Here is a 144179-nt window from a genome sequence, read left to right on the forward strand (position 1 = left end):
TCGATTTCTTTGTTAGAATCCGAGTCAGTGTCTGTCTCTGATTCTAAGTCTGACTTTGATTGAGCCATCAGATATATGTTCGCAAATTCTTCTTTGCTCTCTTCACATTCAATGTCACTCCAGGTTTCTGCTTTAAGGGCTTTTTTGTACTTCTCAGATTTTCCTTTATTCTTTTTCAACAAATGATAGTTTGGTCTGATATGCCCCTTTTTGTTACACTCAAAGCATATAACATCCTTGTTAGTTTCAATGTCCTCTATTGGTCTCTTCTGAGATTTCTACGTGCTTTACTTCTTCCAATTCAATCTTCTTCCATTTCTATTCAGTTTTCTAAATTTCTTTTTCATAAGGGCCAGCTTCTCATCGTCCATATCATCATCCGAATCTATATCATCATAATCAACATTAGACTTTAAAGTAATTGATTTCCTACCTTTATGATCTTCCCCATCATTTATCGACCCCACTTCGTATGATTGAAGCGTGTCTATCAGTTCGTCAACTGATAGAGCCATGATCCTCTGACTTTCTCTGATTGAAGTCTTCACATGATTCCAGTTCTTTGAAAGTCCATGTAGCAGTTTGTTGACTTTCATTGGTCTTGAAATTGGTTGACCTTGATAAGCCAGGCCATTCACAATTTCTATAAAGTGACTAAACATATCAGAAATAGATTCTCTAGGCTTCATTATGAAGGCTTCATATTGTCCAAGCAGAATATTTATTTTTGTTTCCTTCACACAATCAATCCCCTCATAGGTAACATGTAGTTTGTCCCAAACTTTTTTGTTGTTTCACAAGAAGAAATTCAGTTATATTTAGTGGGAGACAAAAGCACAATATAAAGAATAAATTGCTTTTGCATCAAGAGCCTATCTCTTGATAATTTCAGCTTGTGTGGATTCATCAGCATCTTTCTTAATCACTTCTTTCCCTTTGTCTGAACTTGATGTTGCTTTTGGATTGATTCCTTTTTCAACAACATCCCACTCCAGAGGATCTCTAGATCTGAGAAATGCCTTTATTTTGTTCTTCCACACATTGTACTCATTTCCATCAAAATAAGAATGTCTAGTGTTGCTTTGTCCCTCAACCAAACCTAGAGCCAAAATACTAGACATAGAAGATCTTTAGGTTAGAAGTAAAAGTACTTCAACAAAATAAGCACACAATTCTAATACCAATTGAAAGAGCTAGTATAAACACCTAGAGGGGGGTGAATAGGTGTAAAAATAAATTTTGCGAAATGCAGTAAAATTATTTTACTTTTAAATTGAGTCTAATGAACAATAGACTTTTGAAAGATTTTAGACTTTAACAACTATTTTGAAACACAGAAAGATATCACAACAAATAAAATAAAAGAGTTCGGGGAAGAGAAAAAGAACACAAGATTTATAATGGTTCAGCTTAGATTAAGCCTACGTCCACTCTCCCACGCTAACAGTCTTTTGGCTGGTTTTCACTATGAATCGAATGAAAATTACAGCCTTATAATCTTGACTTTTCAGTGAAGAGTTTCTACTACTCTCTCAAAGTCACACTTTTTGAGTTTCTCACTCTTTCAAATACAAGTTTGAGCATTGTAAGAAGAAGAATAAGTGATTTGGGAAGTTTTAGACTTTGGAATTCTTCATTCACACTCTCTGTCGAATGACTTGAAAAACCTCCTTAAATACTCCTCTATGCCTTTTCGACCGTTAGCACATTCTAAAAGAATTCCTCCAATCAACCCGTTGGACAAAATTAATTAAGGAGATCTCGAGTCGTTTGAAGATTAAGATGAAAGTCCGATGATCCTGGTCGCCCATACAATCAAAATCTTGGTTTCCATAAGTAGATTCTTTCCAAATAAACTTGCCTTCCAAAATTGATTTTTCCATTCCACGATTGATTCCAACAAAGATAACCAAAAAGGTAAGTGATATTTCCAACTAGAAAGCCATATATATCCACTTCGTACTGAAGCCTTCAAGGAAGAAAAATAATCCTGAGTCTGATTATATCTTTGTTCTTCACTTGCGTTCAGTCTGGGTCGTCGTCAAAGTGGGGCAGACTTCTGATGTAAGATAGACACAGAAGTCTCGTATTCCTCATAATGAAAATGAGAATAGAACTTAGAAAAATTTTGTCAGCTTCAAAACCTAATAGGCAGGAGTTTTCTCCAACGGCATTTGACTATTCAAATTCATATGTTTCTTTGCCCCGTTTCTTTTCCAAGATACAGCCTTCCTTTTCCAGTGGACAGTAGACTATCCATCTTGTGCATTCTCGATGTTGAGTTCTCATGCCTGTGAATTGGTTCAGCCTCTAAAAACGAGTTTAATAAGCAAACTTTGTCCATCACACCAAGTTACCGTTACACAAGGAATATAGAAACAATAAGTGCAAATTAACCACTACAAGAACAACAATAACACAAGGTTAAGTAGAATTTAAGGGAAGAATCTAGTATTTTCTTCATTATTATAAGGATGCATCTTATTCTTTTATCACCATTTTTTACCTATGGACCTCTCAATCATGCCTTGAAGTAGTTCATTAGACTTTTCCCGTCCAACTCCTTAGTAAAGAATCTCCTCAAGTATTCGCTCAAGATGAACTGCCGAAAAGCAGCGGGCTTATTCGAGGACACAAGCTCCAGGAACGGTTCGAACTCATTCTCACGATTGCTCAGGTAGCAAAAAACTGCTATCGACACACATGGCTCTCGGCTAGGGTTGGCTAACACTCGGTGGTCCCCACTTTTGTACTTGTCGTTGGACATGATCTGGAAAATTTGAAACTTACATAATAAGACTTCATTTCATGGTCTAATGTTAACCTAACTTAGGAGCTTTATAGAAAGTCCTAATCTTTGACGGGAGTTCACTTGGAGGATGTCACCAATGTTCACAACAAGAGCCCTTGGGACGGGCGCCACTTCCACCCACTCGTCGCCATGCTTCACCTGCAACTCACCGATCTAGTCCTGTAGCAGCAATGTGATCACTCCTGGGTCTGTGTGGGACGTCAAGCTGACTATCAAATCGGGCTAGGGATAGTATGGATAGTAATGCCCCACCATGACCCTCATCTCTAAGCACTTCAATTCATGTAGCTTGCCGAGACTTAATCCCAGCCCCTCACTCAACAGCCCCAAGAGGAGGCTCCCCAGCTGTTGAACCTACTGATTCCACTCCAACACCTCGTTTCTGCACACCTCAGGGATCTCTTCCATGTCCGCTAATTTTGGCCGCAGCCCTATAAGGAGCATGTCCCTACATTATTATTATGAGTGAGTAGTTTTAGGTTCCGTAAAGGTTGGAACTTGGAACCTCCTCTTTTTTATTTGCCTTACATACCCTAAAATTTACTTTGTCATAGGTTTCAGAGTCAATTCTAGGATCTACCAAGATTCCATCTAAATTATTAATTCAATATTTACAATGAATCATTACTTTTAATAACTACCACTTGTTTTCGCAATCCACTGACCACAATTTATATTTAAACATACAAAGAATATGAAGTATTAACAAAATAAAAAGTCTCATCATAAAATGGAAGCTTAGACTATTGCTCTCATCATCCGACACCACGGATTACCGCACCATCATGCAAAGACATAGATTAAAAAAATACATAAAATTATTTCAAGTTCCATGTTCTACCTATTTAGAATCTTGACCTTATTTGTTTAAATGGGTTTCCAATTTTTGGAACCTAAAACCTATCCTACATACTTTGGAACCTGGAATCGGATGGATTCTCATCAGTCAAGTTCTTAAGTTCTAGCTTCTATCCTAGAACCCTGCTCACCCCTAAATTCCATGCATTGGTTGAACTAATTATTTTCTTTCATTTGTCATTGTCTTACTTTTAGTCATATATGATATATTAGTTCGTCTCATTTGTTAAACACTCGACACGATGATATTTGTTGGAGAAAACTTCCTTATTATTTTGAAGTTGACAAAATGTTTTCATCAGTCTAATCTGAAGACTTCTAGACTCAAGTGTTAAAGTCTGACGAACTCCAGACTCTGTCAAAGTCTCAAGACTCAAGACTTGAAGTTTATTCTCACTGACTGTTTCTAGACCAACAAAGAGAAGACTTATCCAGATGCAAGTTTATCTTCAAGGATTCGGTTCGAACGGTTTGTAGAAGATCTTACGGCTAGAGATAGCATCTCATGATCAATTATTCTTATTGAAATCAATTTGGGTAATTAGATCCATTGAAAGACGAAGTATACTTAGAAGGTTCTACTTTTGGAAACCTAGATCCTGATTGTATGGGGGAACAGGATTGGTGGGCTATCATCACATTCCTTAAATGACTCGAGATCTCTTTGATTGATTTTGTCCAACGAATAGATTGGAAGAACTCATTTGGAAAGTGCCAAACGTTGAAAAGGCATGGAGGAGTATATAAAGAGGTCGCTCAAGTTATTCAAGTGTGTGCGTGAAAGAAGAATTACAAAGTCTAAAGGTTTTTAGTTCTTGTTGTTTCAACCATAAAGCTTTATTTGTACTCAAAAGAGAGAGCAAACATTTGTGAGACTTTGAAGAAGTGTAGTAGAGTCTCCACACTGTAAAGTCAAGGACGTAAGGCTGTAACATCTCTTTTGATCCTTAGTGAAATCCAGCCAGTGGGCTATCAGTGCGGGAGAGTGGACGTAGGCTTGATCTAAGCCGAACCACTATAAACATTGTGTTTCTACTCTTGTCACGACCTCTTTTTTTCCGTCCGGGGGAAAAGGAGGAGGGTTTAGGGGTATTTGCCTAAAGAAGCGGACCAGTGGCCCTAAATTAGGCGCGGGCTCTCCCAATCCCATACCTCCCGCGACGTTAGATTTCATATTTCAATTATTAACAACCTAAATATTTCTAGGAGTCGCCACTAGCCTATTGGGGTCGGCTAGAAACCAATCGAGACACGGGAGTGTTGTCTCGATTCCTACGCAACCAGAGATTTCTAGGAACGGGGACTTGTTTACACTAATGTTTCTATTAGTGCCCTTGCGGTACCACTAACTTGAAAGGTTGTTTATCTAAATGGCCATACAATCTTGATTACCAATTATAATCTTTATGAAACCACTAAGTGTCCATGCAAATGTTTTTGTAGTTTTTTTTTTTTTTAATGTCTAGACTAATTCTAACATAATTTAGAAGAGAAATTTACACTCAAATTAATGAAAAGCGGCGCGTAAGTAAACATCCAAGAAATTGAAATGGACTTGAAAATAAACGCAGAAAGGTAAACCCGATACAAGTCGGGCAAATAATATTACATGGCTTTGTTATCACGCCCGGGACAGGACCCCGTGAGCGAAATGGAAATTTAAATATGCATGAAATTACTCTAGATAATTTTAATCTATGGAAAATGGATTATTTGTAAAAATGATTATAAAATACCAAAATAGCATTAAATTATGAAAATGACCTTTTAAAAATAGGAAAATTTCATAGATGCCATTTTTGCCTTAATTTGATACATCTATCACTTTTATATTTTTTTTGAAATTTTTGGATTTTTGGATTTTTTATTTTTATTTTTTATTTAAATAAAAATAATAATTTCCTAAACCGATATATGCGAACATTGAACAACACAGCACATGAATATCACAATAACCGGGCTCAAATCGACCGTTTCAAGATCGAAACTTGGTTTGCGCATTTCGTTAAACACTTGGCGTGCATCAAATCACCCCAAACCAACTTCCTTGGGCCATGTTTGCGGCCTTCAATCTCAACACATGAGCAGTATTATGTGGAACTAAAACATCAAGGTTAAACTACCACATGCAAAGAATAAGATTAGATAGAAATCACAGCTTAAAACACATGAAAACCAAGCTGGAATCGTCATCAAATATGCGGGTTTGATCTGATTTTGCAAATCTGGGTTTGAACCCAAGTCAAGCAAACAGGCTGAATGCCCATATTCAAGCCCCGACACCCATCACATACGAGATCTAAGAGAAACATTACTTGATCCGAATGAAAGTAGGTAACATGAGCTTTCAAATGCAACAAACATCATAGAAAATGACCAACCTAACACATCAAAACAACCTCTTCAAAAAGCACACATGCAAAACTCTTGAAGAGATTTCAACACTTGGAAAAATTCCAGCCTCAAAATCAGTTTCTTGGACTAGTTTTCCTCTTAATTTTTCACTATTAAAACATGTTCAAACTCGAACAAAAATACATCTAGGATACTTACCTTGCTTCATAGTATGTTTTGCAAGTGGTTCTTGGCCAAGGAAATCGAGAAATTGTCCTCTGGAAGCACGTGGAAGTTGGCTTCTTCAACTGGAAATGAGATCTGCAGAAAAGAAGAACTGACAATGAAGGTTTTCGTTGACCTCTAAAATTAGACTTCAAGACGTCTTTTGTTAGAAAAATTTCCAGTGTTTCTTGGCCCGCCAGGAGGGTGTACTTTCGGGGGGCTTTAGGAGGCCTTCCCGATCTCCATTTGGAACGTGCAACCTATGGATGGAAATATCTTGGAATGAAGTTTCACTCTCTAGTTGAAGGTTTTGGCTAATTTTAGCCGCAGGGTTATGAAAATCTCACTTTTCTCTCTCAAGGTCAGTTTGGATTTTCTGGGTTTTTGTTTTTTTTTGGAGTTGCTTCTGAGGGCTTCTTTTGGGAACGATTCTGAGCTCTCTCCTCTCTTTCTCATCTCCTCTCTCTCCTCCCTTGAAAAACCTTGCTTCAGTGATCTTATCCCCTGAATTAAGGGATTTTTGGTCAGTCTCTTGTCCACCTACCAAGCCTGTCAACAGGGCTACTCCACCCACTCTCTGACTTAGCCAATTTTTTTAACTTCTGCAGCTGTTGAGTGTGCGGATTTTGCTGCGATTTTCCGGTGCTTTCAGCAGCTTATCCCTGGCAAATTTTCGTCCACTTGCACTACTATATACGGTATTTCAGCACGTGCAAATATCGAGCTAAATGGGCGGCTGAGTGGGATATGGTGGGGCCACCAATATGGCTACTTAGCAGCTCCGAATTAAGACTTAACGTGGACTGAGATTTGGCAGATGGTTTGGGTGCTTTAATCCATCACTTTGGCTGTGTTTTTTGATCAATTAGCAAGTTCATGTATATTAGTTTAAGATCTCGACCAAATTTCGCAATTGTGCCCACCCAATTTTGCAAAAAAGTCCCTCAAAGTTGGCCATTTTCTTATCCGAAAATACCAAATTCAATACGAATGTGGTCTTTTTGGCTTAATTTGATTGATTCGACTTGGCCCAAATTCAATTTCAACTTAATTGATGACCAAGATGATGATTTAAGGGCTCGGGCGCAAAATTTGCAAAATTTGCGAATTGGTCCCTCGACTTTTGGAAATTGCATTTTGGCCCCAACTTGTCATTTGAATTCCAATCTCGACCTCCCGGGCTTAGCTAGTTACATTTAGATCGTTGGCCCCAACTTGCTCTTTTTTTTTTTTTTTTCGATTTCTTTTTTTTTTTTTTTTTTTAAATTATTTTTTTTATAGGAAAAACATCTTTCATTTAAAACACGATATTAAACACCTAGATAATCTATATGCTGGAATGAAATATTTTTGGGCAAAAATTAGGTGTCAACAGCTGCCCCTCTTTGGAAGGAAGCTCAAAGAGGTTTCTTTCAAAGATAAGGTGACGCCTAATTTTTTATTTTTTTTTACCATAGTAAAATGAAAATGCAAGTAAGCTTAATGTAAAGAGCGTGTTCTAGGGATGTACCTGTGAACAATTTGAAAAGTGTGGTTTAAGGATATACCCACGAACCTTGTGGTTTAAGGCAGTCCCACTAACCGTATGGTTTAAGGCAGTCCCACTAACCTTGTGGTTTAAGGCAGTCCCATTATCCGTGTGATTTAAGGCAAATCCACTAACCGTGTGGTTTAAGGCAGTCCCACTAACCGTGTGGTTTAAGGCAGTCCCACTAACCGTGTAAATTGTATGGTTTTAGGATGACCAAGAACCTCTTGAAAATGCATGGTTTAAGGCTAACCCATGAACCCTTTGAAATTATGTCTTGAAAATGCATGGTTTGAGGCTAACCCATGAACCTTTTGGAATTGTATGGTTTAAGGATAACCAAGAACCTCTTGAAAGTGCATGGTTCAAGACTAACCTATGAACTCTTTGGAATTGCATGGTTTAAGGGTAACCAAGAACCTCTTGAAAGTGCATGATTTAAGGCTAATCCAAGAACCCTTTAGAATTGCATGGTTTAAGGATAACCAAGAACCTCTTGAAAATGCATGGTTTAAGGATAACTCATAAACCCTTTGAAATTGCAAGGTTTAAGGGTAACCAAGAACCTTTTGAAAATGCATGGTTTAAGGCTAATCCATGAACCTTTAGAATTGCAAGGTTTAAGGATAACCAAAAACCTTTTGAAAATGCATGGTTTAAGGCTAACCCGTGAACCCTTTGGAATTGCAAGGTTTAAAAATAACCAAGAACCTTTTGGAATTGCATGGTTTAAGGCTAACCCATGAACCCTTTGAGATTGCAATGTTTAAGGATAAACAAGAACCTTTTGAAAATGCATGGTTTAAGGCTAACCCATGAACCCTTTGAAATTGCAAGGTTTAAGGATAACCAAGAACCTTTTGAAAGTGCATGGTTTAAGGCTAATCCAAGAACCCTTTAGAATTGCATGGTTTAAGGATAACCAAGAATCTCTTGAAAATGCATGGTTTAAGGATAACTCATAAACCCTTTGAAATTGTAAGGTTTAAGGATAACCAAGAACCTTTTGAAAATTGCATGGTTTAAGGCTAACCCATGAACCTTTAGAATTGCAAGGTTTAAGGATAACCAAGAACCTTTTGAAAATTGCATGGTTTAAGGCTAACCCATGAACCGTGTGAAATTGCAAGGTTTAAGGATAACCAAGAACCCTTTGAAAATGCATGGTTTAAGGCTAATCCATGAACCTTTGAAATTGTGTGGTTTCACTAGAGGAACCTGTCATTCGAGAATATTCTGAAATGGATACTGCACATCAAATAGTATTCATTATAACAAGTAGTCTAGTAGCGAAAGCATACTAGATGAGGTCAATTTCAACATATGTCATTAGAAACAATATCAAAAGTGTATCGGTAATGAGAAAGCAATGATTGCATAAACAAATCAAACTAATTCCGACCACTCGACAAATTCGCAAAACTGTCATGACTCTCAGATGATATCATTAATTGTAAAATTCTCTTGGGAGAAAAGTCCTTATCGAAATGACCCTGACTTATGAGAAAAGTTTGTTAAGTATGCCAAGCAAGGATCCCTAGTCAGAAAAGGGCTTCTCGCATATCCTCAAGAAAATGGCTGTTTGATCCCATCTGTTCATGTGGGAAATAAACTGATCACTCAACCTCACTCTTCCAATGCGCAAGGCTTTGAATCATTCGCAATAAGTTCACATTGACCAATCAAAGAGGTCTTTTAGAAGGACCGTAGTGCAGGTTTGGTCATGGTTTTAGCAATGGATAAGCATCATTGGCTATGAAATGAATTAATCACTGATCAACATCTCCGCCAGGTTTACAAGTCAAGAAACCTTAAGATGAGATAAGACAATGTTACTCTCACTTCTTTGAGTGGCATCTTCTTTAGGAAGTCCTTATTTCCACTTTGAATCATCCCAATCTGAAGAGACTTTGGAAGTGGGTTGTAATGTTGATTTGGGGAAAGGTTCAAAAGGCTTAGCTTAAAAGGCTTAGAACTTTCTGTCAAAGGGGGATTTGGGAGTTGGTGATTATCATGGCATCATTACCATATCATCCATTTTTTTAAAGCACTCAATATTTAGAATTCAAATTGTCTCGAAAGTCCTTTGACTAATCATCTTAACATAATGGCTTTTGCATTTGCAATGATTTTCTTTTCAATGCAGGCATTTTTTTGCCATTTTTGCTTTCACAGAGATATTCCTCTTGATGCAATTGTTTTTCTTCCACTCTCTCTCCCTTTTTTTTTTGTGTGGGCATTGGCCTTGCTTTTACCAGGCACACTGCTTGTTCATGCCCCTTAATTTCTACTTGACGTTTGTTCTTTCAAACTTTTTGAGCTCTTGGGACTTTCAAGATGCTTTTCATATTCTCATATAAACACCAATTGCATTGGTAAATCATGTGCCCTGCCCCAATGTGGGGAGATAATCACCACTCGGGTTTTAGAAATGAATAGTTAGGCTCAATATGGTTTAAGCAAAGGGTATCGGTGTTTGGGTAGAGAAAAGAATGCTCTTCTTCACCTTGGGATGCTTTGAGCTTTCATAAGAATTCACCTAAAGTTACCACAAAAAAGATTTATGCAAGTGAGAGTAAAGAAACTTTTCTCATCTTCCCTCTCCAAATAATGTCAACCCAAACCTCCGTAATTGCCCCATCGTGGGATGGTTCTTGACAGGGGTATTTTGTAGAAAATTCTTCACATTAAAAGGCTCGAATGGGCTAACTATTGTCACCTGTAGTGTGTATGATAGAGGAAAAAAATGCCTATTATCATCTTGATCTATGTACCGCTTGCAAATGAATTCATTGACCTTAAACAACACGGGTTTTCTTTTTCACTCAAATCCTAGAGTGCTTAAAGGACATATTTGGAAATGGGTTGCCTTTCCTCATCCTAAGTGTTTCTCGCTTGGCATAAGCAACATCGCCTTTCAATTTTTGTTGAGATCATGTGGGTGGATTAACCTCCATAGAGAATTTTGATTCGAAATGAGTGATCCATTGAGTGGATGGACAATTTAAAGATAAAGAAGATTTTTGCAAACTTTGTGGAAAACTTTTTTTTTCTTCAATTTCCATTTATTGTGCTCGTTTCTAGAAAAACACTAGATCTTCTTTTTTGTGATGGAAATTCTCCATTTGTTTTCCATTTGATTTTGAGAAGAAGGGTACTTACCTGTGGCTTAGTAGTCAGGCGACCCTACGAAGAACAAAAGGGAATGTGTTAGTACATGAATCCTCAGGGATCGTAAAAATGGAAACGATACAACATTACCCTTGGTCAGTTTCACCATTTGGCGGCAAGAATGAATGTACTGTTTTAAGGCTTGAAGAGAATCTCAGATCTTTGGTCTCATTAGTTCAAGCATTTTCCTGTTTTTGCAAAAATAAGAGATGCAAAAGTTTTTATTTATTTATTTATTATTATTTTTTACATGGCAACCTTGTTGCCGTTTCGGGGATCGAACCCCGTGCCTCTCGGACCGTTCATTCATTCCCATACCACCAGCCGAAGCACTGGTAGTGTCCATGGGGTGCGTCTTTTTTTATTTAATTGAACCGGCTCTAGAACGACACATATTTTAAGCCAACTTAGGTGACTTTGTCATGTGTTAACTTCACATGCTTACTTTGTCGATATAGATTATGCTTAAATCAATTTCTCGAGTTTGTTCCTCGAATACCGACGCTTCTTGTCAAACAAGGGAACTACGTCAAATAATGAAGTTAGAGAGGGGCATTTTGGAAACGATACCGAATTACCCTTCTCCTGCAGCTGACTTTAAATGTCTTGTGTTTCCTCTTCATGTGCTTTTGCTCCTCAGGTGTTAACATTTCCTTGAAGATCTTGCTTTCAAATGGGCCATTTAGATGTTATCGAATTCACTCATTCTGAGTGGGCGTCAAAGATGAAAGGAGAGGGGTACTCCTTGTTTCGACACGTGAGGGCATTACTCCTTGGATGTTTTGCTCCATTTATTCCATCAAAATGGATAGTTGTGCCTTAGCATGCCTTCTTGGTATAAGGCGTTGCTCCATCAGTCAAAGTGCACTTTTGTGCCGAATCAATTGATATTGTTTCATCTTGCTTCATGAGTGAGAGTTACCCTACTTTGAGTGACTTGCCCCATTTATCAATTGCAAGGAAAAAGAGACGTAATATGTTATTTTCATATTCGACATGACTCATTTTAGGAACGGGATACTCCCTTTTACGGCATATCTGATGATTGCGTTCTATTTCGTTTCCTTGGCTATGGAGAGGGATTTGCTTTCATGATTGGCAGTAATTCACTTGGCAAATGTCTATTCCATTTGAAATTTTCCCCTTTTAGAAGTCGGGTGACTTAGGCATTGCGTGCCCTCGATCCATTTTGTGGCCATCTGCCCCAATTAAAATTTCCTACACATATGGAAACAATGTATTATTTCTATTCTTAGGTACATTAGGTTTAGGAACGAAGTACACCCTTTTTCAAAGTCGGGCAATTCAACATCTCATTGTAGCTTTGTTGAAGAAGGCAAGACATTGTCCTTATGGTCAAATGCATGCCACACTAGGTTAGATAACTTGTCCATATGCAGCTCCATCATGTTGGATTGATGAATCTCTATTTCGTTTGAGCCCTTCATGCTTTACTCAATTTCCCGCATACCCCTTTTAGGCTAGGTGATTTTTCGCCATTTTTGCTGTGTCAATACATTTCCCACTTCACAATCTGTAAGCATGGGTGGCTATGTCAGTTTATGAATGAGTTGTTTTGACTTTTGGAACGAACACACCCTTTTCTTTTAGAGATCGTGTGATTCTGGACCAGGTTGTCCTCCCTGTGTAATCTTGTTGCTTGCTAGTAATTTGCCTCACTATAATCTGCACAAAGTGCAAGGACAAATCATTCCTAAAATAAATCAAATTTAACTTGAAACGATTACCACCTTTTATTTGAAGGCAACATTTGATGACTGATTCTTGTTTGTGTACATCTACATCTTGAAGTGCTGTCTTGCAGACCACCAATAATTATCTTCATATAGGATTGGATGCCAAGACACCATTGGAAGTGTAGGGATTGCAGTTGCTTTTCATGTTTGCAACCAATGGAGTAGTTTGATGCCAAAGAATGTCTACATATTTCTTCTTCCACAAGGAATGTCAAATTAATATGAGGTCATCCAGATGTGGAACTTCGTTAGCCGTAGATTTGTGATCTTCAAGGCTTTGACGGTTCTTTTCACATTTAATCACAATGTTTGAATTCATATGCTGCGAAAATATTTCTATAGTTCATGGCTCAACCACTTATGCCCATAAATGAGCATGAATTGGTGCATATCATGACTTGCTCTGTTAGGGAAAGGCCCGCACTTTTGTCAATTTTGAACAAAACCGTCATTTTACCTGTTTGACAAAAATGGATGACTGAGTTAGTTGTTGCACAAGAAATCCCTATTGGAACTATTACAACCTTACCCCCTCAAAGCATTGTTCTACGGATCAACCTGCAAAAGCGATTAAGTGAAGAGATAAAGTATTATGCAAGTTCTTCTTGAAACTCATTTTCACACATTTTGAAGCTAAGGCATAAAACTCAGCCCAGAGGGTCCATTTGAAACACTTCAAGTGTTTTAAAGAATATAACTTTTATGAACTCTAATTTCATTATTAGAAAATGTGAGTTGTATGATTTACAAAAGCATTTGATTGGGTTCACAATCAAAACTCAAAACGTAAAACACAGTTCCTAATAGGAATAATGACAAGGATAAAGTACAATAAGCTCTTTCGTAGAGGAGCATAATAAGCACAATTCTTGTCCTAGCTTTAAAGTCCACTTTTGGCATGGCCAAGCAAGAGGAGTTCAAGGAATGGTTGTCACGCATGACCTGCGAAAGGAAGATAATGTCAGTATATGAATGAAAAATTGATCTTTCAAAGCCGCCTCTTACAATGAAATCAAGGCGACGATACCTTCTCCGTAGTATCCACTTACGAGAATTTGGTATTTCGTCAAGATTTTATTAGTAAGAGGAGATTTCATTAAAAGATCGATCCGCGACTATCAATTGAATGCCCACTTTGTTCCAAAAGTTTCATACACAAATGGGGCATTGATTTTAAAAATTAATTTGTGGTTTCACTCATGCAAAGGTGAGGTGATTTTTATTTTGAAAAATCAATATACAAAATGGGATTTGAATTTTAATTTTGAAATGTGACCAATAAAGAGTTTTATTGAAAATTTGATTTTAATTCTATGCCCCAAAATGTAATCTTGATTTGGAAGAATTTCTATACAAGATGTGACTTTAAGTTCATAATTGAAAATTTAAACAAAAACATATGTTTAGTAGATCATAGGTATTTGAAATGCTTATTTATCAAAAGTGAGTGCCAAGCCTATATTTTCAAGGGCATTCCATTGATTTCCGCGAATCTCCAAAAAAAATAAAATTTCAATCCGAGGTGAGCAAGTAGATAGAGAAATCATACTTACAATGGGTGAAGAGACTTTTTGTTTTTTTTTAAATCACATAGACATGCGGATGTAAACTTGTGAGGTTTGACGCATAAAGGCGGAATTCTAAAGGCTTAAGGTCCCCATTTTGATTAGATCAAAAGAGTTTTCCCCACTCCGCACTTACGTCGGACAGTTCTCTTTATCATTAATCAAAATGAGCGGGACCAAAAGTGGATAACCATGGTCATTCCCCGCACGGGTTCCATCTTTTGGCACCTTCTATGGGCTTCCTAATGCGATCGGGGTTTTAGATTGCGGGTGGTGTGTGTAAATGTGTAGTGCTAAGATAAGTATAAATGCATACACATCAATTGATATCCAAACAACACTTCAATTTCATCCATATAGGCATACATTCCTACGCCTCCCAACAAAAGAGATGGGTTAACAAACACTCCACCCCTTATTACTCCAAACCTACAAAAACATTTAACACATTGTTAGTGGGCTAACCTTGTTTTCCACGTGACTTTGACACGCGCTATCAAATGAAGACCATGTTTGTGAACAACCAACCAAGTTATTACGGCCTAAGTCCTCTAAGGTTTGCAACCAAGTCCCCAGCGGAGTCGCCAAGTTGTCACAACCTCTTTTTTTCCGTCCGGGGGAAAAGGAGGAGGGTTTAGGGGTATTTGCCTAAAGAAACAAACCAGTGGCCCTAAATTAGGCGCGGGCTCTCCCAAGCCCATACCTCGCGCGACATTGGATTTCATATTTCAATTATTAACAACCTAAATATTTCTAGGAGTCGCCACTAGCCTATTGGGGTCGGCTAGAAACCAATCGAGACACAGGAGTGTTGTCTCGATTCCTACGCAACCAAAGATTTTTAGGAACGGGGACTTGTTTACGCTAATGTTTCTATTAGCGCCCTTGCGGTACCACTAACTTGAAAGGTTGTTTATCTAAATGGCCATACAATCTTGATTACCAATTATAATCTTTATGAAACCACTAAGTGTCCATGCAAATGTTTTTGTAGTTTTTTTTTTTTTTAATGTCTAGACTAATTCTAACATAATTTAGAAGAGAAATTTACACTCAAATTAATGAAAAGCGGCGCGTAAGTAAACATCCAAGAAATTGAAATGACTTGAAAATAAACGCAGAAAAGGTAAACCCGATACAAGTCGGGCAAATAATATTACATGGCTTTGTTATCACGCCTCGGGACGGACCCCCGTGACCAATGAAGGTCAATAAATTGCTGCGTGGATTATCCAAATATTGAAATCATATGAAGACTTCGATAAGAGAAACTCAAAGGATCGTGCCTCTTACAGTTGATGAGCTAATAGGCACACTTCAGTCATACGAAGTGGAGCAACTCAATGAGGAAGAAGATCCCAAAGGTAAGAAGTCAATTGCATTAAAATCTAACAATGACTCTGATGATACAGATTCTGAAGATGACATGGATGATGAAGAGCTAGCACTCATGATAAGGAGATTTAGGAAACTGAACAAAAAGTGAAGAAGATTTAACTGGAAAAAGCAAGGCTCTAAAAAATTCCAGAACAAATCAAATGAGGATGACGATATCAACAAAGATGTGGTCTACTTTGAGTGTAAGAAAAAAGGACACATCAGACCCAACTGCCCTCTGTTGAAAAGAAAGAAAGCAAGAACTGAAAAGTTCAAGAAGACTCTCAAAGCAGAGACATGGAGTGATACTGAATGTGAGGAAAGTAATGAAGAGTATGCCAACATATGTCTAATGGGAAACTCATAATCAAACTCAGATTTTGGAACAGATTCAAATTCAGACTCAAACAGTGAAATCGAGGTTAGTAATCTAAATATTCCTGTTAAAGTCTCGAAGTACATAGATGAACTTTACCTTAGTCTCAAAACCTCTCTTAAAAGGATCTTTGAACTAAAAAGGGAAAATTCCAAACTGAAACAACAGGAAATCTCTTGGAAAGAAAAATTTGAAAATCTAAACAAAAGTTTTGTTTTTTTAAAAGAAAATGCAAACTCTATTTCAAAGGAAAATATATTCTTGAAAAAAGATATTTCAAATATCCCAAAAAGGTTTTCAATAGGATCTGAAAAGTTAGAAAAGATTCTTTCAATTCAAAAACCATATTTCAACAAATCTGGTTTAGGTATGACACTAGAATCTATTCTTTTAATTGATTTTCCAAAAGTAAAGGAAATAATCAAATAAAGACCTACAAAAACATTTTACATAAATAATTTTCAAAGAGTTTTTGTAAAACCTGTTGGCCAAAGTGCTCTCAAATGTTCAAAGTGTAATAACTCTGAACATATTGAGAAAGAATGTCTTATGGTTTGGAGATCTGTTAAGAAGGAATGGACAAAGACTGTATATTGCACTAACTCCCCTGACCCAAGAAAATGTGGGTACCAAAAAATACTTGAGTTCCTTTTTTAATTGTAGGTCACTATCAAGAAAAAGATAAAGTGGTATTTGGATAGTGGCTGCTCGAGACACATGACAGGAGATCCAAATTGTTTTATAAAACTAGTGCAAGAAAAAGGAGGAAAAGTCTCTTTTGGTGGAAATAGCAAAGGAAGAATTGTTGGATGTGGAACTGTTAAAATTGGAAGTCTCACAATCAACAATGTCTCCTTGGTGGAAGGTCTGAACTACAATCTTCTTAGTATCAGTCAATTGTGTGACACTGAATTCAAGATTAACTTCCAAGAAGGCATTTGTTCGAGAACTAGTAAGGACTTATCTCAATCTTTCACTGGACGAAGACATGGGAATATCTATCTTCTGGATATAAAACCAGAAAGCTCTCAATGTCTAATATCCATTCAAGATGAAGCAAACATTTAGCATAGAAAACTTGGCCATGTCAACATAAAGCAAATTGCCAAGATCTCATCCAAGAAGCTTGTTCGTAGACTGCCCAACTTAACATATAAAAAATATGACTCATGCACACCATGAGTTTTGGGAAAACAGGTTAAAAGTTCTTTCAAACCTATAAACAAAGTTTATACTAATCGAGTTTTGCAACTTCTGCATTTGGATCTCTTTGGACCAACCAGAACTCAATGTATTGGTGGAAAGAGATACTACCTAGTAATTGTGGATGATTATTCTTGTTTTACTTGGGTATACTTCTTGGCAAGTAAGTCTGAAACATTCTCTTACTTTTCAAAATTTGCAAAGAAAGTTCAAAATGAAAAAGATTATGCTATTTCGTGTATTAGGTCGTGTATTAGGACAGACCATAGAGGTGAATTTGAAAACTAAGATTTTGCAAAATTCTGTGATGACTCTGGTTTTCGGCATGTTTTCTCTTCCCCATATTCTCCAGAACAAAATGGAGTTGTGGAAAGAAAGAATAGATCTTTACAGGAAATGGCTAGAACTCTCTTAATTGAAAGTAATATTTTTTCTCGTTTTTGGGCTGAAGCAGTTTCTACAGCTTGTTATATTATTAATAGAGTATTCTTAAGGCCTATTTTGGAGAAAACTCCTTATGAGTTATTCAAAGGAAAGAAGCCAATTGTCTCTTATTTCTATGTGTTTGGTTGTAAATATTTTATTTTAAAGAATGTAAGTGATAGAACTGGTAAGTTTGAAAAAAGATCGGACGAATGAATTTTTCTTGGCTACTCAACCTCACGCAAAGCCTACAGAGTATTCAACAAGAAGAGTCAGTTTGTGGAAGAATCTATGAACGTCAAGTTTCAAGACCTAATGCAAAATAATCAAGTTCAACTTGAAGAATTTGAACCTACTTCAAATCTTACAAAGTCTACTTCTCCCAAAGTGGCTCAGAAAGTTCAACAACAAGATGAACCAGAAGATTCAACTGAAACAGAGGATCAGCAGACTCACAAACCAACTAGCAATTGGAAGCATAAGTTAAGTCATCCTAAGGAACTCATCATTGGCAATATTGATGAAGGAATTCGCACAAAATCCAAAAGGCGTGAAGACTCTAATGCTTTAGCATTTGTTTTTTAGATTGAACCCAAAATTGTAGAAGAAGCCTTGGCTGAAGAAAGTTGGATTGAAGCTATGCAAGAAGAGCTCAGACAGTTCAGCATTAATGATGTTTGGGAACTTATTCCTAAACCTAAAGGTAAATCTATTATTTGAACTAAATGGGTTTTAAGGAACAAGATGGACGAGAAAGGAAAAATGGTCAGGAACAAAGCAAGACTCATAGCTAAAGGATATACGCAAGAAGAAGGGATAGACTATGATGAGACTTATGCACCAATAGCGAGGTAAGAAGCAATTAGATTATTACTTGCTTTTGCTTGCTATAAAAATTTTAGGTTATTCCAAATGGACGTAAAAAGTGCACTCCTAAATGGATTTATCCAAGAAGAAGTCTATGTGGAACAACCACCTAGTTTTGAAGATCCAAGAAAGCCAAACTCAGTCTTCAGATTGAAAAATGCTCTTTATGGATTAAAGCAGGCACCTTAGGCTTGGTATAACATGTTAAGTAAATTTCTAATTCAAAATAATTTTGATAAGGGTAAAGTAGATACTACCTTGTTCATTAAGAGAGAAGGTAAAGATTTTCTACTCATGCAAACCTATGTTGATGATATCATTTTTAGATCACCTAATGAAAATCTCTGCAAGAAATTTTCTAAGTCTATGCAGGATGAATTCGAGATGAGCATGATGGGTGAATTAACCTTCTTTATCGGACTACAAGTCAAACAATTAAAGAAGGGAATTTTCATTCACCAAGAGAAATATGCGAAAGATCTCATCAAAAAGTTCGGTTTGGAGAATTGCAAAAAGACTGAGATACCTATGTCAAGTTCTTCAAAACTGGATAAAGATGAAGAAGGAAAGAGTGTAGACCAGAAGATATAGGAGTATAATTCGTTTACTTATTTACCTTACTGCATCTATACCTGATATTTTATTTAGTGTTTGCATTTATGCTAGGTTCTAATCAAATCCCAAAGAATCTCACTTAACTGCTGCAAAACGCATCATCAAATACATTGCAACAACTCCGAAGCTAGGACTGTGGTATCCAAAAGAATGAGACCTTACTCTCCTTGGATATTCAGATGTAGACTTAGCAGGTTGCAAAGTGGACAGAAAGAGTACTTCTGGTACATGTCAACTGCTTGGTAACAAGCTAGTATAATGGTTTTCAAGAAAACAGTGTACTGTAACTCTTTCAACAGCTGAAGTAGAATATGTGGCTCTTAGAAGTTACTGCTCTCAAATCTTGTGGATACGGCAACAACTAAGAGACTTTGGAATTGAATAATCATGCATCGAGATCAAATGTGACAACACCAACGCCATAAATCTCACAAAGAATCCAATTATGCATTCAATGGCAAAGCATATAAAGATTCGACATCACTTTATTAGAGATCGTGTGCAAAATGGAGAAGTTATGATTCAGTTCATTGACTCAAGAATCAACTGGCAGACATATTTACAAAGCCATTGGAGAAAAGCCTATTTGAGTCTATTCGCACCAGACCGAACATCACATATTTTATTGAGTAAAGTCTAGAAGTGTTTAAGACTCAGAGGTAAAGTCTGAAGGTATTCAGACTTGGAAAGACAAAGAGTAACAACCGTAAGTCATTTCCGTACTAGCAATTTAATAAAAATCCAAAAAGGTACGGTTACTTTTTAGTCGCTAATTGATTGTTGTATTTTTAGAATTTATCTTTTTTGAGTTTTTAAATTTATGGCAGTTTTTCATTTTCAAAAAGGTAGTTATTCATTTTTGAAAAGGCAAGTTTATTTTTTTTTTATAACAGTTCGTTTACCTCGCTTCACTTGCTTTATATACTGTTGAGATTCATCTTCTTTTTTTTCACTCTCAAACCCTATAATGCAAAAACTGCACTTGCTCTCACTTTCTCTGTAGTTTATTCCAAAAAGTTTTTATCTTTTGAGCAAGTTTGGTAATTTCTCCCTTAAAGCGACAATGTTTTCAAGAAAGTCTTCGAGAATCGCAAGTAAGGGATCACGGCACATGCCTGAGGGTCCTACGCATTTCGATTTGACCGAGGAAGAGGATTATTCTCAACCACAGTGACTAACTTAGCACCAACCTTCTCAACAGCGTCAGTCTCCTTTACCGACTCAACTAGAAGAAGAAATTTTGGAAGAAGTTGAACTTGTAAGAACACTAACTCCAAATGTTGCTTTCAAACTTTATTCTAAGTTGAAGGAAGGAGGTACTACTATGTCTTTGATTGATGAATATCTAAGAGAGAGAGGTTACAAGAATGAAACTCTATTCTTGCGCGATATGGAGAAAATGGGCATTGCAGAAAAAAGGGTCGACTGAAAATGCTTTTGCTAACATTCCTAGTGACTTGTGTTTTAGCACGGTTAATTAGTCGAAAGGACAGGACGATGACGAACGAATGTTCACACATTTCCAGCCTAGAATGGGAGTGGCTGCAAATGTTGATTATGATGGATCAAGTCTATTCAGATCGAAAAACCATAAGAAGGTTTATTCGAGTTTGTTAAAGAGAGGGGTTATGAACCCTAGGAGTGTTGACTTTGATTTCCTTAATTCTGTGCAAGTAAATTTGAGAGAGAATTTTGCACTTCTTCAATTGGAGCGATTTTGTTATGAATCTACAATTGCTTATCCATAACTCACAACCTACTTCTACTCGAATCTATCCTTTTTGGATGCAAATAGTTTCTTTTGAACAATCAGGGATAAGGAGTTTTTGGTGGATATGGACACTTTGGCTGACTTGATTGGGGGTGGAAAGAGTGTGTTTCCAACCAATCAGTGTGTTTGTTGCTCACACTACACTGGCTTTGGTAAAAGACAAGTTTGCTAAAGGCAAGATCTCCTACTCTAGGATGAATGCCTCCAACATCCTGTTGCATAAAATCATGATCAACTGCATCTGTCCAAAATCGACATCCAAGACTGATGTGTCTCGTTCTGAAGCGAAATTGATGTATTCCATCAATGCTGGATACAAATTCTCTATGCCCCACACCATCCCGTTTCACATGTACAGGACGGTGGTGAAAGACAAGGGACAACTCTCTTATTCCGCTCTCATCAAGCGCCTCTTCAAACATTTCAAAATTCATATTCATGCACCCTTGTGTTTGACAAGCATCACTCCAATGGTGATTGGCTTTAAAATGGTCACCAAGATGCATTTGAAAGAGCTTAACAAAGTGTTCGAACGCATGAAGGAGAAGTCTCCCATGAAGGCAAAACAAGACTCTGCTGTTGCCAAAAGAAAAGGCAAGGAGCCCATGGATGCTCCAGTAAAGAGGAAGCGAACTCTTATCTTGTAGGATGAAGAAGATGAGGATGAGATGACTTTTAGCCTTAAGAAACTTGAAGAGTTTTGTCAGCTTTCGAGAGAGAGGGAAAAGATGAAAGAAGAAGAGAAGAAGAAGAGGAAGGAGAAAAAGAAGGAAGAAGAAGAGAAGAGGAAGAGGAAGGAAGAAGAAAAGAGGAAGAAGAAAGAAGAGAAGAAGAAAAAGAGGAAGGAAGAAAAGGCTCACAATGATTCTTTTGAGCCTATATTGGCTATATCCTTGTCAAGCAACTCAGAACAAATAAGGACTGGAACTGCTGGAGTAAATGAAAAAGAAAAACATCACTCTCTTGCCGAAGCAGATCAAGAAGAAGAATTTACTTCTCCACCTGAAGGCACGAAAACAGAGGGAGCTGCTGAAAAAAAGAGGTATTTCTTCACCTATCATAATGAGTGATATTAGTTGATCTGCAGCAGATCCAAAGGACGTGTTTGCCTTTCACCATCCAAAACCAGACCTTGAGGCATTCACTCATAGTCAAAGTAGACAAACTATTGAGGATCCCTCCATTCTCAAAACTCCAGGAACAGAGTCGGCTGGGCCCAGTGCTCCACTAGCACATTCAGTGGATTTTTCTCGAATAATGGATGTCCTGCTAGATTTGAAGAAGGGTCAATATGGTTTGGAGTATGAGGTAAAAGATCTCAAAAAGGCTTTCTTAGCTACTTTAGTTTCGTTGCAAGACTAGTTATTCACCTTGAAGAATCAAGTGCTCGATACTGTGAAGGGTGAAGAATTACAGCAATTGAAAGAGACCATTGGAAAGCTTGAGAAGACAGTGAGCTCTATGGGGGAATTCCAACTTGTTCGCTTGCCAAAACAGCCATGATTTTCAAACCACTCTTTCTATTCAACTCTTTTTGGTTATTCTCCACTTTCTGCTGTGACAAAAAGGGGGAGAATGTGCAGATTTGACATTATTATCTTTTGTCTTTAAACTTTGGTATTTTTTGGTTTTGGATCTTGACTATTTGACTATTGGTGATTTGAATTACTTGATGTTTGCAATTACTTAGCCTGAGATACTGATTGAGGATGGATAATTATCTTGCAGGATTAACACGTTTCTCTATGGTTGCAGAGTTGATATTATCCAAGTCCTAATCAACTTATTTTTATAAGTTATCATGTATTGCTTAAGGTTTGTTTTGCAAGACAAAAGTTTTCAAATCTGCAGGAAAGTTTTGTCATCATCAAAAAGGGGGAGATTGTTGGAAAAAACTTCCTTTTTATTTTGAAGTAGACAAAATATTTTCATTAATCTAGTCTGAAAACTTTTAGACTCAAGTGTTAAAGTCTGATGGACTCCAGACTCTGTTGTCAAAGTCTCAAGACTCAAGACTCAAAGTTTACTCTCACTGACTGTTTCCAGACTGACGAAGAGAAGACTTATCTAGATGCAAATTTATCTTTAAGGATTCGATTCAAACGGTTTGTAGAAGATCTTACGGCTGGAGATAGCACCTCATGATCAATTATTCTTATTGAAATCAATTTGGGTAATTAGATCCATTGAAGGGCAAAGTATACTTGGAATGTTCTACTTTTGGAAACCTAGATCCTGATTGTATGGGTGAGTAGGATTTGTGGGCTATCATCACATTCCTTAAATGACTCGAGATCTCCTTGATTGATTATGTCCAATGAATAGATTGGAATAACTCCTTTGAAAAATGCCAAATGTTGAAAAGCCATGGAGGAGTATATAAGGAGGATGCTCAAGTTATTCACGTGTGTGCGTAAAAGAAGAATTCCAAAGTCTGAAGCTTTCTAGTTATTGCTGTTTCAACCATAAAGCTTTATTTGTACTCAAAAGAGAGACAAACATTTGTGAGACTTTAAAGAAATGTAGTAGAGTCTCCACATTGTAAAGTCAATGACATAAGGCTGTAACATTTCTTTTGATCCTTAGTGAAATCCAGCCAATAGGCTGTTAGTGCGGGAGAGTGGACGTAGGCTTGATCTAAGCCGAACCACTATAAACATTATGTTCCTACTCTCTTTCCTGTAAACTCCTTACTTTAATTTACAGCTTTTATTTAATTGTTTACTATTGTTCGTATTGCTAGCAAATTATTTCGAATTTTCGCAAAAACCTTTTGATCACCTATTCATCCTCCTCTAGGTGATCTTACTAACCCTTTCAATATTGCTAATTGAGCTTTTACACAACTAATAATAATCAAAATCATGAAATAGTACGAAATCAATTGAAGTGGTTCGGGACCGACCTCTAGCTAGCCGCTTTGGAGTGGAACAAGTCGATGTTGGAGAAGAACAACACGCCGATCTCCATCTCCTTACGGTAGATCTTTGCCTTTGCCTCTATCGGCTGCTCATGGAAGGCCTTCACTGCAACGATCATGCGGTCCAGGACCTTTGTCGGCATGCCGTGGTTGACCACCTGGAAGAAGCCAAGCTCGCGAGCTGCACACCCCACTTCTGCAATGACAAAGGGCCGCTGGAAGGAGCCATAGCAGCAGAGGTTGATGGTGGGGATGGAGTCAGGCTTGAGGCGGGCAGGCTTGAGGGTGGATAGGGTCTCAAGCAGGTGAATGAAGAGGGGAGGGAGGGAGGTGAGGCCAAAGTCGACGAGACCTTTGACGCCGAGCTTGGATTCTTCAAACCACTTGAGCTCTTGGGCTCGGTCGAAGGCTTGTTGAGTGGTGTCAGTGATGTCCATGGATGGAGTCTCCTCGTTCTAGTTGGAGCAAGGTTCTGGGATTGGGTTGGATGAGGACGACGCGTAAGGAAAGGGAAGAAGGAAGAACGAGGAAGCGAGGTGAGTGGGACAAGAAGAGACACCTTCCACATATATTCGAAAGAGAGAGCGAGAGAAAAATGGGGAGAAAAAGTGGGGTTGCAATTTGTCTAATTATAATTTCAAATTTGGATTGAAATCCTTCAAAATTACGACTAACTTTAGCTGATAAACCTATTCCTTTGGACCAAAATATCCCCGTGTCTTTGGGCAATGTAATTTGGCGCGAGATTTCGCCTTCCACAGTATGCGAGTGGTAGCCTGTCATATCGTCAACATCCCAAACGTCTAAACGCGAGCCTTCCGTGCCCATCTGCCGCCAAAATTCACGTCCTCTCAGACTCAATGCACGAACTCTTCACAAAAAGTCGTTGGTATCTTCAACATCACTTCCCCAACCTCAGATTCGTCGTTACCTCCGCTCGTTCCCGCCAGTACACCGATGTCCCGAACCCCGACTCCGGGCTCGACTTCCCTGGCAACAATGTGCTCGAGGAGCTCGAGTCTTCGAAACCCATCAACCCAATTCCCCGATTCGCTCCGGGGATGGAGAATAACTTCCATCGGACGAAGCCCTCTAAGTTGACGGTGACGGCGGCAGCTCAGATTTCGCATCCGTGGCCCGAGTGGGTGGATTTGATGGTGCTTCTGTCGAAGGGAGGTTACTTTGATCCGGAGGGCAACCCGTTCCGGAATGTGGAGTTGGGTCCGAAAGAATCGAATCTCAGTAGAACCGCATGCCTGAATTTCGCCCGCGACAGATACGACGTTATGAGGTACCGAAAGGAATGACCTTCGGTTGGTGCGCTTTACCTGTTTGATTTAATTACAGAGACATTGGGCTTTGGTGATGATGGTGAGGTTAATAGACCTCTGTGCCTTCTTGAGGAGTATATATTTTGTGGGTAGGCAGGGCTTCTTCGGAACAGAGTTCGTTATAAGCCTCATTCTGATCGTTGTGAATGTATTGCTCATATGAGCTTGAAGAGAGTTCAAACTTTCTCCAGGTTCTTGTTAAATGCCGCATTTAAATACCCACCAGCATATTGCATTTGGAGAGCTAACTCTGTCACGTTTGACTGTCATTCCTGGCCAAACTTTATATTTCTCTTGCTTTGAGGTTAAGAGCATGCTAGTTATGGGAATCGGAACTCCACCATCTTCAAACCAGGCCAAAAATCACAACATTGTGAAGGAAAAAAGTTCTCTTCTTTTTTTTTTCATTTTGAAAACACGGAGTAGTTATTTGAGAATGGTCAAGTTGTTTAGGATAATATCACCATGTCGTGTCAACTATGAAGTAATGGCCTATTATCATATATCCATAGATTTGTAATTTGTTTGTTTTGCAAAAAATGAATGATTTGGAAAATATTTTATTAGAAATGATCGCTTGTATCTTTTAAAATAATTAGTCACTTGTAAATGTTTTCAAAATTGATAACAATATATGTTAAATATTTTTATGGATGATGAAAATATTTTTCATCATTTATTTTTGTAAGCGATACAAGTGACCACTTTTTAGAAACGTAGACATTTTCTCCCGAGCTTTCTTTTATCCAGAATTCTGTTAGTAAGCTAAATGTAATATTGTTAAAAGCACCTTAGTTGGCATCTTAGTCCGTCTTTTTCTGCATAGTGGCAACAACATGGTGCCTTATGTGCGTCCTCCTTTACTTAGAAAAGAGAATCCACAGGACTTGCCTTTAGGTGTTAAGCTTGCCCATCCACTATCAGGCCTTTCTATGTTACTATACCTTTCTCTAGAAATGAAGTATTTGACTAGAATCTGGAGCCAAAGATTTTCGATGGCACATAACCTGAAAAGAGGCAATTCATATTACATTGGGCATGTGATAATAACGCATATTAAAAATTTAGCTGGCAATCAATTTGACAGTATGCATTCTGATTCAGAGGTTAGCTATTCAATGTGGCTAATGACTGTCCAATGCAATATCATCACCAAATAGGTATCCAACAACATAGCTTTACTTGAGAAATCGGAGGTTTCCTCATTTACAAAGAGTCGCTTAACTCATATTCAGAAGGTTTTAACAAGACATTTCCTGATAGGTATTTGTCAAAGAAACATATTCAGGTCATAGCAGGGTGTGGATGCCCTAGCACTGACAGAAAAGTGGTGAACTCTGGTAAGCGCTTGAGGGCACATGTGGACATCGATGAGGGAAATCTACGTTCTCTTCTTAAAGACTTCCAGTAATCATTAGATTATATAGTTTCATCAGTCATACCCATTACAGACAGCTGCTTTGCCAGGTTTGCAGCTCCTGCAACTTGAGGGGAAACTGTGAGAGAGCATTTGTGAAGGCTCGTGAAGATGAAGGAGGGCGCACAGTTGATGTTATGCGAATCTTGTTGACATACGGACTTGACCCCATAAGCGATACTGTGGAGAATAAACCATGTCTGACTAGAACAGTTAAGGAATCAGTCAGAGCACTGCTAAAGCAAATGGCAGAGTATGGCACCGATGTACTTGGCTCTGATTCGTTGAAATCCACACCAGCTGGTGATTTATCCTCGCATTCAAGTTCGGAAGAGAAAGGCTACAAAGATGTTCCAATGAAACACGGAGATTGGCATTGCCCCAAGTAATGCAATTGTTAACATCCTATTGATTAATTTGAGTTTGCTCCGAATATTTGATATAATTCTGCATATGGCAGGTGCAACTTCTTAAACTTTGCTAAGAACATCAAATGCTTGCGATGCGATATTTTTTCTCAGGAAAGATTGAATCAACTACTGGAAGACCAAGATCATCTTCCGCTAAAGAAAGGAGACTGGATATGTGACAAGCGATTGCTTCTCATGCCTTTTCTCACTTGTTCACTGATTTGTGGTGAGCAGAGCTCCTTGCTTATAGAAACTGTTGCATTTTGCAGATGCAATTTCTTAAATTTTGCAAAGAATACTAGATGTTTGCGGTGCAAAGAGAAACTCCCAGAAAGGCAACTCAATCCTGGGGAGTGGGAATGTGAATCGTGAGTTCTTGCTAATCCAGTCTTTTAGTTAATTCCTACATTGAGCAGTTATAGTTGTTCATGAGCTGTTCTGCCCTTACGGATCTGTGATTGGTAGATGCAATTACATCAACTTTAGAAGGAATATGGTATGCTTGAAGTGTGATTATAGAAGGCCTAATGCATCAAATTCAAAGGGCTTGTCTCAACGAGAGCATGATGCTGGAAATCACAATCAAGGTCATGGAGCCGTTGAAGATAAAAATTCTATGTGGTCTCTTGAGAAGAAATAGTCAAATGCAAGTGACAAATAGGTGGAGATTTGTGGATGGAGAGAATGGGGTCACTGAGAAACCAAAGTTGACAAACTCATTGAACGAGGTTTCTGGAATTCTTGATTTTCCAATTGCAGGAGGCATGAGCGATGTGTCTTGTGACACAGAAAAGAGGGAAATGTGGAAACTGAAGATGCTGGAAAGAAGCAGAATGACTGCAGAGGAAAAGGCAAATCCAGATGAGCCACGCTCATCCAGACTTTATAGGAACTCAGAATCACCAGACTCTGAGGACGATGAAGAAATGGCTGAATGGTTCGGCAGTGGGAAGACGTGAGTATAGATGCCTGTACATGTAATTGGCAAGAATCAAATTCATTTGTTTCTTTGCCTCTATAGGTTTTCCAGGATACTGCCTTCTATTTTCCAGTGCACGGTAAACTATTCATCTCGTGCAATCTTGCTGTTGAGTTCCCATGTCTGTGATTGGTTCAGTCTCTGTGGAATGAGTTTAATGAACAAACTTCATCCATCGCACAATTTACTGTCACACATGGAATATGCAAACGAATATATGCAAATTAACACTATAAGAACAACAATCACACAAGGTCTAGTAGAGTTTAGGGGAAGAACTCAGTATTTCCTTCAGTATTACAAGGAAGCATCTTGTTCTTTTGTCACCTCTTTTGACCTATGCACCTCTCAATCATGCTCTGAAGTAATTTATTAGACTTTTCCCGTCCAACTCCTTAGTAAAGAATCTCCTCATGTATTCGTTGAAGGTAAACTGCCGAAAAGCAGCGGGCTTATCTGAGGACACAAGCTCTGGGAACGGTCCGAACTCATTCTCGCGATTGCTTGGATTGCAGAAAACTACTATCAACACACGTGGCTCTTGGCTGGAGTTGGCCAACACCCGGTGGTCTACGCTTTTGTACTCATCATTAGACATGATCTGGAAAAATCAAAAGCACGTGAATTGACTTGTATTTCACAGTAGAGTGTAACTTTTCAACTTATTCAGGTGCGAAGTCCTCAAAGGGAGTTTACCTGGAGGATGTCACCAATGTTCACAATAAGAGCACCTGGGACTGGTGTCACCTCCACCCACTCATCGCCGTGCTTCACCTGCAACCCACCGACCTGGTCCTGCAGGAGTACCGTGATCACTCCTGGGTCCGCGTGGGATGTCAAGCCGACCGTCAGGTCGGGCTGGGGACAATACGGATAGTAATGCCCCCACCATCATCCTCGTATCCAAACATGTCAATTCCTGCAGCTTGCCGGGACTCAATCCTAGTCCCTCGCTCAACAGCCCCAGCAGGATGCTCCCCAGTCGTTCGACCTGCTGATTCCACTCCAACACCTCATTTCTGCACAGCTCGGGGATCTCTTCCACGTTTGCTAATTTCGGCCCCAGCCTTACTTGGAGCGTATCCCTGCATATCATCATTCCGGACATTAATTGAACTGGATCTTTTCTTTTGCCCAATTCTTTTTTCTTCAAACGATTTTTTCTTTCGTTTGTCAAAATGAATTCTCTAACCGTATGATGCATAATTTGTCAATACGACAGTCAACACATCAGGATGTGTCTCTGCCTTCTTTTCAGACATAATATGATACATCAGTTCAGTAGTGTCGTTTGCCGATCTAGCTCTTATAAATCTAATTTTCATCAATTTCATGAATTTGATCGCACATGCTCGTGGCTTACTTACCTCCAGCTCGCCGCCTTGGAGAGGGACAGGTCGATGTTGGAGAAGAAGGACACGCCGGTGTCCGACTGCCTCCGGTAGATCCTCGCCTTTGCCTCCGCCGGCTGCTCATGGAAGGCCTTCACGGCCGCGACGGTGCGGTCCAGGACCTCCGTGGGCACGCCGTGGTTGACCACCTGCAAGAAGCCGAGCTCGCGGGCGGCGCGCCACCTCCCCAACGACGGCGGGGCGGGGCGGGGCAGCGGGCGGAGTCACAGCAGCCGGAGAGGTCGATGGTGGGGATGGAGCAGGGGCGGGGGGCGGTGGGCCTGAGGTAGGAGAGGGTCTCTGGCCGGTGGATGAAGAGGGGAGGGAGCGAGGCGAGGCCGGAGTCGAGGAGGCCCTTGACGCTGAGCTTGGACTCTTCGAACTGCTTGAGCTCCTGGGCTCGGTCGAAGGCCTGTCCACCGCTGTCCGTGACGCCCATGGCTCGACTCCGATTCCTGGTTCGATCGATGTATGCGAGGGTGAGGGGGATGGTGGAGGCGGTGGTGGGTGTGAGGAAAGAGACTGGGGGAAGGAAGAATGACATGAACGAAGGACATAGCGTGATTGTTCATCGGTCAAAGTCAAACCCCGCCATCGCGTAACGAGGGATTTCACGCCAAAGGGAGAGATGATACCGCCGGGCCTCAACGCTCTCCTTCTTTTTTCCTTTTGAAGGTAGACAAGGCAAGACGCCGTAATGAATTACGTAACAATTAGAAAATAAATAACGAGTCAACGCATCTAGATTGCAGAAGATATATATATTTTTTCTAAATATGACAAGAGATCATAGTGACTAATTATTGAACTATTATATTGTGATTGTTCGATTGGTTGTTATAATTTAATCTTAATCTGTCAAAAACATGAATATTTTTAAACAATGATCTTTTCCCACTTGGGAATTTCTAACGTCACTTTGAGATAATGGTGACTTTCACTCTCATGATTAACTGTTCCGAAAAATAACTACCGTCTTAAGCATCATTGCTCCATATTTACCAAAGATAGAATTGGAAGAATTACTTGGAGACACGGGAAGGACAACACTTCAAAGAAATCAAAAGGCTACTGCATTTTCTTTTCTTGGAAGGCTAGAGAATGGGTGGGGATGGAACGGACAACGACGAGGGTTTGAGAAGCTATCGATAGGTCTAATATTTGAGAGCTGCGACCAGTGTACACCTATCCCATGTTTGTACGTGACGCACAATGCTGATACGTGAACAATGACGTGACACAGTTTTATTAATTTTCCAAGATAATTAGTTCTCCTAAAAATTCTGTGAAATTTCAATCTCATGAACTTTTTTGGTTTGCTATTTGGTTTGAGTTATTCTTGCATCCGCAAATGGCTCATGATCCGTACTATTCACAAAGACAAATCAATGAACATCAATTTGAGTCAGTGCCTTCTAACTTTAATGGTTGAACTCCTTAAAATCAAATTGAGTATTAGATTAGGCTAATAGCATGTGGTTGGATGTGTTCAAACAAGTCGAAATATGTTTGAAAGTTTTGAGAGTTAAAAGGTCACTCTATAGAAAATTATATACAATCGAACATGAGGTTGGACTCTTTCTGTATTACAACAACATGACATTTTAATTGTTATTTCTGTCTCATGTGACGTCAAATCGGTATGATTCTTGATACTAAGAAAGCTTGTGATTTCTAATTTCAAAAAATACATTGGAACCAAAGATTGAAAATATTCCCAAGAACATCCTTATTGGGTAATTGAAACTAAAGGTCGTGATAAGTTATGATTCGATGGGTGGGTTCGAGCAAATTAGCTATTGAAGACTACCGTTTTTTATTTTATTGGGAGGCTAGTGAAAGGATGAGGAAAGAATGAACAAAAAGGAACAAATACAAGGGTTTGGGAAGATGCATCGGTTTAATGTTTGAGATTTGCGACCATTTTACGCTAAATGAGGGAGGGGTGGAGGGAGGGAAAAACGAGGGAAATAAATGAGGACGTGAATTAAATTTGGGGCGTGAGGGCTACGGTGGATCCCCGGGGGGTTGCATTTTTTTTTTTATAAAGAGTTAAATAAATGAGGTTTTTTTTTTGTCACCCTACTTTATTCCTACTCTACACTCACTCTCGACTTTTGCCCTACCTCTTATAGGGCGTGGGAATCGAAACCCACTTCTGAAACTTACGCGTCCTCACCCCATCCTTCCCTGAGAAGGTGGAGATTTGAACCCCTCACCTCCCCCTTCCATGTTAGAAGAGTGGCTACTGGGGCGAATCCCAATGGTTAATGAGGTTATAAAATGACTTTTTAAAATAAAAATACTAAATATTAGATAATAATAAATTTTGATCATAGTAGAAGATAATAAATTTATTTAAATAAGTTAATTCTAATTTCTTAATAGTCATTAGTTTCATCAATAACTTTTGTTAGAGTTAGAAACATGTCCCCAAATATGGATATGCATTAACTATGAATATATCTTATGAATCTCATATGAATAGATTTATTAATATTATTAGTATGAATTCATTATAGGCTCTTTTGTTATTATGTATGAATTGTGAATTTGAATCAAATTAATTAAAAATAAAAATATTTATTTGATATACAACGTGTCCCAACGTGTCAGAATTCTTTATTTACGAGAAATGACGTATCAACGTGTCGTATTGCGTGTTCGTGTCGCGTGTTGATGCTACCTAGTGAGATTACCGACCCCTTTCGACTTGGGGGACCAAGTGTACATTTTCCAACCACAAATAAAATAAAATAATTATTTTTTGGGTCAATTATAATGAGTTGCAAGTAGCAAAGGAAGACCTTGCTCCCCCCTCCTGACTCTGTAACAAGTAAATAGTATCTTAGATAAAAACTCACATATATTTTTGACATTTTTCCTTTTCTTTTCTAAAGAGTTATTAGGTTCAATATGAGATCACTCATTAAACTCTATATTGTGTTCAAACTAGCTACTCAATTGGTGCTTTGTGTGAGCTTGTCTATATGCATTTTTTTTAATCACTAGGAACACTACTGATACGGTAATTGATATGTGAAAAGAGATGAGACTTGATTAATAATGATACATATAATTTTCTAGAGGAATATCAAATTAGGGTTCACCAGGAGATGCAAAAGGCATTGCGATGTCATGTATTTTGAGCATGTAAAACATAATAGAAAAAAAATGATTTTTTAGAGTGCATACATGAAAGTTATATTTGAAATAAGTTGATTTGAATAATAGAACAGAGTATCATACAATATAAATAGTCCATATGTTTTAACGATTCGTAAGATTTAGGGGGAGAACCACGTGTTTCCTTAAGTGCCATAGGGAAGTATTTTTGGGCCTATGCACCTCTCACTTATGCCCTGAAGTAATTTATCAAACTTTTCCCCTCCAACTCCTTTGTGAAGAATCTCCTCATGTACTTGTTGAGGTTGAATTGCTGGAAAGCAGCAGGTTTATCTAAGGATATGAGCTCTAGGAACGGTCTGAACTCATTCTTGCGATTGCTCGGGTCGCAGAAAACTGCTACCGACACACATGGCTCTTGGTTAGGGTTGACCAACACCCGGTGGTCCATGCTTTTGTACTCGTCGTTAGAAATGGTCTGGGAAAACAAAAATCGCGTGAATGGATCTCTGTTTCACTGAAGAATGTAACTTTTTAACTGACTTGGGTGCTTTAGAGACACTCCTAGTCCTCAATAGGAGTTTACCTAGAGGATGTTGCCGATGTTCACAACCAGAGCACCCGGGACTAGTGTCACATCCACCCACTCATTGCCGTGCTTCACTTGCAACCTGCAAACCTAGTCCTGCAAGAGCAATGTGATCACTCCTGGGTCCGTGTGGGACATCAAGCCGACCGTCAGATTAGGCTGGGGACAGTACGGATAGTAATTCCCCACCATGGCCCTCGTCTCCAAGCACGTCAATTCCGGTAGCTTGCCCGGACTCAATCCCAGCCCCTCGCTCAACAATCCCATCAGGAGGCCTCCCAGCTGCCGGACCAGCGGATCCCATTCCATCACCTCATTTCTGCAGACCTCGGGGATCTCTTCCATGTCCCCTTTCGGCTCCAGCCTTATCTGGAGCGTGTCCTCGCAATATTATTCCTTGCATTGCTTGAACTGATTCTTTCTGCTTTCCTAATTCTTTATTTATACATGAATTCTTCTTTTGTTTGTGCCCGTGAGAAACTAAAACAAAAATGAATTCCCTGATATTATACGATCCAGATGTATAATTTCTCAATATATGATATATCGTTTCGTGTCCTTTTCTAGTTCCCTACAAAATTCTAAACTTGACTCGACCCGATCGCATATGGTAATTCAGCTTTTGCAAATTACTATCTTTTTTTTAATCAAATTCATGAATTAGAACGAAATTAATTGAAGTGGCTTCGTTGATTACCTCCAGCTAGCCGCTTTGGAGTGGAACAAGTTGAGGTTGGAGAAGAACGCGACCCCGGTCTCCATCTCCCTCCGGTAGATCCTCGCCTTCGCCTCCGCCGGCTGCTCGTGCAAGGCCTTCACCGCAGTGATCGTCCGGTCCAGGACCTCCACCGGCACGCCGTGGTTGACCACCTGGAAGAAGCCGAGCCCGCGAGCCGCGCACCCCACTTCCTCGACGACGGAGGGACGGTGCCCGGAGTCACAGCCGGAGAGGTCGATGGTGGGGATCGAGTCGGAGCTGGGCCGGGCGGGCCCGAGGTCAGAGAGGGTCTCGGGCGGGTGGATGAATAGGGGAGGGATGGAGGTGAGACCGGAGTCGACGAGGCCTTTGACTCCGAGCTTGGATTCGTCGAATTGCTTGACCTCTTGGGTTCGGCCGGTGTCGGTGACGCCCATGGATCGACTCCGAGTTTCTGGTTCGGCCGATGCAAGTGTCGTGCTGCAAGGAAAGAGAAAGGGAAGGACGAGGAGGCGATGGCAAAGGGAGAGGAAGAGACAGCTTCCTTCCCAGATTCACTCGACAAAAACCAAACCCCACGGTCGCGTGCTAAATGGCATTACGAAAGAAGGAAATAATGTCGGTTTTCTCAACGCTCTTTGTTAAAAAAAAAAAGAAAAAAAAAAGAAAAAAAAAAGATGCCGTATTCGTGTGGTGGAGTGATATGAGTAAAGAACGCGATGGAAATATCAACGTAAAAATGAGAGAACAAACTTACGAGTCAATGCATCTCGATTACGCGAGGCTAAATTTTTCTTTTTATTAAAAAAATGGGGAAATTGCAGGTTTTTAAAGCGTCGTTTTGATGATTAGTCGTTCAACTATATTTCAACTGTTCAATTATTAGTTATTATTGCTCGTGTCAATTCTATGACATCTTTATAGGTTTTTCCAAATTTATAGAGAAACTGAAGCATTACGATGGTCCTTTTTTTTTTTTTTTGGGGGTTTTGGGGAGAAGATTGGTACCGCCTCTTCACCAGGGCGAATTAATTTCTCTAAAAATTGGCTACTGGCTTAAGCACTATTGTTCCATTTCCCAAAAGATAGGATTGGAACCGGAGATAACGGGAAACCATGGCTCTTATGGAATAAAAAAGAGTGTCTTTTTATTTTTTTACAGTGTTTGATATTAACAACAAAATAAAAGCACAAGATGGGTAAAGAGCTTAGCGTGGAGAAACGCGAGGGCCCAGGAAATTAATAATAAGTTTACAGGCTTTGTTTGTTTTGTGAAAAATATTTTTCGGGAATACAATTTCCACATTTTCTGACATTTGGTTCACTTAGAAAAATGATTCAATGAAAAACTTATACTTAATTTCAAGAAAATGATTTTTTTGGAAAATATGATAAGGTATTGATGCTTGAACTTGAAATTTCATATTTGGGTATAGAAACCCCAACACTAATTCCTAGCATTCAGGATTAGGTCTCTAGTGCTCAAGCTTAGATCCGGTGAGATTGGGCTAGAAGTCTTGGTGCCTATGCATCCAAATCTAGGTCCATAAAGGTCACGCTTGAGTCACCAATCCCCGAAATTTGATCCTTGGTACTCAAGGCCAGTTTCACAAAGGCAATGCATGGAATCTCGCCGCTTTGGCTTAGGCTCTTGGTTAATGAAGCAATCGTTCTTATAAAATTATATATTTTTAAAAATTCAATTATTTATTTATTTTTCTTCCTTTTTATTTTTCCTTCTTTCTTGGCCGATCTCCAACCACGAGGATGGCTGAGAACCCACCATATGTGAGGGATGAGCTTGCCTAAGGTTAGTGAGGCTTCAGCTCATTGGCCTCATTGAATTTGGCGAGGTGGAGCCTTTGCTCGAGATTAGCAAGCTCATCCCTCACCATGATCGACAACCAACGATTGGTGGAGGAAGAAGGAGAAAGAAAAAAGAAAAGAAATATTAATAACTCAAAATTTTTGGTAGTTTTACCTAAGAAAATCAAATCATATTTTTCATACCAAATGGCAAAAAATATTATTTATTTATTTATTTTTGAGTTTCAATTAAGCACAAAAAAAAATTGTTGTTTTCTTGAAAAATAACTTCTTGAAAAGCATTTTCAAAAAATGTCACATTTTTTGCGAAATAAATAAAGTTCTAATATTTGTGTGCCATGACCATTATACACCTAAACTATGTTTGTCTGTGATACAAAATACTAATGCAAGAATGTTGGCGTGTCACAATTTTATTGGTTATCCGAGACAATTAGGTTTTATAAAAAATTTATAAAATTCCAATCTTATGTAATTTTTTGGTTTCACAGTCAACTCCTTTTGTCATGAAACAATCTGAGACTGCTTTTGATTTTAATGGTTGAACTCCTCGAAATCAAACTTGTGGCATCATGCATTAACTCATTTGAGGAATTGTTTGTTTTAACCCATCTCATATCGAGCTTCACAGTTTAAGTTCTTAGGCATTTGAGTTGCCACTTTCTCAAAAGGTCATCTATCTTGATAGTGCTCTCACATGATCATACTTAATTTTGAAATTTCAATACTAAATATTACCATTATGTCAAAATGTGTATCTTGTGAGTTAATTTCGATTTAATATATATTTTAGGAACTTTCTCCTTCTATGCAGTGCGTTAAGAATAAGATGTGTTTAGAAGTTGAGAGTTGTTACAAATGAAGTATTAGATTAGAGGCGAAAAGTCTATGGTTGGACACGTGGAAAAATAATGAGATGTGTTTAGAAGTTGAGAGTTAAGAATATCCTATAAAGAGTTATGTGCAATCCAATTCTGAGGTTAGACTCCTCCTGTTTTACAATCGGTACAAGATTTTGGCCTTTATTTATCTCTCATGTGAAATTTAATTAGTATGATTTTTGATGGTCGGAAAGCTTGCAAATTCATTGGAACCTAAAAATAAAAATTTTCCCAACAACGTTTTAATTGGGCGATTGAAACTAAAGGTCATGATGTTATGATTCAATCGGCAGATTTCAACAGATAAGCTATTTATGGATAAAACATGAAGTGGAGTCGGAATTTTAATAGAGTGGTGCTGTAAAGGTTTCGATAATGTTTGTCATTATTACATGATGGAGAAAAACACCGTGTAGCAAAACATATATAAGTAGAAATAGCGAGAAGTGTTTTTGTTTAGGACCGACGGATATATACTAAAGAGAAAATTGATATATCTTTATATAGCGGTGCAATTTAAGTTTATTTATGAATTTCATCTTTTAAGACACCAAAAGCTAAATAATATACTAATAATTTGCTTAAAACAACATCTAATTTATCGAAGGTCATCTGATAAATGGTCAGGTTAAGTAAGAAATGGTTCTTATCTAATCACTAATCTGATAAAGTAATTGTTGACACTAGAACTTGTCCTGGGCCCACTAGGCTTCCAGAAGACGTGTCTATCAAAGGAAATCCGGATAAGGCCATAATCGCAACGATCATAGTCACCGACGACTCGGTATCAACAATTATTCGGAAAAAGAAGATAGGAAAGAGCCAGTTACCGAAGAAGCTGGATCTCAATTACCGAAGCACTCAATATCATCTACCTCGTGGATGACATAGTACAATTATTGAAAGCGAACCGATAATTCGGGAGATTATTTGAAATGTCGAGAGAGCTATTTTCCTTATCTGGCCGTAAATAGCAGTGACTGTAAAAGGACCGAGAAATTTGACAGAGAATGCAATACACTTGTTATTTGCTGCTTTTTACATTAACTTTAATCATCATTTATCCTGCAATTTTCTACAAGGCCATTGAATTTATCTTTATTTATTGTTATTGCCATTAGACTAGAGTTAGTCGTTTCGCTTTCGAAAGGACATAGGACCCTATATACAAAAAAAAAAAAAAAAAAAAAAAAAAAAAAAAGTCGAAGATTCAACCTTCGATGAAAGATACTTTCTCCAAGAAGATTCTTGGTGAAACAGTAATTAAGATAAGTTTTTATAATTTTTTATATAAAAAGAAAAAAATTCTAAATAAAGGCCGAAGTATTCTCATTTTCTCAAATAAGGGTTTGAAATTGATATTATTTCAAATAAGGGTTGGAATTGTTCTTATTTTTTCAAATAAGAGCATGAATTGAATATTATTTTAAATAAGGACTTTAGTCTCAAATAAGGCCTGAACTTACTTTTGATAAAGGGCAATTTTGTCTTTTGAGTTTTTTTTTTTTAATTTTTCCTTTTTCTTTCTTTTTTCTGTTTTTTCTTTACAAAAACTAAAAAAATTAAAAAAGGAAAAAAGGAACACACACAGAGGAATGGAGACCCTTGCATTTGGTTGATGAGGATTGCCGACCCTTGTCGAGGTGCCGATGACCTCGCCGACTATCGTTGTTGCCCCATTGGCAATGGGGCGACGACCATAGGGAGGAGGGAGCCCTCCCACTTCCCTCCCGCCTATATTTTTCTTCTTCTTTTTTTAATTTGTCTTTCTAATTTTAATCTAATTTAATTTTAATTTATTTTATATTGTGTTTTGACAAAAATATCCTTAATCGGTAGGAATTTTTTGCCGACTGACAATCGGGTGAGGCTAAACCCTTATTCGAAACAATCATAATCATTTCAATCCCTTCTTTGATACCGATATGACCATTTCGGGCCTTCATTTGAAACGGGGTCTACTTCAAGCTCTTATTTGAAAAAAATGAAGACACTTCGAGGTCTCATTTGGAATTTTCCCAAAGATAAATAAAGGAGAAGCTTTGCTTGCCCCTCCCTAGCTGTAACTGGTGAATGGTATGTAGGTGAAATCTCATGTATATTTTCAAATTTTTTTCCTTTTCTTTCTTGAGATTTATATTCATTTGAACTCGCCCATTTAACTCCTCTATTTTATTTCTAAACTAGCCACTCAATTAGCACTTTTTGCGGCTTGTCTGTATGCATTTTTTTTTAAATTGTTGGTAACACTAATAATATAGTATTTGTTATAAGAGAAGAGATAAGACTTATTTGATAGTGATAAATATATAATTTTCTAGAAGAATATTATATGTGAAGGAAGGCTAGGGTTACAGTGAAGCAGAAAAGGCGCTGTATTATTAAGTTCCCTACATGATAGAGAACGTGATTTTTTTAGAGTACATTCAAGAAAGCTATATTTGAAATAAGTTCTGATTTTGACAAGAAACAAAATATAATAGGACATAGATACTCTACCTCTCAATGATCAGTATTATATAAGGGAAGAATCCAGTATTTCCTCCAGTCCTACAAAGAAGCAATCTTATGCCCGTATCATCTTTTCTGCCCCCATGCACCTCTGAATCATGCCCTGAGGTAATCGACCAGACTTTCGTCCAACTCAGTAGTAAAGAATGCCCTCAAGTATGCGCCCACAGTGAATTGCCGAAAAACTGCAGGTTTATCTGAGGATACAAGCTTCGGCAATAGTCTGAGCTGGATATCCAAATTGCTCCAGTCGTAGAAAACTACAATAGACACATTTGGCTCCAGTCGTATGCTTTGTGCTTTTGTACTCATTGTTGGACATGATCTAGGAAGATTGAAATCACGTAAATCAGATCTCTATTTTATTGTATAATATTACTTTTGAACAGGTTCAGGTGCTTTGGTAATGCTCCTAGTACTCAACGAAAGTTTACCTGAAGGATGTTGTCATCAATGTTCACAACCAGAGCACCGGGATTGGGGCGGTGCATCCAACCACTCGTCCCTGTGCTTCACTTGCAAACCTGGGAATTGGTCCTACAAGAGCACTGCAATCACTCCCGGGTTCATGTGGGATGCCAAGCCAACCGTCAAATTGGGCTAGGGATAGTACGGATAGTAATTCCCCACCATCATCCTACTCTCTGGTTATGTCAATTCCTGTAGCTTTCCTAGACTCAATCCCAACCCCTCGCTCAACAGTCCCATTAGGATGCCTCCCAAGCATTGGATTTGCTGATCCCATTCCATCACCTCATTTTTGCACACCTTGGGGATCTCTGCCATGTTCGCTTTCGGTTCCAACCTTATTTAGAGCGTGTCCATGCAACATAATTCCTTGCATTGGTTTAAACAAATTTTTTTTTGCTTGCCCATTTTTTTTTTTAATGTTCGAATGACTTTTCTTTTTGTTTGTCCCCTTAAAAATAGTAATTAATTCTCCAACTTCATGCAATCCAGATGTATAATTTATCAATGTCACGCTCATCACATTGAGATGCGTCACCCTCTTCCATTAGTCATATACAACGTACCATTCCGTATCATTTGTTAAAAAATTATCCGCAAAGTCAAAAACATATAATACTGCATCCGATTTAATCCCAAGCTTTTCAATTATGCCATTTTATCATAAATTTGATTATAATTATCAATTTAGTCCAAAAAATTTCAATTATACTAATTTAGTCCTAAACCATTTGATGAAATATATTTAATACAAACTATCTAATGATTTATCAATTTAGATCTTTCGGTCATTTTTGGATAAAATTGCTGATATGGCGGTTTAGTAAGCATCGATTGTTTTTCATGACACGATTGACACTTAGGGCGACTAGTGTTGAGTCTTTTGACGTTGACAATTCATGCAATTTCTTTTTTAAAAATTTTAATTTTATGAATAACTTTTTCTTTCTTTTTTGTTTTTTGTTTTTTCCCTCTACCAAGCGTCATCAATGATCAATGAACTCTGTTGGCCTTAGGCGAAGGTGACCCACGCCAAGGGCCACGAAGGGGAGCCCTCACTTGTGGCCAGCAACCTCCATCGGCCATCGATGAAGCTTGACGATGGCCAATGGAGGGAAAAAGGGAAAGAAAAAAAAGAAAAAGGAAAAAAATCATAATGAATGAAAAAATTAAAAAAAAATTGTAAACATCAATATCGCCGTGTCACATATTACGGCCAACATTGAGTAAATTGTTATGTCAATTGTTTTTGGTAAAAATGAGTCGAAATGACTAAATTGATGCACCATTAGAAGGTTTAGATTAAATTGATAAAATATTAAAAAGTCTGGGACTAAATTGACATAATTGAAATGTATATGATTAATTGATACATTAAAATGTTTTAAATTGAATTAACTGTTGTACGATAGGTTTAGAATTTTTTAGACAATTTTTCGATCATTTGCTAAATATTCTAAACTTGATTTGATGTGATCCAATAATTAAGCTTGGTTGATTATCTCCAGCTAGCCGCTTTGGAATGGAACAAGTCAACGTTGGAGAAGAACGCGACGCCGGTCTCCATCTCCCTCCGGTATATCCTTGCCTTCGCCTCCATCGATTGCTCGTTGAAGGCCTTCACGGCCGTGATCGTGCGGTCCAAGACCTCCGTTGGCACACCGTGGTTGAGTACCTGGAAGAAGCCGAACCTGCGATGGGATAACTTTTTCTCGAGAAGGACTGAGTCAACTACAGGAAGGCCGAGATCATGTTCCGCTAAAGAAAGGAGACTGAGATATGTGACGAGTGATGGCTTCTCATGTCTTTTCTTAGTTGTTCACTGATTTGTGGTGAGGGTCAGAAGAGCTCCTGTCTTAGAGAAACCGTCGCATTTTGCAGATGCAATTTTCATAAATTTTGCAAAGAATACCGGATGTTTGCAGCGCATAGAAAAACCCCTGGAAAGGCAACTTGATCCCGGGGAGTGGGAGTGTGAATCGTGAGTTCTTGCTAATCTTCTTCTAGTGACCTCCTATATCGAGCAGTTACTGTTCATGAGCTGTTCTTCGTTATGGATCTGTGATTGGTAGCAGCAACTACATCGACTTTAGAAGGAATATGGGTGCTTGAAGTGCGATTATAAAAGGCCTAAAGCATCAAATTCAAATGGCTCCTCAACAGGAGCACGATGTCGGAAGTCATCGTCGAGGTCATGGAGCCGTTGAAGACAAATTCTATGTGGTCTCCGAGAAGGTATACATGTACAGGGATCTCTACTCACATCTTTCCACTGCCAAACCATTCGGCCATTTCTTCATCATCCTCGTAGTCTGGTGATTCTGACTTCCTATAATTCTGGATGAGCGCGGCTCATCTGGATTTGCCTTTTCCTCTGTGGTCATTCTGCTCCTTTCCAGCATCTTCAACTTCGACCTTGCCCTTTTTTACGTGTCACGAGACAAATCGCTCATGCCTCCTGCAATTGGAAAATCTAGAATACCAGAAACATCGTTCAGTGAGTATGTCAACTTTGGTTTCTCGGCGACCCCGTTCTCTTCATGCACAGATCTCCACCTAGCTGCGACTTGCATTTGACTATTCAAATCCATCTGTTTCTTTGCCCCATTTGTTTTCTAGGATACTGCCTTCCTTTTCCAGTGGCCAGTAAACTGTCCATCTCGTGCATTCTCGCTGTCGAGTTCTTATGTCTGTGAATTGGTTCAATCTCTGGCAACGAGTTAAGTAGACAAACTTCGTCCATCGCACAAGTTACCGTCACACAAGGAATATATAAACAATAAGTGCAAATTAACCACTACAAGAACAATAATAACACAAGGTTAAGTAGAATTTAAGGGAAGAATCCAGTATTTCCTTCGTTATTATAAGGATGCATCTTATTCTTTTATCACCATTTCTGGCCTATGGACCACTCAATCACGCCCTGAAGTAGTTTATAAGACTTTTCCCGTACAACTCCTTAGTAAAGAATCTCCTCATGTATTCGCTGAAGGTGAACTGCCGAAAAGCAGCAGGCTTATACGAGGACACAAGTTCCGGGAATGGTCCAAACTCATTCTCACGATTGCTTTGGTTGCAGAAAACTACTATCAACACACGTGGCTCTTGGCTGGGGTTGGCCAACAATCAGTGGTCCACTCTTTTGTACTCGTCGTTGGACATGATCTGGAAAATTCAAAATTTACATAATAAGATCTTCATTTCATGGTAGAATGTTAATTTAACTTACTCAGGAGCTTTGGAGAAAGTCCTAGTCTTTGACGGGAGTTCACTTGTAGGATGTCACCGATGTTCACAAGAAGAGCCCCTAGGATGGGTGCCACATCCACCCACTCGTTGCCGTGCTTCACCTGCAACCCACCGATCTGGTCTTGCAGCAGCAATGTGATCACTCCTGGGTCTGTGTGGGATGTCAAGTCGACTGTCAGATTGGGCTGGGGACAATATAGATAGTAATGCCCCACCATGACCCTCGTCTCCAAGCACGTCAATTCCTATAGCTTGTTAGCACTCAATCCCAGCCCCTCGCTCAACAGCCCCAAGAGGAGGCTCCCTAGCCGTTGAACCTGCTGATTCCACTCCAACACCTCGTTTCTGCACACCTCGGGGATCTCTTTCACGTCCACTAATTTCGGCCCCAGCATTATCTGGAGCGTGTCCCTGTATTATTATTATGGGCGAGCACTTTTAGGCTCTGTACAGGTTGGAACCTAGAACCTCCTCATTTTTCAAAAGTTGGGACTTACGTTACATACCCTAAAATTTATCTTGTCACAAATTCCAAAATCAGTTCTAGGATCAACCCTTGGTTCCATCTATATTATTAATTGAACATTTATAATGAATCATCACTTTTAATGACCACCATTTTTTTTCTGCAATCAATTGACTACAATTTATATTTAAACAAATGAAGATGGAGCGTTAACAAAATAAAATGTTCAACCATAAAATGGAAGTTTAGACTGGACCGCACCATCACACAAAGACGTATATTAAAAGAAACATAAAACTATTTCAAGTTTTATCTACTTAGAATTTGGACCTTACTCGTTCAGACAGGTTGTCAATTTTTGGAATCTAAAACCTATCCTACATATTTTGAAACCTAAAATTAGATAGATTCCCACCGGTTCTCAAATTCTAGGTTCTATCCTAGAACCCTACTCATCCCTAATTATAATTCCGTGCATTGGTTGAAGTGATTCTTTTCTTTCGTTTGTCATCGTCTAAGTTTCAAACATATATGATATATCAATTCGTCCCATTTGCCAAACACTTGACACGATCATATTGGTAATTGAGCTTTTATACAATTAATTATCATCAAAATCATGAAATAGTACGAAATCAATTGAAGTTGTTTAGGGCTAACCTCCAGCTAGCCACTTTGGAGTGGAACAAGTTGACATTGGAGAAGAATGACACATCGGTCTCCATCTCCCTTCAGTAGATCCTTGCTTTTGCCTCCATAGGCTGCTCATGGAAGGCCTTCACCGCCGCGATCGTGCGGTCCAAGACCTCTTGTAAGAGTTTTTATAATGTGGACTACATTAATTGATATTGTAATCTATTGTTTTTACGGTTACCGTAAAATAGGGTTGGTCGAATGTGAGATAGAAGGTTTCTTAATTAGTCTAATATGGAGCTGGTTAGTGTGGGACGAGTTGAGCCTGGCTCGTAATGAGAGGGCCTAGCTAGAAACTCTATAAATAGTGCTCAAGTCTCTCCTCTAACCCTAATTCTCACATGTATTCTCACCTAAGGAGTGTTTACCTAACGCTAAACGTGAGAGGGGCCGCCCCATTGAGCTAGTGATATGGAGGGCAATAGAGGAGAATGACTTGATACATGGGTATGGATCCCAAAATAGGTGCGTTAATCTTTCTACTCAATTATGCATGTTCTTGTTCTAGTTATGGAGATCTTGGGATTGCACAATTTGCATCCTACATGTGGTATTAGAGCAACCATAACTCTAGAACTCGAACGCATAAGATTTTTGTCCTAATTTGTGATTTTTGTGATTTTTTGTTCAATAAAAATAAAATAAAATTATATATTTGGACTGGGCTCGTCGAGACAAGCAAAACCATGGGCGGCGCGTCGCCGGAGGAGGCCACACGCCCCTCACTCGCGGCCACGCGCCGCCTGGGTGTCAAAGACGTGCCTCACGCGCCCCCAAACGCGGGGCGCGGCTCGCACGTGTGACGCACATGCCTTGCTGACGTCACAATGACATCATCGACTGGATCCGAACTGATCCGTTGACCTGACCCGAGACAATTGACCCGTTGATTGAACCGACCCGACTCGGTCAACCGGTCGGACCGAGTGGCTGGACTGAGTGGTTGGACCGGGAACCGACCAGACCGCTATCGGTAGGACTGGTTTTGACCGGTCAAGGTATGCTCGCACGTGGGATCCATGCGCCACACACTTAGGCGGCGCGTGCGGGCGCGTGGGATCTCTGATGGGCGCATGGTTGGTGGCATTGGATTCGTATGATCCTCCTCTATCTTGTGGTGTATTTATTTTAAATGTTTGATGATTTATGGTTGTGAAAATACATACAAAGCCCTAAATATGTGTATTTTTAGTGTATTTTTGTGTATTTTTCTTGTATTTTATGTGATTTTGAAAATACAAGTGTTGGGTTACAGGTATGTTATTCCATAAATATTATAAATGTGTAATTCATTAATAAAAATTAAACTTTATTATGAGCTAAAGCTGGCTTAATGAGATACAACCATTATGGAATAGTACTTGAATTATATATTGAGGTAATGAAAAATAGTAAAAGTCATGAAACTTTTGTTGCTCATACATACTCCTTTACATGCTGGTAACTTTTGAATGATGGACGTCTTAAGAATTCGTAACCAAATTGATTGTACTAATTTACACATCTACTGAATGTGGGTAATGCATGTCAATTAAGTTATTCCATATTGTACCTAAATTCATTTGATTACTAGTGAATGTCCATCAAGTTGAACATTTTTTTTTTTTATGGTTAAGGACTATGACAACATTTATGTAGAGCAATAGTATCTACTGTTATAGTTTATATATTTGGTTCTATGATTTGACCCAATTTATTAGCAATGATATTTGTTATTTAAAATTGGCTAATAAATTAACTGTTGGCCTTGGAAGTCATGTTTGCCTTATGAAACTCATGAGTAATAATGGATCAGCTCTTAAGCTTGTCGATTTGGTATACCATGTATTACTATTGATGTTAACTTATGATAGATTCTCTAGATCAACATTCTTTTATGTTGTTTTGGTAATATGTAATCGGGGGACATAAGATATACTTTATTCTCTATTATGAGAAGTTTCTTGTATTGCTATGATCGGTGATCTTATTGGAGTCTGTCTTTTAGGTTCTTTATATATATACAGATGATTGATTTTTATTAATGAATAAAGCAATATAATTAGCATGATATGTGATTTTAGCACCAAAGTGACACGCTTGATTGGGTTTGAAAAATATCGATCTCGTATAATGATTGAGATGTCTCCTGGTCTAATGCGTGGTCATGCTCCTAAAGGAGGTGATTGTGTATTAGTTCATGGAGGGATACATGATGATGTGGTGGAGGAATGACTAATCTTAGTGATTCATATGCCTAAAGGTGATGAATTCACGAAGATTGGAATATATTCTCATAACCGCTATCATGTGAGGAGTGTACAACTACATGTCATGTATTCTGCTCAAAAGTAATTATATGATTACACGTGTAACTCTCTGGATGTATACTTATACGTTAAGTTACACAGTACTCACATGATGCTAATTATATACATTGCTTATTTTTTATAGTTACATTTTCTGTAATTAATAACTCCATTGTTATTGAGGTTTTTACTGCTTCAAATTTTAAGTAGTGGACATATGATTTGTTTACCGTCTATGAAGCGTTCCATTCATGAACACTTGAAAAGTGGTTTGCCTGCAGGCTGCACTGCTAGGCAGATGATGGAAGCCTTAGTGGCTTGAAATTATGTCTTGTCTCATACCAAAATTATGACACATCTGCAAAGATTGTGCTTAAGTCCTAATGATATATACGTCTCATATAAGGTTGAAAATGTTGTTTCCACAAATTTTTTGTTTAAGGAATAATTAAGTAAAATGACTGAGGTAAAGAATAAATCGATTGGAATTAGTCTTAAAGGTTGTCAGGCTTAATAGTGGTAGTGAGTATTTTGATAAGTATGACAATAAGGAATAACTTAAATGGTCATTTGTCAAATACTTGGTAAATTCAAGAGTAGTAACTTAATTACTATACTTGAAAATCCTGACAAAAAGATTTGGCTGAAAGGCATAAATGCACCATATTGAACATAGTGATGAGTATGATTAGTAAGACTAATTTATCCAGTCATTTGTGGGCTGATATTTTGAAAGTAACATTTTCACATACAAAAGTTTTTTTTTCATAAACTTCTTTTAAGTTATAGACTGAACATAAATTACTTGAATCATATTAAATTTAGAGGTGGTTATCTAATCCAATATTAAGTGCATTGGAATTTATATCCACTTGGAATTATTTTGTATATTACCCAGATTGTTAAAAGGGGTATTAATTTTATGACCCTAAAGAAAGTATAAGAATAATGGAATTACATACTGTAAAATTTCTACAGTTCGACGTAATTGTAGAGGATAGCTACTCCAAGACTATTAAGGATAATAGTACGATGAAAAATCACTGTGTCTTTGTCTTTGTCTATACAGATAATTGTGGTACAAACAATTATGGAATCTCTCGTACCATAGACTAGACTTGTTAAGGTTTAATGTACTATTCTTGATATAGTTTATGATAGAATTTTTTCAAACCTCTCAAGTATAGAATGAAGTGGTTGTAACTTTACTCGGGAGATTTGTTAGGGAAAGATGATCAGTTATTCCATTAGACTGTATAGTATATTTGTAAGAGCATGACTGCAATATCTATTACATGGTTGATTTAGCGACATAAATAAATATTGTTTTTTATCCTCAATCAAGTATGTGATTAGATGCCATAAAATGCTATATACAATCTATGAAACATCATAGTGATTGGAAACTTACTAACTTGTCTAAGGATTACAAGTTCATTAGTTGCAAATTGATGTACAAAATTCAAAGGATTTCAAAGAAATATTGGTGGAGTTTAAAACTAAACTTGTAGTTAAAGTTCACTCTGAAAGAGGGGTGGATAGTTTATAGTGAAGAAATGATAATTTCTTTCTAGTATTTTTTAAAGATTCTTTTAGAGTGAACGTGGCATTAATAGTTCATTTTTGATATGGAGTTACATCAAATAGATACAAAATTTATATAATGCAACTGGAAGATTTTGTAGCAGATTTAAGTAAACTTGTGTGTAGACTAAAAAGTCTTATTCATGATTTTAAGCAATTTTTCAAATAATATTATTTCAAAGTTTTATAGTGTTGTTATTTTGTTCAACTAGAAACAAAGTAATTCAATATACTGCAAGGTTAGTGATGTTGGAGAAAACTTCCTTATTTGTTTTGAAGTTGACAAAACGTTTCCATCAGTCTAGTCTGAAGACTTGCAGACTCTTTCATCAAAGTCCGAAGACCGCCAAACTCAAGATTTAAAGTCTGCCCTCATTGACAGTTTCTAGACCGTCGAATAAAACTTATCTAGAATCGAGTATTTCTTTAAGGATTTGATTTGAGCAGCTGAAAAAGATCTCACGGCTGGAGATAGCATCTCAAAATCTATTATTCGTTTTGAAATTAATTCGGGTAACTTGGATCCGTTGAATGGCGAAGTATACTTGGAAGGTTCTACTTATGGAAACCTAAATATTGATTGTATGGGCGAACAGAATTGATGGGCTATCATCACATTTCTTAAGTAACTCGAGATCTCCCTAATTGATTCTGTCCAACAGGTAGATTGGAAGAACTCCTTTGGAAGGTGCCAACGGTTATGAAGGCATGGAGGAGTATATAAGGAAGATGCTCTAGTTATTCGAGTGTGTGTGCGATAGAAAAATTCCAAAGTCTGAAGCTCCTTATTCTTTGCTGATTCAATTGTTGAGCGTACATTTGTACTCAAAAGAGAGTTTAGATCCTTATGAGACCTTGAGGAAGTGTAGCAGAGTCTCTATACTGTGGAATCAAGGACGTGATACTATAACAACTCTTTTGATTCATAGTGAAATCCAGCCGGTGGGCTGTCAGTGCGGGAGAGTGGACGTAGGCTTGGATTAAGTCGAACTACTATAAACCTTGTGTTCTTATTCTTTTCCCTAAATTCTTTTACTTTGTTCGTAACTCTATTTGATTGTTAGAGTCTAATTTCCTCTTCAAAGTCTATTGTTAAACAGACTCATGTTAAAAGTAAAGTTTTATACTATATTCTGCAAAAGTTGTTTGTGCACCTATTTACCCCTCTCTAGGTGCTTGTACTAGCTATCTCAATTGGTATCAGAGCCTGTATACTCATTTAAATTGAAGTGTTTTTACTTCAGAGTTAACGATCCATAGCTAGTATGTTAACTCCAGGTTTGGTTGAAGGGCAAAGCAATACCATACCGCCTTATTTTGATGGAAATGAATACAGTATATGGAAAAACAAGATGAAAGCATTCCTAAGATCAAAAGATCCTCTGGAATGGGATATGGTAGACAAATGAATTATTCTTAAAGCTACAACAGTCTCAGAAAGGGGAAAATAAGCTATTAAGACTAGTGTGATGACTTAAGAAGAGATAACCAAGAGACAAGTTTTGGATGCAAAAACAACTTATTCTTTATATTGTGCATTATCTACTACTGAATATAACATACGATCTTCTTGTGAAATAGCTAAAGAAGTCTGGGATAGGCTACACATCACCTATGAAGGAATCGATCGAGTGAAAGAAACCATAATCAATATTCTGCTCGGTCAATATGAAACCTTCAAGATGAAACTAGGAAAATCTATCACTTACATGTTTAGTCGTTTTACAGAAATCGTGAATGGTCTTAAGTATCAAGGTCAACCAATCTCAGGACCCATGAAGGTTAACAAACTGCTGCGTGGATTTTCCAAAGATTTGAATCACATAAAGACTTCAATAAGAGAAACTCAAAGGATCATGCCACTCTATGTTGACGAATTGGTTGGCACTCTTCAGTCTTATGAAGTGGAGCAAATCAATGAAGATGAAGATCCCAAAGGTAAAAAATCTATTGCTTTAAAATATAATGATAATTCTAATGTTACAAATTCTGAAGACAATATAGATGATGAAGAGCTTGCTCTCATGATAAGAAGGTTTAGAAAACTAAACAAAAATGGAAGAAGATTAAATTGGAAGAAACAAAGCTCTCAAAAGTTTCAAAATAAATCAGCTAAGGACGATGAATCCAACAAAGATGTGATTTGTTTTGAATGCAAGAAAAAAGGGACACATTAAACCCAACTTTCCCTTGCTGAAGAAAAAGAAAGGAAAAGCTGAGAAATATAGAAAGGCTCTCAAAGCAGAAACTTGGAGTGATATCAAATGCGAAGAGAGTGATGATGATTATGCTAATATTTGTCTAATGGCACAATCGGAATCAGATTCAGACTCTGAGACGGATACATACTCATATTCAGACAGTAAAATCGAGGTCACTATCAAGAAAAATGTCAAATGGTACTTGGATAGTGGATGTTCTAGACATATGACATGAGATTCAAGTTGTTTCATAAAGCCTATACAAGTTAATGGTGGAAATAACAAAGGAAGAATTGTTGGATATGGAACCGTAAAGATTGGAATTCTCATAATCAACAACATTTCCTTAGTGAAAGGTCTTAATTACAACTTGCTGAGCATCAGCCAACTGTGCGACACAGGTTTCAAAATCAATTTTCAAGAAGAAATATGTTCGAGAACCAGTAAAGACTTCTCTCAGACTTTCACAAGGCGAAGACATGGGAACATCTATCTTTTTGACATCAAACCCGAAAAATCTCAATTTCTAATTTCAATTCAAGAGGAAGCTAATCTCTAGCATAGAAAACTTGGCCGCATTAACATGAAACAAATAGCCAAGATCTCTGCAAAGAAGCTTGTTCGTGAACTGCCCAACCTGACATACCAAAAATCTGAATTATGCACACCATGTGTCTTGGGAAAACAGGTTAGAAGTTCTTTCAAACTAATAAATCAAGTTTTCATTAATCGTGTGCTGCAGCTCCTACATATGGATCTTTTCGGACCAACTAGGACTCAGAGCATTGGTGGAAAGAAATATTGCCTAGTAATAGTGGATGATTATTCACGATTTACCTGGGTATATTTCTTGGCAAGTAAGTTTGAAACTTTTTCTTATTTCATAAAGTTTGCTAAGAAAGTACAGAATGAGAAAGGGTGTGTTATTTCAAACATACGGACAAACCATGGAGGTGAGTTTGAAAATCAAGACTTTCCTAAATTCTGTGATGAATATGGTTTTTAGCATGTGTTCTTCTCTCCATACACTCAAGAACAGAATGGAGTTGTGGAAAGGAAGAATAGATCGTTGCAAAAAATGGCTAGAACACTTTTAATTGAAAGTAACATTTCTTCTCGTTTTTCAGCTAAAGCAGTTTCTACAGCATGTTATATTATTAATAGATTCTTAAAGCCTATTCTAGAGAAAACTCCCTATGAGTTGTTCAAAGGAAAGAAGTCAATTGTTTCCTATTTTCATGTGTTTGGTTGCAAATGTTTTATATTGAAAAATGCAAATGATCGAATTGGTAAGTTTGAAGAAAAATCAGATGAAGGCATCGATGAATGTCAAATTTCAAGACCTTATACAAAATCAATCGATCCAGACTCAACCTGAAGAATCTGAACCTACTCTAGACTCTACAAAGTCTAAATCCCTAGAAGCAGCTCAGACTTCAGAAGATCAACAACGAACGAACGTTGAAGAATCAAATGAAGAAAAAGATTAACAGTCTATCAGACCAACCAACAACTGGAAGCACAAGTCCAGTCATCCCAGAGAACTCATTATTGGTGACATTGATGAAGGGATTCGTACAAGATCCAAAAGGCATGAAGAGTTTAGCGCTATGGCTCTTATTTCTGAAATAGAACCCAAAAGCATAGAAGAAGTTTTAACTGATGAAAGCTGGATTAAAGCTATGCAAGAAGAACTCAGGCAGTTTAGTATTAATGATGTCTGGGAACTGACTCCTAAACCAAAAGGTAAATCTATTATTGGAGCTAAATGGGTTTTCAAGAATAAGATGGATGAAAAAGGAAAAGTCATAAGGAACAAAGCAAGACTTGTGGCCAAAGGATATACACAAGAAGAAGGGATAGACTATGATGAGACTTACACACCAGTAGCAAGGTTATAAGCAATTAGATTATTACTTGCTTTTACTTGTTATAAGAATTTTAGGTTATTCTAAATGGACGTCAAAAGTGCATTCCTAAATGGTTTTATCCAAGAGGAAGTCTATATGGAACAACCTCCCGGTTTTGAAGACCCAAGGAAACCAGACTCTGTATTTACACTGAAAAATGCGCTATATGGTTTAAAGCAAGCACCTCGAGCTTGGTACGACAGGTTAAGTAAGTTTTTAATCCAAAATGGTTTTGTTAAAGGTAAAGTAGACACTACTTTGTTTATCAAAAGAGAAAGTAAAAACTTTTTACTTGTTCAAATCTATGTTGATAATATTATTTTTGGATCACCTAACAAAAATTTGTGCAAGAAATTCTCAAAGTCTATGCAGGATGAATTCGAGATGAGCATGATGGGTGAACTATCCTTCTTTCTTGGACTACAAGTAAAACAATTGAAGGAATGAACTTTCATTCACCAAGAAAAATATGCTAAGGAACTTGTTAAAAAATTCGATCTGGAGAATTGCAAAAAGGCTAATATACTAATGTCAAGTTCTTCGAAACTGGACAAAGATAAAGGAGGAAAGAAAGTTGACCAGAAGCTGTATAGGAGTATCATTGGTTCACTTCTTTATCTTACTGCTTCTAGACTTGACATTTTGTTTAGTGTTTGCATTTGTGCCAGATTTCAATCAGATCCAAGGAATCTCATCTAAGTGCTGCAAAATGTATCATCAAATATGTTGCAACAACCTCTAATTTGGGTCTCTAGTATCCTAAAGAAGGAGACTTTGCTCTCCTTAGATACTCAGGCCTAGATCTAGTAGGATGCAAAGTTGATAGAAAGAGCACCTCGGGCACTTGTCAATTGCTTAGTAACAGGATAGTATCTTAGTTTTCAAGGAAGCAAAGTACTGTAACTCTTTCAAGAGCAGAAGCAAAGTATGTGGCTCTTAGAAGTTGTTGTTCTCAAATCTTATGGATAAAACAACAGTTAAGAGACTTTGGAATCAAAGATTCATGCACTGAGATCAAATGTGACAACACTAGCGCGATTAATCTCACCAAGAATCAAATTCTTCATTCAAGAGCAAAACATATAGAGATTCGACATCACTTTATTAGAGACCATGTTCAAAATGGAAAAGTCTTGATTCAATTCATTAACTCAAAGAATCAGTTAGCAGACATATTTACAAAACCTTTGGAGAAAAGTCAATTTGAGTCTATTCATTCCAGACTTAATATCTTAAAGTCTGAAGAAGCTCATACTCAGGGATAAAAGTCTAAAGATACTCAAACTCAGAAGATCAAGAATCACGACTGTAAGTTATTTCGGTTTTAGAAATTTATCTCTCGGATAAAAACTCGAAAAGGTACGAATGCCTATTAATCTGCAATTTATTGATGTTATCTTCCCAAGTTTTGTAATTATAGCAATCATTCCTTTTTGAAAAAGAAGTTATATTTTTTGATAGTTATCTATTTTCAAAAAGGCAATTATTTTTTAAAAGGCATTTTCTATTTTTCCTTTTATGGCGATCCGTATACCCCATCTCGATTGCTTTATATACTGTTTGTCTTCTTCTGTTTTACTCACAAACCCTAGAAGCACAGAACTGTGGCATCCCAAAATACAATGACAAGCCATAAGGTGTGTTAAAGTCTCTAATTAGGTGATAAAAATTTCCATTGCTTATGCTTTAGCCATTAGTCTTTTAATTAGATGATTTGTGCATATGATTGTGAAAATTTAAATTTGATAGATTAATAATCTATGCTTGGCCATGTACTTTATAAACTAAATTTCAATAAACAAAATGCCCCAAGACTTTGGCCAAGATGAAAATTGAAATTTAAAAATATTTATAAAAGAATTTCAAAAAAAAAAAAAAAAAAGAGAGGAAAAAGTCAATTTTTGGGATGGGCCTTAGGCCCATTGGCCTAAGCTTTTAATGGGCCAAGTTAGCCGGCCCAATGGAGGCCCAAGAGGAAGTGTCGACCGGCCCAAGCCCAAGCCCAAATTCAAAAGTCCATAAGACAAGTGGCACAAGACTCTCATGTATTGGCTTAGGGAAGAAGGCCATGCATTAGCCATGGTTAAGGCAAGTAATGATTATCAATGATGAGAGTTTGGGGGTATAAGAGGGAGGAGAGAGAGAGGGTGGCCGGATTTCCCATTCGGCCGAGAGAGAGGGTGAGAGAGAGAGAGAGAGAGAGATTTCGAGAGAGAGAGGAAGTGGCCGAGAGAGACAGGAGGAGGAACTGCCGTCCGTCCGCCGTGTGCCGCCGTGTTCGCCGCCTTACGCCGTCGACCGACCGGTCTAGAGGCAAGTGGGAGTCCTCTAGCTTCTCTTGCATGTGTGTATGATGCTTGCGTGTGTGTTTAAAGTCCGATTTTGGCTTCGATTTCTTCATAAAAGTTGTAGCTAACATATTGTACTACAACATACTAAAATTTCGTGGAAACTGATGGAGATTTGGGTGGTTAAAGTCTCATCCTATGGAGACCCCAGATCTGGAAAGATTTTACTGACCTTTGGTTGGATTTGTGGTTGCATGTTGGTTTGTGTTGAGAATCTCACTTCGATTTCTTCATGAAAGTTGTAGGGGACATCTTAAAATATAAAATACTCAAATTGGAAGTGAAATGAACAAGAATAGCCTAATAAATCAACTAGATCTTGAAGACGGTGATTCTGGTGATGTATTCCGAGACACCCGAGACTTCATGGACATAGATGATGAATATACTCTGGTTATTTGACTTAGATTTCTTCATGAAACTTGTAGAGGACATCTTGATGTATAACATATCAAAATTTCAGATAAAACGAAAGATAATAGGCAGGTTAAAACTCAATATTTCGGAGAAGTATACACTGGACGATGCGGTAATGCATCCAGAAGCTTCGTGAGACTCTATAAAATAATATAAAAATAATCTGGCTTGGAGTTCTTCATGAAAGTTGTACGAAAATTTCTTGAATATAACTCAGTAAAATTTCATAATTTTTGGAGGCCATATGGATATTTTAATTGAATTTCTTCGAAAACCGTACGTTCTGGTTTCATCCGAGAATTATAGAATGTTTTGTGAAAATGGTGAGATTGTGTAAAATTCAATTTGGCCATGAATTTTGCATGAAATTGTCATCCTATTGGTTTGTTTAATGATTGCTTGAATTTTTATAATTTTTGGGAATTTATAGATATTGAATTTAATATTTATTTTAAAAAAATATAATAATAATAATAAAAAATAAAATAAAATAAAATAAAATGGATTATTTTATTGGCCATAAATTCCATAAATGATTACACCATGTAGCATGTATAATAAGATATTGGCGTATGTATGACATTGAATTGTGATGCATGTGTGAATCCTATGCCAAGTATGACTTGTTTGATGTCACGCCATATGCCATGTTAAATTGAGATCAAAATAATGGTAAATGTAGATAATGATAAGTGAGGAGGTGGTTGTGGTGGAGGATAATGCCCGGAATGTATAGAGATGCATTGCCGGATGGCCCTGGGAGATTCAGGATGCCCGGAATGTGGGGGTGCCGGAAGCCCTGTCGGAGGTTTTTGCCCGAAGGGAATGCCTCGCGATGCCAGGATTTGGGGTGCGGGATGCCCGGCTAGGAAGTGTAAATGCCGGAAGCCCTGTCGGAAGTTTCTGCCCGAAGGGAATGCCTCGTGATGCCAGTTGGGATGCGAGATGCCCGAAATGTGGGGGGCCGAATGCCTGGTGGCCTGGGATGGCTGAATGTCGGAAGCCTCAGAGGTCTTTGCCCGAGGGGATGATGAAATTGATGATTTGAGGAATGGGTGATGTGGTGATCAAATTGAAAGCTAAAAGTGGAAATTAAACCATGGCATGATATGCATGATGATATGCATAATGATTGTCGCAACCTACCCTCGGGGGGAGGGAACATGTTTAGGGGTATTGCCTAAGAACGACCCTAAGGCCCATGATTAGGCGTGGGCTCTCTCGAGCCCATATCCCGCGTGACGTTGGGATATTTTTTAAAGAAATTTTGCACAAAAGGAGTCGCCACTAGCCTATTGGGGTCGGCTAGGAACCAAGTGAGGCATGGGAGCGTACCTCACTTCCTACGCAACCAGAGAATCTAGGGTCGGGGACTTGATTATACTAATTGACTAATTAGTGCCCTTTCGGTATCTAATCTTGCTCATTTTATCAAAATAATTTGCAGGCAGCTTGAATTGATTTTACTCATCCACAAACATATTAAAGTGATCATACGGGTGCAATCTAAACACATACTATTAAACATACCATATGACTACACACATACCATTAAACATATCCACTAATAATCATAGCTAACAATGTCCTAATCACACATACCATTGAACATAACAAGATATACGATCTAAATAGACGATGTAATCAAAATAAATGCATAATTACACTTAAAGCGACAACACCTAGCAATTCCCAACCAAACTCTATCACTTTTTTAATTTTCGAAATTTTTTAATTTTTTAATGTTTTTTAAATTTTTTTAAATTTTTTTTTTTTTTTTTCAAAAGGGTCGAATTTTTAATGTTTTCCGAATTTTTGAATTTTCTAGAGATTTTTTTGAATTTTTATTATTTTCCGAAATTTTTGTTTTTTTTTTTTTTGAAAATTTTTGAATTCTTGAAATTTTTAATATATTTTTTATATTTAATATTATTATATTCGGATAATGGGTTCGGAGCAGGTAGATCCGATCCGGCCATTGACCCGACCTAAAGCCAGATTCGCCTTCTTGGATTAAATATATATATATATATATATATATCATTTTCAATTTTCAATTTTTTTTTTTTTTATTTTTTATTTTTTATAAAAAAATTCTTTTTTGTCTTTTCTCACTTTGCGTCGTACTGTGTCCTTTTCCTGCACCTACTGTTCAACAGTCATTCCCGAAGCCCACTTTTCATTTTATAGTTTTCTATTTTTCATTTTGCTTTTCTTTTCTTTCTTTTTTGATTTTTTTTTTTTTTTTTTTTTATTCCTTCTTCTTCCCTTCTGGCCTTTTCACCGAACATCCCCATCTATTATCTTTCCTTCCTTTTTTGGGTTTTCCTCTTTCGCTTTTTTTTTTTTTTTTTTTACTTGCTGGTTCTCCTCTTTTCTTTGTTCTTATTTTTATTCTTTCCTTCCTCCCTTCTGACCTTCTTCATTACGCTATCATGCCCGACTCTTTACCCAGGACATCCTTCAACCGAGACCCCACCGGCACGACAACACCAGTGAGACCAACCGCCGTCCTTTCCACCGCCAAAACACCACTATATACCCATTATCCACTCCGACCGGCAACGACCACCATCAGCCACGAACGCCGACAGCCAAACCATTTTCGGATGCAAACATTCCCACGGCTCAAACACACATGATTATTCCACGAAAATCGTATAGATTTGCAATGGAAACATATAAGAAAGGTATGGTCCAACATATATATGAGCAAGTGCAAATCAGACGGAGTTTAAACCTGGGATGCTTTTCGGTTCTCTTTGGGGCATTTTGTCAAATAGTTGAGGTGCAGCAGCTAAAAGGGGCATACGGACTCACTCGAGGCTCAGATTCGGGTAAAGATCAACACAACAACATGCATGAGCAACGCTCAAGACCCGCTAAGGGACATATCAATCACATTCGAACGGATGTGGGTACAACAAGTATCTTTGGGCTTCAACAAACTTGCAGAACTTAGATATCGTTTACACATTTCCACAAGCATTTGGTGTGCATTACTGACATGGGGAATTTTCCGCACGAGACAAATCTAAACCCCCCTACGACACATACTAGAATAGCTAGCAGCTTTCAAGGAGGACCGGCTTAGACCGAAACTCACACGAACTAGTCGGCACGAGCTTCGGCCTAACGCTTCCCGAAAAAACAGGTACACACGGTCAAGACAAAAGCCTACCTAGTTCAAGAGGAGGAACGCGTCGAATAGCAACTGACAAACGAACCTCCGGCGACGACCAACCACTCTCTCAAGCTTGCACTTTCTCTCTAGGTCGCTCACTCGCTCCCTCTCCTCCTCGGTCTCTCTCTCTCTCTCTCTGTTCTCTTTGTCTTGGGTCCGCCCCCTGCTCTTTGCTGCCCTCCTTCGGTCTTATACTCCTGTCTTTCTTTTTCTGCAGGTATTCTGAGCGAAGATCTCTTGCCGTGCCAGCTGGTCGATCGGTCTGCTTCCTCGACCCGCGGATCGCGCCGAAAGCCCTGCCATGCCGATCCTCTGTCTCGCCTCCTCTTCATCTTCCCGTTTCTTTCCCTTTTGCTCTTTCTTTTATGTTTTTTTCTTTTTTCTACAGGAACTTGCATGAAGACTACGGTCGAGCCAATTGCCGGTCGGCTGCTCCCGACCCGTGGATCATGCCACGCACCTGCCACACCGATCCTCTGTTGCCGCTCTCCGCCGCCGTGTCTTTGTTGCCTGTCTTCCGCAAGTCTTCGAGCAAAGACTAGCGGAGAAGAAAAGAAAAAGGGGCTGGGCCAATCAAAAGAAAGGAGATTGGGCCGGAGCCCGGTGCAAGGGGAATAAAAGAGAGGGGCTGGTCGAGCCATGGTCGAATCCGGCCCGACCCGACCATTTTCGATTTTTTTTAAAAGATTTTTCTTTGAATTTTTTTTAACTCTTCTTCTTCTTCTTCTTTTTATAAAAAAATAAATTAATTAAATAATATATATATTTTTAAAATTTTCTTTTGTGACTAATTCCCAACATTTAATACTATTTTAAATTAATTAATCTAGTTGAAAAATTAGGTGTCAACAGTTGCCCCTCTTTGAATGTAGCTTCGAAGAGGTTGCCTTCAAAGACAGAAGACACCTAAATTATTTCGGCGGTAAAGAAACCCTAGATGCATATGCACGTATCAAATCGATGGAAAGGACTCATAATTATGAAAGTGTGTCTTGTCAGTAAGAGGAAGAAAGACTCCGGGCTACAAAAGCCCACCAGGTCATAAGAATGGGGTTGGAAGACTCTGGGCTACGGAAAGCCCACCGGGTCATAAGAAGGGGGTTGAAGGACTCCGGGTTACGGAAAGCCCACCGGGTCATAAGAAGGGGGTTGAAGGACTCCGGGCTACGGAAAGCCCACCGGGTCATAAGAAGGGGTTGAAGGACTCCGGGCTACGGAAAGCCCACCGGGTCATAAGAAGGGGGTTGAAGGACTCCGGGCTACGGAAAGCCCACCGGGTCATAAGAAGGGGTTGAAGGACTCCGGGCTACGGAAAGCCCACCGGGTCATAAGAAGGGGTTGAAGGACTCCGGGCTACGGAAAGCCCACCGGGTCATAAGAAGGGGTTGAAAGACTCCGGGCTACGGAAAGCCCACCGGGTCATAAGAAGGGGTTGAAGGACTCCGGGCTACGGAAAGCCCACCGGGTCATAAGAAAGGGGTTGAAGGACTTCGGGCTACGGAAAGCCCACCGGGTCATAAGAAAGATGAGGATGGTACGGAAAGCCCACATGGTCATTTGAAGATGACATGGTTTAAGGTTGACCATGAACCTTTGGAGATGACATGGTTTAAGGTTGACCATGAACCTTTGGAGATGGCATGGTTTAAGGCTGACCATGAACCCTTGATTTTTAGGGAGGCAACCTGCTAACCCCTTTAAAAACTGCATGGCTTCACTGAGGAATCCTGTCAAACTCAACTTGAGTGAATGTCATTAGAGACGTCATCAAGAGACGTATTGGCAATATTGTAGCATTAATTGAACAAGCTAACCAAGCTAAGTCCGACTGTTTTGGAAGAAACATTTGATTTCAATCAGCATCATGTGGTGCAAAATTGTCATATTGCTTGTGGATATATCATTAATCATCAAATTCTCTAAGAGTCAAGTTCTTATCAAGACGATCACGACTTGTGAACAAGGTTCATTAAGCATGCCAAACTAGAGCTTCTTAGTCAAAAAGGGCTTCTCACGCACTTTCAATAAAATGGCTGCTTGATCCCATCCATTCATGTGGGAGATAACTGGTTGCTGAGGGTATCTCACATAACCCAGATCAAAGGCTTTCAGAAACATTCGCGATGAGCACAGTATGATTGATCAAAAAGGTCTTTTGAAAAAGCCACAATATAGGCTCGTTTAGGGCTTACATGAAGGAATTATTGCTTTGAGGCCAATAGGGGAACACTTGTTGCTATCTTCGTCAGGTTTACAAGTCGAGAACTTGAAAGATAAGACAAGATATGATTACTTCCACTTCTTCAAGCAATAGTTTCTTTGTGGCATTCTCATTTTCACTCGAACCATCCCAATCAGAAAAGACTTCGGAAGAGGGTTGTAATGTTGGCTCGGGAAAGGCTTGAAAGGCTTAACATTTTCAAAAGGGGTTTTTAAGAGTCGGTGATCATCATAGCATCATGACCGTGTCATTCGATCTTTCGAAGTCACTTGGATTTTGAAGTAGAGCGCATCTCGAAAGACCCTTGATTAACCATCTCTGTATGGAGGTTTGCTCTTCTCTAATTTCCTTTGCACTTGCGATGATTTTTTTACTCAAACACTTGGACTTTGATAATTTGTTCACATAAGATGCAGCCCTTTTTTTTTTGACTGACATTGACCTTGCTTTTACCAGGTACACTGCTTTTTCATGCCCCCTAATTTGTCGAACTTTTTTTTTTTGAACTTTTATAGCTCTTATGACTTTCGAGATATTTTTCACATTTTCTCGTGACTGTCAATTGTGTTTGGTCAATTCTCATGCCTTGCCCCAGTGAAGGGAGATGATCACCGCTCGAGGTTCAGAAATGAATAATCAAGTCCAAATTGGTTAAAACAATGGATATCAGTGTTTGGGTAGAGAAGGAAATGCTCTTCTTCACTTTGGGATGAGTCAAGCTCTAATGAGAATTCCTTTGAAGCTATCACCAGAAGATTAATGCAAGTGAAAGTAATAGAATCTTTCTCAATCTTTCGTTCTACAACATGATCATAACCTCCTATGCTGCCCCAATGTAGGGTTGTTCTTGATAACGGTACTTTGAAGTATCTTTTTTTTTTTCAGCCCAAAGTGATAACAGGAGATTAGTGCAATGCTTGGGATTGATGAAGGGAACGCCTTTATCATTTCGATCTTTGTGCTCAATGCGAATGAATCATTCGTCCTAAGAGAAGGTCGATTTTCACTCAACTCTCAAAAGTGTCCGGAGGATGTGTCTGCGGTAATGGGCTTGCCTTTCTTCATCCTAAGTACTTCTTGTTTGGCATGGTTAACCTTTCACTCTTTTGCCCAAATAAAGTCATTTTTACGAGCCATTTGCTTGAGGGTCGCAGACGTGAAGCGTGCATAGTGACACCAAAGAATAGGTCATGCGAATCATGTCATGCATTTTTGTTTTTGTCCTTATTCTTTTGTTTGTTTGTTTTGCCCCCCTTTTATCGTCTCAACTTACCTCTCAAAAGAGACATTCAACCCGTTGTGCGAAGACTTGATGGATTCTTGAGTTGGTTCTTTCCCCTGCCATTTCCTTGTTCGACGGTAGGATGTCTGAAACACAAATAGATATGCGTGTATGCAACATATGCATGATATCTACAATGCTATGCATGATGCTATGCGACTTGAATTGTGCATGAAGTGGCCCCTCGGCCTTGATTTCATTCATGGAAAATACTTCTTAACTGCATCGGCGTTTATAGGTCGAGGCAATTCATTGCCATCCATTTCAACTAAAATCATGGCACCACCAGGAAGAATCTTCTTAATGACATACGATCCTTCGTAATTCGGGGTGAATTTGCCACGAGGATCTGGTATGATCGGAAGCACCTTCCTCAACACCAGGTCGTTGACTTCGAAGTGTCTGGGACGCACCTTTCGGTTGAAGGCTTTTGCGACTCGTCTCTGATAGCATTGACCATGACACATAGCTTGCAATCTCTTCTCATCGATCATGTTTAACTGCTCATGCCTTTGTTGCATCCACTCAGTCTCATCAAGCGTAGATTGAGAAAGGATCCTTAAAGAAGGGACTTCAACTTCAACAGGCAAGACTGCCTCCATCTCGTATACGAGTGAGAAAGGAGTTGCCCCTGTGGAGGTGCAAATAGAAGTTCGGTATGCCATTAGCGCGTAAGGGAGCCTATCGTGCCAATCACGATAATTTTCAGCGGTCTTTGATAAGATTTTCTTTATATTCTTGTTTGCCGCCTCCACCGCTCCATTCATCTTAGGACGGTACGGTGACGAGTTCAGGTGCTTAATTCAAAACTCATTGAACAAACCATCTACGACTTTGTTATTCAAATTAGTGCCGTTGTCGGTAATGATCGCCTCCGGCACCCCGTAACGAGCAATAATGTCACCACAAATGAACTTTGCCACATTCTTGGCAGTAACATTAACATACGAGTTGGCCTCGATCCACTTGGTAAAATAATCTATCGCCACCAAGATAAATCGATGCCCATTTGAAGCTTTGGGGTTAATGGGCCCGATCACGTCAATTCCCCACATTGAAAAGGGCCAGGGTTGAGACATTTGGTGAAGTTCAATTGGAGGGGCATTTATCTTGTCTCCATAAATCTGGCACTGATGACACCGTCGTACGTGCTGAATGCAATCAGACTCCATGGTCAGCCAATAATAACCGAGTCGCATGATCTTTCTCACCAAGAAGTGTCCATTCATATGGGGGCCGCACTCAGCTTCATGTATCTCTTTCATCAAACGATCGGCTTCTTCAGCATCGACACACCTTAGCAATGTTGAGTCAAAGGACCTTTTGTAGACGACATCCCCACTGGTGAAGAATTTCGATGCTAGCTTTATCAAATGCTTTCTGTCTGCTGCTTCACTTCCTTCGGGGAATTCACCCTTCTGCAGATACTTCAAGATGTCATGATACCAAGGTTGTCCATTTGTTTCCTCTTCAACCGTCATACAATAAGCCGGGCACCGAAGGATTTCAATTCTCAGTGGTTCAATTTCCAAGCCTCCAGTTACTTGCAACATCGAAGATAAAGTAGCTAGGGCATCAGCGAATTGATTTTGAGACCTTGGTAAATATTCGAATGATATTTCTTGGAATTCTTCCATCAACTCCCCAAGGAACTCATGATATGGAATCAATTTAGAATATTGTGTTCGCCATTTGCCTTCGGTCTGTAAGATGATAAGGGCTGAATCACCATAAACTTGTAACTTCCGAATCTTCATATCAATGGCAGCTTGGAGGCCGAGAATGCATGCTTCGTATTCAGCAATATTATTCGTGCAAGGGAACGTCAATTTAGCAGCAACGGGGTAATGTTGTCCATTCGGGGAGATAAGAACTGCCCCAGTACCTGACCCGGCTAAGTTAATAGCACCATCAAAGTACATTGTCCATTTGTCGCTTGATACAAATAAAATTCGCTCTTCTGCATCACTATCCTCATCAGATGCTCTGGACCTCTCGGAATTTTCTGCCAACATGTCTGCTATGGCTCGACCTTTAACAGACTTTTGTCCCAAGCTTTGAACATCAAACTCAGAAATTAAGATTTGCCATTTGGCCAACTTCCCAACCAAAGCCGGCTTCTCTAGGAGATACCTGATAGGATCGTTTTCAGTCACCAACAAGATTCGGTGATGAAGTGTATATTGTCGTAGCCTGTGCAAGACCCAAATTAAAGCCACACAAGTTCTCTCAACTTCCGTATAGTTCATCTCGGAAATAGTGAACTTCTTGCTCAAGTAGTATATTGCGCATTCTCTCCCATCATTTGGTCTCTTCTAGGCTAACATAGCTCCCAATGACTCGTCATGTATGGTTAAGTACAAAATCAGGGGAATTTTAGGGAGTGGGGGCACTAAGACTAGTGCATGGGTGAGATAATGTTTTATCTTCTCAAAGGCACCCCGGCACTCGGCATTCCACTCGATCTTTGCATTCTTTTTCATGAGCTTGAAGAATGGCTTCGCTGTTTCAGAGAACTGACAAATGAATCTCGCCACATAATTAAGTCGTCCTATCAGGCTGCGGACTTCTTTGATGGTAGTCGGGGGTCGTAAGTCGCAAATGGCTTTAACTTTCGACGGATCAATCTCTATGCCCCTATTACTAACCATGAATCCTAATAGTTTCCCAGATTTCGCTCCAAAAATGCATTTTGCGGGATTGAGGCGCAACTTGAACTTCCGAAGACGTTCAAACAACCTTCGCAAGACTTTAACATGATCTTCACCACGTCTCGATTTCGCAATCATGTCGTCGACGTATACTTCGATTTCCTTGTGCATCATGTCATGGAATAACGTGACCATGGCCCTCGATACGTTGCCCCCCAAAGCATTCTTTAGACCGAAAGGCATCACTTTGTAGCGAAAGTTCCCCAAGGAGTTATGAATGATGTTTTGCTTTGTCTTCCTCCTTCATACGAATTTGGTTATATCCAGGAAAAGCCATCCATGAAGGAGAATAACTCAAATCCCGCTGTACTATCAACTAAAACATCGATATGTGGGAGCGGAAAGTCGTCCTTGGGACTTGCTCGATTCAAGTCACGATAGTCAACACACACCCTGATTCGCCCATCTTTCTTCATTACGGGCATGATATTTGCTACCTAATCAGGGTAACGAGTCACTTCAATAAAGTCTACTTTTAATAGTTTCATCACTTCTTCTTCAATCTTCTTGGACAACTCTGGTTTAGTTCTCTTGAGTCTTTGCTTCTTGGGTGGCATATTGGGGTCTGTTGGTAAAGCATGTTCCACAATTTCAGGATCCAATCCTGGCATGTCGGCATATGTCCAGGCGAACACATCTTGATACTCTTTCAGAAGATTAGTCATCCTTTCTACCTCTGATTCTGAGAGACAGGCTCCGATCTTTACCTCCTTGACATTCTCTGCATCACCCAGATTTATGGTGATTGTTCGCTCTTCAGTCAACGGCTTCGATTCTTCGTGTCGATTCCATTCGCGCTCGATCCCCTTCTGATCATCGTTGTCCGTGTCATCGAAACCTGAGGGACTTTCTTCATGCACATCTGAGTCACATGCGTCCTTATCATGATTATGCATAATGTAATGCCTGAGATGCGATGAAATGAGTTAGAGTAATGTCGACAACAAAGACGATGCATGTCGTTTTCGAAAAAATTTTGAAGTATTTTTGTAAAAATTTCAAGAACTCGTCCTCATATCCTCGGATTTCCTCGTTCTTGCAAAACAGTCAAATAAGGGAGCATGTGGAGGCCTAGGCCTCAGCGACCATCATAGGGCTAGTTTGATGTGCTTCCACATGTCCTTAATAAAACATGTGTCTATTTTATTGAATGAAGAAAGATAAGGCCGTATTTTAACACACACCACCCTCGATCAACGGCTCAAGATCGAGGTTGACCAAAGTTCACGTTACAAATGACAAACACAGGAAATAAAGAGAGGAAAACTACGAGATCCTGCATAGGGGATAAGACATAAAATGAAAGATTAGGCTAAACAAGAGTTGCCCTACTCTGGAGGGACAGCCATGACTTCAGAGGACTCCACTTCCTTGCACGCCAAGATGGTGCATATGACGTCTTCCTTGAATAGCTCGGTCACACTATAGATATCCTCCTCTTCCTCGAACAACATCCTTGGAGGTCCTAGAAACGTCTCCTCCAACAACGGGGAAAACGGGCTTTGATGGCCCTCGTCCTCTTCAGTCTGGGCAACGCGTTCACTCTGGTCTCTGTACCCGCCTCGGCCTCCTTGGCCACCTCGGCCACCTCGGCCTCTATGCCTTCCACGGCCTCCTCGGTTGTTATGGCCTCCCCGCTTCTCGATATATCCTAACCCTCTTCTTTTGAAGTTTTTACGAGCTTCAATGGGTTTTCGCACACCCTGGCCACGCGATCCAAGACCCTCCCCGGGATTATATCCGCTTGTCAGCATGATCTTTCCCACAGCTATAACTGGCCTAGACAATTCAGGAGCCCTTGTGAAAGAGCCCGTAGGCACATGAATCATGGACACCGGTTCTAATGTTTGAAAGCTGGATTCTTCGGTACATTCGGGCTCCACATAAGGGATGGCCGTCTCGTGGTAGATCTTGAAGTCAGACTCTCCATGGACCGTGACAAGCCTGTTGTCCACCACAAATCGCACTTTCTGATGAAGACTGGAGGCAACGGCACCCGTCGTGTGGATCCATGGCCTCCCTAGTAGAAAATTAAAAGCACTTGGTATATCTAGCACTTGGAACGGGATTTGGAAAAGTACAAGGCCAATCAGCAGCTCAAGTTCAATTTACCCTATCACCTCCTTCTTCATCCTGTCAAAAGCCCACACAGTTGACTTGCCAGTATGAATTCTTCCAAGACCAATGCCAAAACGGTGGAGCATAGCCAACAGGCATATATTGAGTGCCGAACCATCATCGATCAACACTCTGCAAACAAGAGTGCTCTCATGCTTCACCGAAATGTGTAGCGCTTTGGTATGATTAGGGCCCTTAGGGGGGAGATCTTCATTAGTAAAGGAGATTTGGTCTTTAGTAGAACGGCCCCAACAAACTCTTCCAATTGGACTTCATCGATTAATTCTGGCACGTGCACCTCATTAAGGACTTTAAGCAGAATATCCCTATGTTTTTCGGAAGATTTGAATAATTCTAAGAGGGAGATTTGAGCCGGCAGCTTCCACAGTTGATCCACCACATTGAACTCACTAGACTTTACTATGGCCAAGAATTGCTTTGCCTCCTCCTCGGTCACGGCCTTCTTTTCTACTCCTTTATCAGGGGCATAACAGCGGCCTGATCGCGTGACAGTGTCCACCTCAGTTGTTCCGTATTCCCAAGGTACAGCTTTGGGATCGAATTTGGGAGGATTCTCCAACACTATCACTCCATCTTTCTCCCAAGGTGGCAATTCTATCGTGACTGGCGTTGCGTTCCCTCCCGTGACTTCAATTGCCGACATCTCCTCGACCATAAGGTCGATCGCCGTGGGTTTAGTGATTTCCATCCTAATATCATCAGCGGGCTCCTCATTAGGTAGTTCAATCACCATTGGGGTTATCATAGCTATCACCCCTTCCTCATACAAAGCTGGGGTTTTTGAAATTCCAGGCATAACCTTCTTTGCCCGAGATATACAAGCAAACTTACAGAAAGAAGAGTGGAATGATGATGGCATTATCATGGACACGACCCCCTCCTCCTCTTCTCCACGTCGGATTACCCCCATGGCTACCATCTTGCGAACGCGGTTCAACTTCTCTTCTGGAGTCACATCATCCTGACCTTCGTAATATCCCGCCAGCACTAAGGAGTATAACCTAGAAGCATCCACCACTAGAGGAGGTTGACTCGCCCGCGTCTCCTTGGAAATTGAGTTCACTCCCCCTGCATGATTTGGTAGAGGGTTCTGTTGCACATTAGGTTGGGCCTCCTTGAAAGTCAAGATCTTCTTGTCTAGAAGCTGTTCAACTTTATATCTCAACACGTTGCAATCATCTACATCATGCCCCCTCTCTCCCATGTGGTATTCAACAGGTCTTGTTCATATCGAACTCGGCGAACCTCGAGGGATTGTCTCTCGGCACTTCTTTCGCGACCATCCTCTTTTCGAGGAGCATGGGCAACAGCTTTGACAGCGAGTGTGGCAGTGGAGAAAAATCCTTTCGAAAAGGCCTCTTGCCGTTATCATATGCTCGTGACGAGCTGCCTTGGACCACTATAGGCTTATGCGCAGGTGTTGAGGATGGTCGAGGGAAAGGCGGCTCCTGCACAAGCGCTACTTCAACCGCGGCCTCCTTATATTTTCTTGCCAGGAATTTTTTCGTTCCTCCGGTTGAAATCTTTCCCTCAACCATTGCCCATTCGACTCCTTCACCTACCTCAACTAGTTGCGAAAATGTCTGGCAACCTGAGAACACTAACCCTTGGAAGTATTCGGGGGTAATGTCTTAAGCAGCCGGTTGTTTCATCTCCCTCCCATTCAAGGCTAGTTTCACTTGTGAGGCCATGGTCCTCCACCTTTGCGCAAAGGCCTTAAATGACTCGTTCCTCTTCTTCTCAATACGGGTCAATTCTTCTCTCGTGGGGGCGAGCTCAGTATTAAACCGGTATTGCTGCAAGAACTCGTTGGTTAAATCTTCCCAACTAGTGAGTTCTTCAATGTCCAGTGCAATGAATCACGTCAAAGCAATGCCTTCCAAGCTATCTTGAAATGTGTGTATGAGAAATGGCACGTTGTCGGCGTAACGAGCCATTTTCCTCATGTAATATCTAAGATGGGTCTTAGGACATCCTGTTCCGTCATATTTTCTTGTGAACTCAGGCTCTTGGAAGTTCTCAGGGAAATTCGTCTTGGTGTATGGAGACAACCTATCAGCTCCTTTCAGCTCGTAACCTTGCAAGGCACACAGTCGCTCCTCCATCTTTGCCAAACGTTTTTCACTATCTTCGCTTAGGCGGGGTGCTGGGTTTTCTTTCTTTCGGAGGATCCAGATTGACGATGATTGGCGTGACAGAAGGAGCCTCCCGGCAGTTTCTTTCCCGGGGGGATCAGCAACATGCGGGCCTTCCGATGACGCCGGAGTGGATGTTCCCGTGACAGCTACAGTAGGGGGCTCCTTGAGCTTCTGGCTTATTTCAAGCATCATTGTGGTGAGTTAGGCCAGCTGGTCCTCCATCTTGGCCATGCGTACGTTAGTATCCTCGTTCTCCATTCTGACTTTCGCGCGCGTGCGAATTGGGGATCTTCGCTTGGCCGTGTCGACAATTGGTAAAAGATAATCAATCGGTTAGTACCTGAACAAGGATCGATAAGCATGTGTAAGCATGGAGTAATGATTAGGTGGCCAGTCCATGACAAAGATCTAATCGCCCCAATTTACTTGTTTCATTGAAAGTAGGGTTGCTACATAACGGAGGAGAAGACACGAGGGAGAACCCCTAAACAACGAAGCTAATCATGACTCTTATCTCCCGATAACACGACTCGAGACAATTCTTTAACATTGTGACATATGTGAGCATTGACCCATTACATATCGCGCTTGACTCGATCTAACTAATGAGGACAGCTCCCACATGTGACCGCTCCACTAACTCGAGTCAACTTCGAGGCACGCTCCTCGGTTTCTTTGAGCATCCTTTTGAGGTGCTTGATCTCGGCTCGATGGGTGGTCTTTAATGGCACGTCGGGAATCTTCGAGCGTAGGCTCTCTGGGATTTTATGCCTAAGGATGTATTCCATTGAGGCATAGTAAGTCTTCTCTTGCCCTTGTAACTCCTCTTCGGGCCATATCAGCTTCCGAGGATGGCACATATCCCACGTTGACTTGACTAATGCAACAGAGTCTTCGTGATCTTGGCACCCATCAGGGAAGTCTATCCTAAGCGGGTCTTCTTAAATCGTCGGTGGAAGTTGTTGAACTTCTTAGAACTGGCGAATGACTTAGGTTGGGTAATACTCAGTGACTCCGGTAATTCCCAACAAAGGAACAGGTCCAGTAAGCCCACACACGAACCGCGCTTCTCGAACTTGGAGCCATTTGGCGTGCCATTGGAAATCTTCAGGTCCAGGAGTGGTCATGAAAACTAACCACTCAGAGTAATGATAATCGGGGGCAAACGCTTTCCTATCTTTAAACTTCAGGATAGGGTGGCTAGAGTCAGAGATGTCGTTCACGGTCATTAAGCTACCAAACCCTTTAATGTGAGAGAAGAACCAAATTTGCAAGAGTTCAGGAGGAGCATGAAAAGTTTTGTTTTTGTTTTCTTTGAAACGAGTAAGGGAAAGAAAAGTTTCAGTTAGAACGGCGTTAACAAAGCCCTTTCCCATACATACCTCACGAACTACCCATGCCACTGAAGGGTTAATAGCGTTCCTACAATGTGGGAATAACACGAACCCGAAGAAAGCTAACAGGAAGATCCTATTCTTTTGAAAAAATGGGGCATTTTGAAAAAGCTCATTTAGGAATGAAAACGGACAGGTCTTGCGATTGGCTTTCAAAACTTTCCTCACGTCACCCTCCTTAACTCTAAGGAAGTCAGATAAGGTCGATGCATGCTCAGTTCCTACAGGTGGGCCAATTAACTCTGACACTAAGGGCTTTCCCATGGCAACACTGTATTCTTCTAGGGTTGGAGTAAATACGTGATCACCGAGTACAAACGTGCAAGTTTCGGGGCACCAAACATGCGCTAACGCTTGTACTACACCAAAATGAGTTTCTATCTCTAATAGGGGAAGTAAACGTCCGACATAGGATTGCACCCAATCATGCCAGTCGGGTCTAGTTTATCCCACCACACACAAAGCTCGACTTTCGAGACGGAGATGATGCGAAGGTCGGGTACCCCCATCATATGATCAACCTAATTTGTCATGGATCAACCAAAAAGAAAGCGAATAAGTAAATTGCGAAGAAAAGAATTCAAGAAAAACTTACCCTACTCGTTGAACATTGATGTAAAGGTCATGGACATGCGCATGGACAGTGGTTCGATTTCTACTCTAGATGGCCCAAAATGAAGCCATGGGATCATAGGACTGAACCAACAAGCTCGTGGCTAGGTCATGTTACCCATGACTCCAGCTTTGTCAAAGGACCGACCCGTGTCGTATGCTTGCAAACCAGGGTGGGGACCTCTGACATCAAGAAAGAAATTTCAGGGTTAAGGTGGGCGACTCGTACTACGTGCTTGTAGTCGGAGTGGTATCCACCTCAACACCATCCTAAATGATCCTATGCGGCCCAGGTCCGGCGGCAGGTAGTGTGTGCAATAGTGTAGTGTAGTGCAAGGGACTCGTGCATGACAATTTAATAACAATCAGCACTTCAAACATAAATAAACCATTCACTCTTGCACCCCCTACAAAACAAATGTTAGAAATCACCACCCTTTATAACTCCCATAAACAATCAACATTCGACATGTTATGGATGCACATAATATCTTTGCTGCCAAACAAAACTATTTTTGAACAAGATTAATTTTGGTCTAAGTCCTCTAAGGTTTAAAACCAAGTCCCCAGCGGAGTCGCCAAGCTGTCGCGACCTACCCTCGGGGGGAGGGAACAGGTTTAGGGGTATTGCTTAAGAACAACCCTAAGGCCCATGATTAGGCGTGGGCTCTCCCGAGCCCATACCCCGCGTGACGTTGGGATATTTTTTAAAGAAATTTTGCACAAAAGGAGTCGCCACTAGCCTATTGGGGTCGGCTAGGAACCAAGTGAGGCATGGGAGCATACCTCACTTCCTACGCAACCAGAGAATCTAGGGTCGGGGACTTGATTATACTAATTGACTAATTAGTGCCCTTTCGGTACCTAATCTTGTTCATTTTATCAAAATAATTTGCAGGCAGCTTGAATTGATTTTACTCATCCACAAACATATTAAAGTGATCATACGGGTGCAATCTAAACACATACTATTAAACATACCATATGACTACACACATACCATTAAACATATACACTAATAATCATAGCTAACAATGTCCTAATCACACATACCATTGAACATAACAAGATATACGATCTAAACAGAAGATGTAATCAAAATAAATGCATAATTACACTTAAAGCGACAACACCTAGCAATTCCTAACCAAACTCTATCACTTTTTTAATTTTCGAAATTTTTTAATTTTTTAATGTTTTTAAAAATTTTTTTAAAATTTTTTTATTATTTTTTCAAAAAGGGTCGAATTTTTAATGTTTTCCGAATTTTTGAATTTTCGGAAAGTTTTTTGAATTTTTATTATTTTTTGAAATTTTTTATTTTTGATTTTTTGAAAATTTTTGAATTCTTGAAATTTTTAATATATTTTTTATATTTAATATTATTATATTCGGATAATGGGTTTGGAGCGGGTAGATCCGATCCAGCCATTGACCCGACCTAAAGCTAGATTCGCCTTTTCGGATTATATATATATATATATATATATATATATATATATCATTTTCAATTTTTCAAATTTTTTATTTTTTATTTTTTAAAAAAATTCTTTCTTTTGTCTTTTCTCACTGCGTCGTACTGTGTCCTTTTGCTACACCTACTGTTCAACAATCATTCCCGAAGCCCACTTTTCATTTTATAGTTTTCTATTTTTCATTTTGCTTTTCTTTTCTTTCTTTTGATTGATTTTTTTGTTTTTTGTTTATTCCTTCTTTCTTCCCTTCTGGCCTTTTCACCGAACATCCCCATCTATTATCTTTCCTTCCTTTTTTTGGGTTTTCCTCTTTCGCTTTTTTTTTTTTTTTTTTTTACTTGCTGGTTCTCCTCTTTTCTTTGTTCTTATTTTTATTCTTTCCCTCCTCCCTTATGACCTTCTTCATTACGCTTTCATGCCCGACTCTTTACCCAGGACATCCTTCAACCGAGACCCCACCGGCACGACAACACCAGTGAGACCAACCGCCGTCCTTTCCACTGCCAAAACACCACTATCTACCCGTTATCCACTCCGACCGGCAACGACCACCGTCGGCCACGAACGCCGACAGCCAAACCATTTTCGGATGCAAACATTCCCACGGCTCAAACACACATGATTATTCCATGAAAATCGTATAGATTCGCAATGGAAACATATAAGAAAGGTACGGTCCAACATATATATGAGCAAGCGCGAATCAGACAGAGTTTAAACTTGGGATGCTTCTCGGTTCTCTTTGGGGCATTTTATCAAATAGTTGAGGTGCAGTAGCTAAAAGGGGCATACGGACTCACTCGAGGCTCGGATTCGGGTAAAGATCAACACAACAACATGCATGAGCAATGCTCAAGACCCGCTAAGGGACATATCAATCACATTCGAACGGATGTGGGTACAACAAGTATCTTTGGGCTTCAACAAACTTGCAGAACTTAGATATCGTTTACACATTTCCACAAGCATTTGGTGTGCATTACTGACATGGGGAATTTTCCGCACAAGACAAATCTAAACCCCCCTACGACACATACTAGAATAGCTAGCAGCTTTCAAGGAGGATCGGCTCAGACCGAAACTCACACGAACTAGTCGGCACGAGCTTCGGCCTAACGCTTCCCAAAAAAACAGGTACACACGGTCAAGACAAAAGCCTACCTGGTTCAAGAGGAGGAACGCGTCGAATAGCAACTGACGAACGAACCTCCGGCGACGACCAACCACTCTCTCGAGCTTGCACTTTCTCTCTAGGTTACTCACTCGCTCCCTCTACTCCTCGGTCTCTCTCTCTCTCTCTGTTCTCTTTGTCTTGGGTCCGCTCCCTGCTCTTTGTTGCCCTCCTTCGGTCTTATACTCCCGTCTTTCTTTTTCTGTAGGTATTCCGAGCGAAGACCTCCTGCCATGCTAGCTGGTCGATCGGTCTGCTTCCTCGACCCGCGGATCGCGCCGAAAGCCCTGCCATGCCGATCCTCTATCTTGCCTCCTCTTCATCTTCCCGTTTCTTTCCCTTTTGCTCTTTCTTTTATCTTTTATCTTTTTTCTGCAGGAACTTGCACGAAGACTACGGTCGAGCCAATTGCCGGTCGGTTGCTCCCGACCCGCGGATCATGCCGCGCACCTGCCACACCGATCCTCTGCTGCCGCTCTCACCTTCTTTGTCTTTGTTGCCCCCTGTCTTCGCAAGTCTTCGAGCGAAGACCAGCGAGAAGAAAAGAAAAAAGGGCTGGGCCAATCGAAAGAAAGGAGATTGGGCCAGCCCGGTGTGAGGGGAATAAAAAGAGGGGCTAGTCGAGCCATGGTCGAATCCGGCCCGACCCGACCATTTTCATTTTTTTTTAAAGATTTTTCTTTGGATTTTTTTAACACTTCTTCTTCTTCTTCTTCTTCTTCTTCTTTAAAAAATAACTTAATTAAATAATATATATATTTTTTAAAATTTTCTTTTGTGACTAATTCCCAACATTTAATACTATTTTAAATTAATTAATCTAGTTGAAAAATTAGGTGTCAACAATGATGATGATGGTGATGATGATGATATGTGATGTGATATAATGATGATCACTCATGGCATGATATGCATGATGATATGCATGATGATGATAATAATAATGATGATATATGATATGGCATGATGACATGTGTAATGTGATGATGTCATGATGATGATGTCATATATGATATAATGATGCCATGATGATGATGACATGTGTGATGTCATGATGTCATGATGATGATGACATGTATGATATAATGATGCCATGATGATGATGACATGTATGATATGATGATGATACACATGTATGTGTTATAAATTGATATGATGATGCATGATAGTATGCGCATGGCTTCAAGGTAAGTAACGCCTGCAATGCATGTATGATTTGCATGATGCATTGAGTTGTTATTGGATTCCTTATCTGCTGAGTGGTTGTACTCACACCTTTGGGGACCAACATTTCAGATTAGCAAGTATGCCGCTTCCTGCCGTCGCGCAAGGTGCATTTTACGGGTTACCGTCCGACATCGAGGTAGAGTGTGAGGAGTTCAGCTGTCCTTCTGTACCTAGACTCACCTACATACGTGTGCGCTGTTTTGTCACTTACGACATAGGCCTGACTGGGGGCACAGTCGTCCAGGAGTTTGTCTCCGTCCACGTTCGCCGCAATGGGGTGATGAGAGGGATGCTGCCACCGCCACCGCTTGATGCACCGGACTGGGTGTGAGGCCTGTGCACGACGAGTAGGGGTTGTGTTTTTTTGGGGGTTAGTTAGCCAACACATATGATGGGAGTTGAGCACATGTGATGTAGAGGGTCGAGGATCCTTTTTGAGGTTTTAGGCTGGACATGGCAGAGTCCTAGCCTTTCCTTATTATGCATCAACCCAAAAGGAGTTCCATCTTGAAAGAATATGTAAATAAAGTGTCGTTGCTTGTTTATAAATCCATGGTGATTAGTGGTGTCTATTTGTATCATGGTTGGTAGGGGGAGAGATGGTGATGTTTGCTTCCACTAATGAGCCGTGCTGGGACCGCTTTAAAAAAAAAAAAGCCTGTAATTAACGACGATTTTTCTAAGTGTAAGGCAAGAAGGGTAATAAGATGTAACATCGGTGCTTGTGGGAACCGCCGAAGGGTTCGGGGTGCTACAAGAACATCACCTTCTTACTTTTACTCTCTAGTTTAATCCTCAAAGTTTTCATCTTTCTCGCGAATCGAGTTTGGAATCTCTCAAAGACTGTGAGAATGTCTTTCCAAAGAAAGTCTTCAAGGCTTGCAAGCAGGGGACCACAACATATGCATGAGGGTCCTACGCACTTTGACCTTACGGAGGAAGAAGAATCTCCAAGGCATTAGCAGAATCCACAACATTCTCAACCGTGTTATTCTCCTTAGGCTAGACCACAAGATGTTCAACAACAAGCGGAGGAAGAAATTATTGAGGATGCAGAACCTGTAAGAACTCAAAAGCCTGCTTTTACCTTCAAACTCTACTCTACCTTGAATATTGGAGGTACTCCCTTGAACTTTATTGATGAATTTTTGAAAGAAAAAGGGTATCGAAATGAAACCCACTTTTTGCGAACGATGGAACGTTTGGGAGTTGCTCCTACGGGCTCGGCAGAAAGAGCCTTTGCAAATATCCCAAGCGATCCACGTGTTGGAGGACTTAGTCAACCTGATGGAAATGATGATGAAAAGATGTTCACTCATTTTAAGCCTAGAATGGGTGTTGCCGCGAATATTCGAAGCAAAAGGACAGATCTGTTTCGTTCTGAGGAACACAAGCGACTTTACTCTAAGTTGCTAAAGCAGGGGGTGATGAACCCAAGGAGTGTGGATTTTGATTTTCTCGATTCTCTGAATGTGAAGTTGTGAGAGAAATTTACTTTACTTCAACTTGAACGATTTTGCTCTGAGACAACAGTGGCTCCTCCAAAACTTACTGCGTATTTCTATTCCAATCTAAGCTTTTTGGATGCGAATAGATTTTCTTTCAGTGTTAGAGACTAGGATTATGTAGTTGATATGGACACTCTGGCTGATGTGATTGGAGTAGAGAGAGGGGTGTTCCAATCAATTAGTGTGTCTATTGGTCGTGTGATTGTGGAGCTTGTTCGAGATGGAATGATAGAAAGACAAATTTCATACTTGAGGATAAATGCCTCAAATGTCTTGCTTCACAAAATTGTGATCAATTGTCTTAGACCCAAATTGACTTCAAAGATTGACGTCTCCAATTCAGAAGCGAAACTGATGTATGCTATCAATGCTAGCAAAAAGTTCTCTCTGCCACACACTATCATGTTTCACATGTATAGATCGATGGTGAAGGACAAGGGTCAACTTCCTTATTCAGCACTTGTTACTTAATTATTCAGACATGTTAATATTCAGCCTCCCAAAATTTTGTGTGTTCGAACCTGTGATCAAATGGTGGTGGGACTGAAGATAGTTTCCAAAATGCATCTAAAGGAGCTAAACAAGGCTTTAGAGTGATTTAAGGAGAAAACGCCTGTCAAGACTCATCAAGTCTCTATGGCTGCAAAACGGAAAGGCAAGGAGCCCATGACAGCTCCAACCAAGAAAAGGAGAGCACTCATCTTGGAGGATGAAGAAGATGAGGATGATGTTACCATTTCCGTTCTTGCCTTAAGAAACCTTCAGTGTTTTGTTCCAGAGATAGAGGAGAGAGAAGATCAAAACAGAGAAGATACAAAGCAGTGAAGCGAAGAGAGGGAAGCAATGAGGAAAGCAGCAGAGGAAGAAAGAACAGCAGAAGACGAGGAAAGAGGAGAACAAGGTCATCATGTCACTGAAGATGAGACAGAGCATGAATAATACTTCTCTCCACCCAAAGGTTTTGAAACAGGGGTAGTTACTGAGAAAAGATGTACTTCTTCACTTGCTTTTACTAGTGATGATGTTAGTTGTTCTCCTGCTGATCCATAAGAAGTATATGCCTCTCAATTTCCGGAAGAAGGTCATGAGGTTTCATCTCTAAGTCTGGGTGCTCACGCTGAAATGCCATCATCTGCCAATACTCCACAAACTGATCATGCTAAAGCAAGCACTCAAACTGACAACTCAGCGGACTTTTGAAGATTGCTTGATGTTCTTTTGGAGATGCGAGGCCAGATTTATGCCCTAGGATGCGAAATTCAGAATATGCAGAATGACAGTCAAGCCTCTTCAATTTCGTTGGACAATCAAGTTCAGGCCCTTAATCTTCAAGTTCAAGCAACTGCCAAGGGTGAAGAAGTAGAACTGTTGGAGAAAACTTCCTTGAGTGTTTTGAAGTTAACAAAACGTTTCCATTAGTCTAGTTTGAAGACTTGTAGACTCTTCCATCAAAGTCTGAAGACCTCCAGATTACCAGACTCAAGACTCAAAGTCTATTCTCATTGATAATTTCTAGTCCGTCGAAGAAGACTTATCCAGAACTGGATATTTCGTCAAGGATTTGACTTTATCGACTGAAGAAGATCTCTTGGCTGGATATAGCATGTCAGAATCCATTATTCTAATCAAGATTGATTCGGGAATTGTGGATCCATTGATTGGCGAAGTATACTTAGAAGGTTCTACTTATGGAAACCAAGATCCTGATTGTATGGGCGAGCAAGATTGATGGGCTATCGTCATGTTCCTTAAATAGCTCGAAGATCTTTCTAATTGATTCTGTCCAACGGGTAGATTGGAAGAATTCCTTTGGTAAGTGCCAACGGGTATGATGGCATAAAAGAGTATATAAGGAAGACGTTCCAGTTGTTCGAGTGTGTGCACGATAGAAGAATTTCAAAGTTTGAAGCTCCTTGTTCTTAGTCAATTAAACTGTTGAGCGAAATCTTGTACACAAAAGAGAGTCTATATCATTGAGAGACCTTGAGGAAGTGTAGTAGAGTCTCTACACTGTGGAGTCAAGGAAGAGCCTAACTGTAACAACTCTTTTGTTCATAGTGAAATCCAGCCGGTGGGCTATCAGTGCGGAAGAGTGGACGTAGTCTTGGATTAAGCCGAACCACTATAATCTCTATGTTCATATTCTCTTATCTACACTCTTTTACTTTGATCGTAACTCGTTTTGTTTACAAGAGAGAATTTCCTTTTCATAATCTATTGTTGATTAGCACTGCACATATCTCGCAAAAATTGTTTCTGCACCTATTCACCCCCCTTTAGGTGCTCATACTAGCTTTCACAATTGGTATCAGAGCCTGTGTACTCACTTAAATTGAAGTGTTTTACTTCAGAGTTGAAGATCCATGGCTAGTATGTTGGCTCCAGGATTGGTTGAAGGGCAAAGCAATACCAGACCGCCTTATTTTGATGGAAAGGAATACAACATATGGAAAAACAAGATGAAGGAATTTCTAAGATCAAAGGATCCTTTGGAATGAGACGTTGTAGAAAAAGAAATCATTCCTAAAGCTGCATCAGTCTCAGAAAGAGGAAAAGAAGCCACTGAGTCTAGCGAAATGACTCAAGAAGAGATAACCAAGAGACAAGCTCTTGATGCAAAAGCTATTTATTCTTTATATTGTGCATTATTACCTACTGAATATAACATAATATCTTCTTGTGTTACAGCTAAAGAAGTCTGGGATAGATTACACATCACCTATGAAGGAACTGACCGAGTGAAAGAAACCAGAATCAACATTCTGCTCGGACAATATGAAGCATTGAAAATGAAAACATGAGAATCTATCACTGACATGTTTAGTCGTTTTACAGAGATAGTGAATGGTCTTGAAAATCAAGGTCAACCAATTTTTGATCCCATGAAAGTAAACAAGTTACTGCGTGGACTCTCCAAGGATTGGGATCACATAAAGACCTCAATAAGGGAGACACAAAGAATCATGCCACTCTCTGTTAATGAGTTGGTTGGGACTCTTCAGTCTTATGAAGTGGAGCGAATCAATGAAGATGAAGATCCTAAAGGTAAGAAATCTATTGCATTAAAATCTAATGATGATTTACGATGTCACGATTTCGAAGACGATATGAATGATGAAGAGCTTGCTCTCATGATAAGAAGATTGAAAGCTAAACGAAACGGAAGAAAATTCAATCCAAAGAAACAGAGTTTTCAAAAGCAACAGAGTAAGTCTGTTGAGGATGATGAATCCAATAGAGATGTAGTCTGCTTTGAATGTAAGAAAAAAGGACACATCAGACCCAACTATCCCCTTCTGAGGAAAAAGAAAGGAAAAATTGAGAAGTATCGAAAGGCACTCAAAGCAGAAACTTGGAGTGATACAGAATGTGAAGAAAGCAATGATGATTATGCAAATATTTGTCTCATGGCACAATCAGACTCCGAAATAAACTCAGATTCAGATAGTGAAATCGAGGTAAGTAATTTGAAAATCCATACTAAAGTCTCTAGATACATTGATGAATTGTGTCTTAGTCTTAAAACTTCTCTTAAAAGGATTTCCGAACTTAAAAGAGAAAATTATGCACTAAAACAATAGGAAAATGTTTTGAAAGAAAAGGTCAAAAGTTTAGACAAAAGTGTTTCTACTTTAAAAAAAAATGAAGACAATCTTTCAAAGAAAATGCATTCTTGAAAAATGACATCTCAAATATTTCTAAAAGATTTTCTATAGGATCTGAGAAACTTGAGAAAATTCTTTTAGCACAAAGACCTTACTTCAACAAATCAGGTTTAGGAATGACTGCTGAAACCATTCCTCTAATTGATTTTCCTAAAGTAAAAGAAAGAATTAAGCAAAGACCTATAAGAAATGCCTACAAAAATCATTTCCAAAAAGTGTTTGTAAAACCAGTAGGTCGCGGTGCTCTTAAATGTTCTAAGTGCAATAGTTCAGATCATTTTAAAAAAGAATGTTCAATGGTTTGAAAACCTGTTAAGAAGGTATGGGCAAAGACAGTATATCATACTAACACCAATGGACCGAAAAAAATATGGGTACCAAAGAAAGCTTGAGTCTCTTTTCTAAATGCAGGTCACTATCAAGAGAAAGATTAAATGGTACTTGGATAGTGGATGTTCAAGTTAACGGTGGAAAAATTTCATTTGGAGGAAACAACAAAGGAAGAATTGTGGGATACGGAACTGTAAAGATTGGAAGTCTCATGATCAGTAATGTTTCCTTAGTGGAAGGACTCAACTACAATTTGCTAAGTATCAGTCAACTGTGCGATACCGGTTTCAAAATCAATTTTCAAGAGGGAATCTGTTCAGGAACCAGTAAAGACTCCTCTCAGTCTTTTACGAGTCAAAGACATGGAAATATCTACCTCATGGATGTCGAACCAGATGAAACCCAATGTCTAATTTCAATTGAAGAAGAAGCAAACTTATGGCACAGAAAACTTGGGCACATCAACATGAAGCAAATAGCCAAAATTTCAGCAAAGAAGCTTGTTCGTGGTTTACCCAATATGTCATGCCAAAAGTCTGATCTATGCACACCATGTGTGTTGGGAAAACAGGTAAGAAACTCATTTAAACCAATAAATTAAGTTTCTACTAATCGTGTACTGCAGCTTCTGCATATGGATCTCTTTGGACCAACCAGAACTCAGAGCATTGGAGGTAAGAAATACTATTTAGTGATTGTGGATGATTACTCATGATTCACTTGGGTATATTTCCTGGTAAGTAAGTCTGAAACATTTTCTTACTTTAAAAAGTTTGCTAAAAAGATTCAAAATGAGAAAGGGTATGTTATTTCAAGTATACGGACAGACCACAGAGGTGAATTTGAAAATCAAGATTTTGCTAAGTTTTGTGATGAATCTGGTTTTCAGCATGTGTTCTCTTCTCCATATACTCCAGAGCAGAATGGAGTTGTGGAAAGGAAAAATAGATCTTTGCAAGAGATGGCTAGAACTCTTTTAATTGAAAGTAACATATCTTCACGTTTTTAGGCTGAACTAGTTTCTACAGTATGTTATATTCATTAATAGAGTTTTTCTAAGGCCTATTCTGGAGAAAACTCCCTACGAGTTATTCAAAGGTAAGAAGCCAATTGTTTCATATTTTCACGTGTTTGGATGTAAATGTTTTATTTTGAAAAATGCAAATGATCGAGTTGGGAAGTTTGAAGAAAAATCATACGAAGGGATCTTCCTTGGATATTCGACCACAAACAAAGCTTACAAAGTATACAACAAAAAGACTCAATCTATGGAGGAATCAATTAATGTCAAATTTCAAGACTCTATGCAAAATGAATCGATTCAGACTCAACTTGAAGAATCTGAACTTACTCTAGACTCTACAAAGTCTAAATTTCTCTAGAAGCAGCTCATACTTCAGAAGACCAACAACCAAATGATAATAGAAGATTCAAATGAGGAAAAAGATCAACAGTTTGACAAATCAACCAGCAATTGGAAGCATAAATCCAGTCATCCCACAGATCTCATTATCAGCGATATTAATGAAGGAATTCGCACAAGATCCAAAAGGCACGAAGAGTCTAGTGCTGTGGCTCTTATTTCTGAAATAGAACCCAAAAGTATAGAAAGAGCTCTAACTGATGAAAGCTGGATTGAAGCCATGCAAGAAGAACTCAGGCAATTCAGTATCAATGATGTCTGGGAATTGACTCCTAAACCGAAAGGTAAATCCATCATTGGAGCTAAATGGGTTTTCAGGAACAAGATGAATGAGAAAGGAAAGGTCGTAAGAAACAAAGCAAGACTTGTGGCCAAGGGATATACACAAGAAAAAGGGATATACTATGATGAGACTTACGCACCAGTAGCAAGGTTAGAAGCAATTAGATTATTACTTGCTTTTACTTGTCATAAAAATTTCAGGTTATTCCAAATGGACGTCAAAAGTGTTTTCCTAAATGGTTTTATCCAAGAGGAAGTCTATGTGGAACAACCACCCGGTTTTGAAGACCTAAGGAAACCAGACTATGTTTTCAGACTGAAAAAGGTTCTATATGGTCTAAAGCAAGCACCTTGAGCATGGTATGATAGACTAAGTAAGTTTTTAATCCAAAATAGCTTTGTCAAAGGTAAAGTAGATACTACATTGTTTATCAAAAAAGAAAGCAAAAGTTTTCTACTTGTTCAAATTTATGTTGATGATATTATTTTTCGATCCTCTAATGAAAGTCTGTGCAAGAAATTCTCTAAGTCTATACAAGATGAATTTGAAATGAGCATGATGGGTGAGCTAACCTTCTTTCTCGGGCTTCAAGTGAAACAATTGAAGGAATGAACTTTTATTCATCAAGAAAAATATGCCAATGAACTTGTCAAAAAGTTTGGGCTGGAAAATTGCAAAAAGATCGATATACCAATGTCAAGTTCCTTGAAACTAGACAAAGATGAAGGAGGAAAGAAAGTTGACCAGAAGCTATACAGAAGCATCATTGGTTCACTTCTTTATATTACTGCTTCTAGACCTGACATTTTGTTTAGTGTTTGCATTTGTGCCAGATTTCAATCAGATCCTAAAGAATCTCATCTAAGTGCTGCAAAGCGTATTATCAAATACATTGCCTCAACCTCAAACATGAGTCTTTGGTATCCTAAAGGAGACTTTACTCTTCTTGGATACTCAGACGCAGACCTAGCCGGATGCACAGTTGATAGAAAGAGCACCTCGGGCACCTGTCAACTACTTGGAAGCAGGACAGTGTCTTGGTTTTCGAGGAAGCAAAGTACATTAGCTCTTTCTACAGCAGAAGCAGAATATGTAGCTCTTGGAAGTTGTTGTTCACAAATTATGTGGATAAAACAATAGTTAAGAGACTTTGGAATTGAAGATTCATGCACTGAAATCAAATGTGATAGCACTAGCGCAATCAATCTCACCAAAAATCCGATTCTTCACTCAAGGGCAAAACATATAGAGATTCGCAATCACTTCATTAGAGATCATGTTCAAAATGGAGAAGTTTCGATTCAGTTCATTGACTCAAAGAATCAATTGGCGGATATATTTACAAAGCCTTTGGAGAAAAATCAATTTGAAGCTATTCGTTCCAAACTCAATATCCTAAAGTTTGAGGAAGTTCAGACCTAGGATTGAAAGTCTAAAGACACTCAGACTCAAACAATCAAGATTTGTGACTGTAAGTTGTTTTTATTATCCCTCAAAAATCCCGAAAAGGTACGATTATCTATCCTTAATTGATTGTTGCTATTTTCAATTTCCGTGATTATTGCAATTTTTCCTTTTCGAAAAGAAGTTATTTTTGAAATGACAGTTATCCAAAAAAGGCAGTTAATTTTTTAAAAGGCATCTTTACATTTCTTTTACAACGGTTTGTATGCCTCACTTCGACTGCCTTATATACTATCAGTTCTTCTTTGTTTTACTCTCACAAACCCTAAGAGAGCTCCGATCTTCCATTTCTATCTTCTTTTCTTGCTTAATCTTCGAAAATTTGTCATCTTTCTTGGAAAACAAGCTTGGAATCTCTCAAAAACTGTGAAAGATGTCGTCCCAAAGAAAGTCTTCAAGGATCGCGAACAGGGGACCACAGCATATGCGTGAGGGGCCTACGCACTTTGATCTCACTGAGGAAGAAGAATCTCCTCATCAGCGACAGAGCCCACAACATTCTCAGCAGTGTCCATCTTCTCCTCCTAGACCTCAGAATGTTTCACATCAAGAAGGGGAAGAAATCATCGAAGATGCATAACCCATAAGAACTCTTAAGCCTGGCTTCACTGATAAGCTTTACCGTGCTCTGAAGAGGGGTGGTACTCCTTTGAACTACATTGACGAATTTTTGAAAGAAAAATGATATTGAAATGAAACCTATTTTCTACGCACAATGCAACGATTGGGAATTGCCCCTGCTGGATCGGCGGAAGAGGCATTGGCAAATATCCCAACTAATCCACATGTTGGAGGGCTGAGTCAGCCAGATGGGAATGACGATGATAGGATGTACAATCAATTTAAACCGAGAATGGGTGTTGCGGCAAAAATCCGATGTAAAAGGACAGACTTGTTTCGATCGGATGACCACAAGCAACTGTACTCTAAGTTGCTGAAGCGTGGGGTAATAAACCCTAGAAGTGTGGATTTTGATTTTCTTGACTTTGTGAATGTCAATCTGCGGGAAAAATTCACTCTTCTTCAACTCGAACAATTTTGTTCTGAATCTACAGAAGGTTATGCTGAACTTACTGCTTATTTCTATTCAAATCTAAGTTTCTTGGATGCGAATAGATTTTCTTTTAGTGTTCGAGATCAGGATTATGTGGTTGACATGAATACATTGGCTGATGTGATTAGGGTTGAAAGAGTGAGATATCAACCTATCAGTGTGTCTATTGCTCGTGCAACGTTGGAACTTGTTAAGGATAGAAGAACGGAAGAAAAGATTTCCTATTCGAGGATGAATGCAACCAACATTTTGCTTCACAAGATTGTGATTAACTGCCTCGGACCAAAATCAACTTCAAAAAAGCGACGTTTCAAACTCGGAGGCAAAGCTGATGTATGCCATCAATGCTAGTAAAAAATTCTCTCTTCCACACACCATTATGTTCCACATGTACAGGGCAGTGGTGAAGCACAAAGGTCAACTCCCGTATGCAGCTCTTATAACAAGTTATTCAGACACTTGAATATTCAACCTCCCCGAATTCTTTGTGGTAGAGCATGCGATCAAATGGTGGTGGGACTAAAAATGGTCTCTAAAATGCGTCTGAAGGAACTCAACAAGGAGTTGGAGAAATTCAAGAAGAAAACCCCTGTCAAGACTTATCAAATCTCTTTGGCTGCAAAAAGGAAAGGGAAGGAGCCCATGGTTGCTCCATCCAAGAAAAGAAGAGCTCTCATCATTGAGGATGAAGAGGATGAGGATGATATCACTATTTCTGCAATGGCATTGAAGAACTTGAGTCGTTCTGCTCCAGAATCAACGGAGAAACAGGAAAAAGACACGGTTGAAACAGAACAGAGGACTGGAGAAAGTGAAGATTTTGAGAAAGAATTGAAGAAGAAGAAGAAGAAGAAGAAGAAGAAGAAGAAGAAGAAGAAGAAGAAGAGGAGGAGAGAGTAGAAAAAGAACATGAGGAACACTCTTCAGTAGATCCAGAGGACATCTATGCCTCACAATTTCCACCTGAAGGCATGGAAACAGGGAGAGATCCTGAGAAAAGAGGAACATCCTCAATCCCTGCCACCAGTGAAGGAGTAAGTCGCTCTCCAATAGATCCAGAGGACATCTATGCCTCACAATTTCCTGAGGAGGGACACAATGTTTCATCGCCCAATCTGCGTGACAATGCTGATTTGCCATCATCTGCTTATGCACCGTTTGATTGTGTAGAAGCAAGTACTCAGACTGATAATTCAGTAGACTTTCGCAGAATTCTTGATATTCTTTTGGAGATGAAAGGTCAAATTTATGCTCTGGGATGCGAACTTCAGAATTTGCAGAATGCAGGACAAGCTTCTTCAGTTTCTTTGAATGATTAACTCCAAGCCCTTGCTCTTTAAGTTCAAGCAAATGCTAAGGGTGAAGAAGTAGCGCAACTGAAGGAGGACTTGAAAAAGCTGGAAGGCATTGTGCAGTCAATGGAAGATTTCCAATTTGTTCGTGTTCCCAAGCCATCTTAATTTCATTCTCTTTTCATCTCTACCTTTTTAATGATGACAAAAAGGGGGAGAGATGTGCAGATTTGACTGTTTGGATTTAAAACTTTTTTGATTGACTTGATGTTTGTGTTTGGCTGTTTGGATTTGGACTGGATTTGGAATTGACTGTTTGAACATCTGTTTATCTTAAGTATTATTGATATCTCATGGCCTTGTTCATAAGACTAACCTACTTTCTGTGGATGCAGATTCTAGTGTTATTACTAAGCCATTTATCTTTGAGATATCCATATTTAATTGAGTAAAGTTTTGCAGGTCAAAGTTATCAAAATCTACAGGAAAGTTTTGTCACCATCAAAAATGGGGAGATTGTTGGAGAAAACTTCCTTGAGTGTTTTGAAGCTGACAAAACGTTTCCATCATTCTAGTCTGAAGACTTGCAGACTCTTTCATCAAAGTCTGAAGACCTCCGGACTACCAGACTCAAGACTCAAAGTCTATCCTCATTGATAGTTTCCAGTCCATCGAAGAAGACTTATCCAGAACTGGATGTTTCGTCAAGGATTTGACTTTATCGACTGAAGAAGATCTCTTAGTTGGATATAGCATGTCAGAATCCATTATTCTAATCAAGATTGATTCGGGAATTGTGGATCCGTTGATTGGCGAAGTATACTTAGAAGGTTCTACTTATGGAAACCAAGATCCTGATTGTATGGGCGAGCAAGATTGATGGGCTATCGTCATGTTCCTTAAATAGCTCAAAGATCTTCCTAATTGATTCTGTCCAACGGGTAGATTAGAAGAATTCCTTTGGTAAGTGCCAATGGGTATGATGGCATAAAGGAGTATATAAGGAAGACGTTCTAGTTGTTCGAGTGTGTGCACGATAGAAGAATTCCAAAGTCTGAAGCTCCTTGTTCTTTGTCAATTAAACTGTTAAGCGAAATCTTGTACACAAAAGAGAGTCTATATCATTGAGAGACCTTGAGGAAGTGAAGTAAAGTCTCTACATTGTGGAATCAAGGAAGAGCCTAATTGTAACAACTCTTTTGTTCATAGTGAAATCCAGCCGGTGGGCTATCAGTGCGGAAGAGTGGACGTAGGCTTGGATTAAGCTGAACCACTATAATCTCTGTGTTCATATTCTCTTCTCTACACTCTTTTACTTTGATCGTAACTTGTTTTGTTTACAAGAGAGAATTTCCTTTTCATAATATATTGTTGATCAGCACTGCACATATCTCGCAAAATTGTTTATGCACCTATTCACCTCCCTCTAGGTGCTCATACTAGCTTTCACAAGAACAGCTGAAGGAGGACTTGAGAAAGCTGGAGGAGACTGTCAAGTCGATGGGAGATTTCCAGCTTGTTTGCGTTCCAAAACAATCTTAATTTTATCCAAATCTCTATTTCGTCTCTACCTTTTTAATGCTGACAAAAAGAGGGAGAAGTTGGTGCAAATTTGCATATTTGACTTTTGTTTAACTTTTCTTTGACTTTACTTTTGTTTGGTTGTGATTGGCTTGGACTATGTTTTGATGGTTTGGACTGTGTTTTGATTGTCGCTTAATGCTTGCAGTATCTTAAGCATTGTTGATATTCTCATGGCAAAGATAGTTGTTTTTACAGGACTAACTCATTTCCTGTAGATGCAGATTCGATACTATCTTTATCCTAATCCATTTATCTTTTTATGAGATATCTTTGTTTGCTTGAGTATTGTCTTGCAGGTTAAAAGAATTTAAATCTGCAGGAAAGTTTTGTCACCATAAAAAAAGGATGAGATTGTTGGAAAAAACTTCCTTATTTGTTTTGAAGCTAACAAAACATTTCCATCAGTCTAGTCTGAAGATTTGCAGACTCTTCCATCAAAGTTTGAAGAACGCCATACCACCAGACTCAAGATTTAAAATCTGCCCTCATTGACGGTTTCTAGACTGACAAAGAAGAGTTATCCATAATCGAATATTTCCTTAAGGATTTGATTCACGGCTAAAAAAGTTCTCACGGCTGGAGATAGCATCTCAAGATCTATTATTTGTTTTGAAATCATTATGAGTAATTTGGATCCGTTGATAGGCGAAGTATACTTGGAAGGTTCTACTTATGAAAACCTAGAATATATATTTATGTTAGCAGGAAGTGCAGTAAATAAAGTTTTATGTCATCTTCTACTATGTAAGTAGTGTTAGTAACATTTTTTAGGTTGTTACTTGAGCTATTAGGCTCTGGAATCTCATGAAAGAGTTGACCGTTTTAACTTTATAGATAGAGCCATACGGTTGTATTGAGATAACAAATTTGTAGTATTACTTATTTATTACAAAGGTCTTAAGGAGTCAAAATATATGGCGGTCAAAATTTTTGATCAAAAGGAAACGGCACAGAAATGTGACGTAATAATATAACATATTTTCACAGATGATATGGTTGCAGATCCACTAATTTAAGGCCTATGCCCATATGTATTTGAGCGACATGTCATTAGCATGTGCCTAAGAGTCTCATGAAATGCTGTTGTTTAGTGGGAGCTATTTTGGCTTTACTCTGATAAAGTTTTCATATGTGTTCATTACATTTAGTAACGGTTTGATATATATCAACTTTTGCATTCAATAAATATTTTTTAATATGTTGTTATTATGTTGAATACATATTGATAAAGTCTCAAAGTACTGTATAAATCTTGAGTGAAGACTAGGGGCATTCGGTTATTAGCCTTGTGCATATGTCTTGTGATACATAAAAAAAAAAGGTTAACCGTAAGGACAAGGCATATGTAGGTTCATTGGAACCATAAAGACATTCTCTAGTGGCACAAGTTTTTTGTGTCGCCTATGGTAAAAGAATGGTGATTGACAAATGGGATCTCTCTATGAGAGATGTTATCCATTTGTTACACAACCATATTGAATTTATATTAATAAAGTTAAGAACATTCATGACCATGGAATGCTCTATGTGTATACATGCAGTTACCGCCATGATTCGGTGTTTAAGACTTTATGTGATAGGATTGACTATTAAGAATTATCTCTGGACCAATGTGTGCACATACGGTACAATTTTCAATTAATATAGTCCAAATGGGAGAATGTAAGAGTTTTCCTAATGTGGACTACATTAATTAATATTATAATCTATTGTTTTTACGATTACTGTAAAACAGGGTTGGTCAAAGGTGAAATAAAAGGTTTCTTAATTAGTCTAATATGGGGCTGGCTAGTGTGGACCGAGTTGAGCCTGGCCCGTAATGAGGGGACCTAGCTGGAAACTTTATAAATAGTGCTCAAGTCTCTCCTATAACTCTAATTCTCACATGTATCCTCACCTAAGGAGCGTTTACCTAACGCTAAACGTGAGGGGGGCCGCCTCATTGAGCCAGTGATACGGAGGCAATAGAGGAGAATGACTTGATGCGTGAGTAATCCCCTTGATGCGTGGATAATCCTTTTCTGCTTTCGCTTTAAAGAATAATGGATCCTAAAACAGGTGCGTTAATCTTTCTACTCAATTATGCATGTTCTTGTTCTAGTTATGGAGATCTTGGGATTGCACAATTTGCATCCTACACCTCTGTCGGCACACCATGGTTGACAACTTGGAAGAAGTGTCGCGACCTAAATTTTCAGGGCAATCCTAAAGTTTAGGTTAATGGATTACAAAGTTTGAAGACTTGGCACGGACCCTCCCAAGTCCTACCAATCGCGACTTGAAATTAACCTATTTAAACATTCAATTCTATTCAATTTGGAGCCGCCACTAATCAATTAGGGTTGATTAGAAACCCAAATAAAGTATGGGAGAATACTTTATTTTTACGAACCAGAGATTCAATAAGTCCGGGGACATGATTACGCTAGATTAGTCTAACGCCTTTTCGGTACCTTTTATTTTAATTTCAAAAATATTTAGCAGACAATGTTAATTAATTTTAACCTAAACTACTAACATGCAAATGGTGGTCATGCGGGTGCACAATCAATAAAATAACATTCAATGAAAAATGCTAATAAAAATGCATGCCCTAAACATGATTTCTAAATGGCAAGACACCTAATTTTTCTTTTTTCTTTTTTAAAAAAAAATGTCAATTATATGCAATCTTAATCTAAATTTAATATGCATGGATTTATTTTAATGGCATGCGAGATGCAATTCATATGGTATGACTTAAACTTATCACTATATGTATGCAATCTAATATATATAATCCTAAATATGCATGTGCTACGTGATATGGGATGAATGACATGGTAAATCTATATACATGTTCTTTTTATGATTTTTTTTAATGATTTTTTTTATACATATATGCAACCTACACTAAACAATGATGACATAAAATGAGATTTGAACTAACTTATTAGCTAACTAAACGGCTTTTGTGTTTTCTTTCTTTCTCTTTTTTTTTAAATGACAATAATTCTTATTAAAGAAAGCGACATAATGATGCAATGTTAATCTTAGGCCTTTTATTAAAAAAAACTACATGATGGGAATATTAAAACATTCATCTATGACCCACTAACTAGAGTGCAACATGTGGTGTGATTTATATGACCTAAATAACATTTTTTATTCTCTTTTTATTTTTGGTTTTGTTAAAGGAAAATCATCCTAATTTTATATGAATCTTAAAAATGCAAAGCTTTAAATATGAAATGCATATGCACCTAAGTACTTAAATTATAGATATGCATAATATGTGAGGAGCAAATAATGATAACGCACCAAAATATAATCCATCAATGTATATCAATGACATATTTTAACATGAATCAATTATGCAAAGCAAACCATAAATTTATCATAAAAAGTTGAAATAATAAAAAATTTAACATGCTGTCTCGCGGTTCAATATTTTTGATTATCATGACTTAATATGACAAATTTCCTAATTAGATAATAAAAATAAATCAAAATAAATCAAGTTAGAATAAAAACAAAACATGAAATCAAATATCTAAAACTTCACCTAGTCTAACTCACGGTTGGCTTGAGGAATGGCGAGGAGTAGCTGGTGGTTCGGTGATGGGTCGCTGTTCGGAACAAGGGCTGTCCGTTGGAGCTCCGGCGAGGTTCGGCAGTAACCAGACCTGCAGCAAAACAGAGGAGGCAGCAGATGGTTCTGTTCAGGCGTGGAGCCGGCGTCGGTTGTTGTAGAGGTGGGGATGCGGCTTTGACTGAGGAAGAGGCTCCAACGCGGTGGTGAGCGACGGGCTGAACTCGACGATGGCGGGGACGCGAGCTATGGTAGCGGCGGCGGTGCTGCGGATGCGCGAGCGAAGGGCTGATCACGGTGAAGCGAGCCGGATCTGGTACGGGCGTGGCAGCAAGGCTTCGGTGCGGCGGTGGGCTGCTACGCGTTGACGCTAGTGGGTCGTCGGCGGAATCGGAACTCGAAGACAGTGGCGCCAACACTCGATCGTTGGGCGCGATCAGCAACAGCGGCACCGGTGACAGGTGAGCAAAGGCGATGGCGTCAGTCTCCGGGTAGAATTGTGGAGAGCTTCGTGGGAGAGACCGGCAAAGCATCGAGGAGCAGCAAGGGTGCGAATGTCGTTGGATCGCGAGTTGCAGCAGCACCGGTTGTCAGGGGAGCGAAGGGCTCGGGCAAAGACGGTGGCAGGGGCCGGCGCAGGGGTAGATCCGGAGCTGTAGTGGTGTGGTGAGCAGTGGAGGGTCACTTGCGCTGCAGATCGGCGTCGGCAGGGCGAAGCAACGCACGGCGGAAATGGAGGCGCGGCGGTGCAAGCGAGGGGGTTCTGTTGCTGTGGCCGGCGAAGACAGCCCGTGAAGGAGATGAACAGTGCTTTCCCTTTTTTTTCTTTTTCTTTTTACTTTCACATCACTCACCTATCTCTCTCTCACGTCTTCTCTCTGCTTTCACCTTTTTTTGTTGACTTTTTCCTTCTTTTCTCTCTCACTCGGCACTCTCTCTCACTTGTCTCTCTCACTCTCTACTAAAGACTTCCCCCCATTCACTTTTTGCCACTGTACTTCTTCTCTTTTTCTCTTCAATTTGCTATTTTTTGGACGAACAATGAAGAGAAGCTCCCTCCCCCCTTCTATTCAAGGCTTCGTACTCTTTATTTATAGAAAAAGACTTGAGTTTGTTTTTTTGCAGATGAAGATTTTCCGATATATTTGCACATCCTCGCTCAACTTCTCAACAACAAAGTGGCTCCAAAAGATTTGGCTGTTGAGTTTTTTTGAATTCGATTTTTCAATTTTTTTTTTAAATTTCCCTCTAATCAAAGATTATTTTCTATCTCTATTTTTTTAAATTAGGTGTCAACAAGAAGCCAAGCTCGCGAGTTGCACACCCCACTTCTGTGACGACGGAGGACCGCCGGAAGGAATCGCAGCAGGAGAGGTCGATGGTGGGGATGGAGTTGGGCCTAGGGCCGATGGGCTTGAGGGTGGAGAGAGTCTCGAACGGGTGGACGAAGAGGGGAAGGAGGGAGGTGAGGCCAGAATCGACAAGACCTTTGACGCCGAGCTTGGATTCTTCGAACTGCTTGAGCTCTTGGGCTTGGTTGAAGGCTTGTTGCATGGTGTCAGTGATGCCCTTGGTTGTAGTCTCTGAGTTTTGGTTGGAGCAAGGTTCTGGGATTGGGTTGGATGAGGACGTCGCGTAAGGAAAGGGAAGAACGAAGAACGAAGAAGCGATGTGAGTGGGACAAGAAGAGACACCATCCACATATATTTGCAAGAGAAATGACACAGTCGTTAATCTACTATAGTCACAAAAATTAAATAAAAAATAATTAAAACTTATTGTGGGATCCACTCATTCAAAAATTTATTATTCATAACAAGCTATTATTTTTACGGTAACCTAAGACTATCATACTAATAAAATCTGCTTGCTATTATTTCATGGTAACTTAAGACTATTTTTCTAATAAAATTTGCGTGTCAAAATGGGATTGCGTAATCATAAATGGTTCTGGCAAAAGAAACATCTGGGTCGTGGATGATATGAATAAATGACAAGGTGAAAAATCATTGCAAAAATAAGAAAGCATTAAAATAGTCTATTTTATTTTGAAATTTCTACTGAAGTGACGGCTTTATAAAATAACTACTTTCTCTTGCACTATTGCTCCATTTTCAAAGGATAGAATTGGACAATTACTTGGAGATACGAGGGAACGATGACACTTATGAAGACTACCGTTTTTATTTTATTGGGAGGCTAGTGAAAGGATGAGGAAAGAATGAACAAAAAAGGAACAAAGACGACGGTTTGGGAAGATGCATCGGTTTAATTTTTGAGAATCGCAACAATTTTACGCTAACCCTATGTTTGTCGATGATGTTGAATGCTGACATGGCACAATTGTATTGGTTGTCCAAGATGATTAGTTCTTTTAAAAATTCTGCGAAACTCCAATACTACGTAATTTTTCCGTTCAATGTATGTTTTGAGTGATTGTAGCGTCCGCGAAAGGCTCATATGATCTACTCTATCCACAAAGACAAACCAGTGATATCAATTTGAATCAATTTCTTTGACTCTAATGGTTGAATTTCTTGCAATCAAATTGCCTATTAGATTGGAGCGAATAGTTTGTGATTAGATAGGTTGAGACACATAATTGAGATATATTTGAATGTTTTGAGAGTTAAGTATACCCTATAGAGACTTATTCTCGCAACTGCCAGAAAGCAGTGAGTTTATCTGAGGATATGAGCTCCGAGAACGGTCTGAACTCATTCTCGTAATTGCTTGGGTTGCAAATAAATGCTACCGACACATGTGGCTCTTGGTTAGGGTTGGCCAACACCCAGTGGTCCACACTTTTGTGCTTGTCGTTGGACATGATCCGGGAAAACAAAAATCACATGAATGGATTTATGTTTCATTGATAACTTTTTAACTGACTGGGCTGCTTTAGAGACACTCCTAGTCCTCAATAGGAGTTTACCCGGAGGATGTTGCCGATGTTCACAACTAGAGCACCCAGGACTGGTGTCACATCCACCCACTCATTGCCATGCTTCACTTGCAACCGCTGACTTGGTCCTGCAGGAGAAATGTGATCAATCCTGGGTTCGTGTGGGACGTCAAGCTGATCGTCCGATTGAGCTGGGGACAGTACGGATAGTAAATCCCCACCATGGCCCTCGTCTCCAAGCACGTCAATTCATGTAGCTTGCCCGAACTCATTCCCAGTCCCTTGCTCAACAATCCCATCAGGAGTCCTCCCGCCCAATAGTGATTCCCAGCATTTAGGACTAGGTCTTCAGCACCCAAGCTTAGATCTAGTGAGACCAGGCTGGGAGCCTTGGCACTCGTGCACCCAAACCCAGGTCTATAAAGGTCGTGCTTGAGTCTCAAATTCCAAAGCTTTGATCCTTGGTACTCAAGCCTAGTTTCACAAAGGCAGTGCGCTGAATCTTGTTGCTTTGGCTTAGGCTCTTGGTTAATGAAGCAATCGTTCTTATAAATATATATATTTAAATTAAATTATTTATTTTTTTATCCTTTTTCTTTTTCCTTCTTCCTTGGCTTTCTCCAACCATGAGGATGGTTGACAACCCAGCATATGCGAGGGACGAGATTGCCTAAGGCTAGTGAGTGTCGAGCTCGTTGGCCTCATTGAATCTGGGGAGGTGGAGCCTTGCTCAAGATTAGCAAGCTCATCCCTTGCTGTGATTAGCGACTGGTGACCGACCAAGGAAAAAGGAGGAAAAAAGTTAAATATTAATAATTAAGATTTTTTGGTAGTTTTACCTAAGAAAATCAAATCATATTTTTCATACCAAATGACAAAAATATTTTTTAATTTATTTTCAGGTTTTAGTTAAGCACCAGAAAAAAAAAAAAAATGTTTTTTTTTTCTTGGAAGATAACAATCTGAAAAGCATTTTCAAAAAATGTCACATTTTTTGCAAAATAAATAGAGTTCTAATACTCGTATGCCATGACCATTATACACCTAAACTATGTTTGTTTGTGATACAAATACTAATGTGAGAATGTTGGCGTGGCGCAATTTTATTGGTTATCTTAGACAATTAGGTTTTATAAAAGTTTTATGAAATTCAAATCTTAAGTAATTTATTGGTTTCATAGTCAATTCCTTTTGGCATAAACCAATCCGAGACTGCTTTTGATTTTAATGGTTGAACTCCTTGAAATCAAACTTGTGGCATCGTGGATTAAATCAATCAAGGAATTGTCTGTCTTAACCCATCCCATATCAAGCTTCACAATTTAAGTTCTTTGGCATTTAAGTAGGCACTTTCTCAGAAAGTCATCTATCTTGGTAGTATTCTCACATGATCATACTTAATATTGAAATTTCAATACTAAAGGTTACCATTATGTCAAAAACCATAGTGTATCTTGTGAGTTAATTTCAATTTAATATATATATATATATATATATATATATATATTAGGAACTTTCTCCTTCTATGCTGTTCGTAACCCTTCTCCATCTTAAAAACCATTTGGAGCCGCTCCTTATTTGAGCTCTTTGGCTTGGTGATCACTTCACATTCTTGTCGAACTGGGTTGTTACAAATAGAGTATTAGATTAGAGGCGAAAAGTCTGTGATTGGACATGTTGAAAAACAACAAGATGTGTTTAAACTTTTTGAGAGTAAAGGATATCCTATAAAGAGTTATGCGCAATCCAATTATGAGGTAAGACTCATCCTATTTTACAATTGGTACAAAAGTTTGGCCTTTATTTCTCTCTCATGTGAAATTTGATTAGTATGATTTTTGACAATCGGAAAGCTTGGGAATTCTAATTTTGAAGAATTCATTGGAACCTAAAAATAAAAATTTTCCCAACAACGTTTAATTGGGTGATTGAAACTAAAGGTCATGATGTTATGATTCAATCAATGGATTCCAACAAATAAACTATTTATGGATAACACAGGAAGTGGAGTCAGAATTCTAATAGAGTGGGGCTGTAAAGGTTTCGATAATGTTTGTCATTATTACATGATGGAGAAAAACACCGCGTAGCAAAAAAATATATAAGTAGAAATAGCAAGAAGTGTTTTTGTTTAGGACCGAGGATATATGTTAAAGAGAAAATTGATATATCTTTATATAACAGTGCAATTTAAGTTTATTTTATGAAGTTTCATTTTTAAGACACCAAAAGCTAAATAATATACTAATAATTTACTTAAAACAACATCTAATTTATCGAAGGTCATCATATAAATGGTCAGGTTAAGTAAGAAATGGTTCTTATCTAATCACTAATCTGATAAAGTAATTGTTGACACTAGAACTTGTCCTGGGCCCACTAGGCTTCCAGAAGACGTGTCTATCAAAGGAAATCCGGATAAGGCCATAATCGCAACGGTCATAGTCACCGACGACTCGGTATCAACAATTATTCGGAAAAAGAAGATAGGAAAGAGCCAGTTACGAAGAAGCAGGATATCAATTACCGAAGCACTCAGTATCATCTACCCCGTGAATGAGATCGGATGCATTTGGTTGGATTTTGCGAAAAGTTTTTGAAAAAATACAAAGGATTTTAAGTTAAATGAATTTTTTAAAATGCAAATTATGTTTGTTAAATCATAATTTAAGAGTCCATTGTGAAATACCTTTAAGTTAAATTGTATTTAGAAAAATTATACTCATACAAAGCACTTTAGTTATTAAAAAAAAAAAAACAAGTTGCCCCAAATAGACTAGATGGCTACCGGCGATCTAGATCTGTTGCTAGTGGATCATCGGTGACCATCGTCTACCCTCGGGGACCACTGGCGAAGGTCGACTAGGGTTGGGTGACCCTCGGTGAGGGCCACTTGGGTCAAGCAAACCCAGGCAGCCCTTGCCGACGCAACCCTTGTGGAGGTCGCTCAACTCCAACGAAGGGCAGCTAGGTCGTGCGACCAACATAACCCCTCGCCAGGGTCGCCGCACAACCCCTTGCCTGGGTTGCTCGACCCTAGCGAGAGCCAGTTGGGTGGCGCTCGCTCGACCCTAGCAAGGGCCAGGTGGGTCGTGCAAACCAAAGCCCTCATCGACGTGACCCTAGCAAAGGTTGCTCGACACTAGGCAGCCCCTTGCCGGTATCATGTGACCGTGGTGTCACGTGATCGTCGACGGCCGTCTGCTATCTAGATCGAGCAACCTCAGTTGGCCTCGTGAGGGTCACGCGACCTAGACGGCACTAGCCTAGGTTGGGCGACCCCCTGGTGATGGTCGCGCGACCGTTGACGACGGTCTCTTGGGTCGCTGGCAACGTCGCTGGCCTCTCTTTAGTCCATGGTCGGACCCTTGCAATCACAACAAACACGTCAGCCAGCCCGAGGGAGAAGAAGATGAATAGTCGCAAATAAGGGCAAAGTCGGAAAATCAAAAAATCAATGAGGATAAAATTGGAAGAAATTTTTTTACTTCCCCTACCTTCCGAGAAGGTTGAAAGTCCAAGGTAGCCTAGGACTTGCCTTAGGCTTTCAGCCTTTCAAATGCAACCTTTGTTTCAAGGTGGGTTTAAAATTTTTTGCCAAACACCTAAACATTGGCCCAAAGATTCTTAGACACCCAAAGTCACTTCCCAAAGCTAGTACCAAGCGTAGCCATAGTACATTTATTGAAAGTGCATCGAGAATTCTAGAGATTATTCGAAATGTCGAGACAACTATTTTCTTTTATCTGGCTATAAATAGCCGAAGAGAAGTGATTGTAAAAGGATCGAAAAAATTGACAGAGAATGCAATACACCTATTATTTGCTGCTTTTTACATTTACTTTAATCATCATTTATCCTGCAATTATCTACAAGCCCCATTGGATGTGGCATCCCAAAATTCAAAGTCAAGTTATAAGGTGTGTTAAAATCTCCAATTGGGTAATGAAATTACCTATGGTTTATGCTTTAGCCATTAGTCTCTTTTCAAGATTATGTGATTTGTGCTTGTGTTTATGAAATTTTAAATTTTGATAGATTAATGATAATAATCTAAGCTTGGCCATGCACTTTATAAATTAAATTTCAATAAACAAATTGTCACAAGACTTTGGCCATGTTGAAAATTAAAACTTAAAAATATTTATAGAAGAAATTCAAAAAAAAAAAGGAGGGTAAAATTTGATTGGGCCTTAAGCCCAAGAGTGGATCTTTAATGGGCCAAGTTGGCCGGCCCATTGAAGCCCACAAGTGGGCTGCCGTCGACCAAGAGGGAGGCCCAAGAGTGGCCGGCCCAAAAGCCCAAGCCCAAAAGCCCATCAAGACAAGTGGCAAGAAGTCTTCATGCATTGGCCTAGACAAGGGTGGCATGCATTGGCTAGTTAGGAGGCAAAGTAATGATTACTAATGATGAGGATTAGGGGGGATAAAAGAGAAGGGAAGGAGAGAGAGTGGCCGGTTCACCCAAGAGAGTGTGAGAGAGAGAGATTGTGCGAGAGAGAGGGAGAGCGGCCGAGAGAGAGGAGAAGCCGAGGAGGGAGTCGCCGTCGCTCGCCGTACGTCCGCCGTGCTCGCCGCCTTGTGCCGTCGTCCGTCCGGTCTAGAGGCAAGTGGGAGTCCTCTAGCTGCTCTTGCATGTGTGTGTGTTACTTGCATGTTGAATTTTTGGGTGTTTAGGTGAGAAAAACCGAAGTATGGGTGGTTTATTCTTGAATGGTATGGCTGTTTTTGCTCGAACCGTGTGAGTCAGAATGTTGTGTGAGCTTGCATGCATGTTTAGAGTCCGATTTTGGCTTCGATTTATTCATGAAAGTTGTAGCTAACATCTTGAAATACAACATACTGAAATTTAGTGGAAAATGATGGATATTTGAGGGGTTAAACTCTCATTCTACGGAGACCTCAGATCTGGAAAGATTTCACTGACCTCTTGTTGGATGTGTGGTTGCATGTTGGTTTGTGTTAAGAATATCTCTTATATTTCTTCATCAAAGTTGTAGGGGACATCTTAAAATATAACATACTCAAATTTGAAGTGAAATGAACAAGTATAGCCTAGTAAATCGACTAGATCTTGAAGACGGTAATTCTGGAGATGTATTTTGGGACACCCGAGACTTCATGGACCTAAATGACGACTATACTCTGGATTTTTGACTTGGATCTCTTCATGAAACTTGTAGATAACATTTTTATGTATAACATATCCAAATTTCAAAGGAAACTAAAGATAATAGGTAGGCGAAAACTCAGTATTTCGGAGAAGCATGTACTGGACGATGCGGTAATGGATCCAGAAGCTTCGTGAGACTGTAGAAAATAATGTAAAAATAATATGACTTGGAGTTCTTCATGAAAGATGTACAAAAATTTCTTGGCTATAACTCGGTAAAATTTCGTAATTTTTGGAGGTCATATGAATATTTTAATCGAATTTCTTCAGAAACTGTGCATTCTGATTTTAACCGAAAATGACATGCCATTTTGTGAAAATTGTGAAATTTTGTGAAATTCTATTTGGCCATGTATTTTGCATGAAATTATTATCCTATTGGCTAGTTTATGACTTGCCTTAATTTTTAGAATTTTTGGGAATTTATAGATATTAAATTTAATATTTTTGAAATTAACAAAAAAAGCTGGAATTTAAATAAATGAAAAAGGGCATGAAAAATGGATTATTTTATTGGCCATAAATTCCATTAATTTTATTTCATAAATAATTATACCATGTTCATGTATGGTGAGGTCTTGATGTATGCATGACATTGAATTGACATACATGTGTGAATTCCATGCCAAGTATGACTTGTTGGATGTCACGCCATATGCCATGCTAAATTGAGATTGAAATCGGTAAACACGAATAATGATAAGTGAGGAGGTGGTTGTGGTGGAGGATGATGCCCGGAATGTATAGAGATGCATTGCCGGATGGCCCTGGGAGATTCAGGATGCCCGGAACGTGGGGGTGCCGGAAGCCCAGTCGGAGGTCTTTGCCCGAGGGGAATGCCTCGCGATGCCAGGATTGGGGTGCGGGATGCCCGACCAAGGAGTGTAAATGCCGGAAGCCCTGTCGGAGGTCTTTGCCCAAGGGGAATGCCTCGTAATGCCAGTTGGGATGCGAGATGCTCGGAATGTAGGGGGCCGGATGCCCGGTGGCCTGGAATGGCTGAATGCCGGAAGCCTCGAAGGTCTTTGCCCGAGGGGATGATGAAATTGATGATCCGAGGAATGGGTGATGTGGTGATCAAATTGAAAGTTAAAAAAGGGAAATTAACCCATGGCATTGATGATATGCATGATGATGATGATGATATGTGATGTGATATGATGATGATGATCACCCGTGGCATGATGATGATGATGATGATGATGATGATGATGATGATGATGATATATGATATGGCATGATGATATGCATGATGATGATGATGATGATGATATATGATATGGCATGGTGACATGTGTAATATGATGATGCCATGATGATGGTGACATGTGTAATATGATGATACCATGATGATGGTGACATGTGCAATATGATGATGTCATGATGATGATGACATGTGTGATGTGATGATGTGATGATGATGATGACATGTATATGATTATGATAATGATGCATGATAGTATGCGCATGGCTTCAAGGTAAGTAACGCCTGCAATGCTTGTATGATTTGCATGATGCATTGAGTTGTTATTGGATTCTTTTACCTGCTGAGTGGTTGTACTCACCCCTTTGGGGACCAACATTTCAGATTAGCAGCATGCTCGCTTCCTGCCGTTACGCGGGGTACATTTTACGGTTTACCATCCGACGTCGAGGTAGAGTGCGAGGAGTTCGGCTGTCCTTCGGTACCTGGATTGACATAGATTCGTGTGCGCTATTTTGTCATGTACGACATAGGCCTGGCTGGGGGCCCGATTGTCCAGGAGTTCGTCTCCGTCCACGTTCGTCGCGACGGGGTGATGAGAGGGATGCTGCCACCTCCACCGCCTGACGCAGCGGATCGGGTGTGAGGCCCGTGCGTGACGAGTAGGAGCTGGATCTTTTTGGATAGTTAGCCGACACTTATGATGAGGGTTGTGCACGTGAGATGTAGAGGGTCGAGGGTTCTTTTTGGGGTTTTGGGATGGACATAGCTGAGTCCTAGCTTTTCCTTTTGATGTATCGACCTAAAAGAAGTCCCATCTTGAAAATATATGTAAATAAAGTGTCGTGGCTTGTCTATAAAAGCATGGTGATTAGTGGTGTGTATTTGTATCATGGTTGGTAGGGGGAGAGATCGTGATGTTTGAATTTGCTTCCGCTAATGAGTCACGCTGGAGCCGTTTTGTTTTAAAAAAAAAAAAGAATGTGTGTCTATGAAATTACGACGCTTCTTCTAAAGGAGAAAGGTAATAAGGTGTAACATTGGCGCTGGTGGCGACCTACGAAGGGTTCGGGGTGCCACATTGGATTTATCTTTATTCATTGTTATTGCCATTAGAGTATAATTAATCTTTTCCTTTTCAACACATAACCTGATATACAAAAAAAAAAAAAAAAAAAAAGTCGAAGATTCAACTTTCGGTGAAAGATATTTTCTCCGAGAAGATTCTTGGCGAAACAGTAATTAATATAATTTTTATAAGATTGTTATATAAAAAGAAAATAAAAGGGAAAATTCCAAATAAGGGCCTAAAGTATACATTGTTTAAATAAGGGCCTGAATTGTTCTTATTTTATTAAATAAGAGCCTGAAGTGAATATTATTTCTAAGAAGGGCCTCAAGTAGCTATATCAATCTCAAAGAAGGGATTGAGTTTTTTTTTCGATGAAGAGCAATTTCATCTTTTAAGTTTTTATAAAAATTTTCCTTTTTTTCTATTTTTTTCCAAAAAAATAAAATATTAAAAAAAGAAAAGAAAAAGGAACACACATGAGAGGGATGCAGGCCCTCCCCTTTGGTTGACGAGGGTTGCCAACCCTTGCCATGGCACCGACGACCCCGCCAGCCATCGCTGTCGCCCCATTGGCGTTGGGCAGTGGCCACAAAGAGGAGGGAGCCCTCCCACCTCCCTCCGACCTATAGTTTTTTTTTTTTTTTTTGAATTTTTCTTTCAAAATTTTTAATCTAATTTAATTTTAATTTATATTATATTGTGTTTTGATGAAAATATCCTTAATCAGTGGGAATTTTTTGCCGATCGACGAGCTGGTGAGGCTAAACCCTTATTTGAAATAATCATAATCACTTCAGATCCTTCCTTGAGACTAATATGACCACTTCAGCCTTTATTTGAAATAAGGTCCACTTCAGGCTCTTATTTGAGAAAATGAGGGCATTTCGAGCTTTTATTTGAAGTTTTCCAAAAAATAAATAAAGGAGAAGCCTTTGCTTGCCCCTCCTTAGTTGTAACCAGTGAGTGGTATGTAGATGAAATCTCATGTATATTTTCAATTTTTTTTCCTTTTCTTTCTTGAGATTTATATTCATATGAACTCATCCATTCAACTCCTCTATTTTATATCTAAACTAGCCACTCAATTAGCGCTTTATGTGGCTTGTCTATATGCATATATTTTTAAATTGTTGGTAACACTAATAATATAGTATTTGTTATAAGAGGAGGTAAGACTTATTTAATAGTGATAAATATATAATTTTCTAGAAGAATATTATATGTGAAGGGGGGGCTCGGGTTACAGTGAAGCAAAAAAGGGGCCGTATTATTCTGTTCCCTACATGATAGAGAACGTGATTTTTTTAGAGTACATTCGGGAAAGCTATATTTGAAATAAGTTCCGACGTTGACAAGAAACAAAATATTATAGGACATAGATACTCTAAAGCTCAATGCTCAGTATTATATAGGGGAAGAATCCAGTATTTCCTCCAGTGCAACAAAGAAGCAATCTTATTCCCGTATCATCTTTTCTGCCCCATGCACCTCTGAATCACGCCCTGAAGTAATGGACCAGACTATCGTCCAACTCAGTAGTAAAGAATGCCCTCCTGTATTCGCCCATGGTGAACTGCCGAAAAGCAGCAGGTTTATCTGAGGATACGAGCTCCGGCAACGGTCCGAGCTGAGTATCCACATTGCTCACGTTGTGGAAAACGACTATTGTCACACGTGGCTCTCGATTAGGGTTGGCCAATGCTCGGTGCTCTGCACTTTTGTATTCGTTGTTGGACATGATCTGGGAAGTTAAATCACGTAAATCAGATCTCTATTTCATTGTATAATGTTATTTTTGAATTGGCTCAGGTGATTTGAAAATTCTCTAGTACTCAATCGAAAGTTTACCTGAAGGATGTCACCAATGTTCACAACCAAAGCACCGGGAATGGGCGGTGCATCCAACCACTCGTCCCCGTGCTTCACTTGCAAACCTGGCAATTGGTCCTGCAAGAGCACTGCGATCACTCCCGGGTCCGTGTGGGACGCCAAGCCGACCGTCAGATTAGGCTGGGGACAGCATGGATAGTAATTCCCTACCATCGCCCTGCTCTCTGGGCATGTCAATTCCTGTAGCTTTTCGGGACTCAATCCCAACCCCTCGCTCAACAGTCCCAGCAGGATGCGTCCTAAGCGTTGGGTCTGCTGATCCCATTCCATCACCTCATTTCTGCAGACCTCGGGGATCTCTGCAATGTCCGGTTTCGGCTCCAACCTTATCTGGAGCGTGTCCCTGCAACATAATTCCTAGCGGTTTAGTTAGCATCGAACATTTTATGTGGCACAACTGGCACTTAGGACGACCGATGCTGATGTTGACAATTCATGCAATTATATTTTAAATTTCAATTTTATGAATATATATATATATATATATATATTTCCCTCTACCATACGTCATCGATGATTGATGACCTCTGCCGGCCTTAGGTGAATGCGGCCCACGTCAAGGGCTGACAAGGGGGCCCTCACTTGTGGCCAACAACCTCCATTAGCCATTGATGAAGCCCGATGATGGCCAATGGAGGGAAAAAAAGGGAAAAAAAAAAGAAAAAAGAAAAAAAATCATAATGAATAGAAAATTGCAAAAATTGTCAACATTAACATTGCCATGTAACCACTGGGGGTTCGCCTCAGTGGCCACCCTTCCAACATGGAAGGGGGAGGTGAGGGGTTCAAATCCCCACCTCCTCAGGGGGGGATGGGGGTAGGGACGCGTAAGTTTCGCGAGTGGGTTGCGACTCCCACGCCTTGCAAGAGGCAGGGCACAAGTCTGCGAGTGAGTGTAGAGTAGGATTAGAATAGGACTGACCAAAAAAAAAAAAAAAACATTGCCATGTCACGTACTACGACCAACATTAACTAAATTGCTATGTCAATTATTTTTGGTAAAAATTGATCGAAATAACTAAATTGATACAACATTAGAAGGTTTAGATTAAATTGGCAAAGTATTAAAAGGTTTGAGACTAAATTGTCATAATTGAGATGTATATGACTAAATTTATACGTTGAAATATTTAGAATTGAATTGACTGCGGTACGATAAGTTTAGAATTTTTGGGACAATTTTTCATTCATTTGCTAAATATTCTAAACTTGATTTGATGCGATCCTAAATGGTACTTAAGCTTGGTTGATTACCTCCAGCTAGCCGCTTTGGCATGGAACAAGTCAACGTTGGAGAAGTACGCGACGCCGGTGTCCCCCTCCCTCCCCATCTCCCTCCTGTATATCCTTGCCTTCGCCTCCGCCGGTAGCTCGTTGAAGGCCTTCACGGCCGTGGTCGTGCGATCCATAACCTCCGTTGGCACACCGTGGTTGACTACCTGGAAGAAGCCGAGCTCGCGAGACACGCGTCCCACTTCTTCAATGATGGAGGGCCGGCGGGAGGAGTCCCAGCCGGAGAGGTCGATAATAGGGATCGAATGGATCGAATCGGGCCTGGGCTGGGCGGTCTTGAGGCTTGAGAGGGTCTCGGGTGGGTGGATGAAGTGGGAAGGGATGGAGGTGAGACCGGAGTCAACGAGACCTTTGACTCCTTGCTTGGATTCATCGAATTGCTTGAGCTCTTGGGCTCGGTCGAAGGCTTGTTGAGTGGTGTCCGTGACGCCCATGGTTGGAGACTCCGAGTTTCTGGTTTGATCGACAGGAGTGTCGTGCTGCAAGGAAAAAGAAAGGGAAGCACCGTGAGAGGAAGAGACACCTCCCACATTCATTATATAGAGAAAAAACTGGCGAGAGATAGTCATCGGGTGCTTTTGATTTTCTTTTATGGAATTTTAACTGGTATAAAAATCAAATTAATAAAGGATATTGACTCACAGATTAAAGGACAGATATGAAGAATCATGCAGCTCAACATGTTATTTTTTAAAATAAAATCTTCTCATTTTACAGTAGTTATTCTGGGCTTTTTAATATTTACAACTAAAATCCATTTATACTAATCAAGTGGATCGCATGTGGGAAGTAGGGGTGTGCAACCGGACCGGGTTTACCTGGTTCCCGGTTCGGCCCACCCGGAAAACAGGGTTGGGAACTGGTTCCGGTTGAAACTAGTCTGGGAACTGGTTCCTAAAATTCAGACCCTGTTTGAACCGGTCCGGGAACCGGTTCCATGGGATTACCCACCCGGGAACCGGATCAACCGGACCGGTTCGGGAACCGGTTTGAGAACCAATTTTTAGGGCAGCCCAAAAGTCCAAAATGACCAAAACCCTAATTCATTCTCAGCGTTTTCCTTCGACGAGCTCCCCTCGACTGTTTCTTTCTTTACCCCTCACACCCGCAGACTTCACAGTTCACAGTGTTTTCCTTCGTCGCGCCATGGCCAGATCCAGCTCCCCATTGCGCTACTTCCTCATTTGCGTTCATCTGCTTCCTCGTTGTGTCATTGCTAGCTCCTCATCGCGCCATTGCTAGTTGTGTCATCGCCAGCTCCCCGTCGCTCTATTTCATCCATCACCGGCTTCCTCATCTGTAAGCTCACAAATTTCCTCGATTTTTCTAAAATTTTCTTACAGATTGAAGCTGGGTTCTTCTCGTTTTCTTTTGGGGTGCTTTCCTCAGTTTTTCTAAACTACCGTAGCGGGATTATAAATAGTCTATGTAGATCAGCTCAATGATAGCCTTTGATGTGTAGATATCAAGCTAGGTTTTAAGATTTCAATTTGTTTATGTAGGTTTCAAGCACCTTTGAGCTGCTCTCTCTGGTTTTTTCTTATAAGCTCAAAAAACTTCTGTACGAGACCAAATTTTCCAAATGGGTCTGTCTAATTGTTTTTGATTTGTTGACACATTTGAACGATAAGTATTGCACTTTGGATTCATTGGAAGGATCATTGTCTAATGGTGTAGGATCTTGAAGGTAATACTATTTTGGTCATGGTAAACTGGGGAAATAGTTTGCGTGGGTGGGGGGAGAGGAACTGCTTATTGGTCATGGTAAACTGGGGAAGTAGAGCTGAACGATAGCCTCTGATGGTGCGGAAGGATGAATTCTATCATGGAGAGTTGGGTGCCAATGTGTTGGGGGTTTAATTTTTGGAGAGTCATAGGATAGATGGGCACCTAATGTTTTCAGCAATTAAATACTGCCATTTGTCGCGCGAGGAGATTGGTCTCAGCCTAGATTATGTTCGTTGTGAATCCAAATTTGCTTAGGGGAAGAGTTGGTATTGTTTAGAATCTAATAGCAGTGTCGTATTTGTGAAGAGGGTTCTTGGTGCACTTGGAACAATGGAATTGGTGATCACATGTGGCATGTGCGAAGCTTGGCATATGAAAGCCAGCTATATTTCGTAAAATAAATTCTTCTTGACCATGGTAGTAATCCTTTGATGTGAGTAATGCAGCGAATTGGGTTTAGCAGGTTGAATTTTCAGGTTTTAAATTTTCTTGGTTGGTGAATATAAAGGTGTGAATTGCAGCATTATCAGCAGCTTGTCCTTTTCCTTAGGCAGATAATATAACGCTTTTTCCAGGTTCGGCCATGAAATGACGAAAATCTTACGAAAATCTTTTTGGTTACATGCGAGTGTCAATAATATCAAATGCTTGAAAGGGTTGTGGGTATTATTATAATCTCAAATTATATGTCACGCCTGAATCTTGTGCATTGTATATTATTTTGTCCCATCAGTTGAATGCAATGTCCCCTCCATAGATTTTCTTCAGCTGCACTGGATTTCCTTGAATGCAATCAGTTGATTGAATGCAATGTATCTTATTTGGCTTCAGCTGCACTGGATTTTCTTCCTTGTCTTATATAAGTGATGTCCGATTGATGGGTTTCAAGATGTGGCCAGATCTTATTCGGAAGGCAAAAGAGGGAGGTTTGGATGTCATTCAGACTTATGTTTTCTGGAATGGCCACGAGCCTTCACCTGGCAAAGTAACAGAACTAGTCCATCATTTTTCTTTTCATTATTTAGGCTAATTATAAAAGTAAAAAAAGGTTTAATTCTGATTAGATTTGCTTTATTTTGCTTCAGTACAACTTTGAGGGAAACTATGATCTCGTGAAATTTGTCAAGCTCGTGCAACAAGCAGGCCTCTACGTCCATCTCAGAGTCGGGCCTTATGTCTGCGCTGAGTAAAATTTCGGGTAAAGTAGATGATTTATCCTAGTCCTAGAAATAGAATAAAGTTTCTATTTTCATATGAGGTTTTTGTCAAGTCTCTTCTAAACTTTTTTCTACTTCCAGTGGGTTCCCTGTTTAGCTGAAATACGTCGGTGGTATTAGTTTCAGAACAGATAATGGACCATTCAAGGTTAGACATTTTTTATCATCTTCATATTTCTTCCTCTTAAAAACGAATTTGTTATATTTACTGAATTTTTTCTTTTATGGAATTTTAACTGGTATTAAAATCAAATTAGTAAAGGATATTGACTCAAAGATTAAACGACAAAAATGAAGAATCATGCAGCTCAAAAATGAAGAATCATGCAGCACGTGGTATCCGTTCATGATGTTTTCAAATGATAGATCGTTCATGAGAAACACATCTAATTCGAGTTTCTGGTTTGACTGACAGGCATGTCGTGCTGCAAGGAAAGAGAAAGGGAAGCGCCGTGAGAGGAAGAGATACCTCCCACATTCATCATATAAAGAAAAAACTGGCGAGAGACAGTCATCCGGTGCTTTTGATTTTCTTTTATGGAATTTTAACTGGTATTAAAATCAAATTAATAAAGGATATTGACTCACAAATTAAAGGACAAAAATGAAGAATCATGCAGCTCAACATGTTATTTTTTAAAGTAAAATCTTCTCATTTTACAGTAGTTATTCTGGGCTTTTTAACATTTACAACTAAAATCCGTTTATACTAATCAAGTGGATCACATGTGGGAAGTAATCATCAAAACTAATTTAAGGGGAAGTCCTTAATTTGTACTCAAAAGTCCATGTGCACGTGTTATTCGTTTTTCTTTCGTTCTTAATAAAGAAAGAAAGGAGTGATTTGTTCCGTTGATTCTTTTATCCCAAATAATAAATTTTAAATTGTTATTTCTCTCTCGTATGACATCATATGATTCTAGACGCTTGAAAATGAGAATTTTCTTAACTAATAGTCGTGAATTTCCACCCAACCATGGGCAGCGCACTTGGTGTGCATTCTCTCCCTCATCGCCGAGGTTGAGGGTTCGAACCCTCTCACTGCTGAAGTGTCTTAAGCAGGGGACCCTGGTGTTGGGGTCTTAGGCTAGCCTCCCCGGATGTTTACATCTAAATAGTTGCTTGCGGTGAGGCCAGACGGTGCTACTGGGCACTGGAGGGTCGTGTGATCCCCGAAGGGTGATCTCCGGCAGTTCCTCGATAAAAAAAAAAAAAAAATCGTGAATTTCTTAACAACATTTCAATTGGACGATTCAAACTAACAGTGGTGATATTTTCAAACTCAATTCGAGTTTCTGGTTTGACCGACAGGAGTGATCATGACAAAAACATCTAAATCGAGTTTCTGGTTTGACCGACAGGAGTGTCGTGTTGCAAGGAAAGAGAAAGGGAAGCGCCGTGAGAGGAAGAGAGACCTCCCACATTCAATTCGAGTTTCTGGTTTGACCGACAGGAGTGATCATGACAAAAACATCTAAATCGAGTTTCTGCTTTGACCGACAGGAGTGTCGTGTTGCAAGGAAAGAGAAAGGGAAGCGCCGTGAGAGGAAGAGAGACCTCCCACATTCATCATATAAAGAAAAAACTGGCGAGAGACAGTCATCGGGTGCTTTTGATTTTTCTTTATGGAATTTTAACTGGTATTAAAATCAAATTAATAAAGGATATTGACTCATAGATTAAAGGACATAAATGAAGACTCATGTAGCTGAACATGTTAATTTTAAAAGAAAATCTTCTCAATTTGCGGTAGTTATTCTGGGTTTTTTAATATTTACAACTAAAATCCATTTATACTAATCAAGTGGATCACATGTGGGGAGTAATCATCAAAACTAATTTAAGGGGAAGTCCTTAATTTGTACTCAAAAGTACATGTGCACGTGGTATTCGTTTTTCTTTCGTTCTTAATAAAGAAAGAAAGGAGTGATTTGTTCCGTTGATTCTTTTATCCCAAATAATAAATTTTAAATTGTTATTTCTCTCTCGTATGACATCATATGATTCTAGATGCTTGAAAATGAGAATTTTCTTAACTAACAGTCGTGAATTTCCACCCAACCATGGGCAGCGCACTTGGTGTGCATTCTCTCCCTCATCGCCGAGGTTGAGGGTTCGAACCCTCTCACTGCTGAAGTGTCTTAAGCGGGGGACCCTGGTGTTGGGGTCTTAGGCTAGCCTCCCCGGATGTTTACATCTAAATAGTGGCTTGCGGTGAGGCCAGACGGTGCTACTGGGCACCGGAGGGTCATGTGATCCCCGAAGGGTGATCTCCGGCAGTTCCTCGATAAAAAATAAAAATAAAAAGTCGTGAATTTCTTAACAACATTTCAATTGGACGATTCAAACTAACAGTGGTGATATTTTCAAACTCAATTCGAGTTTCTGGTTTGACCGACAGGAGTGATCATGACAAAAACATCTAAATCGAGTTTCTGGTTTGACCGACAGGAGTGTCGTGTTGCAAGGAAAGAGAAAGGGAAGCGCCGTGAGAGGAAGAGAGACCTCCCACATTCATCATATGAGAGGAAAAGACCTCCCACATTCATCATATAAAAAAAACTGGCGAGAGACAGTCATCGGGTGCTTTTGATTTTTCTTTATGGAATTTTAACTGGTATTAAAATCAAATTAATAAAGGATATTGACTCATAGATTAAAGGACATAAATGAAGACTCATGTAGCTGAACATGTTATTTTTAAAAGAAAATCTTTTCAATTTGCAGTAGTTATTATGGGTTTTTTAATATTTACAACTAAAATCCATTTATACTAATCAAGTGGATCACACGTGGGAAGTAATCATCAAAACTAATTTAAGGGGAAGTCCTTAATTTGTACTCAAAAGTACATGTGCACGTGGTATTCGTTTTTCAATTTTTTTTTTTTGGTAAAGTGTAATTATATATTGAGCTTTAACCAACTGGTTTGACCGACAAATCTAAATCGAGTTTCTGCTTTGACCGACAGGAGTGTCGTGTTGCAAGGAAAGAAAGAAAGGAAGCGCCGTGAGAGGAAAGAGATCCGGGTGCTTTTGATTTTTCTTTATGGAATTTTAACTGGTATTAAAATCAAATTAATAAAGGATATTGACTCATAGATTAAAGGACATAAATGAAGACATGTAGCACATGTTATTTTTAAAAGAAAAAACTTGGGTTTTTTAATATTTACAACTCTAATCAAGACAGAAGCATCTAATCGAGTGAAAGGGCGCCGGACACAAAACACCGCAAAGCGGTCAACTCAAGCAAGGGCCGAAACAGGAAGCCCAAAAACAGCGACACAGGGGTGAAACAACAACTAAAAACAGACATACTAATCAAAAGGCCACGCAGGGCCAAGGAGAAACAACTCGCAAAACTAGACTAAGGCGACCTAGGCGGTCGGCATAGGAGAGTTGAAGATAGACGGGTCAAGGCCCCAGTTTCTTTGTAACCTCCTATTCCTCGAGCAATCTTCCACGCTTTTGAACGTTAAGGCTTTATCCTGCATAACTTTAATGAGATGCTTCTTGATAGCCGCAACCACAACCGGATGCTCTCTAAAGAGGATGTCGTTCCTATACTTCCAAATGAGATGGCACAAAGCTCCAAAAGAGAAGCGACCAATGGCGTGATAGAAATCCTTACCTGAGAGGAATCTCATTGCCCACTGAAGATTTTCTGTCCAAGTCCCATTTCTCCATGGGAGGTTACACCTAGCCGCCCAAAAGTAGGCCATACTAGCCGTGATGCAGCAATCAAAGAAGAGGTGGTCAATAGAATCCGGCGTGAGCTTACCAATTCAATCTCTGGCTGATCACTAAGAACCGACTTCCTAATAAAGAAAGAAAGGAGTGATGTGTTTTGTTGACTCTTTGATCGCAAATAATTCACGAAAAACACATCTAATTCGAGTTTTGGTTTGACCGACAGGAGTGTTGTGCTGCAAGGAAAGAGAAAGGGAAGCGCCGTGAGAGGAAGAGACACCTCCCACATTCATCATATAAAGAAAAAGTTGGCAAGAGACAGTCATCGGGTGACGCGCGGACCCCTGGAGTGCCTTAACTTTGGCCAAATTGACACTTAAGTGCCATAACTTACGAAAGGTACACTTAAGTGCCAAAATCGGAGTAAAATGGATCACTTCAGTGCCAATCCAGCCAAAATCCGGCCAAAATATTGACGTGGCACTTTTCCGGTGAACCGAGCCCAAAACGACGCTATTTTTTTGCGACGTGGCCAAAACGGCGTCATTTTGGGCCGACGTGGCAAAAAAAAAAATAATTAATTAAATTAAATTTATTTAAAATATTTCAAAATAATAATTTTAAAATTAAATTTTGTTAAAATATTTTAAATTAATAATTTTAAAATTGAATTCAGTTGAAATATTAAAAAATTAATAATAAAAAAAAAAAGGGGGGGGCGGGCGGCTAAGGGATTAGCCCTTAGCCGCTAGCGCCGCCGCCCGCCGCCGCCGAGAAGGGCGGCGACGGCGGGGGGGGAGGGTCGGCCGGGGTCGCCGAGCCCTAGCCGAGGGCCGGGAACCCCGGCCCGACCGGCGGGCGAGGGCTCGCGAGCCCTCGCACGATCCAGCGAGGGTCGGCGGCCCTCGCCCGGCCGGGCCAAGGGCCGCCGCCCACCAAGGGTCGCCCCAGCGGTCCGCGGCCCTCGCCCGGCCGGGCTAAAGGCCGCCGCCGGCCGAGGGTCGCCCCAGCGGGCGGCGGCCCTCCCTAGATCTGTGGCGAGGGCTCGCGAGCCCTCACCCCCAATCAACCGGGGTCGTCGGGCCCGGCCGGGGCCGGCGACCCCGGCCGACCCTCCCCCGCCGTCGCCGGCCCTTCCCCCGACGGCGGTAGCGGCCGCCGCCTCCCCATCTTTCCTTCTTTTTTTTAAAATTTTTTTAAAATTTTTAATTTTTAAATTTTTAATTATTAATTTTTTAATATTTCAACTAAATTTAATTTTAAAATTATTAATTTTAAATATTTTAACTAAATTTAATTTAATTTAATTTTTTAATTTAATTAATTTTTTTTTTTTTTTACCACGTCAGCCCAAAACGATGCCATTTTGGCTACGTCAGCGTGCAAAACGACGTAGTTTTGGGTGCGCTTCGCCGAAAAACGTCACGTTGACGTTTTGGCCGGACTTTGGCCGGAGTGGTACTCAAGTGATCCGTTTTTCTTCGAATGTGACACTTGAGCGTACCTTTCGTAAGTTATGTCACTTAAGTGTCCCTTTGGCCAAAGTTATGGCACTTGAAGCGTTCTTTTGCCGTCATCGGGTGCTTTTGATTTTTCTTTATGGAATTTTAACTGGTATTAAAATCAAATTAATAAAGGATATTGACTCATAGATTAAAGGACATAAATGAAGACTCATGTAGCTGAACATGTTATTTTTAAGAGAAAATCTTCTCAATTTGCAGTAGTTATTCTGGGTTTTTTAATATTTACAACTAAAATCCATTTATACTAATCAAGTGGATCACACGTGGGAAGTAATCATCAAAACTAATTTAAGGGGAAGTCCTTAATTTGTACTCAAAAGTACATGTGCACGTGGTATTCGTTTTTCTTTCGTTCTTAATAAAGAAAGAAAGGAGTGATGTGTTTTGTTGACTCTTTGATCCAAAATAATTCATGAAAAACACATCTAATTCGAGTTTTGGTTTGACCGTCAGGAGTGTCGTGCTGCAAGGAAAGAGAAAGGGAAGCGCCGTGAGAGGAAGAGACACCTCCCACGTTCATCATATAAAGAAAAAAACTGGCGAGAGACAATCATCGGGTGCTTTTGATTTTTCTTTATGGAATTTTAACTGGTATTAAAATCAAATTAATAAAGGATATTGACTCACAGATTAAAGGACAGAAAAGAAGACTCATGCAGCTGAAGAAAATCTTCCCAATTTACAGTAGTTATTCTGGGTTTTTTTAATATTTACAACTAAAATCTGTTTATACTAATGAAGTGGATCACATGTGGGAAGTAATTATCAAAACTAATTTAAGGGGAAGGCCTTAATTTGTACTCAAAAGTACATGTGGACATGGTATTCATTTTTCTTTGCACTCAAGTGAGTGAAAAAATTATGATGCACAAGTAAGTACCATACAAAAATTATGGCATTTTGCTGTTCTCCTGGCCTATTTATTGGTGATACATCTATAGTTTTTAAGAAGAATGTCATATCTAAGGTGCCGGATAAGTATGAGGTAGAACAACACTATAATATTATGTTTCCTAAGCCCGCAATAGAGTACATTCAGAAAATCTATACTTAAAATAACTTATTTTTGGTATGGACATTTAAAATAAGTTGACTTGATGAAAAAAAAAAGGAAATCACAATGAAATATAAATGCTCTATTTGCAAATATTTTTAAATTAATGTCTCGAGTTTGAATTCGGATAACGATTTGTTAAATTGAATTTGTTGATAAATTTTTTTCAAGTAAATTTCAAATTGGATGATGAAGCCCTTTTTTTTTTTATTTTTTTGGACTCTTTATAGCTATACGAAGAAATAAAATAAAATAAAAGTTTCCTCTTTTATCTGGCGGAGCGGTATCCCTCTGCAGTTTATCAATTCCACGCCATGGGGTCTTCTTTGGCTGCTTCCACGCCATGGGATCTTCTTTGGCTGCAGGTTATCATGGTGTGGCCCAAAGTCAAATTCTTTGGCTGCTTCCACGCCATGGGGTCTTCTTTGGCTGCAGGTTATCATGGTGGGACCCAAAATCAAATATTTGACTTTGTGCACACAATATTCCACGCCATGGTGTCTTCTTTGGCTGATAGAAATAAAGTAAGAAGTCCTCAGCACGTGGAGCCGAAATGTGATGAACCAGGTCAAACTTTTGATCTTGGGCACAAATAAAGCTAAAAAAAAGAGCGGCTGAAACCCTTAAAAAAAAAAAAAAGGAGCTGCACATCATCAAGCTACAGAGGAGCCATCCATGCAATCAAGAAAAGGAGAACACGGAGAAGCACATACGCGAGAAAAAATTAGACGCTGGAGTTCTTGTTTTCGGCATGCATAGAGTGTTTTGTTTTGAGCTTGAACGCGCGGTAATTTTGTGCAGTGAGTTTATGTTCAAGTGAGTTGTTTATTTATAAACACTTTGGATTTAGAATTAAATTTAGGGGTGGAAATTGTAAATTTTGATTCTCCGATTATAGTAGATTATTTGATATTAGCTCTCCCTGTGGACGTAGGTACTGATACTCGGACCAAACCACGTAAATTTCTGGTGTCTTTATTATTTCTTGTTTATTTGTCTAGTGATTTCGTATTGACGTAAATTGCAAGATCCTATCGTTTCCGCGTATTATATTCCAACAAATAAGTTGCAATAGAAAAGAAAACGTTGTATTACAAAAATTAAAGCTCGAGACCTTTGTCCTAATCCATATTATGAAAGATCTTTTCTGAAATATTTGGATGCGCTAAATCGACTTATTTGAATAAAATAAGTTATTATTTGAATTAGCAATAGTTTAATTAAGGACAAGTGTCTTTAGTTTGTTCAACTTTTGTTTATCTTTTTATCGAGCACTTTCTTTATTATAAATATATAACTTCTGATTTAATTCAATTTTTGTATTGGTTAAACAATAAACAATTATAAAATTTAAATCGAAATTGTATCATTGAAAATGATATTTAAGAACCTTCAATATCAGTCAGGAGTGAATTTGAAAATATTTTCTCTAATTTATCCATAGTCCTCAAGTTCAAATCCAAAAGAGAACAAAAATCTAGCAAAAGAGAACAAAATCTAGATGTACTCTTTCATTATCTAGTTTCTTAATGATTATGTAATTTATCAATGATTTTGAAGATTGAACTTAGTTGAGATACTCTTTCTGTGTTCATTTTCTGGAATTTAACATCAACAAATGAATAGAAATTTAAACCACCGGCCGTGGTGGCTTTGCTGGGTAGGCTTCAGTCCTTTGAGAGAATGTCAGGAGTTCGAAGCCCTTATGACGCAAGTAGCAAGGAGGCTGGCAAGGCTATTAGGTGATTGACGCGTGGCGCCGGGCCCCGCTAGCATCACTTGGGGTTTACGTGGCGGCTGTCGGCCAAAGCGGTTCCTCCAGCACCAAAAAAAAAAAAAGAATAAAAATTTAAAATTACAAATAAATAAACTAAAAAATTCGTATTGGGTCATGCGGCAAAACTATTTGACATGCCATATGTGGCAACCATAGAGTAGAAAGTGAAGGATCATTAGCATAGGAGTGAACATTCTTTTAGTTTCGAAGAGATAAAATCTAGATATGCTCTCTTTTATTTATTTTCTGAAATTTAAACTCAATAAATCAGGAGAGAAGATATGATATAAAATACTAATAGTATAGTTTTTATTATGAGAGAAGAGATGTGACTTATTTAATAACGATACATATAATTTTCTAGAAGAATATCATGTCTAAGGGGGAACGTCATTGTGAAGCTAAAAAGATGTGGTAATATTATGTTTCTAGAGCATGCAAAACATAATAGAAAAAGTGATTTTTTTTAAATACATTCAAGAACGCTATATTTAAAATAAATTTGACTTGACAAGGAAAAAAAATATAATAGGAGATAGATGCTCTATATATTAATGATCAATAGAATTTAGGGCAAGAATCCAGTATTTCCTCCAGTGTTATAGGGAAGCAATCTTATTCCTGCATCATCTCTTTTGGCCTATGCACCTCTCAATCATGCCCTGAAGGAGTTTATCAGACTTTCTTCTAACTCCGTAGTATGGAATCTCCTATAGTATTTGTTCATGGTGCACTGTTGAAAAGCAGTGGGTTTATCCGACGATGCGAGCTCCGGCAACGGTCTGAGTTGAATGTCTAGCTTGCTCAAGTTGTGGAAAACTACCATCGACATGTGTGGCTCTCGGTTAGGGTTGGCCAACACCAAGTGCTCCGCACTTTTGTACTCATTGTTGGACATGATCTGGGAAATCAACATTAAATAAATCAAATCTCTATTTCATTATAAAGGACGGAGCGCACCTAACATTAAATAAATCAAATCTCTATTTCATTATACAATGGAAGTTTACCCGAAAGATGTCACCAATGTTCACAACCAGAGCACCTAGGACGGGTGGCACATCCCCGCTCATTGCCGTGCTTCACCTACAATCCCAGATGTCACCAATGTTCCCAGGAAGTTGTTGCCTTTCGAGAATGTTAGGTGCGCTCCGTCCTTACCAGGACGTCATCGGTCAATTCGCACGTGCTGGTTGAAAAATAAAACGACCGGAATTTTCTGGCCGACGAAAATTTAAAGGTGTCAAATTTCATTCATACTTGACGTAATTATCTGGGATCACGTTAGAAAAAAATGCTATGCTGACGCGTGAATTTTTTTTTTTATTTTAATGAAGTTTATAATCTTTAAAATCTATAATATTTTTCTCATTGCCCAAGAAAAACAAAAGATATTTATAGAGATGTGCAACCAAACTAGTTCTATATGAAAATTTGATTGTACTGTTATTTATTTTTGTGATCCCACATTTCCGGACCCTCATTTTCTCTTTAAAGTGACGGTTATTCAATAGACAGTTTTTCCACTTACATACCTTTTCGTGACAACCGCCCATTTGGTAACCACCTTGATGGAAGACGGTTTATAAATGAACCATCGTTCATTCTAACGGGTAACTACAAGGTCTAACTCAAGCTCTCTCATTCGGCATACACCATCGGTACGAGAGTGAATTGGGTTAGTAGTGTGTGCCCAATTTTTCTTTGTATTTTCAGGTTTTTCAGACGAACGAGAACAAAAACAATGGCTGGAGGTTTGTCTATAAACGATCCTGGCTTTTGCATATGAATTATTTTGTCTAACATTTGGTATCATAGTGTGTTTAGTGCCTCTGCCTTGTTTTTCTCAAATTTTTGGTGTATTTTTTGGGCATTTTAGAGATGAACAGTAATTCGAAGTTTTGAGGCCAAGAGAGAAACGCGCAAATTCCAAGCAAATTCCGGCGACCCACCCCTTGATTTCGGACCCATATGATTGTACCACCATAAGGAACATTAGCCATGAGTTTTTCCGGTATACCGGTGTTTGCCGGAGGCTAATCGGGTGGCAGAAGTCACGGTGGTTGAGAATTTGCGTTTTTGGAGTTTTTCGTTAGATTTGAAGGCAATTTCTTGGTCATTTTCGCCGTATCTTGGACCCATGTGGTCGTGCCGGCATGTTCTTCAAAACCCATAATTTATTTTGGTCTTAGATGGGCTGCTGGAGAAGAAACGGGGCTGAAATCACGGCGGAAAACGGCGAAAAACCGACAGAAAGGCTTCTGTTCGTGAGGAAGAAGGCGCGTGGAGCCCACACGCGTGCTGCAGTTGTAGGCACGCGGAATCCACACATCACGCGCTCTCACGCGCGCGGCAACCATTTCACGCGTGGGATCCACGCACACGGCAGTTGCCAGGGGCTTGCAACGCACACGCCTGCGCGTTGAACTGCATGCGTGCAGGGCACGCGCCCGCGCAGATTCTGGTGCGTGCTCGGCACACGCTCGTGCACTGGACGCGTGCGTGCTCGGCACGCGCCTGTTGTCCCCTCTCCCGCGGCTGTTTTTACTTTTTACCCCAAACTTTTCATATTTTTGCAATCTTGCCCTTGGCCGATTTATTTATTTACTGTTCTGCCCTTGATGTATTTATTTATTATGTCATTTCATGCATTTTTATGACTATTTTATGCATGAAATTAAATGTCCAATGATCCATATATTTAATTAATTATAGAGTAGCCACAACATCTTTAATTAATTAAATTATATATTAAGAGCCTCCGGATCATATTAAGAAATGGACATTGCTCGTAATTATATATATTAATATGATGAATTTTATCCCACATGAATTTTCATTATATTGATATGATTAATTAGGATGAAATATCATATTAGTTTCTTAATTTACCCACAGGGATTAAGAAAAGGCATATAATATAGTAGTTTCTTCATGAAGTAATTATGAATCTATTTAAATTAAAAACTTAGCCCGCAGGCAGTTTTTATGTTAAGTGATTCATATTCATTACATGTTTACATTGGTAAAACATGATTTATGTATATTATGCCTTAAATTTTGTGACATAAGCATGATTATTTGATATGCAACTTTGCAACCTGTGAATTTCTTTGAATTTAAGTTTGATGTTCCCATACTGAATGGTGAAATCTATAAAGTTTGGAAGGAGTCAATTCTTCTTCAATTAGCGTGGATGGACATTGACTATGCTATAAGAAAAGACGAACCACCTGCTCCTACTGATTCGAGCACTGCAACTGAGATAGCCCTTTATAACCAATGGGAGCGGTCTAACCGCGTTTGTGCTATGTTTATAAGAGCTAAGATATCTCCTAGTATTCGTGATTCGATTGCTCAGCATAGCAATGCTAAGGATTTATTAGAGGCCATAGATGCGCAGTTCGAGAGTTCTGAGAAGGCGCATGCCATGACCTTAATTATGAAGTTTTCATCAATGAAGCTCACTAGTGTTAAAGGTGTGCGTGAGCACATCATGCAAATGAGGGATATTGCGGCTCAACTTAAGAACCTTGAGGTTGAGATATCTGAATCTTTCCTTGTGTATTATATTCTTAACACTCTCCTACAACAGTATGAACCTTTCAAGATCTCTTACAACACACATAAGAATAAATGGTCAATTAATGAACTCATGACCATGTGTGTTCAAGAGGAGGAAAGACTAATTATGGAATTGGGAGAAAGTGCTTATTTGGCAACACAAGGAAAGAATAAAGGCCATGGCAAGTATAAGGGAAAAGGTAAAATACCTCCCCAAGCTGACATTAAGAAACAATCCAAATGTTTCTTCTGTAAACAAAATGGGCATATTAAGAAGGATTGTATCAGATTTAAGGCCTGGCTTAAGAAGAAAGGTAATCAAATCTCTTGTGTTTGTTATGAATCTAATATGGCTGATGTAAGTCACAACACTTGGTGGATTGATTCTGGATCTACAATCCACATTTCGAATTCCTTGCAGGGTTTTCAAAACCACAGGAAGCCAGTGGAAAGTGAACAAAGCATCTACTCAGGAAACAAGATGCGTTCGCATGTGGAAGCTATTGGGACATGCAGACTAGTTCTCAATAGTGGCTTTGTTTTAAATTTGGAAATGACCTTTTATGTTCCTAGTTTCTCTAGAAACTTAATTTCAGTTTCAAAACTTGTACCTTCGGGTTATTCTTTTAACTTTTCATATTTGACATTCTGTTTATCGTTTAAATTTGAAATTATTGGGAGTGGTACTTTGTCTGATGGTCTTTTTCGAATTAATTTGCAAAACAATGCCTATTATGATGCGATGCATGTTCATGATAACGCTGGTATGAAACGATATGTTGTGAAAGAATATTCCTCTATGTTGTGGCACTGGAGATTGGGACATATCTCCATAGAAAGAATTAAACAATTAGTAAATGATGAAGTATTTAATACTTTAGATTTTACTGATTGTGATATTTGTGTAGACTGCATAAAGGGAAAGCAGACTAACAAGTCAAAGAAATGTGCCAAGAGGAATACAGAAGTATTAGAAATCATACATACGGATATATGTAGTCCAGATATGGACTCTTGTGGTAAAAAATACTTCATCTCTTTCATAGATGATTACTCACGTTATATGTATCTCTACTTGATTCATAATAAATATGAAGCATTAGATGCTTTTAAGGTATTTAAGGTGGAAGTAGAGAAACAATGCGGTAAGCATTAAGATCGTGAGATCAGATAGAGGTGGAGAATTTTATGGTAGATACACTGAAGATGGACAAGCACCTGGTCCATTTGCAAAGTTTCTTTAAGAGCATGGGATAATTGCCCAATATACTATGCCTAGTTCTCTAGACCAAAACGGTGTAGCGGAAAGAAGAAACCAAAATTTATTGGACATGGTGCGAAGTATGCTTAGTAGCTCTAAACTTCCTAAGTCCTTGTGGATTGAAGCACTTAAGACAGCAGTGTACATATTAAACAGAGTTCCAACCAAGGCTCTTCCAAAGACACTTTTTGAGTTATTTAAAGGTTGAAAACCAAGTTTGCAACATGTACGCGTTTGGGGATGCTCGTCTGAAGTGAGAATTTACAATCCACAAGAAAAGAAGTTGAACCCAAGGACCATAAGTGGGTATTTCATTGGATATGCCGAAATGTCTAAGGGATGTAGGTTTTATTGTCCATCTCACACCACTATGATTGTAGAATCAAGAAATGCTAAATTTCTTGAAAATGACTTGATTAGTGGGAGCGATCGATCGAAGGACCTTGATCCTAAGAGAGATCATACAGATACTCAACCTTCCACCTCAAGTTTAAGGTTGGTTGTTACTCATAATGCCCCTTCAGTTCCATCGGCTATTGAACAACCAATCGTTGAAGTTCCACAACCTGCTGATATTGATTTAGTAGACCAGTTGTTCAACAATTACCAGAAACTGTTGAACAACCAGTTAAACAACATGCTTCTCAAGAGAATGTTGATGCAACATTGAGAAGATCTGTTAGAATAAGGAAATCGGCAATTCCTAGTGATTTTATTGTGTATTTACAAGAGTCTGACTACAATATTGGAGCTGCGAATGATCCCGAAACGTTTTCACAAGCCATGGATAGTGATAAATCCAATTTGTGGTACAATGCCATGAAGGAAGAGATGAGTTCTATGGCATCTAATGAAGTCTGGGATTTGGTTCAGTTACCTAATGGTGCGAAGGCCATTGGTTGTAAATGGGTCTTCAAAATTAAGAAGGACTCATTGGGTAACATTGAAAGATATAAAGCTAGACTCGTTGTCAAATGATTCACTCAAAAGGAAGGAATCGATTACACTAAGACATTTTCTCATGTATCTAAGAAAGATTCTCTTTATATTGTTTTGGCATTGGTTGCCCATTTTGATATGGAATTACATCAGATGGATGTGAAAATGGTGTTCCTCAATGGAGAGCTAGAGGAGGAGGTTTATATGAAACAACCTAAAGGATTCATTTCTAGTAAAGGTGAGCATTTGTTGTGCAAACTTAAGAAATCTATATATGGCCTAAAACAAGCATCCCGCCAATGGTACTTAAAGTTCCATGAAGTCATCTCTTCATTCGGTTTTGTAGAGAATGTCATGGATCAATGTATATACTAGAAGGTCAGTGGGAGTAAATTTTGTTTCATTGTGCTGTATGTGGATGATATATTACTTGCAACCAATGATAATGGGTTGCTACATGAGGTGAAACAATTTCTCTCTAAGAGTTTTGATATGAAGGATATGGGTGAGGCGTCTTATGTCATTGGCATTAAGATTCAAAGAGAGAGATCTCGAGGAATTTTAGGACTATCTTAAGAAACCTATATCAATAAGATCTTAGAGAGATTTCGGATGAAAGATTGTTCACCAAGTATAGCACCCATTGTGAAGGGTGACAGGTTCAATTTGAACCAATGCCCGAAGAACGATCTAGAAAGGGAACAAATGTACAACATTCCATATGCTTCTGCTGTTGAAAGCTTGATGTATGCTCAGGTTTGCACTCGACCTGACATCGCTTTTGCTGTGGGAATGTTGGGAAGATATTATAGTAATCCAGATTTAGACCACTGGAGAGCTGCAAGAAAGTTATGAGATACCTTCAAGGTACCAAAGACTACATGCTTATGTATAGATGAACTGACAACTTGGAAGTAGTCGGTTATGTGGATGCGGACTTCGCGGGCTGCGTTGATTCATGAAAATCAACATCTGGATACATTTTTATGTTAGTTGGTAGAGCCGTGTCATGGACAAATGCTAAACAGACTTTGACTGCTACTTCCACTATGGAGGCTGAGTTCATTTCTTGTTTTGAAGCTACCTCACATGACGTATGGTTGAAGAGTTTCATTACTGAACTTAGAATTGTTGATTCTATTTCTAGGCCATTAAGAATGTATTGTGACAATTCAGCTGCGGTTTTTATGACTAAAAATGCCAAAAGTGGCAATCGAAGTAAGCATATCGACATTAAGCATTTAGCCATAAGGGAACGTGTTAAGGAGAATAAAGTGGTCATTGAACACGTTAGCACTGAATTGATGATAGCTGATCCTTTAACTAAAGGCATGCCACCAATGAAGTATAAGGATCATGTGACAAGTATGTGAGTAGGTCCCATAATGTAATTTGTTGTCATTTGGACGATTTCTATTGTATGAAACTCTCATTCAGTTGTAATGTTGATTCTCAATTTTGGTGTACACATTATGTTGTTTATAAGAATAATACTTAACCTTGGTTGTGGAATAAACATAGGGTTTATTCATTAAGATATGTTGTCACATATAAGCTGACATTAAAGGAATAAGATGCATTGTGATACATGGAAGATATTACTCGTTCTTAGAGGACATGTCGCTATGATCCATGTGTTTTGTTTCTTTTCTTTTAAGCATAAAGTTTTCGTGGAATTAGTTGGATAATCCGTATGATGAAAATGATGGGATCATGTCACGCCCTGATCCTCAGGCACGCACACATCCTTCTCACTTGGTCAATTTTATAATGCGATATTCCAGGACTATGTATCGCTGATCCTTTCATTTATTAAGCACATGCGGAAACAATTATAAATCCCCATATAATAAATTAATGGGATAGAAAAGTAGGGCCATATTTTTCATATTGAAATTTATAACCAAACTTTTATACAAAATACAAACCAGAGTACTATACTACTATTCACAACTTTACTCTAACTCTATTCACATCAAAATGGAGTTCTCAAAAGAAGATAGAATCTCAGTCCATCCAAGTCATACTCAAGATCCCTCTCGGTATTATCTTCTTCTTCCAAAAATTCTTCTCCTCAGGTTTCACCTCTGAGTTCTCATTCTCCGATTCCTCCTTCTCAGCTCCTCATCGGGATCCTGAAATGATTTCCCCAAACCGGGATGAGATTACGTCTCAGCGAGTTCTACCCCACTAAGGCCCGATTAGTAAACCATTATACTATAGGCTGCCTAAACACGCACAGGTCAAAGGACTTACCTTGGCCTCAGATCCCACCCGCAAGTCAGTACAATTCATAATAGGCACCCATTTACTCAAAACAAATCGAACCAATCGATTACATGTCACACAAATCATTCCCCACTGTGGAATATTTAAAAGCTAGGCCACGTGCATTCTCCAGGACAATATCCCAAGTCTCTGAGCCACGTGCCTCAAACCTTGGGCCCACGTGCATTCTCTAAGGTGACCTCTTCGCCAAGGTGGTACATCAAGTCACCGAGCCATGTGCCCTTTTAGATGTCATTCTCGAAAACTAGACCCACATGCATTCTCTAAGGCACTTGTTCACCAAAGTGACGCATCAGATCACCGAGCCATGTGTCCTTTTAGATTTATTCCAAAATGTCGGGCCCATGTGCATTCTCTAAGGCACTAGTTCGCCAAAGTGACGCATCAAACCACCGAGCCACGTGCCATTTTTAGATGCCAATACTTAATCACCGAGCCACGTACCATTCTCCAGGTGATTTACTTTCTACTACGATTCCATTATGAGACAACTCCTTTCTCTACAGTTTGCCAATCCACTGTCGATACCCAATTAATTCTCAATCAAATAATCAAATCAATTCAATATGAACATATTCAAAAATTCACAATTTAAATCAATTCCATACAAATTGAAGCTCAATTAAATAAACGGACTACACCACGACGATCGGCATGAAATTTCGGTCGTCGGCCATCTCAATCTTAATTTCCGAAAAATAAATAAATAATTAATTAATTTCGAAATTAATTAATAAATATTAAAAACTCAATTTAGCTCAAAATAAAGCCCGATTAAATAAACGGACTTCACCACAATCATCAGCATAATATTCCGGTCACTGGCCATCCTAGTTGAATTTTCGGAAAATAAATAAATAATTAATTTAATTCCGAAAAATAATATTTAAATACCAAAAATTCCACTTAGGCCCGAATTGTCAAATTGAAGCCCGATAAAGGGTCGGAAAAATCCCAAGCTACCCTCAATAAATAGTAGACCATGTCTACTTGCTAAATACACATTCAATTTGTCTAATTTGCATTACAATTATCTAATAATCACTAATCTATTATAATCTAACCATCTAATTGCATATAATTAAACCTAACCAACCCCTAAGAATAATTAGTAAACTAATTAGGGATTAGTGAGATTACTCACTGGAATTGCGTGCAAATCGAATCAATCCGACAAGGGTGACGCAAGGAACAATACTTCCCAAAGCATGGCTCTGGTTCGGGGCCCGGAAACGACCCAAAGAGAGCCCGAAGGGGCCTAGAAACCCACTCGAAGAGGTGGCTGTCCGGGCTAAAAAAAGACACAAAACAACCACAAACCACTTCCACAAAGGTGGCAAGGCGCGGGGGAAGGCCGATGGAGGTCCGGCGGGGTTGAACGGCAGCCAGAGGTGGCCGGACAAGGGCGGAACAAGGCTGGGCAGAGGCGAATTCGCACGGGGGAGGACTCTTGGGCACGAGGGGCGGGCGGCTGAACGCGCGGCGTCGCGCGGGCAGAGCAGACGGCGGCCCAGCGTGGCTGCAACGGCGACGGCAGCTCCGATCTTCAGGCGAGCTTCTCCGTTTCTGCTGCCTTCGGTTCGACTTCTACTTCGCACAAACAGAAAGGAGAAGAAGAAGGGCGGTGACGGCTGAGGGGCGTGAGGGAGAAGCGAAGGCGGGCGATGAGCGAGTGGCGGAGCACAGGCGGCGACGGTGAGCTTCTCCGATTGTCTTCCCTCGGCGACGGTTGTCTCTATTTCTGCTTCCGTCTTCTTGGTTCTATTCGCTAGTTTGCACGGGCATAGAGAGTGTCGAGAGAGAAGGGGAGAGGAGAGAGAGAGAAGATAAGAGAGAGAATAGATGGGGTTTGACTAGTCAAAGAAATTAAAAACAAAGAGGGAGATAGCTAAGAGGAGAGGGCAATCGGTGGGTGGGGGGCGTCCACACGAAGGGGGAGGGGAGAGGAGAGAGAAGAGAGAGAGAAAAGGGAGAGAGGGAAAATAAATAATAATAATAATATTTTTCTTATTTTTCTTTTCTCTTTCCCTTTCTATTTTCTTTTAGTCTTCAATTTTTCCTCCGATAATTTCTTTCTTGAAATTTCGGATTCGTCAATAAATTGCCAGATGATGAGACGGTCCTAAAAATGAATTGTGACACGCTCAAATATTCGATTCTCGAAACCAATTTAAATTTCATGGTTAGAATCGATCGGACATGATTTTAGCCCAATCCAACTAATTAGGTAGCTTTTAGGGATTTTATTGCAGATACATCCCTTAACGGCTTCACTCAATAGGTTAGTTAACTTGTGAGTGATTAGCTCAGAGAAAAAGGACCATAGGCACGTCAACGAAATGGCCATTTCACTTTATCGAAATGGGGTCGAATTTTAGGATGTCACAGATCAAGTGGGGGAATGTTATTTATTTTTGTGATCCCACATTTCTAGACTCTCATTTTCTCTTTAAAGTGACGGTTATTCAATATACAGTTTTTCCACTTACGTACCTTTTCGTGACAACCGCCCATTTGGTAACCGCCTTAATGGTAGACGGTTTATAAAGGAACGATCGTTCATTCTAACGGATAACTACAAGGTCTAACTCAAACTCTCTCATTCGGCATACACCATTAGTACGAGAGTGAATTGGGTTAGTAGTGTGTGCCCAATTTTTCTTTGTATCTTCAGGTTTTTCATACGAACGAGAGCAAGAACAATGGCTGGAGGTTTGTCTATAAACGATCCTGGCTTCCGCATATGAATTATTTTGTCTAACTTGTACTACCCGAAAAATAGGTCAGGGAATAGGTTCCCAATTTTTGGAACCAATTGTGACCGAATAGGTTTCAAGGAATCAAATTGGATCGCCCTATTTTGGAACCGGTTTTATAAGTTAAAAACCAAAACAACAATCTTTTTACCATAAATTCTAACCTCAGTGCCCCTTCATCTCTTATCTTTCCTCAAAACTCTTCGTTAGTCTTTCCTAGTTTTATTTATTCATTTATTTAAAATTTTGATAGTAAGGATAAAAATTAGTTCTCTTACTTCATGCAATCCAGTCGTATAATTTCTCAATATCATACTTGTCACATTAGGATGTGTCATATCTTCCTTTAGTCATATATATTACATCGTTTCGTGTTGATTACCCCCAGCTAGCTGCTTTGGAGGGGAACAAGTCGACGTTGGAGAAGAATGTGACCCCGTTCTCCATCCCTCTCCAGTAGATCCTCGCCTTTGCCTCCATCGGCTGCTCATCGAAGGCCTTCGCTGCTGTGATCATGTGGTCCATGACCTCCATTGGTACACCGTGGTTGACTACCTGGAAGAAGCCAAGCTCGCGAGCCTTATGCCCCACTTCTTCAACGACGGAGGGCTGCTGGCCGGAGTCGTAGCCGGAGAGGTCGATGATGGGGATTGAACGGATCGAAATGGGCCTGTGGTCCATGACCTCCATTGGCACACCGTGGTTGACTACCTGGCACACCGTGGTTGACTACCTGGAAGAAGCCAAGCTCGCGAGCCTTATGCCCCACTTCTTCAACGACGGAGGGCTGCTGGCCGGAGTCGTAGCCGGAGAGGTCGATGATGGGGATTGAACGGATCGAAATGGGCCTGGGGTGGGCGGGCCTGAGGCTGGAGAGGGTCTTGGGCGGGTGGATGAAGAGGGGAGGGATGGAGGTGAGGCCGGATGCCGAATTCGTGTGTTGGAACGATATAAATAAACTTAATCGGAGATGCTCTTTCTTTGTTCATTTTTTGGAATTTAACATCAACAAAAGACAAGAAATTTAAAATGATAAATGAATAAACTAAAAACTTAGTGGTTGGGTCACGAGGCAAAACTATGCCGTGCGTCTCGCCATATATGGCAACCATAGATTTAAAAAGTGAAGTGTCTTATACTCTTTTAGTTCCGAAAAGAAAAATCTATATATACTCTTTTTTATGTGGAGTTTAGAGATTACACATGGTTAAAAATATGTAACGTGACCAAACTATGTCATGTATCTTGTCATATGACAAAGATGAAAATGCAATTAAGTGTGACTTGACTAGCTTTGGAGTGGACATTTTCTCAATTTCTTGGTTTAAGTGTATATAATAGACTTCAAAGAAATAATTAAACGGTGCTCTGATCAACTACTCTCAGACAAGCTTATCCTATCCAATCCAATCTAAAAAGACTAAATTTCAACTTAGCTTCCTCACCTACTGCATTTTGAAATTATGTGATTATCTCGACATTTTTGTCCGTTTCCTATTATTAAACTTTTGGAAGCTAAAATCCAGTATTTTTTTTTCTGTTTTTTTAAAATTCTATTTAGCATTCGTTGTAGAGCTTTGGCCCAAAATTAGTATCGTTGTAGATAACTTCGGATCATGATGTATATTTCTAGACGGGGGACAGTATACAAATTATCATCTAGTTAGATTCTTCATCACCGGCCCTTATATATATGTACATATGTACATTTATAAAATATATTACACGTTATATTACCTCACATCCCATCCACTAGCTATTTAAACTGAAATAGACTTCTTCGTTGATTTTGTCCTAATGGATTAACTCATACTCATTTATATCTCACATTGTTCTAGTTCAATGTGGAGTATATTTCCAACACGGACTCATAATATTGATATGAGAAATTTCTCCTCATATCTATCATAAACTCCAAAATCACGACAATATCAAAACTCAAAAAGAAGTAAATCTTCGTTATTTTTTTCATGACGGGAAAGGGATCTCGTGGTAAGTTTTCACATTAAGTATGAATCCATTTGTACTTAACATAAAGATAAGTCTTAGATCATCCAATTTCAAATTAAAAATCTGATTATCTCCAAAATGAAATTGATGTACTCCAAGTAAGAGAGTTATAGGACAGACAATTTCGATGAGAAGTGCAGTTAAAATAGGATGAGGAAGTAGTATATGTTCCTGTTACCAGACATACCGACTTATTGTGGAGGAAACGAGATGACTCGTTCTTAAATATAGGCACACAGCGTCCTTGAACTAGGACAATGGCTTGGAATTCTAGCGAATCCAAACCGAACTTACAACTTAATAAGCGATTGCTTCTTATTAAAAATAAGGAAGCATCTTATTCTTGCACCATCTATATTAGCCTAGATGCCTCTTATATCATGTCTTGAAGTGATTTTTCAAAGTTTTCCCATCCAGCACCTCAGTTTGGAATCTCTTCAGGTACTCGCCAAGCTTGAATTGTCGAAAAGCAGCAGGTTTCTCTGGTGACACGAGCTCTGGGATCGGTCCGATCTGGTTTTCGCATTCAAGCGGATAGTAGAAAACCGCTACCGACAGGCGTGGTTCAGGGCCTGGATTGGCCAACACTCGGTGCTCCACACTTTTGTACTCGTCATTGGACATGATCTGGGTGAATCCAAATTTATGTAAATAGAGATCTCTATGTCTTTTTATAGGAGGGAGGTGATTGTTAGGCCACTCAGTTTGCAAGATGCAACGTTTAATTCGACCGGTGCTTTGAAACTTGCGTGAATGGAATATTACCTGGAGAAGGTCGCCGATGTTCACAATGAGAACACCTGGAGAGGGCGTCACATCCAGCCACGCCTCGCCATGCTTCACCTGCAACCCGCCAACCTGGTCTTGCAGGAGCACCGTGATCACCCCCTTGTCGGTGTGGGGCTTCAGGCCAACAGTCAGATCAGGCTGGGGACAGTAAGGATAGTAATGCCCCAACATGTTTCGCTTCTCCACGCACGTCATGTCCTGGAGCTTGCTCGGACTCAATCCTAACCCCTCGCTCAACAGACCCATCAGGAGGACTCCGAGGTGTTGGGTCTGTTGATTCCACTCCATCACCTCATTTCTGCACACCTCCGGTATTTCTTCCTCGTCTGGGAGTACAGGACCCGACCTTATCCGGAGCGAATCCCTGTAATATTTACTTCGTGCACTGAACTAATTTCTTCTTATTCTTCACCTTAATTAAGAAAAAAACGCAAACACTCTTTCTATTTGCTTTTTGCACATTGTTTGTGCTTCTTGTAGATCACCGAGGAACATTTCTTCTCGCTTGTTCAAATTTAATATATTATATAGATTTTTAAAAAGTATGAAAATTATATGAACTCAAGTGTCCTAATTTATATAGTGTAAATGTTTAAGATGTTTATGGTTAAGAAAAAGACCAAATAAATTCGTGCACGTTAATACTCTGTGCCCCGTCATTGTATTGTCACTGATAAATTGGTGCGCATTAGTACTTCGTCCCATTCATTGTATTGTCACTGATAAATTCATATAATTTGCAAATATGTGTGTGTATGAAACTTCTTTTGGGACAATGAAAATTTCGATTATACAAAAGGACAATTTAATATTCACATCAATTCAAGATGATAATTACTGAAAAAGTCATATATATATATATATATATATATTGTACAAAAATCAATTCGGTTCTAAATATTTTAATGGGAAAATGCCACAAAAAACCCCAAACTTTACCAAATATGATAAATTTACCCTAAATTTTTTTGTGACACAAAAAATCCCAAACTTTATCAACTGTAACACATTTACCCCAACTCCATGGTTGAAGGGCATTTTTCGTTTTTTTTTTTTTTTTTTTTAATTTTTTTTTCCTCTTTCTTCTTCTTTCTTCCCTTCGCCGTGGCTAGTGGAGGGAAGCTGGACTCAGGCGAGGACCGCTCTCACTGGCATCGGGCAAGGGTCACCCTCACTTGGGCGGGTGAGGGTGGTCCTCGCTTGGGCCAAATCCGGTGAGTGCCTCTTTGGCATTAGCTCGGGCAGCCCTCGCTTGGGTGAGGCGAGGGTTGCCCTTGCCGAATCTAGTGAGGGATATCCTCGCCCGACCTAAGGATCCTCGCCTGAGTCCGGCTTCTCTCCACCATGCCAGCGGAGGGAAGAAAGGAGAAGAAAGCAGAAAAATAAAGAGAAAAAAAATTTAAAAAGTAAAAAACGAAAATACCTTATAGTTTGGGGTAAATGTGTCATGCATGTATAAATTTGGGACTTTTGTGTCAAAAAAGTTTGGGTTAAATGTGTCACAATTGGTAAAGTTTGGGGTATTTTATCTCACAAAAAAAGTTTGAGGTATATTTGTCACAATGAGTAAAATTTGGAATTTTTGGTGGCTTTTTTGCTATTTCAATTTGATTAATTTAATTTGAAATCTTTTAACCATTTGATAATATAAAATTTTGATAGAACTTCGTTGCCATGGATGTAAGCAATTTTACATGGCATGGCCGACGTAAAAAAAAAATTAAAAAAAAAGAAGTTAAAAAAATACAAAAATTACGAATATTAGTGTCAGGTGTGTCGCATAAAACAAACGATGTCCACTTTAATAATTTCTTGCCAAAATTAGCTTGAATGATTATATTGCAAACTGTCAAAAATGTTTAAAATTGAATTAGCCTCCCATGCAACATATTTAAGACCTTTTTTGGTAATTTTCTTAATTTCGAGTCACTAATGTTCCTGTCTTGTCGACCCAACATAGAAATTGACATTCACATTACCTCCAGCAAGCCACGTTGGAGTGAAGCAAGTCCACGCTGGAGGCGAAGAAGGCGACCCCGGTCTCAGATTCCCTTCGATAGATCCTAGCCTTCACCTCCGCTGGCTGCTCATGGAACGCTTTCACTGCCGCGATCGTTTGACCCAGGACCTCCGTGGGCACGCCATGATTGACTATCTGGAAGAAGCCAAACTCACGAGCAGCACGTGCAACTTCCTCGATGACTGAGGGTCGTCGGTCGGAGTTGGAGCCGGAGAGATCAATGATGGGGATTGAATCGGTCTTGAGCCCAACAACAGGCTTGAGGCTGGATAGAAGGTCGGGCGGGTGGATGAACATGGGAGGGAGGGTGGAGAGGCCCGAGTCAAGGAGGCCTTTGACTCCAAGGTTGGAGTCTTCAAATTGTCGGACCTCTTGGGCTCTGTCGAGGGCTTGTTGTTCATTGGCGTTGGTGACTCCGATCATGGTTCCTGTCATATTCTTCTCGTAAACTTTGCCTTGGTGGGCGTGTGTTTTGTAGGAGGGGGTAAGGGGGTTGATTTTAAGGGGAGAGAGGGGGGACCATTGCATTCAAAAGATTGGGTACGTGATAGAAGTTGTTGCGTGGAAAAAGGTGAGTTGGTTCGCTCATGTCTTGTCTTTAGTTAAGATGCTTGTTAGATGAGGGCTTGATTTAAACTCAACATTAAGACTTTCGAAATTTAAAAATTTAAGTTGTCAATTGATAATCTAATTTGGTATTTAAATAATGTAATAAAAAGCATGGTCCCTCATGACACCTAGTCATAACCTCATTTGGTCAAATATTACATGTCATGATCATGTAATTATTGAGTTTGAAAAAACGGAAAAATACAAGGTGAACCTTATATTATAGTGTAGGCTCCAATTTGACCGCCTACAATTTTATTTTATTTTTTTGTGTTTTCATACTGGCGGGAGTTACTGTTCAAGGGTATCCCTATATTTAGGCCTACTCAAGAGTGCCTCGTGACTATACCCGTACATGAATTATTGAGATTCATCTGAATTGAAAAGGACGGTTCATTGGAACCACCCTAACTAGCAATCTCAGAATTTTGGCGCTCATATAAGAATGGCCCACGCGCAAATTAGGGATGACCCTTAGGCCGAGTAATAATAAATATTTGGATAAGAGAATTTTTTTTCTAGTGTCTTACTACTATGTAAAGTTTTAAAATTTATTTTCATCATGAATTTTTTCATTAAAATGTTCAATTAATGCTGGCTTTATCTAAATTTTAATGATAATTTTTTAGGGTGGGAAATTTTATGTAAACATCATAATCCGTTTGCTACTTTTCAGATACATATATTTAAGTTGGCAAGATTGTCTAGAATGTCATAAATCTATCATATGATAATTAGTTTAGTCTTAAACCTTTCAGTTATTTCAATTTATTTTTATACCTTTTGACGATTTGCTAATTTAGATCTAAAATTTTTAACAAATTGCCAATATAGTCTTTACGAATAATTTTGACCATAAATTGTTGACGTAACAGTTCAATCAATGCTTGCTGCCCTATGTGGCATAATCAATGCTAATATGGACTTTAAAAAAAAAAAACATTTTTCTTTTTTTCTTCACAAGGCCAGCGGGTTGCTGACCCATTGATGGGGGACAAAGTGTGCATTTCCCAACCACAAATAAAACTAGGTTTTTTTGGTGGGGGGGTGTCAATTATACGGAGTTACAAGGGGCGATGGAGAAGACCTTGCTCACCCCTCCTGACTCTGTAACAAGTAGATGTTTAGATAAAAACTCAACACATATTTTCGATAATTTTCCTTTTCTTTTCTAAAGAGTTCTTAGATTCTATCCGAGATCGCTCATTAATATCCTCTATTCTCCATTGAAACTAGCTAGCCAATCGGCACTTTCTACGAGCTTGTCTATATGCATATTTTTTAATAGTGAGGAACGCTAACAATACGGTAATTAATATGGGAGAAGAGATGAGACTTATTTAATAGTGACACATAATTTTCTAGAGGATTATCATACTAGGGTTACCATGAGACGGAAAAGGTGTTATGATGTTATGTATCCGTAAGTGATTAAGACATAACAGAAAAAAGAAAAGCTTTTCTAGAGTGCATTCAAGAAAGTTATATTTGAAATAAGTTGATATGAATAAGAGCACGGAATATAATAGAATATAAATAGTCCATATGTTTTAACGATTCGTAGAACTTAGGGAAGAATCTAGTGTTTCCTTAAGTGCCTCAAGGAAGTATTTTTAGGGCTATGCATCTCTCGATCATGCCCTGAAGTAATTTATCAAATTCTTCCTGTCCAATTCCGTGGTGAAGAATCTCCACATGTACTTGTTGAGGTTGAACTGCCAGAAAGCAGCGGGTTTATTTGAGGACACGAGGTCTGGAAACGGTCTGAACTCATTCTCGCGATTGCTTAGGTTGCAAAAAACTGCTACCGACACACGTGGCTCTTGGTTATGGTTGGCCAACATCCGGTGGTCCATGTTTATATACTCGTCGTTGGACAAGATCTGGGAAAAACCGAAATCACGTGAATGGATCTCTATTTCATTGAAGAATGTAACTTTTGAACTGACTCATGTGCTTTAGAGACACTCCTAGTCCTCAACAGGAGTTTACCTGGAGCATTGCTTGAACAAATTCTTTTTGCTTGCCCAATTCTTTCTTTTCAAATGAATTCTTTCTTTTGTGCCCGTGAGAAACTAAAACAAGTATGTGTAAGGACCCAGGCCCCACTGTGTGATATTGTTCGCTTTGGGTCACACGCCTAGGCGCGGACGAACCGCCATCCCAGCCACGATCTTTTCCCTTACGGTTTTAAAATGCGTCACACATATTAAGGGACCCAAGCCTTATAAAGGCTCCCAAGACTCCCCACTAAGCGATATGGGACAGGAGAGATGCCCTTAGCCTCGCCCGCGTACTGCTGAGGCGATCTTAGTCCGTCCCTTCATACTGTCCCGGGTCTAGGTCGTCATATTCTCCCCCCTTAAGGCACAGCGCCCTCGCTGTGGCCCCACACGCTACGAGAGTCGGCTTTGATACCATTTGTAAGGACCCGGGCCCCACTGTGTGATATTGTCCACTTTCGATCACCCATCCTGGCGCGGACAAACCGTCATCCCAGCCACGGTCTTTTCCCTCACGGTTTTAAAACGTGTCATACATATTAAGGGACCCAAGCCTTATAAAGGCTCCCAAGACTCCCCCACTAAGCGATGTGGGATGGGAGAAATGCCCTTAGCCTCACCCGTATATTGCCGAGGCGATCTTAGTCCGTCCCTCCATACTGTCCCGGGTCTAGGTCGTCACAATATGCATCCCTGATTTTATGCGATCCAGCTGTATAATTTCTCAATATATGATATATCATTTCGTGTCCTTTACTAATTTTCTACAAAAATCTAAACTTGACTCAACCTGATCTCAAATGGTAATCAAGCTTGTCCAAAATTCTAATTTTTATCAAATTCATGAATTAGAATGAAACTAATTGAAGTGGATTCGTTGATTACCTCAAATTAGCCGCTTTGGAGTGGAACAAAGGGTGCATTTGAGAAAAGCTTTCCTAGAGTCCCTTGAGGGTCCAAAACTCCTTGGGCCAAATAGAGAGTGTTAGACAATTTTTTTTCTTAAACTCCATTTCCCAAATATAAGCTTTGAGAAGGCTAAAAGCTTAAGGCATCTTAGGGGGCTACCTTTGGCTTTCTTACCATACTAAGCCTTGGGGTAGTAAAAAAATTCTTCAGAAATTATCCTTGCTAACTTTTTATTTTTCCGATTTTGCTCTCGATAACTATTCATGTCCTTCTTCTTTGTTGAATGGGACGGCTTGCCCTTGGCCGGTCAACTCTTCTTCTTCTTTTTCTTTTTAAATAACAAAAGTCTTTTGCAAATATAATTTCTCCAAATACTATTTTATTCAAAAGTACTTCACAATCGACTTTTGCAATACAATTTACCAAACACAATTTGTATTTTCCCAAAAACTTTCCCTAAAAGCCTTTCCAAACTTACCCCAAGTCGAGGTTAGAGAAGAACATGACCGGGTCTCCATCTCCCTCCAGTAGATCCTCACCTGCGCTTGCGCCAACTGTCGTGGAAGGCCTTCACCGCCGAGATTGATTGGTTTGGGACCTTTGCCGGCACGCCTTGGTTGACCACCCGGAAGAAGCCAAGCCCACAAGTTGCGTGCCTCACTTCTTCGACTACAGAGGGTGGCAGCCGGAGAGGATGATGGTGGGGATCGAGTCGGACCTGGGCCGGGCTGGCTTGAGGAAGGAGAGGGTCTCGGGTGGGTGGATGAAGAAATGAGGGATGGAGGTGACACCGGAGTCAACGAGGCCTTTGACTCCGAGCTTGGATTCGTCAAATTGCTTGACCTCTTGGGCTCGGCTGGTGTTGGTGACGCCCATGGATCGACTCCGAGTTTCTAGTTTGACCGATGCGAGTGTCATGCTGCAAAAAAAGATCAGAGGAAGGACGAAGAGGCGATGGGAGAGAATAAAGAAAGTGATGGAAAAATCAACGTAAAAATGAGAGACAAACTTACGAGTCAATGCATCTCGATTACACGATGTTAATTTTTTTTTTAATAAAGAAATTGGGGAAATCACAGAGGTTTTTAAGGCGTCGTTTCGATGATGATTAGTCGTTCAACTATATATCAACTGTTCAATTATCAATTATTATTGCTCCTGCCAATTCTACAACATCTTTATATGTTTTTCCAAATTTATAGAAAATTATAGAAAAACTACAGCGTTACGATGGTCTGTTTCAATTTCAGAATTGCTACCGCCTCTTCGATAGAGCATCGACTTCACTAGGGCGAATTAATTGCTTAAAAAATTGGCTACTAGCTTAAGCACTATTGAAAGTGCTAGAACGAACACCTAGAGTGGAGTGAATAGGTGTTTAAAATAAACCTTAGCAAATAAATGTGGAATAAAATAAATTTCAAGTAAAGTCTGAATAAGAATCGGACTTTGAAACTGAATCTGAAGAATAACATACTAAGACAGAGTTCAGACTTTAGCAGTTAAATAGAACTACGAACAAAATAAAAGAGTTTGGGGAAGAGAATAGGAACACAAAGTTTATAGTGGTTCGGCTTAAATCAAGCCTATGTCCACTCTCCCACGCTAACAGCCTTCTAGATGGATTCAATTATGCAATCAACAAGAGATTATAACTTTGAGTGCAAACACTCAATGATAGATCACACTATATCATTAAATCACTCTTTTGGTATTTCTCTCACGATCACAAACATTTAAGCTCACTAAAAACAAGTGTATGATCGAAGTTTGCTCAGACTTTGGAATTATAAATTCTACACTACGTCTCTTACTTGCTCATTGGTCCTTGGTCTTCTGAAATACTCCTCCACTTCCAAACTAGCCGTTGAACAGTATCTAAAGGATCATCTTCCAATCTACCCATTGGATAGATCTATATCTAGAAGATTTGGTAGCCGTTGAGTGATGGAAGTAGAATCCCAAGTTGATTCTGATCGCCCATACAAACAGAATTCTGGTTTCCATAAGTAGAGCTTCTTCATATGGAAAGTTCTTATCTTCAATATCCAATCATCAATCAATTAGATTGAATCAATCAAATCTATCTTGATGTAGAATCCAAATCAAATCACTAGCCATTATATGTTAGGGGCTTGTGTTACGTTATGTAACGTTGTTTCATTCTGAACTTGTGTCTCGTTCTAGACGTAAAGTCTGAGGGTATTCAGACTAAAGTAGAGTTTGAGTGTCTTCAAACTAAAATAAACTTTACAATCTGGACGTAAGTTTAAACATATTTAGAGTGCGTTTGGATGGGCATTTAGAAAGCCCATTCAAGCCCCAAAGCCCTTTCACCCTAAATAGGGGTGTTTGGCAACCATTCCCAAGGGGCTTTCAAGTGAAAGCCTACCCTTGGGAATGCTGAAGGCTTCATTTATTGAAAATATTAAGTTGCCTATTCTACCCTCAAAACTTTCTTGAAAACCCACCGTTGCCCATTTTGAAAACAAAAAAACCCTAGATCTCATATGCACTCCTCTCTTCCATCGCTCTGACCCTTCTGTCGCTCTCTCCCTCGTGACAATCTCTTCTCGCTCGATTGCACTCTTCACTCGACTGTGCTTTTCCTTTGCTCGTCCTCTGCAGTTCGTCTCTCCCCTCTCCCCCTCGCTCCCGAAGCCCGGTGTTCCCGGTGAGGACGGAGGGAGGTCTTGGACTACGGCCGGCGAAGAGATCCTGCGGGTATCGCAAATCGCCGAGTGGGTCTAGCGTTTCTCACAGTCCGTATGGTTTCTCCTTCATTTCTCGTGGTTTTTCTCCCCTCCCCTATCATTGAGTGCATTTTTTTGCCCCAAGCTCCGGTGGCTGGGGACTGGAGATGCCGTGCTTCGGGTTTGCCTTTTTTTTTGTCTTTTGCTGTCTATCGTGACGTTCACGATCGCTGGAATTGCTTATTCGCACTTAGTCTTTAGTTCCAATTTGATGCTTCATTGCGTGCGTTAGCTTGCGTTGATGATTTTTTCCCGTTTTAGGTTTTTTTTTTTTTAACATCTTTTCGACTTGGATCGCATGCTTGAGCGCAGAGCCTAACCGTGGATGACGGTGCACAATTTCCTATTTTGAGAGTCTGGGCACCTCTGGACTATTGATGCGCTATTACTAATCCCAACTTGCTGCTTACCATGTGTTCGTTGAAATGGCCGAACCAAGTTAGCATATATGGATGGCGAGGATGGGGAGAGGGATGTAGTGGGGGGAAGGATTTAGGGAAAAGTTTTTTAACCATCGAAGGAAAGGAGGGGTTGTTGGGGGCAAGGAACCGTGAAACCGCCAAACCTTTGACATAACCACTTCATGAGTCGCAACAGGAAAAAGCTTTTGTTTTTGTTTCTATTCTTATTGCCCCTACCCCAATTGATTGCATCATTGTCATCATCTTCTTCTCCTTTGCACGAGAGAGAGATGGGAGTTGGGATCTGGGCAGAGATTTTGGGGAGAGGGGAGAGGAGTTATTAAACTTCCTCCAAATTTCAGCTGATTCCCACTTAAGTAACGGCTAATGTAGGCAAATTACACATCACATGTTCTATGTCTCTTCAGTTGGGTTTTGGTCTGTTATCATCCTAATCTTCGTTTTTGTTTTGTCCTTCCAATATTCATTGGATTTGCACCATTTGTTTTCGGTTTCATAATTATGAGTGCGATAAAAATATAATGATTGTTATCTAAGTTCGATCGCTTGACGACTTATCTCATTAACATTGTCTCATAATCTTTTATTACCTTCAAGCACCATGGCTGTCTCCTTACAAGCTTCTGACTCGTCTGGTTCTTTGATTCTTAATTTTGTTATGGGGTTGATGCTTGCCCCTCAAATGAGTATGATGGGAACAACTAAACTTGTCATCACCTTTCTTGTAGCATTCTCATTCCGTTCAAGATTCATTTCTTGAAATTGCACCGACCTTTACTATCAATTTTTGTCATTCAGACATCAATTTTGCTTGACTCTACTGAGTCCTACTTATTTTAGCATGATCTCCAATAATAACTCTTTCACGTGGCAACACTCCCTTTCATATCTCATAACACTGGCTCAATTGAGTTTGATGCTCTTCTTATCTTCCTTATCACCTTTATTGCTTTTCTTCTTTTGGATATTTATATTCTTCTTCCCATGGATCCTTATCATCTTTATTACTTTTATGTAGTTATTGTTGGCCCGAATACTTGTAATTTGAACTCAATTGGTTACTTTTCAAAAAAACAGATACACTACTCAAGAGGTGGAGATAAGCTCATCGAGGGTTCTGAACAGCAATCTCTTCTTCTAGAGCCAAAAAGGTTAGTCCCAATTCGATCTTTTTCTTCTGGAGTTTCTACAGGGTTCTAAACAGCAATCTATTGTAGTTCAAAAGTGGTATCAGTGAATGATTTTAGCTATATTTAGATGCTCTTGTTCCTGAAGTCTGTTTTTTTTTTTTCATGTCTGCACAACTTGTCAATTAAACGTTTGCTTTTTCGCTCCAAATGTTGACCCATAAGTTCAAGTTGACATCTTTTAAAGTTATTTTCTCTTGACTACTCACTGATGTTTATTTAAAACCAACCTTTAACAGTAAATTTCTTCATCATATTTCGTTTGATGTGTGGTGTTGCAGCCACATGATCAATATCTATGCTGCATATTCATGTTCCTTGATGTTTAGTGTCGGTTTTACTTGCTGTTTGGTGATTGAAAGCTATCTTAAATGGTGAACTAAGTATGAAGTCCACACCACATGTCTCACCTGCATTTGTTTATATTGCATTTATTAGTAGATGGCAAGTTCATCAAAGGAAAAGGCATTTTGGAGCCCTGAAGATGTTGAAACCTTTTGTAAGTTATGCATTGAACAAATTGACAATGGCAATCGTCCTGCAAACAACAAAAGGGATGGATGGATGGTTATAATTAAGAAGTTTGAGGACCTAAGGGGCAAAAAGTATGATAAAGGTCAAATGAAGAGTAAGTGAGATAATCTTAAGGAAGATTGGAAAAGATGGAGGACATTGGTCCTTAAGGGAACTCGATTAGGATGTGATCCAAAAAAGAATACCATTGATGCAAGTGATGAATGGTGGGAGAGGAAAATTCAGATTTTTTCCCTTCTTTTATTAATTTTTTTTAAGTTCATCTTTTTACTATAAAGCTCATGAAAATGTTTATTACAATAGGAAAATCCTAAGGTTAGACCTTTTAGAATGAAAGGCATACATCCGGATCTTCAAGTTTTATTGGATAGAATGTTTGGAGATACTATTGCCACTGGGAGCATCACATGGAATCTTGCACAAGGCTTACATATTGATGAGGATGTTGTGGCCACACAATTTGACATTGATGGTTCAGCAAGAGTAGGATTTACTGATGATAATATAGAGGACGATGTGGGTGGAAAGACTAGTGAACAACATCGAAGTGATAAAAGAACGTCGTAGAGTTCGGTGAGACAATCTCAATGAAAGAAACAAAAGAAAAGTACGGCTGATAAGCTAGCAACGCAAATGGAGAGGATTTGTTCAGCTATTGAAAGTAGAAGTTATGCCAAGTTTGATCCTTACAAGGAACTCATGGAGACGTTGAAAGCGATACCTGAGATTAAGCAAGATCAAGAGTTATATTTTTTTGCACTAGATTATTTTTCAGAAAAGAAAGACAATATGCAAATCTTTATGAACTTAGATGATGATCAAGAAAAAGTCACGTGGCTCAAGTATAAGTTCGCACAACGTAGGGCTCGCTAGGATATTTGCTATTTATATTTTTCATGTGTAATGTTATTGTAATGTAATATATATTTGCACTACTTATTTGTATTAGTTGGTGAGACATATTTATGCTATGTTATCGGACTTGTTTTTAATTGGTGTTCTTTTTATTGAATGGAGTTTGCATATATATATGATAAGTGTTTTTTGTTGATGAATGATCTAAATAATTCATTATATCTCTTATTCTAATTCTATTTTGTTACTTTGATCAGTTGTGGATGACTCTTCCGAAAGAGAAAACCATGAAAAAGAGGAAGAAGAATATTGACAACTTTGTGCAGCTCCACATACTTGCTGTGTTAGTGTTTATCAGGCAATATATGGTCAAAAAATACCATGCATGACCTCATCATATACATGAAATGCATGGTTGAGAGAGTTGATGGACATAGATGCTAATCCAGAAAGGTTTTATCTAATGTTTAGAATGGATAGAATTGTGTTTAAGAATTTAATGAATGATTTAGTGACACGATATGGTTTGCAAGGAACTAGAAATATTGATGTTGCAGAAATGCTAGGACATAATATAGGTAATAGGTTAGCACAAGAGCGCTTTCAGCATTCTGAGGAAACCATATCCAAGCTATTTAGCTTAGTTTTGGATAAATTATGTGAAATGGGAGCAGATTTGATCCAACCATCCGATCGACAATTCAAGGAAGTTCCAAAGAAGATCGGGAATAATACAAGATTTTTTCCACAATTTAAGGTAAGTTATGATTATACAATAGAAAATATGAATTAAATATAAATCAAATAATGTTCTTCTTCTTGTTTTAGGATTGTATTGGAGCTATAGATGGTGCTCATATTCCAGCGGTGGTACCTACGAGTGAGCAGCTTCGTTTTATTGGTCGAAAAGGAACACCGACACAAAATGTGATGGCTGTGTGTAATTTTAACATGGAATTTACTTACGTGTGGGCTGGTTGGGAGGGAACATATCATGATACTCGTATCTTTTATGAAGCCATCAGGAGACATGATTTACAATTTCCTCATCCTCCAAAATGTTCGTTAATTAATAGTTTTTATGCATTAATTTATGTATGTGTTATATGTTGATTAAATTTACAATTTTTTTTTGTGTAGGTAAATATTATTTGGTTGATGCTGGATATCCAAATCCTATAGGTTATTTGGGGCCATATAAAGAAGTTACATATCATTTACCTGAGTTTCAACGAGGTCCTCAACCGACAGGTTATAAAGAAGTGTTCAATCGTGCTCACTCCTCACTATGATCAGAAATTAAGCGAGCTTTTGGCATATTGAAGAAGTGGAAAATTTTAAAAGGTATGTCAAGTTATCCATATACAAGGCAAGTGAAAATTGTGATAGCAACGATGACTTTGCACAATTATATACGAAGAAATGCCCCGAATCATACTCATTTTGCTAGAGTAGATTTGGATCCCAATTTATATATAATGGATCATGATAATGTAAATGGGGAGGGTAATGCTTCAAATGATGATGTAGCATCTGATATGGCACGTTTACGTGATCAAAAAGCTATGAATTTATGAAGTAATTAAGGATATTTGTAATTTGTAAGGATAATGAACTTCTTTCCTCAAAGTATATGTTATCATGTTTTTATTGTAATGAAAGTATTTTTATTTTAATTGAGAAAGAGAGCACATAAATTTTTTTCCATTTGATGTTTTTAGTAAAAAAAATGAATTTTAATTTTAATAAAATTGTTTACACAACATCTTTAAAATTGTTATCAAATATAAATTAAAAAAGTTACAAAAATTATTTTTAAATTTTAAACAAATAAAAATTAAAATATTTAGATTAATCACCAAAGGGGTTTTGCAAATGTGTTTTCTACCAAACAGCATTTATCTCAAAGTTGATTTTCAAAGCATAATTTACCAAATAGTTTTTGCATTTCCTCAAAAGCCCTTTTGGCTAAACTGCTTTGCATTTTCCCAATCAGCTTTCCAAATGCCAAACCAAACGCACCCTTAGCCTTAAGGTCTGAACACAATCTGAATAAATGTTCACCTTCAACATAAAGTTTGTCTTCTGGTTCATCCAAGTATAGATTTTGACAATGCCATTTACATCTATCATCCACGTTAATAACCCTTCATTTATTTTGTTATCTTCAAAACATCATAAGGGATTTCCCTAACACTATTGTTCTTTATCCTGAAGATAGGATTGGAATCGGACATACAGGGAAACCATGGCACTTATGGAATTAAAAGAGTGTTTGTTTGTTTGTTTTCTTCTTCTTCTTCTTCTTCTTCTTCTTCTTCTTCTTCTTCTTCTTTAGTGTATGATATTAATAACTTAATAAAAGCACAAGATAGGTAAAAAGCTTAGCGTGGAGAAACTCGAGAGGTGGGAAGTTAATAATAAATTTAAGTTTCATTTGTTTTACGAAAAATATTTTTCTGGAATATAGTTTCCCCATTTTCCTAGGTTTGGTTCACTTTAAAAAACGATTCAACAAAAAACCTATACTTAAATTCAAGAAAATGATTTTATTTTTAAAATCAAAAAATATTTTCCAAAATATGATTAAATATTGATGCTTGAATCTGAAACTTTACGCTTGGGCATGAAAACCTTAATACTGATTCACCGTGTTTAGGTTTAGGTCTCTAATGCCTAAGCTCGAAGCCTTGGTGCTTGTGCACCTGAACCTGCATTTGTAAAGGTCATGCTTGAGTCTCCAATCCTTAAGCTCTGATCCTTGGTACTCAAGCCCGATTTCACAAAGGCAATGCGAAGATTCCTAGTGCTCGGGTTCAAGCTCTTGGTCAATGAAATTTCAATTCTTATAAAAAAATTTAAAAAATTGATTTTTTTTTTTATTTTTTTTTTCCTTCTTCCTCGGCTAGTTGCTAGCCATAGTGATTGCCGACAACTTGCCACATGTGAGGGACAAGCTTAGCTAAGGTTAGTGAGACTCGAGGTCACGCGGCCTTATTGGATTTGGCAAAGTGGAGCCTTACCCGAGGTTGGCAAGCTCATCCCTTGCCGTAGTCGGCCCGACCAAGGAAGAAGGAAAAAAAAAATAATAATAATAAAAATAAAAAATTATTAATAATTGGATTTTTTTATATAATTTTACCTAAGAAAAATCATATCGAATTTTCCATATCAAACAAAAAAATTATTTTTTAATTCATTTTCAAGTTTCAACTAAGCACTAAAAAAAATTGTTATTTTCTTGGAAAATTGTTGAGGAAAATTGCCTTACTAGTTTTGATGATTAACAAAAATTTCTTTTACTTTGATGAAAAGTGTTTTCCAAGTAAAAAATCTGATGAGCAACATTAGTCATCGGACTCGGAGGATCAAACTCTAAGTCTTGAAGTAATTAATATATTTGATATTTGATTATCAAGATATTGTTCTAGAAGACAACTGGCAGAAAATTAGCAAATTTCTTTCTATAATTAAGAGTATCCAAGAAGAAAGAAATATCAAATCCAATCTTTTGAGATGGATTTTAACGAATCTTGGATATATATTAATCTTTGAAGGGCGGAAACTCTTTCCAAATGAAGCATTATACTTAAGGAAACTCCATTTGTTGTATAGGCGGCAAAATCAACAAGAGACTTCAATCTGGGCAACCTTGTGTTGGAGAAATCCTCGTGAAGAGTTTTGAAGTTGACAAAATGTTTTCGTCAGTCTAGTCTGAAAGTCAGCAGACTCTGTTGGTTAAAGTCGAAGACTTCCGGACAGCCGAGACTCAAGACTCAAAGTCTATCCTCATTGTGATCACGATCCGTTGAAGAAAGGTTATCCCGGCTGGATGTTTTGTTCGGGATTTAACCTTGTCATCTGGAGAAGATCTCGTGGCTGGAGAAGACGTATCAGAATCCTTTGATTGATCAAGATTGATTCAATGACTGAAGATTCGATGATTGTCTAAATATTATTGGAAGGTTCTACTTATGGAAACCGAGATCCTGATTGTATGGGCGAACAGGATTGATGGGCTATCAACACGTTCCTTTAATAGCTCGAACGATCTTCCTAATTGATTCCGTCCAACGGGTAGATTGGAGGAATTCCTTTGGAAAGTGCCAACGGGTATGATGGCTTAAAGGAGTATATAAGGAAGACGTTCTTAATTGTTTAAGAAGAGTGCGCGATAGAAGAATTCCAAAGTCTGAAGCTCCTATTTGTTTAGATAAATCTCTTGAGCGAATACTTGTATACAAAAGAGAGTCCATATTTATGAGAGACCTTGAGGAGGTGTGATAGAACATCAACACTTTGTGGAATCAAGGCAAAGCTGTCTTTGTAACTTCTCTTTTGATCATAGTAAAATCCAGCCGGTGGGCTGTCGGTGCGGAAGAGTGGACGTAGGCTTAGAATAAACCGAACCACTATAAATCCTGTGTTTGATTTT

The 144179-nt window shown here is 39.2% G+C and overlaps 5 protein-coding genes and 3 pseudogenes across 7 annotated transcripts; 1 reads left to right on the forward strand and 7 right to left on the reverse strand.

The window, feature by feature from the left end:
* Positions 1–23789: 23789 nt before the first annotated feature.
* LOC104435409 (1-aminocyclopropane-1-carboxylate oxidase homolog 4-like) lies at positions 23790–24239 on the reverse strand. The gene has a single exon (XM_018864288.2). The coding sequence runs from the start codon at positions 24237–24239 to the stop codon at positions 23790–23792; it is 450 nt and encodes a 149-aa protein (XP_018719833.1).
* A 301-nt stretch (positions 24240–24540) lies between these two features.
* Positions 24541–28506, forward strand: LOC104433021 (annotated as a pseudogene).
* Positions 28139–29979, reverse strand: LOC104433022 (annotated as a pseudogene).
* Positions 29980–32553: 2574 nt separating this feature from the next.
* LOC104433023 (1-aminocyclopropane-1-carboxylate oxidase homolog 4-like) lies at positions 32554–34315 on the reverse strand. Of its 3 annotated transcripts, XR_005548277.1 has the most exons (3): positions 33743–34315; positions 33043–33525; positions 32554–32934 (listed from the first exon to the last, which is right to left on the reverse strand). XR_005548277.1 is itself a non-coding variant. In XM_039306379.1 (2 exons), exons 1-2 carry the CDS (start codon positions 34177–34179, stop codon positions 33411–33413), a joined length of 441 nt encoding a protein of 146 aa, XP_039162313.1. In that variant the 5' UTR covers positions 34180–34315; the 3' UTR covers positions 32554–33410. The 3 variants fall into 3 exon arrangements, 2 of the variants coding, with proteins under 2 accessions (XP_039162313.1, XP_039162312.1); XM_039306379.1 differs by having other exon boundaries at positions 32554–33414; XM_039306378.1 differs by having other exon boundaries at positions 32554–33525.
* On the reverse strand, positions 32686–33390 carry LOC120290757 (1-aminocyclopropane-1-carboxylate oxidase homolog 12-like). The gene is made up of 3 exons (XM_039307144.1): positions 33218–33390; positions 33070–33127; positions 32686–32934 (listed from the first exon to the last, which is right to left on the reverse strand). The coding sequence occupies exons 1-3, from the start codon at positions 33388–33390 to the stop codon at positions 32686–32688; spliced, it is 480 nt and encodes a 159-aa protein (XP_039163078.1).
* Positions 34316–42348: 8033 nt separating the features above from the next.
* Positions 42349–91870, reverse strand: LOC104435521 (annotated as a pseudogene).
* A 10043-nt stretch (positions 91871–101913) lies between these two features.
* LOC104433244 (1-aminocyclopropane-1-carboxylate oxidase homolog 4-like) lies at positions 101914–104369 on the reverse strand. Its single transcript, XM_010045928.3, has 3 exons — positions 103812–104369; positions 102516–102900; positions 101914–102408 (listed from the first exon to the last, which is right to left on the reverse strand). Exons 1-3 carry the CDS (start codon positions 104282–104284, stop codon positions 102163–102165), a joined length of 1104 nt encoding a protein of 367 aa, XP_010044230.1. The 5' UTR covers positions 104285–104369; the 3' UTR covers positions 101914–102162.
* Positions 104370–127785: 23416 nt separating this feature from the next.
* Positions 127786–130932, reverse strand: LOC104429331 (1-aminocyclopropane-1-carboxylate oxidase homolog 4-like). Its single transcript, XM_010042204.3, has 3 exons — positions 130432–130932; positions 128429–128816; positions 127786–128290 (listed from the first exon to the last, which is right to left on the reverse strand). The coding sequence occupies exons 1-3, from the start codon at positions 130905–130907 to the stop codon at positions 128042–128044; spliced, it is 1113 nt and encodes a 370-aa protein (XP_010040506.3). The 5' UTR covers positions 130908–130932; the 3' UTR covers positions 127786–128041.
* Positions 130933–144179: the final 13247 nt, after the last annotated feature.

Source organism: Eucalyptus grandis, chromosome 2 (genome assembly GCF_016545825.1).
Source record: "Eucalyptus grandis isolate ANBG69807.140 chromosome 2, ASM1654582v1, whole genome shotgun sequence".
Classification (NCBI taxonomy): Eukaryota; Viridiplantae; Streptophyta; class Magnoliopsida; order Myrtales; family Myrtaceae; genus Eucalyptus; species Eucalyptus grandis.

What these genes read in the sequence shown, in the direction of transcription:
- LOC104435409 (XM_018864288.2), bottom strand. Translation starts at nt 24,239, where the DNA reads ATGGACATCACTGACACCACTCAACAAGCCTTCGACCGAGCCCAAGAG.
- LOC120290757 (XM_039307144.1), bottom strand. Translation starts at nt 33,390, where the DNA reads ATGGAAGAGATCCCCGAGGTCTGCAGAAATGAGGTGATGGAATGGGAT. An exon ending in ATGGTGGGGAATTACTATCC is followed by an intron (nt 33,128 to 33,217) that starts GTACTGTCCCCA and finishes CTAGGTTTGCAG; the next exon opens with GTTGCAAGTGAAGCACGGCA. An exon ending in CACTAGTCCCGGGTGCTCTG is followed by an intron (nt 32,935 to 33,069) that starts GTTGTGAACATC and finishes TTGTTTTCCCAG; the next exon opens with ACCATTTCTAACGACGAGTA.
- LOC104433023 (XM_039306378.1), bottom strand. Translation starts at nt 34,179, where the DNA reads ATGGGCGTCACCGACACCGGCCGAACCCAAGAGGTCAAGCAATTCGAC. An exon ending in TCCAAAGCGGCTAGCTGGAG is followed by an intron (nt 33,526 to 33,742) that starts GTAATCAACGAA and finishes TTTTTGTTTTAG; the next exon opens with TTTCTCACGGGCACAAACAA.
- LOC104433244 (XM_010045928.3), bottom strand. Translation starts at nt 104,284, where the DNA reads ATGGGCGTCACGGACACCACTCAACAAGCCTTCGACCGAGCCCAAGAG. An exon ending in GCCAAAGCGGCTAGCTGGAG is followed by an intron (nt 102,901 to 103,811) that starts GTAATCAACCAA and finishes ATTATGTTGCAG; the next exon opens with GGACACGCTCCAGATAAGGT. An exon ending in ACATTGGTGACATCCTTCAG is followed by an intron (nt 102,409 to 102,515) that starts GTAAACTTTCGA and finishes TTAACTTCCCAG; the next exon opens with ATCATGTCCAACAACGAATA.
- LOC104429331 (XM_010042204.3), bottom strand. Translation starts at nt 130,907, where the DNA reads ATGACAGGAACCATGATCGGAGTCACCAACGCCAATGAACAACAAGCC. An exon ending in TCCAACGTGGCTTGCTGGAG is followed by an intron (nt 128,817 to 130,431) that starts GTAATGTGAATG and finishes TAAATATTACAG; the next exon opens with GGATTCGCTCCGGATAAGGT. An exon ending in ACATCGGCGACCTTCTCCAG is followed by an intron (nt 128,291 to 128,428) that starts GTAATATTCCAT and finishes GGATTCACCCAG; the next exon opens with ATCATGTCCAATGACGAGTA.